Raw genomic sequence first — 144,179 nt, 5'->3', positions numbered from 1 at the left:
AAAGATATGCCTAGCCTCTGCTAAACATAATGTAAAGTTGTATCCATACAACTCCTTTTATCAAAAAGGGCCTAGTACAGTGGCAAAAACTCACATAAATGATGATAATAACATATAAAAACAATGATGAGCAATGCTTGGCAAATACTGGAAACTCTCCAATAAAAATCCTCATCAGTTCATAAGACCGTCTCAGCTTATTCAAAACACATTCATTGTCCCTACCTTAATTCATCAAAGAAACTGCTCCTCCTAATAGTCTTATTTCTCTAGTCAACCTGAAATACGCACTCAATTTCACATCCTCCCAACATATTCAACTCTACTCTCGATGTACCCCATTCCTCCCATCACTTTCTTCCATTAGTTTCCAGGAAACCATAATTTCATGATTTTCCTCTTTTCTCACTGGCTGCATCTTAATGTCTCCTTTCCTGATTTATTTTATTAACCGTAAGATCTCAACCCTGGAGTATTCCAGGTGTCCGTTCTTAATCCTTTCCTCTCCTCTATATATACCTACTCTTTTGTTGATCTTCTCTAGTTTAATGGTTTCCAAATTCATCTATATGATTGATTCCCAGACTTATATCTTTCGTCTGAACTTCTTCCCTGAAATCCAGTAATATATATCAAAATGCCAAAGGTATATCTAAGAAATATCTCAATAAACATCTACCAACTGACATGTCCTGGACTGAAAAATTCTATATCCCACCTATCTGCAACTTCCTTCAGTCACAGATTTCTCCTTCACTCATGACAATTCCTTCCTTTTACTAACTCCGGCCAAAGATTTTTTTAAAAAAACAATTTTATTTATTTATTTGAGAGAGAACATAAGGTAGTGGAGGGGCAGAGGGAGAGGGACAAACAGACTCCTGCTGAGTAGGGATCCTGACATGGGGCTCGATCCCAGGACCCTGAGATCCTGACCTGAACCAAAGGCAGACACTTAACCAATTGAGCTACCCAGGTGCCCCAGGCCAGTAATTTCTGAGTCATGCTTGACTCCTCTATTTCTTTCATAACTCCCATCCTATAAGTCAGAATATTCTGTAGCTCCACCTCCAGATATGTCCAGCATCCACCATTTCTCACCATTCCTCCTGATATTATTTCCTTATTTCAGGCCACCATCCTCTCTTGCCTGGATCATTATAAGAGTTTCCTAATCCTTCTCCTTGCTTCCATCCTTGACTCCTGCAGGTCAGTTACACAATAAGAGTTAAAATAATCTATTATAATTAAGTCAGATCAAGTCATTTATTTTCTCAAAAGCCCTCAACTCCCCATACAGGGTTGAAGTTCAAAACCTTAACATGATCAAAACGGGACCCTTGATAACCCCCCCCCCATTACTTCTCCAACTGCATCTTCATTTCCTACCACCCTGACCTCACTCATTGCACTCTAGCCACAATGACCTCATCATCTTGCAAAAGGGCTAGGTAATCTCCTGCAAATTCCTCCAAATTCTGGATTAAAAACTTTCCTATTTTCTATTTCCCACTTGGGAGAAAAAAATTAGTTCTTAAACTGGATTTTAAGGGTTTCAGTCTCATTATTTTAACTTTAGGTTCTTAAAATCTCCAGACTGATCTACCCAGAGTCCCCAGAAAACATCATGGCCTTTCCGATTCCTGAGTCCTAATACTCATGCTATTCTCCCACTTTATGTGTCTTACTCTCTGTTTGTCACATTCTATCCATTTGTCAATGTTCAACTGAATGTCTGTCTCCTTTTTTAAGATTTTTCTGATCAGAGCACATGCTATTCTCTCACTTGTCCAAAGTCCGGTAATTACTAATATCCACACTTCTCACCAATTACTTTAAATTATACTGCTTTTACTATTTATTGCCTTGATTTCTGAATTATAAATGTAAGATGAAAAATTTGAATGACTCTAAAATCCCTATAGTAATAAGCATTTTATATTGACTTAGTCATTAAAGAGGTTTATATCATATTTTTCATTAGTTCTTGATATTCTGCATCTTCAGGAATTACTTCCGCATACAAGAAAGCAAATGTAATAAAATATACTATATTTTTCCTTTTATCTTTATGTCTAAGCTTGGAACATGATTAAGAAAGTTGAATATGAAGAGTTTATATTCCCTGTTGCAAATAGATGGATTTATACTTAAATTTCTTTTTTAAGATTTTATTCATTCACTTGAGAGACAAAGGGGGGGGAGTGGGGCAGAGGCAAAGGGAGAAGCAGACACCCTGCTGAGCAGGAAGCCCAGCATGGGGTTCAATCCCAGAACTCGGAGATCATGACTTGAGCTGAAGGCAGATGCTCAATCACCTGAGCAACTCAGGCACCCCAAATTTATATTTAAGCAACAGAAATATTTAAGGCATTTTGATGGTTTGAAAAACTCTAATAAGAGTTAAAATTTGAGATATTTTATGTTGTCATAAGTACTTTACATTCATGTTTTTATCATGAGAATAAAATGGGTCTCTTATATTCATTTTGGAAATGATGAGTCTGAGTCTGAGGAATATTAAATAAGTTCTGCAAGGTGAAGGAGTATAGGAGAGGATTATACAAAAGCTGTCTTACAAAGATATAACCATGCACAAACACATTCAGAATGAGGACTCATTAAAATACAGAATATCTATAACTCTGACTTTACAGATGAGGAGTTTGAGACACAGGTTAAGGGTCTTCCCAACATCACACAGGTACTAAGTGAAAAACTAAGATGAGAACAGGGAGGTAGTGCCTCTAATCTTACTGTATTTTATAGGTAGAGACCACTGTTTGAGTTAATGCTCTTGGTAGCTTAATTAACATATTTGTATTTTCAAAATTTTTCAATGTTCAATAGTAAAATCAACTCCTCAGATGTAGGTAAATATGCTAGAACAAGCTAGACACATTTTTTTAAGTGAGAAAAGAATCAAGGTGAGATAAAATTATACAGAGAGGGTGCTATCTCAAACCACACAGGTGTCATTCCTGTGTTTCTAAAAATGAGCCCTTCATTGTCCTAGCTGTATCCCACTGCAGCTGTATCAGGGAATGCGTCGTCGTTGTCGTCGTCGTCTTCTTCTTTTTTTATTAACTAAGATGTTCTCTTCTTTTCTCCTAATGCCCACATTAGAAACTCATTTGGCATTTGTAGGTATTCATAAAGGAATTCTAGTTACTTCCTACACATACCTACCTGTTCTGATATAGCCAAAAACCATTTGGTGACATTATCAACTCATTAAAGTGAAAGATGTGACAGAAAGAGCACATGCCACATGGAATAAATATAAAAGTGTCAACCACTTAAATGGAAAAAAAAATCCATCTGGCTGATTTGTCTTTGAAAAATGAGTTGTGTATTAAATTCCTTCCCTAATACTTGACTGCCAATTAATCTCAAATGGGTAGAAGCATATAGTATTCAATTTAATTAAAACCAAAGTGATTGAGAGTTTCCTATATGTAACACATGCACTAGATTTGAGAAAGATTATATAAAGGAATAAAAGATAGTCACTTCCCTCAAGGGTGCTGGTCTTCTAAAGGGAAGGGGAGTAGTTAGAGGGGAATTAGATAAAAACGCTGCCAAAGAAATTCAAAATAAAATGAATAACTTCTGTATTACAGAATGAAAATCAATCACGTTTAGTTGAGAAGGAATCGAAAAAAGTTGCAAAAGATGCTTTAGGTGAGCCTTAAAGGAACAGACCAAAATATTTAGCACCTACTACCAGCATCTGCCTAGAATATATTTTGTTGCCCACACTGTGAATATATGAATCTATTGCCTATAACATAAATGCTGCTATAATTATAAAATGGTGACATGCAATACAGAAGCAAAATTAATAGGTGCTACAAATCAGGTATCAAAAAAAATCAGCGGTAGATTATTTCAGTTTAATAATCTCTCCATTAAATTAAAACTAACATGTTGGAATACTAATATTCTTTTTAGAATATAGGACAATTTAATATTATCTATTCCACTGTTTTTAATTACATGCTCATGAAACAGAAGCCATTTGATATTTTCAAATAAAGAACACTACGGATACACAAAGACTACTTGGAAGGTATTTGCTAAACCCAGACAATGAATATTTAAGAAAACTGACTTGCCCCCAAATATATCGAGCATTAAAATACCAATCTGACCAATATTACCATACAGCCAGTCTTTTACCATGTATCTTCATTTACAAGACATCTCTTAATTCTCTGCATCAATAAATTCTGAGAAGGAATGATTCCAAACCAGATCCTACAGGACTACCTGGCTAGAAGATATACCATATAACTCACTGGAAATTTTCTCATATTGCCTTAACATACTGGCCAAATATACTTAATTAATTACTCCAGTAAATGGAAATTTCAAAAACAAATTAAACTCCTTCCTTCTTGTGAATGTATTAACACGATATGCCACAAATGATTATTCTTTTAAAGCAGATGGTGCATTTTCAGCAACAATTATTGAAGAGTAGATAGCTATATTTAAACAAATTCCACCACCTACCATCATGTTTCATTTGACAATCTGTTCTTCTCAATTCTAAGATTCCCATCTTTTGTGAGTGCAGAACTTTCTTAATGTGTTTGAGAGACATTCAAAGACTTTACAGTTATATCAACTATGTCCCAAATTCGTAAGCATTAAGCTATTTCTTCCAAACAAAAACAGAACACCCCCCTTATAATTCCTGCCATTGGAGAGAGGTTATGGAAGGAAAAGCACCAAAATTTAGATATGTTACTTAGCGGACTATAATACATGTTCTTCAAATCCATCCCAGGTACCACATATAGTTGTACAAGAGTTTTTAACAACAGGTTACATCATTTAAACAATTTGTTTCTATTTTCTGTGGGAAAAAAATACATTTTTATACATTTTTAAATTGTTTTACTCTTTTAAAGTAGTAATTAAATGATACCTGTTGTGGGTTTTTTTTTTTAACTGTTGTGTTTATTTTATATTTATAACCTTATATCTTTTAAGAAAATAAGTTAAGGAAAGATATGTTTCCAGGTAGCACTGTCTGTCTTTTCATATAATAATCCTAATTGTTTGCCTACTTTCCCAAAGCAAAGCTAATTTCATAATAACTGTAGTTAAAAGGGGGAGGGTATTTTGACCTAATATCAACATTTCTAAGCTACAAACCACAGAACTGGAGCAACTCATGGGCATGGCATATTTAACCTTCTTTTTTTTTTTTTTTTTTTTTTACTTTTTATTTTATTTTATTTTGAGAGAGAAAGAGCATAGGGGCAGGAAGGGGCAGGGGAAAAGATGCAGGCTTTGATCTCATGACCCCGAGATCATGACCTGAGCTGAAATCAAGAGTTGGATGCTTAACCTACTAAGCCACCCAGGTGACTATAGCATGTTTAACTTTAAAAGAGAGAAGTCTATTTTAAAATTTTGCCTGTCTTAATATACAAGAATTGCTTTGCATAAAAAAAAATATTTAAGATTCTTCTTAGTAAAGCATTTTCTCTTTTACTGTTATTAAACAGACTTCAGGCTATGATAGAGACTTGACAATGTGACAGAACTGCTGGACTGAAATGGGAGCTGCATTACATTCCCCTAATATTTCTTCTAACTTTGTGACTGTTCTCAAAAGTGATCATTTTGGAGATAAGATTTAACAAGATTAAGAAAGTGTTAAGATCTTGGATAATATCATTTGATAAATAGAAGAAAACAGTGGTCACACTTGGTGGCACAACTCACTAGACTATTATAATTATTTTGTTTCATGTAAGATATGGGTGAATAATGGTTTAGAAATGTAGGAGCAGAAGGCGCCTGGGTGGCTTAGTTAGTTAAGCGACTGCCTTCAGCTCAGGTCATGATCCCAGGGTCCTGTGATCAAGCCCCGCATCTGGCTTCCTGCTCAGTGGAGAGTCTACTTCTCCCTCTGACCCTCTTCTCTCTCATGTTCTCTCTCTCACTCTCTCTCTCTCAAGTAAATAAATAAAATCTTAAAAAAAAGAAAGTAGAGACGAGTTTCCTTGCCCAGTATAATTAGTTACCAGGGGCAAGTGGCTATTAAACACCTAAGATGTGGCTAGTCTGATTTCAGATGTACTGTAAGCATAAAATATATATTGGATTTCTAAAAGTATTAAAAATGTAAAATATGTGTCATATGTTATATTAAATGTATGCTGAAAAATAATATTTTAGATATATTGGCTTAAATAAAATATATTATTATAAATAACATCACCTGTTTCATTTGTTTTTTTAATGTGACTACTTGAAATTTTTAAATTATATATCTGGCTCTCATTTGTGATTCACTGTATTTCTATTGGACAGCATTGCTCTATACAGTAGAATTTCTTAACCCGCAGTAAAGCAACATTACTGACATTTGAATCTAGATAATTCTTTGTTGTGGGAAGCTGTCCTGTGCATTGTAGAAGATTTGGAACCATCCCTGGGCCCTACCTACTAGATGCCAAGAGCTCATTGCCCCAAGATGTGACTATCAAAAATGTCTTCAGACACTGTCAAATGTCCTCTGGGGGCAAAACTGCTTCCATGTGAGAACCACTGGTCTACAGTATCCCCAGTGGTCTCATATGACTATACCAAGGTGAGTTTGCAATTCCAAATTTCAGAAAGGAGATACACAGGTACCTTAAATTCAAAGGTATTAAATTTGCTGATTTGATGTGACTATCAGAATTAGTTTTCAAAATGTTGTCTTCTATCAGAAACATAATGGAAGAGCAAGCTGCATATAAACATGTAATTGCAAATGTGTCCATAAACTGAATTCAAGCATATATATCCTTAATTTAAAATATATATAGAATGTTCACAAAAAATGAAATTAAAATTTCAGTATGTAATATTTGTTTTTAAAAAGATCTTCTTATGGCATGATGCTGTTTTTCTTTTTTTTTTTTTTTTTAAGGTTTTGTTTTGTTTTGAGAGGGACAGAGCAGGAGCAGGGGACGGGTAGGGGCAGAGGGAGAGGAAAAAATAGACTCACAGCTGAGCACGGAACCTGCTGTAGGGCTTGATCCCAGGACCCTGAGATTTCAACCTGAGCTGAAAGACAGATACTTAACAGACCAAGCCACCCAGGCACTCCAGTGATATTTTTCATAATGACAAATATATGCTCTAAATGACAATAATTTTAAATGTATATAAATAATAGATTAATATGAATAAATTCTTTCTGTGAACTCCCTAATTGTGACTTTGGATCACATCTGAAAAGAGATGGCTTTTAAGTCATTTTTATATTTGGCTTCATAATCAGTGTTTTATCACACAAGGAGAATAATAAAACTGTACATGATGAATAAAGCTCAAACTACTTATTTTAGTAATCATCCATGTAGCGATACAAAAGGTAGCTCAAATTCCTAAACATACAACTAAGACCTGTTGATTATAATGTTAAGGAAAGAGTAGTATAGTTAGTTCAAGCCAATAGTTGGTAGTGATTTTCACCACAGTTCTGCTGCAGGTTCTTTCAAATAGTTACTATTTCTTTATTGCATGATATCACACAAATCAATAACCAACTGAATTAGGGCTTGTATATAATATTAATGACTGTATTAATACTCAATGTTGTTTTCAACTGTGAAAAAGCAACAGGAAATCCTGTGCCTCATTTGTGTTTCATTTGAAGCAAAAGTAATAACCAAATCTTTTTAGCAAGAAAGAAAAATAAATTTGAGTAAGGAAATATAATCATTTTGTATTTTCTCATTTTTATTTTAAATGAAGGAAATGTGCATTTGAATTCACAAGAACTTCTCCCAGGGCACAGAAAGTTAGTAATGTTAATTTTGGGGCTAAGGCTTCATTTAAAAAATGGTCAAAGAGAAGAAAAGAACTGTTGAGATAAAGTGTGTAGGCATAAACAGCACAATTTTCACTGTGACAACAAAGAAGAGAATAAGATAATCTACACTAACATGCTTCCTATCAAATAAGTCCTCTCTGAGGATTTTATAACACCTGCTCTATCTTTTTCTACCACTATAGTTGTCCTATGTCCCAAGAACAACTACTAGCATGTGGTCCCCTGAAGGACAAATCTGTTACTCCAGGTCAATGAAAGCTACAGGGTAGTACTGAAACTCTGTGACTCAAGGCTGCAGTGGATGTATGCAAAAAGATCTAGAAAATATTCCTTGTTTAAACGACTACCTTTCATTTCATAAGACTTAACCATTTCCTATAAATGTAATCCAACCTGCAATAAACTGTTGGACAGTTATTTGGAGGGTGAGATTATCTCATTAGTATAGACAGTCAAATCAGTTTTCAGACTTAAAACAAAAGACACAGACAAGCTAACTGCTTGTTGTCTCCCTGATTCTATGCTTTTTGTTACCATGCCAGATAACTTATCTCATGCTCTTGTTTATTCATTGTGCAAAGAGACACTTCCAAGGGGTCTTTACATTCTACCTTGATGAACACATTTGGTGTATGTTGATGGAAAGTTTTGCAGCCATAAGCCAAGAATTCTTAGAATTGTAATAACTCTGCCAGAGGCCATTCTGCAAGTAATCTCATTTAGAATAACCTTCTGAAAAAAATACTTAAATAATAGAAGATAATATGGGATCCAGAAAGGCAAAAACATGGAGTCCCAGGATAGGAAACAGTCCTTTTAAAGAACAACAAAGGATGGCCAGGGTTTTTTCTTTTTTCTGTACTCCTCCTCTCCCCCCATCACCCCCCACTCTTTCACCACCACCCCCAATCCCTGTTTCCTCCTCCTTCTCCTTTCTCTTTCTCCTCTCTCTCTAATTCTCCCCCACACACTCTCTCTGCAGAAAAATAAAGTCAGCACATTGAACTCCTGAACTGATCTGGCCCTAGGCAGAACTGTAAAGCAGGTGAATATTGTGTATAATTTCTACTGACATTTTCAGTTTTTTGTGCTATCTGTCCATCCTAGTCCATCATCCACCAGCTACCCACTGTGCTATTAACTTAATCTTATTGCCTTACTCACTATTGAAACTACTGTTACAGAACCTACCACTTCCTCAGGACGTTTCTCATTTATGACATTAACTCATAAAAAGAATATTGTGGAATCATCAGCTACTAGTGACACAATAATTTTTAGATGATCTATGAAAGACAACAAAACAAACGAACACATTTCTGAAGTGAGACTGAAACAAGCAATGATGCAAACTGGGACAGAGAAATTGGGTCAAATTTCTTATCAAATTGTTTATTATGAACACTGTATATACCCATTCCCTATCCCTGTCAAAACACCCTTTTGACAAGGTCATGCCAAGACATTTCGACCTGAAGAGGATCCAAAGAAGTGGTATATAAAATAAAGTAAAAGTTGAACCGAATGGTTTATGGTCTTCTGTGTTCTTCACAGGTAATACATATATGATAACATAATGACCCAGACCAAAGAGTCTAGCAAATCCAAACTTTCGGAAAACTGGCTTCTTACTTACTTTGCTTCTCTGCCTACAAGAATCTTTTTTTTTTAAAGATTTTATTTATTTATTTGACAGAGAGAGATCACAAACAGGCAGAGAGGCAGGCAGAGAGAGAGGAGGAAGCTGCCTGCAAGAATCTTAATAGACCTTTTCAACTAGATGATATCCTAGAAATCAGGATCTAGAATGTGCAAGAAAATACCCAAATGGTGCACCACTAGAGATAAAATCCATTTTAAAACTGAGAAAAGTCCCATATGACTAATGAAAAATGGTTCAATCTTATTCTAGAATCAACTATGTGTTTTTTACCAAATGGTTATATATATACACAAACAACATAGACAATCAAGGTAAAATATCCAAGGTAATACATAAATGTATGTAAAATTATTATCCCAAAAAAATAAATATGAGGATCTAATCATTAAATGTTTATACTAACAGCAAGGCTTTTCAGAAGCTTTAGTAGTATGTATCAGCTCCAGGGAACTATGTATCAGAAAACTTCTTCGGTAAAGGACCAGAGAATAAATGTTTTAGCCTTTATAGGAAATATGGTGCCTGTTATAACTAGTCAACCCTGCCATGATCTTGTGAGAGCTGCCATAGACAATACAAAACATAGGCAATACAAAAACATTTATTTATTTATTTATTTATTTTATTTAAAAAAAGCATTTTATTTATTTATTTGTCAGAAAGAAAGAGAGAGCACAAGCAGGGGAAGCAGCAGGCAGAGGGAGAAGCAGACTCCCCACTGAGTAGGGAGCCCGACGTAGGACTTGATCCCAAGACTCTGGGATGGTAACCTGAGCCAAAGGCAGATGCTAAACTGACTGAGCCATCCAGGTGCCCCTAAAATTCTTTGTCTTTGAGGTCAGATTTATTTCTTGGGGAATCTATTTTCAGCAGTACTGAGGCATGCTGCAGTAGGATTCTTATTTTAACTTCCAAGCCTATTTCGGTAGAGTTGAGATTTTCCTCTATTAATTACCAAGAGAAATGGTTCCTTTTATTCTCCTTTTTTTTTTCTTTTCTTTTTTTTTTTTTTTTTTTTTTTTTTTTTGGCCTCCCTTACAACTTTGCATTGAAAAGACCACTATCTGTTATCATGATCTTTCTAGTAAGTTCATAGAATTTTCAGCTTCTACACTTAATCAAAAGCTGAACAACAGTGGTTGCTCTTCAGAGCTACTGCACATCTTTATACAAATGCCTGGGTGATCCAGCACAGTTATGTGAAAGTGTGTGTCTGATTAGCTGGAACAAGTTTCTTTCTGTCTACTGCCTCCGTGTTACAGAGTTTCCTGGTTGCTATGAATGTTCATCTGAGCAAGGTGGTAATTACAGTGCCTTTCTGTTCTTCCTTTAGGGACAGGAAAGCTCCCTTTATGCAGATGTCATTGGTTCTACCGTTCTTATATAGTGTAACTTAATTTATTAAAATAATGCTATTGTGATTATCCCATTCTAGGTCTATCCCACAAATGCACCATAATTGTGTTCACTTCTACATCTTTGAGGTGGGTAGCTTTTTAAATGTTTTCTTCTTCAATACATAACATTAACACAATCCTATTCCTCTATATTTGCTTGATTTACACATTCTTTTATGTTAGATACTTGGTTCTTTTTGAAGACTGGCTAATTTCTGTCACGTAACATCCCCCTGGTTACCAAATTTCATAATCAGCAGACTTCCAAAATGAGAGCTCATAGGAGCAGCACATGCTGAAGAACTTATGGCAATCTTATTAATTTTGTCACTTTAAACAGAAGTTAAGAATTTCAAAGCCAAAAATGAATCAGGTTTTGTTTGGCTGAACACTCTCATAGAATGTCTCCATGAAAATAATGCTTATTTACTCATTATTTAAAGCATTTTTCATTTCTAATATTTGTATATGTTTAATAATGAACATGATATACTGGTACATTAGTACAAGTATAAAGTACAAAGTATAAATTTATGATCCAACTATTCAAAGGAATTGCCAATTAACTTAAAGTTCTGGCACTGGTCATGTCTCCAGAAGGAGAGAAACAAGATAGCATACACAGCAATATGGGATATATAGTGCTAAGTGGATGGCTAGGTTCGAGAACCCTTGTTGATATTTCGATACAGATTACTGCTAATCATTCAATCCTATAGGTAGATATACATGCTGGTTTTATTGTGCAGTTGATTTATCATATCACTCGAAAAGTTATGAAGACTATGACCTTACAGATTTCATGTTTCCAAACTTCATAGAGATCTCTTAGATATGGCCTAAGGTTTTGTTGTAAAAAATGGAATATTTGCAATAAAGACTGCCCCAACTAAATAACTCAGGGAAGAATTATCTTGGTTAGGGAGGTGTGCAATAGCATGGAAGCTTACCCTGTCGATTGTCACACTCAGTATCATAGCTCCAGCAACTAATTTGCAACAATTCCAATTCAGGACCTGAAATGGTCACTTGAATTCTCAGTGATATACACAGAGGAAATTACAGGCATTCATAATCTTTGAAAATTAGAAAACAACATTTGTGACAAGTAAAACTGAATTTTAAAAATTCAAAACTTTGTGGGGAAACTTGGATGGTACGGTTGGTTAAGCATCTGACTCTTGGTTTCAGCTCAGTCATGACCTCAGGGTCGTGAGATGGAGCCCCATGTCAGGCTCCATGTTCAGCACAGAGTCTGCCTGGGCCTCTCTCTCCCTCTGCCCCTCAACTCTGATCTCTCTCTGAAATAAATAAATACATCTTTTTAAAAAATTCAAAACTTTGAAATAAAAAATGTATTATAGCCTCTTACTTAAGAAGCTACAAACACAGGAGATAAAGTAATTTGTCTAAATAAAGGCAAAAATAAAATTCAGTCAGCACATCCTTTGTATCTTGTTATATGAATGACTCTTAATTGTCCTCTATGTGTCCAGTGTGGCATTTTCTGGCTATTGATTTCAAAACAAAAATATAGGATGGAAATGTATACCATTAGTAATTGGTACCAAAAAAATCTGAAAAACTCTGGAAGTTCTTACTATATCAGAATTGTTAAGTAGGTGACAGTATACATATTCACCAGATCCAACCTCCCTCCTCTGTTTTATCACAATGAGGACTGCAAATCACCCAGGAGCAGATTACGGTCTCTATCACAAATACTCAAAGGAAGATACACATTCCTTCATGCCCTGTGTTTGTTTTACATAAAATAACCATATACTCTGTTTACTGTACAAGTGTGTCATTTAAGGCACAAATGTGAAGCATTCATTGCTCTCACTGACCCTTTAGACCAGCTCTATAAGGCTAAGTATTTCCCTGCCTAGAATGAAATTTCAAGCAGATCCCATAACCTTTATGACACTGTGAGATAATATAAAGATATTTGTTCACATTGAGTCATAAGAGCAGTCGTATTTTTACAATTAAAATATATATTTTTTTGCATATTATCAAAATTCCATAGTTTTGTTCAGTTAGAAGCTGGTTCTCTTACCTAGATGATCCTGTATCTCTCTGCGCTATCATCGGGTTGTCATTTTCACCCCACCTTACACTTCTCCTTTTTCTCACTCTCCTACTCCAGATGGGCAGTCTATAAGATCAAGAAAATATTTATTTCAATGACAGGTATATTTCCTTGATGATTCCCGCAGAGTACAGCAGAATCCTAATGCCAATTATTATTTCACAGAATTCTTCTTTTGTGTTAATCAGAATTAAATGAGAACGCCCAATTAGATGTAGCCAGGTTCACCATTCTTAACCTTGAAAAGGTCTCTTCTATAGCCATAGAAGAGCTATTAGAGGGCCACTCAGGACACCTATAGAAGGGCACTCTGGACACTTCCCTCAATTTCTCTTCACAAGTTGGGGTAACATTCTACAATCAGGTGGTAATTTTAGGAAGAATTCAAGATAAACCCAGGAGGACTTCTTCACATAAAATCCACACTTATTATGCTGTGAGCTGCTTTTTAATTTTATTCTTCACTTATTTTTATTTTTGATGGGTGGCCAGTCTGTAAGACTCCCTGTCAATTTAGCATTTTTTTTTCCAGATCCAAATCTCTCAACAGTCCCCCTATAACTCAAATTCTAGGACACAGCTTTAATATTCCAACTGGTGTGGTTAGCACTTGTGCCACAAGGTCTTGTTTTCAAATAACTAAATCATTTCAGATCCTTCTCTGAGAATATTTAAGTATCTCTCCACAGGTACCTAACATCCAAATGGTGTTTAGTATGAATGGCTACATGCAAAAAAATGAAACTCGATCACTTTCTTATGGCATACACAAAAATTAATTGAAATTGAACTAAAGACTTGAATATAATGCCAGAAACCATAAAATTCGTAGAAGACATAGGCAGTAGGCTCTTTGACATCAATCTTGGCAATATTTTTTTGGATCAGTCTTCTCAGGCATGGGCAAAAATAACTAAAATAAACAAATGGGATTACACCAAACTAAAAAGCACAGCAAAGGAAACCACAACAAAACAAAAGGGTAATCTACTAAGTGGGAAAGGTATTCACACTCACACATCTGACAATGGGGCAATATCAAAAATGCATCAAGAACACACATAACTTAAAAAAAATCTAGCCCAATTAACAAATGGGCAGAGGACTGGAATATACATTTTTCAAATGAAAACACAGATGGCCAATAGGCACATGTAAAGATGCTCAACATCACTAACCATCAGGGAAACACAAACCAAAACCACAATGAGATATATTACCTCACACCTGTCAGATAAACAATTATCAAAAAGACAAAAAATAACAAGTGGTGGTGAGAATATAAACAAAAGGGAACCCTCCTGCACTGTTGGTGGGAATGCAAACTGGTACAGCCACTCTGGACAACAGTATGGAGGTTCTTCAAAATTTTCAAAATAGGACTGCCCTATATGATGTAGCAATTCCACTTCTGGGTATTTATCTGAAGAAAATGAAAACGCCAATTTGAAGAGATAAATGAAACCCTATATTCACTGCAACATTATTTACAATAGCCAAGATAAAGAAGCAACCTAAGTTTCCACTGATAAATGAATGGATAAAGGAAATGTGGTATTTATACAATGGAATATTACTCAACCATAAAAAATAATGAACGCTTGTCATTCACAACAATATAGATGGACCTTGAAGATATTATGCTAAGTGAGATAAGTAAGATAGAGAAAGAAAGACAACACACAATTTCACTTATATGAGAGCAAAACAAGCAAACAAAAAACAGGAACAGACTCATAGTTACAGGAAGCAAACTGTTGGTAACCAGAGTTGGGAGGGGTTTAGGGGGTGGTCTAAATAGGTGAAGGGGATTAAGAGGTACAAAATTCCAGTTATAAATAAGTCACAGGGATGAAAATACAACATAGGGAATATAAACAAAAATATTTTAATAACTTTGTATGGTGGCCAATTGTAACTAGACTTACGGGGATCATTTTGTAAGGTACAAAAATATTGAATCACTATGATGTATAGCTGAAACTAAGGGAATACTGTCTGTCAAGTATGCTTCACTAAAAAATATTTTAAGGTGGTATTTTTCCTAAATTTTATATTTCATTATATCCATCTAGTTCCATAAATAATGTGTTATGAATTTTTTGTTTTTAAGCTTTATATAAGTGATGCAATAAAATTTGTTATCTTTCTGTAATCTTACTTCCTCTCTCTTTTAAACTTTAGTGTTATAGGGGCACCTGGGTGACTTAGTTAAGCATATACCTCTTGATTTCAGCTAAAGTCATGATATCAAGGTCATGAAATTGAGCCCCACATCAGGCTGAATGCTCAATGGCAAGTCTGCTTCTCTCTATCTCTTTTTCCCCCTTTTCCTCTGCTCCTCTCCTTGCCTGTTCTTTCTCCCTTTCTAAAATAAATAATCTTTTAAAAAATAAATAAAATTTTAGTACTATAGCACACTTATAATTCAGGATTTGCAGAACATTATATCATTGACTCATGATCTATTAATACCTAGTCATTCATTTTAACATCTACTAAGTATTCCATTGGAAAATATATAATTTATTGATTTACTTTTCTATGTGTAGGTCATAGATAATTTCTAATTTTCCACCATTACAAGCAATGTTGTATCAAATAATTATACAAAGGTTTCCTCATGTTTCCTTCATTTCCTATGAGATCAAGAGTTATTTTGAAGGCATGAGCATCCTTAACAATTTTAAAGCTTGTCAAATTTTTCTTTTAAGTGACTATACCATTTTACCCTACCATGGCAGCGTTTGGGGGCTTTTATTTTCCCAAATTATTACTGAAATTTACCTAGAAGACCTGTGAAAAGCTTGGTCATCTGATGAGTGTTGTATTCTTATATTATTTTTTGCCATTCTTAAGTCATTAGTGAGTTTCTATGTGTGTGTTTAAAAAATGTTGGGGCTTCGGTTTCTTTTTATTGGATTGTTTCTCCCTCTAGTTTACAAGTGCATCTTATATATTTTGATTACTATGCTTTGTCATTTTTATGTGTTACTTGGTTTCTGAGATGTGAGAGTTAACTCCCACAGGTCTGGAAAAGGTCTAAGTGGTTTTATTGAAAAAAGAAAATTACTTGTATGGCACTGACACTGACCAGGGCAAAAACTACACTCACTACTAGTGTTGCTTTTAACTATGGGTCTAAAAAGTTCTGGGATGATAGACCAGCATGTCAGCATTATTTATTGCTAAGCAAGCCTGATGATTTGCAGCTGGTATTGTGAGGGACCTGGAACTCTGCCACCAGGACAGGTTATGCAGGAGGAAGATGCCTACATGATCATCAGGGTCCAACGAATCTTGATTGAGACTCCACTTTGACTTTCCCTGCTCTGTGGTTTTATGTACACACGTAGGTGGTTTCTGATAGGAGAGAAAATCATGCTCCTGGTCTGAGAGAGAAGGTGTATCCTGGTATGGCCTTTGCAAAAGGGAAGAACAGGAACCTACACTTTGGTTTCTCTAGACCCTTGCTCAGAAAAAGCCTTTGGCTGTGATCCATATCCTGACTTTACTGCTGTTGCTTTATTGTAGGCTTTTCATGCAATGAACTATAGGTTTTTAAGCCTTATGGTTGTTAGTGCTATGAGTCTTTCTGCCTTAGCAATTGAACCCTGTCTGATACCTAATGTCTAATGTCTAATCCGTAATGCAGTTTGCCATTTAATACTGTTGACAATGGAATCATTGATTTCTGTAATAAGAAAAATAAATAAAGCAACTTTTTTTTATTAAAATGACTATATCACAGACTGTCTGGATTATTTTTATAATATGAAAATATCTATTTGCTATTTGGGATTGATACTTCCTAGGAAAGAAGTGAGCTTCTCAAAATACTCCAGAGGAAGTTCATAAAATATTAAATGGAATATCAGGTTTTTCATATATTGGTAAGTGCCACAGTTTAATAGTTCCAAGGGGCAGAATGTCCACTATGCAATTTTCCTTAATAGTAATGAACAGTCTGCTTGGACTGAATACAGATGGCAAACAAATGTTCACAGTGGGAAAATCTTCTTAACTTAACATAATATTCTGGTTTAAAATAAATATTTTCACACAATGTTTTGTTTTGTAAAATATAATTATAATGTTTAAGATTGCTCTACATGTGGGCAATAAAATGGAGCACAGAGCCAATTATCTACAAAAAATTTTAAATTACAATTACTTTTCTTGGTACACATCAGACAAAAATGTATGTGTTATATATGTGCATAAAAAGAGAAAACAATTTCTGCAAAATACGCAAGACATTCAGTTATAAATAAAAAAAATTGCATATTTGCGAGTATATACATATATATTTATATATTTAAGAGTTTTATATATATACACAAAACATATCTCTATATATGGAATATATACATTTATAAATTCTTATCTAATGATTTAATTACTTTCCTTTTATATGTTTTAATGATTATATTAAGAGTCTTAAAATCAAATGTCCACATTCATTCATTTATGATTTAATCCAATTATTTGACCAACAGCGGTTTTGAGTATTCTATATGCCAGACCATGGACCAAAGACTGAAGATTATAGAATAAATCAGACACAGGATATAACCACAAAGAGCTTGTAAACTTATAGAAAAATCAAAGAAATATATGCCAGGAGGAGAGATAACTAAAGTAATTCAGTGGAGAGAAAACTCGCTTACAGCATGGAAAACCAGGAAAAGTGTCATGAAATAAATGGCTACTTCACCTGAAAAAATTAATCCAATTGAAAAATGGGCAGAATATCTGAATAGACATTTTTCCAAAGCAGACATATAGATAGCCAGTAGATACAAGAAAAGATGCTCAACATTACTAATTACCAGGGAAATGCAAATCAAACCACAATGAGCTATCACCTTATGCCTGTGAGGATGGTCACCATCAGAAACACAAGAAACAAGTGTAGGCAAGGATGTGGAGAAAAGGGAATCCTCGTGCACTGCTGGTGGGAATGCGAACTGGTGCAGCCACTGTGGAAAACAGTATGGCAGTTCCTCAAAAAATTAAAAATGAAACTACCATATAACCCATCAGTTGAACTTCTGTTTTTTTTTTTTGCAGGGTAATAACATTTATTAATATTTTCCTATATTGTTTGTGTTTTTTTTCAATTTATTTATTTTCAGAAAAACAGTATTCATTATTTTTTCACCACACCCAGTGCTCCATGCAATCCATGCCCTCTATAATACCCACCACCTGGTACCCCAACCTCCCACCCCCCCACCACTTCAAACCCCTCAGATTGTTTTTCAGAGTCCATAGTCTCTCGTGATTCACCTCCCCTTCCAATTTACCCCAACTCCCTTCTCCTCTCTAACACCCCTTGTCCTCCATGATATTTGTTATGCTCCACAAATAAGTGAAACCATATGATAATTGACTCTCTCTGCTTGACTTATTTCACTCAGCATAATCTCTTCCAGTCCCATCCATGTTGCTACAAAAGTTGGGTATTCATCCTTTCTGATGGAGGCATAATACTCCATAGTGTATATGGACCACATCACATCTTCCTTATCCATTCGTCCATTGAAGGGCATCTTGGTTCTTTCCACAGTTTGGTGACTGTGGACATTGCTGCTATAAACATTGGGGTACAGATGGCAGGTTTTTATCCAAAAAAAAGTGAAAACACTAACTTGAAAAGATATATGCACCTCTGTGTTCAGGGCAGCATTATTTATAATCTCCAAAATGAGGAAACAACCTAAGTGCTCACAGATGAATGAATGGATACAGAAGACGGGATATATATGTATGTATGATTGATACACACACACACACACACACACACAATGGAATATTGCTCAGTCCTAAGTAAGAATGAAATCTTGCCATTTGCAACAACATGGGTGGACTTTGAGGTTATTATGCTAAGTGAAGTAAATCAGGGAAAGACAAAAGACAAATACTATATGATCTTTCATTCATTCATTCATTCTTTCTTTTTAAGTAAACTTTATGCCCAAGATGGGGTTTGAACTCACAACCCTAAGATGAACAGTCACATGTTACATCAGCAAAGCCAGCTAGGTACCCATATATGATATTTCTTATATTTAGAATCTTAAAACAAAAACAAAATCAAAAACAAACAAACAAAAAAAAGCTCATAGATACAGAGAACAAAATAGATTGGTGGTTGCCAGAGTTGAGAGTGAGGGGTGGGAAGAATGGGTAAACCTTTTTTCCCTCTTACTTTAAATAAATTGAATTTAAAAAAAACTAGAAGAGACATAACAAAGTTTATTAGGCACAATTCCCTTGTGGGGAAAATAATAATAGGGATTATGAGACAAATACTCTTTTTTTTTTAAAGATTTTTAAGTTTATTTTAGAAAGAAATAGAGGAGAGAAAGAGAGTAAAAGTGAGAGACAGAGGGCATACATGAGCAGGAGGGCCAGAGACAATCTAAAGCAGGGGCGCCTGGGTGGCTCAGCGGGTTAAGCCGCTGCCTTCAGCTCGGGTCATGATCTCAGGGTCCTGGGATCAAGTCCCGCATCGGGCTCTCTGCTCAGTGGGGAGCCTGCTTCCTCCTCTCTCTCTCTCTGCCTGCCTCTCCATCTACTTGTGATTTCTCTCTGTCAAATAAATAAATAAAATCTTAAAAAAAAAAAAAAGAATCTAAAGCAGACAGAACACTGAGCTTGGAGCCCGATTTGATCTTGATCTCACAGCCTTGAGACCATGACCTGAGCTAAAATGCAGAGTTGGACTCTTAACCAACTCTGCTACCCACGCATCCCAGATAAATATTCTTTTTTTTTTTTTAAGATTGTATTTATTATTTGAGAGAGAGCATGAGAGAGAGCAAAAGCACAAGCAGTGGGGGGAGGGGTAGAGGGAAAAGCAGGCTCCCTGTGGAGCTGGGAGGCCGATGTGGGACTTGATCCCAAGATGCTGGGATCATGACATGAGCCAAAGGCAGACGCTTAACCGAATGAACCACCCAGGGGCCCCCAAACACTCTTAAGGCATCCTGGGACTTCTGAAATAAATCAGACTCTAATCCACTGAGATAGCTGTTGGGGAAATGGCTTTGTTTTCACAAAAACATATTCTTTAATTTCACAAAACATATTCTATTGTTATATTGCAAATACATTTGAAATTTCCTTAAAAAGACAAACAAAATCCCTCCAAAACTATTAAGATGACTTGAAATGTAGTTTGGGCAGAGAATTTCTAAAAGAGAATAATACATGAGTCAAATTCTGAGTGTGGAAAAAGTATAAGCAATGAACTCAGAATAAAGATAAGGATGTAGAAAGTGACTGGAAAAATGTGATGGAAATAGACCAAAGTGGATGCTATCTATGACCCTATGGAATTTAAGTAGTAACTAAATAAGAGGAGGCACTGAAAGTCTTATGTAGCAGAGTAATATGTAGTCTCCTGTGTTTAAGAGCACAATGATCCAAAGGCCTATATCTTGGAATTTCTGAGACCCGTTCAGACTACCAAAAACATTCTATAACTGTGCTCTTCAAGATAGTAGCTACTAGTCTTAAGTGTGCATTCAAATTTAAATTAATGTTAATTAAAATGAAAGTTTCAGTACCTCATTTGCATTAGCCACATTTCAAGTGTTCAATAGCTCCTCTAATGGCTATCATCATCTTAGACAACACAGGTATATAACATTTCCATCACTGTAGAAAGTTCTATTGATTGGCACTGTCTAGAGCTATGAGCTTACCTCTCTTGTATAAGGCTACAGCAGTAGATATTGAAGAGGAGAGAAGATATTGATGAGATATGACAGATGGATTTTTTGAAACTTAGTGGTGAACTAACTAGAAAGGGACAGAAAGAGAGGGGAATTAGGAATTGGCCACTGGTGGGGCACCTGGGTGGCTCAGTGGGTTAAAGCCTCTGCCTTCGGCTCAGGTCATGATTCCAGGGTCCTGGGATAAAGCCCCGCATCAGGCTCTGCTTGGCGGGGAGCCTGCCTCCTCCAATCTCTCTCTACCTACTTGTGATCTCTGTCAAATAAAAATCAATAAATAAATAATAAATAAATAAATAATAAATAAAATAATAAATAATTTATTATAAAAAAATAAAATAAATGTCAAATAAATAAATAAAAATCTTAAAAAAAAAGAAATTGGCCACTGGAAAGAGTTGAGGAGATTAATATTTGGTTATTATCTGTATATACTTGGCAAATAAAGTAAAAAGATTGGATGAACAATTTAAGTAAGATACTTTGGGAATACAAAGACTGTTTTTTAAAACTGCCATTAACATGTGAAGGAAGCAGAGGTAGTAAAATAAAAAAAATGAGATCTAGAAAGAAGTACTGGACAAAAATAAAATGGAGAAGTATGAGAAAAAAAGTAAACCCGATAGAGTACAAGGAAGGAAATTATTTCAAGGACAGAATAACCATATTCAACATCAAATTTCATTTTGATAAATACTATAGTTTTCTTGCCATAATAATACAATGGATTGGGGCAACATTACTTAAAATAGAGTTAATAGTTAATTAACTAATATTTAACTAATAATAATTAATAGCTTAGTTAATATACTTTAATATGTATTTAATAATATAAAACACTTAATTTAGAGTCACATGCACAAGCTAGTTAATGGATGGAGAGCTGATTTGTCTTCCATAACATCACTTAATAATACTATGTGTGAACAAGTGTTAACAAGTGTTAACAAATTAATGACAGCCAAGTACTTCCAGCCATTCTATCTTATTTTCCTTTTGAATATTTTTGCACATGCTTTTAGTCTACTGAAGCCATAGCTGAAATAATTAAATTTACACTCACAATTCATCTGTACTTTGTCTCACTGGAAAAAAGTCAGCAAAATTTTCTTTCCATCTTTCTTCAGAAAGAACATTCAAAGATATTATTTAGCATTTAAAAGACAACCTTGCATTATGGACATTGGGGAGGGTATGTGCTTTGGTGAGTGCTGTGAAGTGTGTAAACCTGGTGATTCACAGACCTGTACCCCTGGGGATAAAAATATATGTTTATAAAAAATTAAAAATTAAAAAACAAACAAACAAACAAACAAAAAACAAAACAACAAAAAAAGACAACCTTGCATTTCCAAAGTTCTCTGAAATTACATAATATATAGTCTAAATGTGCTGGTCGTCAAATTGTTTAGTCTACTATACAACAGCATGGTCTAGCCTAAAAATTCCATTAAGAAACATCTCTAGAGTGCATTTGACCTTGGTCCATTAGATTGAAATTATGCTGACAGATTTGCATGGCCTAGGAATAAGCACTTTAAAACAATGAGAAGGACTGTAATTTCCCTTGGTTTATGCATACTTATATGATAAACATTTTAAAATGTTTTAGAAGAAAATGAAATAAATCAGATTAAGATGGTAATTACACAGTGGTTTACAGTTATTTCTACCAATAAACACATTCAGTCAAACTTTGTTTTAAAATATTATTTTGGGGCCTGTGGGTGGCTCAGTAGGTTGAGTGTCTGACACTTTTGATTTCAGCTCAGGTCAGGATCTCAGGGTCATGGGATCAAGCCCTATGGCAACAGGTGCTATGCTCAGCTTCTGCCCCTCTCTCTGCTCAGGGTTTCGTGTGTGCATGAGGAAGCCCTCTCTCTCAAATGAATAAAAAAATCTTTAGAAAATATTATGTCAGTCTGGTGCTATAAAAGAGCAATATTTGAAGAATTGGTCATATTATAAAATATGATTCTCTTACTTTATGGAAACCTTAAATGAAGTACATATGATTTAGTATGTTTTAATTGTCTTTAGTTAAGCAAAACGTTCATGTTACTTTTTAAGTTATGAGAAACTAAAATTCATTTTACAAGTGTCAATTTGCACTAGTCAAATAATATACATATACCTTAAATATTTTGAAGATTAAAATTATTTTTAAATATTGACTGTAAAATATTAGTAGGAAACACAAGTAGATTATAGTGATTATCTGCTTATCTTTGACTTCATGTTTTCCTTATGTGATCTACGTGTTAGAAACAGTCCATAATAACAATGTGGCACTTTTGTTTAAAGATTTATTTATTTAATTATTTGAGAGAGAGTGCAAGAAAGCGTGGGAGAGGGAGAGAGTGGGGAGAGAGAGAGTGTATGAGTGGACTGAGGGGCAGAGGGAAGAGCAGACTCCCAGCTGAGCAGGGAGCCTGATAATGAGGGACTTGATCCCAGAACTCTGGGATCATGACCTGAGCTGAAGGCAGAGGCTTTACCAACTGAGCCACCCAAGTGTTCCATCATGTAGCACTTTTAAAATGAGAGAAAATTGCATTTCTTTAGTAATTATAACACCACTTCTTATCTATATTGCTATCAATCAGAATGAGGATCTTGTTTGAACTATTTTTTTTTTTAAGATTTTATTTATTTGACAGAGAGAAAGCATGGGCAGGGGAGCAGCAGGCAGAGGGAGAGGGAGAAACAGGCTCCCCGCTGAGCAGGGAGCCTGATGCAGGGCTCCAACCCAGGACCCTGGGATCATGACCTGAGTGGAAGTCAGAGGCTTAACAACTGAGCCACCCAGGCGCCCCTTATTTGAATTATTAAAGAGGATGGTCAAAGGGTACATGTCTTCAGTTAAAGATGCATACTTTCTGGGGATCTAATGTGTAGCTTGGTGACCATAACAATACTGTATTGTATATTTGAAATGTGTTATGAGAGCAGATCTTACAGGAACTCAATGTACTCATACACAAATGGTAACTTAAAATGCAGTTCTTATGAAGAAAGTTTTGAGTAGAAATCCCTCTGAAATATCACTACTTTACAGTTCAGTGAGGAGAAGGTATCATTTAACAGACAATACATTTGAACTTTTGGGGTTTATCTCTTTCTGCTTTTTAAAAAATTATCTGGTTACAGGGGTGCTGAGATGGCTCAATTGATAGAACATGCAACTCGATCTTGGGGTTGTGAGTTCAAGCCCCACACTGAGTGTAGAGATTACTTAAAAAAATTATCTGATTACAAAAGCTGTACTTTTGATTAAGAATGATGTTACTATTGATTATTTATGACAAAGGAGGCACTATAATAACACCTTTAAAAATAGTACTGCATCATTACTTTCTAACAGTAATGGGAAACTCATTCATTTGATTTTATCTTATCTAATGACAAAAAAAAGTATATATAGTTTTGAATTCTACTAGTGTTGATTTTAAGCTTTGCTACCATTTAATTTATATTTCTTCAATTATTTCTGCATCACTTATTAGTCATCTCTGTTCCTTAAACAAACATACCCTCCCAAAGATCCCCACGCTTAAGGCTTACTCTGTCCTGACTGACTGTTCTGACCTAGATACTTGTGGAGCTCACTCCCTTATCTCCTGGTCTCAAGTCAAATGTCACCTTCTCAGTAAGGACTTGACTGGCTGACTTATTTCAAGTTGCAATCATGCAATTGCAAACTCTCTCCACTCTCACCATCTTTATCCCCCTTTTGTATCGTATTTTACTATTTGTACTGTTACTATCTAAAATGCAATATAATATTTTACCTATGTCATCTTTGTTATTACTGGTCTTCACCTGCCAGTATGCAAGCTGTATATGAGGGCAGGGGTATTTTTCCTGATAGACTCAGTGGAGTATCCCCAGTACCTAGAACAGTTTCTGATATGTAGTAGATGTTCAATAAACATTTGTCAAATGAATATATGAATAATCATCAATAAAATGATCAGCGTGTCCCTCGTCCTTCTCACTGAAAAAAATGAACTGAGAAATAAAAGTAAATAATGCTGGCTCTCAGGCACCTAAGATACCTAAAAATTAGTAGATTCAGGGATGGCCAGGTGGCTCAGTCAGTCTACCTTTGACTCAGGTCATGATCCTGGGGTTCTGGGATCAAGTCCCACATCAGGCTCCTTGCTCAACTGAGAGCTTGCGTTTCCCTCTGCCTATCACTCCCCCTGCTTGTGCTTTCTCTCTCTCTCTCCCTCCTTCTCTCTGAGAAATAAATAAATAAATAAAATCTTTAAAAAAGAATCCTAAAAATTAGTAGATTCAGAAAGAGAGTAAGGACATCCTCACATGATCCAAATAAATATAAAACACTTTCTGGAGTCTAAATTTTGGTAGAATGGTGAAATGAAACACTGTTTTCAACTTACTAATATTTCAAATTCTTGCTAGAATAAGCAAAAATGTGACTCAGTCGCCAAAGTGAGTATATTTACCCAGTTCCTATAATAAAGTCAGTTGAGAAACCCAGAAAGCCTTGACTGATAGGGAGGCTAAGTCACACTGAAGGATATCCCTGCAATATAGCCAGAAGTGATTACAGTGATTCCTTCAAGTCTTTTCCTAGAGGGCATGATAGCCATTTACTAGGATCATATGAGCACTAGGGAAAATAAAATGTCCTAAACTTTTGGGAATTTTTAGATGCTAGCTATGAATTGTCTCTAATCCCTAGGGAGTCAGAATCCTACCTTGATCTGCTGATCCAAATGGAGGCTTAGGGAAATCAGGTGTAGAATGGGTCTTGGGTTAAGTTCATTTAAGAGTGGGTTTAGACTCTTCTTAGTTACTGAGTATATACTGGCCAAGACTTATGAAGTATCCAACAGAAACCGCACACTGGCTCCTGAATTCATGGAGTGGGAGCTATTAAAAAAAAGGGGGGCAGGGGGCAATTTCAAGACTGTGGAGCTGTGTCTTTCTTCCAAAATAGTAAGCCAAAATACTACCACATCACCAGAGGATGTCCGAGATTAATGCCAACTTCAAAAGCGTAAAAGTTGCAGTGTCAGTGATTTTAATTTAACTCACCTCTTTTACGGTGCAGAGGGCAAAGAGATCTCAAGGAAATGACTGGAGATTATTATAAATGCAATCACGTGGTGATTCTAGCTGTTCCTGAAAAAAATATCTTTACTGGGGCATACTTACACGGACACCTGGTATAAAGCTAACCTAGCAAACACTTTCTTTCCAATACAATTCAGTAAAGAAAATGTTAAGTTGTTTGCTTTCCCCTGCCAAGGGCAAGAGCACACACTCCTTATCTAAGGACTATATCAACTGTACTGCTCTTGTTTCTTTTTCATTTTCATTTAGGCTCCACATCCAGTGTGGAGCCGCATATGGGGCTTGAACTCACAACCCTGAAATCAAGACCTGAGCTGAGATCAACAGTCAGATGCCTAAGTGATGAGCCAACCCAGATACTGCACAGGGACGCCTGAGTGGCTCAGTGGTTTGGGCCTCTGCCTTCCACTCAGGTTATGATTTCAGGGTCCTGGGATCAAGACCCATGTTGGGCTCTCTGCTCCACGGAGAGCCTACTTCTCTCTCTCTGCCTGCCTCTCTGCCTACTTGTGATCTCTGTCTGTCAAATACATAAGTAAAATCTTTAAAAAAACCATATATATATATATATATATATATATATATATAATGCATAAAAGGGACTCTGGTTTTACTCGGATCACAGCTCTGGTCTATTACATTGATTATGCTAACTGAATCTTGTCACAAGGAAGTAGCAGCACCCTAGATGGCCAAATATAGGCATTAAAATCCTCAAAAGCAAAAAAAAAAAAAAAATACTCAAAAGCTCATTTGCCGCATCACTGAAGTTACTAGGTATCCAATAGTCTAAGTTATATTGGGATAGTCCTTTTAAAGTGGGAAACAAGTTCCTGCAAGTCAAACTTACCACAACAAAGAAAGAAGCACAATTCTTGCAACTGTGAAGCAAAATAAACCCTGCTTAGGAGTGCTTTTCCGATCAATTTCGGTAACTAGCCACTTTCGTAGAAGGCCTCAAATGATAGAGAATTCTATAGCAAGCTCAGACTGTGCTTCAAATACCTGAGCACGTGATAAAGTGCCCGTGGCATAGAGGCAAAACACAAACACGAATCAGAGCAGAGACCCCCTAGATATTTGGAGAAAGGCAATGCTGCATTATGCCAAAAAATTTTCCCCTTTCGTTGGATCACAGATTGGGCCCTCATAGACAGAGGGCAAAAACAAAGGTGGCCTCCCAGGATGGATGGGGGGCGAGTTTAAGAAACACGAGAACTTACCCTTGAGGTTTGTTTTAGGGGCCCTATAGACGAGATCTCCACACTGGTCACCAGAATTTTTTTTTTTTTTTTTTTTTTTTTTTAAGTAAGCTCCCCGCTCAACGTGGCTCTTCACATCATGATCCCCCAGTGATCCAGAATCGCATGCTCTACCAAATAAGCCAGCCAGGCATCTCCACCACCAGAATCTTAGTTTACAGAAGGGGCCACCGGGCTCAGTCACAAAATACGGAGCAGATGGGCTCGGTAACACCGCACTTTGTCTAGGCTACATCCTGGCTAACAGCTTCAGCATTGTGAGCATGCGCAGGCCGAGCATGCGCAGAACATACATTAGGTGCACAGGTGTTGATAGGGCGACTCTGACCGCCTGAATTAACTCCCGGGTCAACCGGCGGTCATGCCCTCTCATTGACCTCTTCCACCTTTCGAAAATGAGGTTCTAGTTTGGTCTAGACACTGATAAAGAATGAATGCGGGGCACCTGGGTGGCTCAGTGGGTTAAGCCTCTGCTTTCAGCTCAGATCATGATCTCAGGGTCCTGGGATTGAGCCCCGCATCGGGTTCTCTGCTGGACAGAGAGCCTGCTTCCCTCTCTCTCTGCCTGCCTCTCTGCCTACTTGTCATCTCTGTCAAATAAATAATAAGGAAAAAAAAAAAAGAATGAATGCATGAATATAGAAAATCAAGTGAGCATGCAACCACAGTTTCCCATGATCAATTATGTGCGATCAGACACATATATGTTTGAACTTATATATCAATATTCCATTTCTTTAGATGAAATGTAGGATACTGGTGCAAAGCAGCTTTAATAGCACAAGTAAATTTTATGAGCATGTGGCTCATACTCCTACTGTACCTACTTCAGCTAGTTCCTCCTCCCTCAAACCCACACCTATGGCTTCCAGGGGAGTTCCCTGAGACAAGTTAAAAGAATCAGGAAAAAATAGACCTGACTTGTGGATGATTCTGCAGGTCTGCAGGGACAAGATGGCAGCACAATCTTAGCCATCACAGCCTTACAGACAAGAGAGCTTTAACAGGAATTCCTCTCAATGAGCAGAAACTTGAGTTCACTTTGTCCTCTTCGTATAGAAAGGGACAGCACCCATGCTACTGTTATACAGTGACTTCTGGACAGTTTGGGTAGTACTAATAAAATTTTGATATTAGCTACTTTTGTTCCTTTAAAGCTCTAGGCACCTGCTCCTTCATGGCCTCATAAATTGTTCCACTAACAGCTTTTCCTCCTCTTGCCTCCCAGTATTAGGGGAGGTAAAATGATTCCAACAGTGCCTTTCTAAGTGTCCGCCATCCTTTATTGGTCCCCTTAATCCTGTCCTTGCCTCTTTTATAAAACCTTCACTGAATTCAATCAGACCTTTTTGAGTTAGCATTCTATTTTCTGAGGGAACCATGACCAATGTAGATGTGAGGCAAGCAGAATTGCCCTTCTACTTCTAAGAAGTATAGAGATCCAGTGAAATGTAAAGTTCCCAGAAGAGAGCTGTTGCTGATTAGACTCATAATTAGACCATTCTATGGATGTGGTTTACCACTGAGATGTAGCCTATGTGGAAAATCATCAATTTAACCACCTCAGAACACCCAAATATAACAGCAGGGGAGAAACAGGGTAACGATGGCTTCCAAAAGTAATTTTATTTAGAAAAACAGTAAAGGGGAGTTAACATATAGTGGTTATTGATTCCATGCATGTACCATCTCTTTATGGACAAGAATGGTAACAGTTGTAAGTGGAGAGGGCTCTGATTACCTAACACCCTTATACCCATCAGGGGAGTTTTTCTTGTCTACCTCTTTTCATGAGTGTGGACAAGAGACTGTATGTATAGGAAAACCACTACAGTAGGTAAATGCAGACCCATTTGCCAGATACTGGCTTTCAAACCACCACTGAAAACTGTAATCTGTTTGTTTTTTAACTCTTCTTCAGTTTAGGTGCTCTTTTAGATGTTGGTAATTGAAAGAAATTTAACAGAATATGACACTTGAATGTGAACAATGACTTTATTTTTTTCTGAATCTTCATAAGCAAGCTTCTTTAGTCTGTTATAGAGAAAAGGAAATAAGAAAGTAGGGTAAGCTCATGCCATCATCAGTTTTATTTCAAGACTGAAGGAAACTGCCTACACCTAAAAAAAAGATGGCACATCTGATCTGAATTAAGATTCTTGGGACTGAGTTCATTCATGTGTTCAATAAGAAATTACTGAGCACCAGCATCAGGCACTCTTCCCACCATTGGAGATTCAATAATAATAAAGGTTGCTTAAATTTTAATAGAGCTATTTAGAATTAAAAGAAAAACGTAAAGCATATTCTATGAGTCTGTAAGTATACGGAGTAATATAAGGCAAGGCAGACGGATAGGGATTTTCGAGGAGTAAAATAAGAATCCTGATATTAACAAGTTGGTCAAAGGAAGTCTCACTGAGAAGGCCTCATGTGACTTACAGCTTTAAAGAAGAAGGGAGGAAACTACGTGGCTATCTTTAGAAGAGCAGTCTAAGCAAGGTCAAAGGAGGTGAAGGTTGCCATTCAGGGTGTGTGGGCACTAAAGGCACATTTGATTTACTTAATCTTTAGCTCAGGGCTTAGGTTTTCAAACCCCACCACTGTTGACAGATTGGGCCAGATCATTCTTTTTTTTTTTTTTTTTTTTTTTTTTGTGGAGACTGTCCTGTATGTTACAGGATGTTTACCAGCATCCTGGGTTCTACCTGCCAGCTAGTTGAGAGAATCAAAATGTCTTCAAACACTGCCAAATGTCTCTTGGGGAGCAAGATTGTGCCTGCTAAGAACCACTGACTTGGGTAACATAAACAGCGACGGCCAAATATATTTTCTTTAATTGCAGAGCAATCATCTGCTAGGCCTGTAAAATGAAGAATAAATTCTTTTAGTTTTGGTTTTTCTTTCTTTTTTTTTCATTTATTTATTTATTTATTTATTTATTTATTTATTGGCCTTGCCACATACTCAGTTTGAACTCAGTTGGAAGAATTTCATGATAGATGATTTTTCTGGTCCTGAAATGATATTTATTTTTCTAGCCATTCCACCCGTGTTCCACTATGTATGGTTTCTCTAGCTGGGACAAGGATTCAGAGTTCAACTGTGGCCATTACAGTGCATTAGGCCAGACCTCTCTAATATATATCCATTCAACAAGAGCTTTTGTAGATCATGGGTGCAGAGGCAGGAAAAGGTTCCGAGCAAAGCCAGAACCCTTCATGCTACCATGTAACCTCACCACCCTCAGTACCTTGCAAAATTCAGGGGCAAAAACTGGACTGACAAACTGAATACTTAAAGCACCAGCCCCATTCACTCAGATGATTTTTTAAAATTTTAAGTGATAGACCTCTGTAAAACCTAGAATCTAAGAGGTCGAAAACACAGAAAATTGTCCCCTGGGTAGCAGTAATCACAAAAATACTGATAGGTATGCCAACATACACACACAATTCCATTACAATCCTGATTCACTTTGGATATATTCAGACAGAAGGTTCCAAAATTTTGATATTCTTATGTTAAACACACCCAGCTGAAAATCATATTCAGTAAACATCAAAAGAAATTTCCCTTACATCTCTAAGCCTGGATCCTATCCTTCCTTTCCTCATCAATTCTAATATATTTGATGCTTAACTTTTTGCTAAACATATTATTGGAAAATATGTATTATTATTTTATGAGCATGTATTTTTAATTTATGTAAATGGAATTTTTCACTGAGCCTCATTTTTAGGATTCATCTGCATCACTACATGCATTTCTAATCAGTTGTTTCTAACTACTGCATAATGATCAATTATTTCTAAAAGTTCTTTTAAAAAAAAAAAGATTTTATTTATTTATTATTTGAGAGAGAAAGCAAGAGAGCACCAGTGGTGGAGGAGAAGTAGGCTGTCCTCTGAGCAGGGAGGCCAAGATGGGGCTCAATTTCAGGACTCTGGGATCATAACATGAGCTGAAAGCAGATGCTTAATCAACTGAGTCACACTGGTGTCCCCAAAATTTCTTTACTATATACTCTCCCAGTGACGCACATGCCAGTAGCTTCTAATTCTATACAAATAATGAAGCAATGTATATCATCCTTTAACTCTCTTCATGGGTCTACCTAGGAATTTTCCTGGAAAACATACATGGTAGAATGGCTGGACCACAGGTCACATTTATTGACTTGGATGATGTAGGACCTGATTACTCTCTGGAATGGCTGTACCAATAGAACATCATACCTCCACGCCCTCACCAACACTTGGGATTATCCAGCTTTCTAAATGTTGCCAATGCATTCTTATTACAAATGACTTATTACAAATGACTGTTAATTAACATTTTCTGATTCACTCTGTACTCTAAACAGCTCTACCAATGTTATTTTCACTTCTTGGATTTCCAATTCTAAAAACTGATCAATTACCTACTAGTGATTATGCATTTTTCTTAAGTTGTAGCTGTTTCTTGTACAATTCAGTACTAATTACTTGTCTATTTTAGACACTGTAAATATCATGTGTTCCCTCATTCCTCAAAAACTGTCATGTTTGTGGTGGTTGTTAATGAACAAAACTCTTCGTCTGCAACGTACTACAAATTGTAAAATTTTTGCTTTCTCTGCTTTCTATTCAGTAAACATAGGATGATCATCTATGAAGTGCTGAACTCCAGGGAAGAGATTGTTAGTCCCACTCACTGGGGGTTATTACTTGAGGAGAGAGAAGCATAGTTTTAATTAAAGGAAGATTTAAGTGAGAGAAACATTAAAACATTAATATGGGAATATAGGAAGTGGAAAAATATGTATTAATGAAGATAGGCTTTACTGAAGTCAAAAGTGAAAAGAGAAAAAGACTTCATTCTTCTGTGAGAAAGGGAGGCAGGCTTTCTACCCCTCTCTTGGCTATCCTCCTGAACTTTCTCAGTGTTTCCCTAGTGGAAATGACAGCTTCTTAATCTTTTTTAAGAGCATTTATTGAGACAGACACTGTCTTGGAGCCAGTGAAGTGGATATGGCTAAGAAACATATCCTGCCTTAAGGTTACAAAAAAAAAATCTAGACACTTTTCTTTTCACACACTGGGTTAGGAACATCCTCAGCTTGTTTTTAGTCAAAGTATTTAACTCTGAAATTCCATAGTTGTTCTTTCTGGATTGTATTCTGCATATCTAAGCATCACCCTTTATAACATTAACAATTGTTCATTTAAATTCTGTATTTGTTTCATTTAACACAGCTGAGTCCCACAGGGAGATGGTGCAGATATAGTTAAAGAATGAGGAAAAGGCAGATAATAAATATAATAATAAACTGGATGGAGATTGATAAAGACTTGGAAGTAGAATGTTGATATAATCAGATTTTCATTTTAAAATTATTATTCAAACTACAGTGTGAGAAATGTGTTAGGCTTATTTTGCTTTGAAAGTAGTGGATAAGATCAGTGTATAAAAGTAAGTATGAATATGTTTTTTAACAAAGCAGAGGACAGGCAAGGTAGTCTTTACTATAGAAACATCACCATGATGGAAGAACATTCACAAAGAGAATGTTTATGAGGATTAATTCACTAGCATTTAAAGACTACATTAACAGTTTATATAACATCAGGTGAACTATCGCGGATGACTTTTAGTTTCTGACTTGGCTGATATCGTGTATTATCCCCATGCATGATGTTTCATGGTCTGTCATAAAGAAATACCACGAGTAAGATCGTATAAACAGAAATTTATTTTCTTACAATTCTGCAGCTATATGTCCAAAATCAAAGAACCAGTAGGGTCAGTATTTAGACAAGCCCTTCTTGCTGGCATGGAGAATGCTTTCTTCCCCATATGTGCACATAATAGGTTTCCTCTGTATATACATGCACAGAGATCTCTGGTGTCTCTTCCACTTCTTTTTAAAATAATATTTATTCACTTATATTTAATTACTCTATGCCCAATAGGGCACTAACTCATACACCAGATAAAGATTCACATGAGCTGGCCAGTGGGCCAAACAGGTACACCTCAAAAATTCCTTTTTCAGGGAAAAAAATTCCTATCATATTAAGGCCCCATGGATATGATATCACTTCCAAAAAATTACCATAAGCATTTTCTCCAAATATAGTCAAGATGTGGAGATATTTCTTTTCTTTTTTTTTTTTTAAGATTTTATTTATTTATTTGACAGAGAGAAATCACAAGTAGACAGAGAGGCAGGCAGAGAGAGAGAGGGAAACAGGCTCCCGCTGAGCAGAGAGCCCGATGTGGGACTCGATCCCAGGACCCCGAGATCAAGACCTGAGCCGAAGGCAGCGGCTCAACCAGCTGAGCCACCCAGGTGCCCGATGTGGAGATATTTCAACGCATTAAAATTAGAATTCCAAATGCATAAAATAAAAGATTATGGATCCCAAAAGAAAAGGAGAGTGGACAATAACGGTGAACTCATTGGTTCAAGCATCTATAGCAAATCCAGGCATGCGACACGCTGCACAGGACCATGAACACACTGTCCACATGTCACAATTAGGAGAACGAGGTGCCCAGTGACCACAGGGACTCCAATTGAAGCAGAGCAGCGTCCAGAATCAGGCCAGGAGCAGGGAATCACCTTCTGGAAGAAAAGAAAGCAACAGAGTAAGGAGTTGTTTTGCAAATTTGCATATATATCCTTAGTATATACTGGCATCCAGTAACTAATACCGTGATTAGATGGGAATGCTTCCGGATAGGCTGCATCACTTCTCTTCTCTAAGCCTATGAAATCCACAACACACTTGCTGCAAGTTTGATGCCAACATGCTTTTCAAAAACCCCAATGGGCACACACAGTGGGATGGGGTAGTTGCAACAGACGATTTAGGGTGGGGCTGGTTTGTGGGCTAGATGAGTAATTTATGAACTACATGACATAAAGAGTATCTACACATCCCCCGGTTGCCACTTAAAATGCCATTTCCCTCTGCATGTTTTCTCTTGAAATAGAAAGATTTTATTCCACTTAAGTGCAGAGAAAAAAAAGTGGCCACATGGCTACTGCCAGAATATTCCTGCAAGTAGGCACAGTCAGAGGGAGTGTGCTCAGGAATCTCCAACATCCTGATTCACCCACACTGATGAAATTCTCAGAGAACCTCCTTCCAACACAGGCCCTAGAAGGCAATGCAGTGGTGCCCCACAGCAGCAGCATCCACATCACGTAAGAACTCGTGACCAGCACAGAGGGCCCACATCGCACTTGGTAAGTAAGTACTGGGACAGAAATTCTGCGGCTGGAGCAGGGGACCAGCAATGTGAGTTTTAACAAGCCTCCCTGGTGACCACAGTGCATGCTGCCATGAGCTGGACACCTAATGGCATGGGAGGAACCACTTACTAGGATGCGGTGACCCCGAAGAGGATCCTCTTTTGACAGGACATCTTCTGCACCTCTGGAGCAGCCAATCCTGGGAGCCTAAAGGGTGCTGGGTGGGGGGTGGGGGGTGTGGTAGAAACTGCCACACCGGGGAGTTCCTACAGCTTCCTCAGGGGGGCGAGAGTGAGCACATCCACATCCTCAGAGAAGCTGTGGATCAGGGATCATCTCCAGTGTGTCCTTGGAGCAGGCATCACCCAGAGCCATCTTGGGACAACAGGCTTTCCCGGAGAGCCTCTTTCTTTTCAGAGGTTGGAGGACCACTCCCTGTGTCCCCTATGAACATCCTGCTGGGCTGGCCCTGAGGTGGGCAAAGGCCCTGAGGCCTCTCAAACGTGGCTCCACGCAAAGGCAAAGTATCTTTCCTCCTTCCCTCCTGAGCTTGGGAAAATGCCTGACAGGGAAGCACCTGCCTGCAAAGAGTCTCGCCCGCATCCTGCTGCACCACAGCTCCAGGACAGCACTTTGCTGAGTGAAGAGCAAACGCCTGCAGAAGCGCTGCTGGCCGGGTCCTTCGGCAGGACCGTCACCGTCCGTCACCTCAGTTCACAACGTGGGAGTGGGGCAATTCCCCAACTTTGGCGCTTGGCCTTGGCCTTCTCTGCCCAGATGCTCATGCAGAGGAAGCGCTGCCTTCAATACCCGGTTGAACGCAGGCTTGTGGGCAGATGTTTGACCACCAGACCTTCACTCACAATGCGTCTCACTACAGGCAATAGGAGCCAATGTCCTTTCCCTTCCCACAGGAGAGGAGACAGGGCCTGAAGCGACCACAAAGCAGTAGTGCCGCATACTGCAGTGGCCTCAGACTGACCGTGGACAAGGGAACGAACTATCCAGAAGGACCCAGACCAGGCACCTCCTCGTGGTGTGAAATTGCCCCTCATCTTGCTCAAGAGCACAGCTTCTGGGGCTGGCTCTCCAGGAACCAGGCGGACCTCGACTTTTCCCAACCCTGCGGCCTGAGGACAGTTGGTTCAGGCCCTCCGCTTCCAATGCTCCTACACGGGCCTAGCTTCCACACCTCGGCCCTGAAGAGAGACTGAAACGAGATGAAAAACACAAGCTTCAGTACAACATGTGGCCCACAACCCAGCAGCCATCTTTGCTCCTCATGGACTCACAGTTCAGGCTCTGCCTACGATTGTCCAAGGGCAGTGAGAGAGCTATCTCAGTTGTGTTGGAGTGTGGCCTGTTACACTACAGTAACCTGACTGAGACTTTCTGTCAAGTGCAAAATGCAGGGGCCCACAGACGACAGATGTGCCTTGAAGACCTTAGGAGTCTCAGAAGGTTATCGGAGTGTGTCTGTGTGCCCGTGTGCATGTGTGAGTGTTACTTGAGTGCAATTGCCTACCCGCCTGCATGCCTGTCTCCGTTTTAAACCGTTTATGTGGCTCTTGCTAAGGGGACAGGGCAGCTCTGTGTCCCTGGCACAGTCAGACCTTAACTCGTAGAGCAGAGCAGTCACGCCACAGTCCCTTCCTCGGGTCGGCGACCCCTGGCCACCTCTACCATACGAGATGCCCACTGTAGCCACCCACACCCACCCGGGCAGACTCTCAGAGGCAGAAGGGGACCCAAACAACGTGGACGTGAAAAGCACACCACGGATCCCACCTGGTGTGAGAGAGGCCACCTTGAGGAAATCCCTCCCGCGGTCACTCCTCCTAATCAAACTTTTCTGGAAAGGGAAGGCATTTGGGAAGTGAAAGGAAAAACCATGGAAGCGTGGACTTTTTGCCATTTAGTTTTGTTTTGTGTTTTTGTTTCTCCCCACGCTGAACTTGTGGTTAACCTGAGGGGCGGGATCGCCAGGGCCCCAGGAGGTACGGCCACCTCCTGCTGGGTCAGATCTCTGGGGGTCCCAGCCCGTTTTGCTCTCTGCCTCCCCTGGCCAACCATACATACATACATACACACAGGAGCAAAAGGCCTTGTCCCCAGACATCTCAGGAAAACACCTCACATCGACCCACCTCCCGCCCTGGGGCAGAGACGACTGAGAAACAGACCCCGGGCCTTCTCCCTGCGCCACTGGGGAAGCATCTGCTCTCCACGCAATTCCATGTAATGATCATCCACACCGCAGTACACGGCACTGATACGGACACCGTATTTGACTTCACATTCAAGTTCTACTTCCCTTACTAGGCTCAGACTCGAACGGGAACTCTGTTCATTTTTCCCAAGCGTGGTGAGATCGTGGGCGAGTCTGTTCACCTGACACGTGGCCCTCAGATCCCGGAATCAGGAATCTCTTGCTTCCCAGGATATCTGCACTGGTCTTATTCTCCTGTAGCCTCCCTTCCCGGGGCAGCCTTGCCTGTGCCACTCGTGGTCACCTGAGGGGGACAGTCAGACTGGACGATGTGGGATCTGCCGTGCTCACGGGAAATGTGCACAGTCCCAAGGCCCGCTCGGACATACTGAGCCTTAAACACTGAGAGTACAGGAAGGGGTGCCGCAGCCGACCTTCCGCAGACATGACGCATGTTCACGGGTGAGAAACGATCGTACGGGGCGTGGGAGAACACTCACTGTGTGCCATGTGGAATCCAGAGTATCTTCACTCATCCTTTAGCCGGAGGCTCCAGAGGAGGCAAATGTGTCTTCCTGTCTTTCTACGGGCCCTCGGGGAGCACGCAGTCACCGCCACCCAGGGAACGTCCTCGGTGCCCTCCTGGTTCTGTACTCTCCTGGTGGTTCTCAGAGAACATGCAATTAAAGGATGACTTTCCAGGCTAAGTGGGATGCCCATGTTGGGCGGGACTCTCTGGACCAGTGGATTCTTGGGGGGAAGCTTCTTTGCTTCAGAAGAAGACTATGAGCCACTCACTCACTGCATCTGCACTGAGCATCCACAGAGCTGGCCTCACAGGGACACAGCATCTGAGGCCTCTTGCCCTTGGCCTGCAACAGGGGCAAGCAGACGGATGCTGTGCCTCTCTCTTTCTCTCTCTCCCCCTTGCTAGCTCGTGACGTTGGAGGACATAGGTGCCATGCAGAAAGAACCCTCTGCAGTTCTGCTTCCAAGGTCCTCCCCAGCAAAGTCTGGAGCTCTGGGCTGACAGGTGAGCGATGGCCCGTTGAGGGCATCAGGCACGGTCCCTTGCAAGAAAACCCAGCCTCTGCTATCGAAGGAGGAGGCTACGTGCCGCGTTTGGTTTTGGCTTTTGGCACACGGTGCTAAGGTCTCATGTAGGAGGTGCTACAGCTTTCCACATGCAGAGCAACCCACCCTTTGAGGCCCTGGTTGACCCACAGCACCTTCAGGCCAAACACTTTGGAACTCGTGGTACACACGATGCAGGTGGACATCTGCCCCAAGAGGGAGAGAGACACGCTTAAGACTACCACGGAACAGCAGAGGCTGCGTACCACCGTGGACTCCGACGGACCATGGAGAAAATGTCTCTTTGCCCAGAAGGATAACGGGTCATGGATCTCTAGCAGGCATGAGACCTCCTCCTCGCCGTGCTCAAGAGCACACCCTGCGCTCACGCTTAGGTTTCTCGCCGACCTCTGACACCAGTTTTCCCGTGGCCCCAACAAAGTCATTTCTTTTGGAGCCTTGGTTCCTTTTTCTTGCTAGAGGGTCACACTCTTCTGTATTCCCCATTCGGTGAGGCTAAAGAGACACGAGAAACAGAAGCTTCAGTACAATGCCTGGCCCACAACACAGGGGCTCTCACCAGTTGTCACAGGACCAGAGTCTAGATTCGGTTTAAAGATGTCCAAGGGTGAGTGAGCTACACCCTAACTGTCAAATTGCAGGGCCCAAATAGCAGCATTTGACAGCGTGGAACCTTTGGGGAAATCCTAATTCACGGGTGTCCTACCCAAGGAGACCACCCTGGACTGTGGGTCATTAACCTGACAATTTTATCCCCAAAATTTTTTTAAAGTGGAAGAAAGATAAGAATAAAGAATGAAAAACAAAATTGTCTGCTAGTCCACCTTCCTAACAGACAATGTTTGCATGGGTGTAGTAGGACATTAACTCAGGAGCAGATCAGGCGTCCCCAAAGTGAGGTCCCTGGGGCAAGCAGTGCCGTGGTGCTGGGAGGCACGGCAAGGTCTTTAGCTCTCCAACCAACCCTGACCTACCTCGGATGGAGGACTGGAGGCAGTGCGGTTTTGCGAGAAGCCCTCCAAGGACTCCCTCGGTGCTGAAGTTTCAGAAAACTATTCTCTTCATCACTCGCCATCAGAATCTCAATATGTCAAACCACACGATTTGGCTGCAACATTCCACTGATGAGAAAGGCATCAGAAATGCCCCTGATCAGGCAAGCAAGAAGGGATCAGCTCACGCTCAGAGGGTAAGATGTCAAATTCAGAAGACCCATTTCAAGGACACTATCGGAACTAGGATTCCAAATACCAAAAGAAAGGTAGCTTGGACGAGCAAAGCCAACCAGCACAGATACAGGAGCTCTTAGGATTGAATTCTTAGGATTCAATGAATTCCCATGAATTCTTAGGATTCAGCAGCCACAAAGAAGCAGGGGATGGGGCTATATGCAGTGAAACTACATAAGCTTCCACATGTCCCTGGTGGGGAAACTACTGCGTACGAACTATAGGTCTCCCCATGGAACCTCTGGAATGTCACAAACCTGGATCGTGAAAGCTAAGGTGAGCCGACACTGTCTCTGTACTCTTTGGTTCAAGTGGCTACAGTGGAGCCGGACACAAGACATGTTGCACGGGACCATGAACACACTGTCCACATGTCACCAGTAACCGCAGGGACTCCAGTGGAAGCAGAGCAGCATCCAGAGATCAGGTCAGGAGCAGGTAATCGCATTCTGGAAGAAAGGAAAGCAACAGAGTAAGGAGTAGTTTTGCAAATTTGCATATATATCCTTAGTATATACTGGCATCAAGTAACTAATACCGTGATTGGATGGGAATGATTCCATACAGGCTGCATCACTTCTCTTCTCTAAACCTCTAAAATCCACAGCACACTTGCTGCCCGTTTGATGCCAACATGCTTTTCAAAATCCCCAACGGCGGCACACCCAATGGGATGGGGTAGTTGCAACAGACGATTTAGGGTGGGGCTGGTTTGTGGGCTAGATGAGTAATTTATGAACTACACGACTTATTGGTTGAGCATAAAGAGTATCTACACATCCCCCAGTTGCCACTTAAAATGCCATTCCCCTCTGCATGTTTTCTCTTAAAATAGAATGATTTTATTCCACTTAAGTGTAGAGGAAAACCAATGGCCACATGGCTGCTGCCAGAATATTCCTGCAAGTAGGCAGTCAGAGGGAGTGTGCTCAGGAATCTCCAACATCCTGATTCACCCACACAGATTCTCACACAGAGAATTTCTGAGATGAAATTCTCAGAAAACCTCCTTCCAACACAGGCCCTAGAAGGCAATGCAGTGGTGCCCCACAGCAGCAGCATCCACGTCACGTAAGAACTCGGTGCCAGCGCAGAGGGCCCACATCGCGCTCGGTAACTAAGTACTGGGACAGAAAATCTGGGGCTGGAGCAGGGGACCAGCAATGTGAGTTTTAACAAGCCTCCCTGGTGACCATAGTGCATGATGCCACGAGCTGGACACCTAATGGCATGGGAGGAACCACTTACTAGGATGTGGTGACCCCGAAGAGGATCCTCTTTTGACAGGATATCTTCTGCACCTCTGGAGCAGCCAATCCTGGGAGCCTAAAGGGTGCTGGGTGGGGGGTGGGGGGTGTGGTAGAAACTGCCACACCGGGGAGTTCCTACAGCTTCCTCAGGGGGGCGAGAGTGAGCACCTCCACATCCTCAGAGAAGCTGTGGATCAGGGATCATCTCCAGTGTGTCCTTGGAACAGGCATCACCCAGAGCCATCTTGGGACAACAGGCTTTCCCGGAGAGCCTCTTTCTTTTCAGAGGTTGGAGGACCACTCCCTGTGTCCCCTATGAACATCCTGCTGGGCTGGCCCTGAGGTGGGCAAAGGCCCTGAGGCCTCTCAAACGTGGCTCCACGCAAAGGCAAAGTATCTTTCCTCCTTCCCTCCTGAGCTTGGAAAAATACCTGACAGGACGCACCTGCCTGCAAAGAGTCTCGCCCGCATCCTGCTGCACCACAGCTCCAGGACAGCACTTTGCTGAGTGAAGAGCAAACGCCTGCAGAAGCGCTGCTTGCAGAAGCGCTGCTGGCCGGGTCCTTCGGCAAGACCGTCACCGTCCGTCACCTCAGTTCACAACGTGGGAGTGGGGCAATTCCCCAACTTCGCGCTTGGCCTTGGCCGTCTCTGGCCAGATGCTCACGCAGAGGAAGCGCTGCCTTCAACACCCGGTAGAACGCAGGCTTGTGGGCAGATGTTTGTCCACCAGACCTTCACTCACAATGCGTCTCACTACAGGCAGTAGGGGCCAATGTCCTTTCCCTTCCCACAGGAGAGGAGACAGGGCCTGAAGCGACCACAAAGCAGTAGTGCCGCATACTGCAGTCACTTCAGACTGACCGTGGACAAGGGAACGAACTGTCCAGAAGGACCCAGACCAGGCACCTCCTCGTGGTGTGAAATTGCCCCTCATCTTGGTCAAGATCACAGCTTCTGGGGCTGGCTCTCCAGGAACCAAGCGGACCTCGACTTTTCCCAACCCTGCGGCCTGAGGACAGTTGGTTCAGGCCCTCCGCTTCCAATGCTCCTACACAGGCCAAGCTTCCACACCTTGGCCCTGAAGAGTGACTGAAATGAGATGAAAAACACAAGCTTCAGTACAACCTGTGGCCCACAACACAGCAGCCATCTTTGCTCCTCATGGACTCACAGTTCAGGCTCTGCCTACGATTGTCAAAGGGCAGTGAGAGAGCTATCTCAGTTGTGTTGGAGTGTGGTCCGCCACACTACAGTCACCTGACTGAGACCTTATGTGAAGTGCAAATATGCAGGGGCCCACAGACGACAGATGTGTCTTGAAGACCTTAGGAGTCTCAGAAGGTTATCGGAGTGTGTCAGTGTGGCCGTGTGTACGTGTGAGTGTAACGTGTGTGCATCTGCCTACCCGCCTGCATGCCTGTCTGTCTCTGTTGTAAACTGTTTATGTGGCTCTTGCTAAGGGGACAGGGCAGCTGTGTCTCCCTGGCACAGTCAGAACATAACTCGTAGAGCAGAGCAGTGTCACCAAAGTCCCTTCCTCGGGTCGGCGACCCCTGGCCACCTCTTCCATACAGAGATGCCCACTGCAGCCACCCAAACCCACCCCGGTGGACTCTCAGAGGCCGAAGGGGACCCAAACAACGTGGACTTGAAAAGCACAACAGGGATCCCAGTGAAAGCCCAGCTTGAGGAAATCGCTCCCACGGTCACTCCTCCTAATCAAAATTTTCTGCAAAGGGAAGGTATTTTGGAAGTCAACAGAAAAACAACGGAATGTGGACTTTTTGCCTTTTTGTTTGTTTGTTTCTCCCCACACTGAACTTGTGGTTATCCTGAGGGGTGGGATCGCCAGGGTCCCAGGAGGTACAGGCACTTCCTGCTGGGTAGATCTCTGGGGTCCCAGCCCCTTTTGCTTTCTGCCTCCCCTGGCCAACCATACATACATACATACACACAGGAGCAAAAGGCCTTGTCCCCAGACATCTCAGGAAAACACCTCACATCGACCCACCTCCCGCCCTGGGGCAGAGACGACTGAGAAACAGACCCGGGCCTTCTCCCTGCGCCACTGGGGAAGCATCTGCTCTCCACGCAATTCCATGTAATGATCATCCACACCGCAGTACACGGCACTCATACGGACACCGTATTTGACTTCACATTCCAGTTCTACTTCCCTTACTAGGCTCTGACTCGAACGGGAACTCTGTTCATTTTTCCCAAGCGTGGTGAGATCGTGGGCGAGTCTGTTCACCTGACACGTGGCCCTCAGATCCCGGAATCAGGAATCTCTTGCTTCCCAGGATCTGCACTGGTCTTATTCTCCCGTAGCCTCCCTTCCCGGGGCAGCCTTGCCTGTGCCACTCGTGGTCACCCGAGGGGGCAGTCAGACTGGACGATGTGGGATCTGCCGTGCTCACGGGAAATGTGCACAGTCCCAAGGCCCGCTCGGACATACTGAGCCTTAAACACTGAGAGTACAGGAAGGGGTGCCGCAGCCGACCTTCCGCAGACATGACGCATGTTCACGGGTGAGAAACGATCGTACGGGGCGTGGGAGAACACTCACTGTGTGCCATGTGGAATCCAGAGTATCTTCACTCATCCTTTAGCCGGAGGCTCCAGAGGAGTTGCAAATGTGTCTTCCTGTCTTTCTATGGGCCCTCGGGGAGCACGCAGTCACCGCCACCCAGGGAACGTCCTCAGTGCCCTCCTGGTTCTGTACCCTCCTGGTGGTTCTCAGAGAACATGCAATTAAAGGATGACTTTCCAGGCTAAGTGGGATGCCCATGTTGAGCGGGACTCTCTGGACCAGTGGATTCTTGGGGGGAAGCTTCTTTGCTTCAGAAGAAGACTATGAGCCACTCACTCACTGCATCTACACTGAGCATCCGCAGAGCTGGCCTCACAGGGACACAGCATCTGAGGCCTCTTGCCCTTGGCCTGCAACAGGGGCAAGCAGACGGATGCTGTGCCTCTCTCTTTCTCTCTCTCCCCCTTGCTAGCTCGTGACGTTGGAGGACATAGGTGCCATGCAGAAAGAACCCTCTGCAGTTCTGCTTCCAAGGTCCTCCCCAGCAAAGTCTGGAGCTCTGGGCTGACAGGTGAGCGATGGCCCGTTGAGGGCATCAGGCACGGTCCCTTGCAAGAAAACCCAGCCTCTGCTATCGAAGGAGGAGGCTACGTGCCGCGTTTGGTTTTGGCTTTTGGCACACGGTGCTAAGGTCTCATGTAGGAGGTGCTACAGCTTTCCACATGCAGAGCAACCCACCCTTTGAGGCCCTGGTTGACCCACAGCACCTTCAGGCCAAACACTTTGGAACTCGTGGTACACACGATGCAGGTGGACATCTGCCCCAAGAGGGAGAGAGACACGCTTAAGACTACCACGGAACAGCAGAGGCTGCGTACCACCGTGGACTCCGACGGACCATGGAGAAAATGTCTCTTTGCCCAGAAGGATAACGGGTCATGGATCTCTAGCAGGCATGAGACCTCCTCCTCGCCGTGCTCAAGAGCACACCCTGCGCTCACGCTTAGGTTTCTCGCCGACCTCTGACACCAGTTTTCCCGTGGCCCCAACAAAGTCATTTCTTTTGGAGCCTTGGTTCCTTTTTCTTGCTAGAGGGTCACACTCTTCTGTATTCCCCATTCGGTGAGGCTAAAGAGACATGAGAAACAGAAGCTTCAGTACAATGCCTGGCCCACAACACAGGGGCTCTCACCAGTTGTCACAGGACCAGAGTCTAGATTCGGTTTAAAGATGTCCAAGGGTGAGTGAGCTACACCCTAACTGTCAAATTGCAGGGCCCAAATAGCAGCATTTGACAGCGTGGAACCTTTGGGGAAATCCTAATTCACGGGTGTCCTACCCAAGGAGACCACCCTGGACTGTGGGTCATTAACCTGACAATTTTATCCCCAAAATTTTTTTAAAGTGGAAGAAAGATAAGAATAAAGAATGAAAAACAATATTGTCTGCTAGTCCACCTTCCTAACAGACAATGTTTGCATGGGTGTAGTAGGACATTAACTCAGGAGCAGATCAGGCGTCCCCAAAGTGAGGTCCCTGGGGCAAGCAGTGCCGTGGTGCTGGGAGGCACGGCAAGGTCTTTAGCTCTCCAACCAACCCTGACCTACCTCGGACGGAGGACTGGAGGCAGTGCGGTTTTGCGAGAAGCCCTCCAAGGACTCCCTCGGTGCTGAAGTTTCAGAAAACTATTCTCTTCATCACTCGCCATCAGAATCTCAATATGTCAAACCACACGATTTGGCTGCAACATTCCACTGATGAGAAAGGCATCAGAAATGCCCCTGATCAGGCAAGCAAGAAGGGATCAGCTCACGCTCAGAGGGTAAGATGTCAAATTCAGAAGACCCATTTCAAGGACACTACCGGAACTAGGATTCCAAATACCAAAAGAAAGGTAGCTTGGACGAGCAAAGCCAACCAGCACAGATACAGGAGCTCTTAGGATTGAATTCTTAGGATTCAATGAATTCCCATGAATTCTTAGGATTCAGCAGCCACAAAGAAGCAGGGGATGGGGCTATATGCAGTGAAAGTACATAAGCTTCCACATGTCCCTGGTGGGGAAACTACTGCGTACGAACTATAGGACTCCCCATGGAACCCCTGGAATGTCACAAACCTGGATCGAGAAAGCTAAGGTGAGCCGACACTGTCTCTGTACTCTTTGGTTCAAGTGGCTACAGTGGAGCCGGGCACAAGACATGTTGCACGGGACCATGAACACACTGTCCACATGTCACCATTGGGAGAACGAGGTGCCCAGTAACCGCAGGGACTCCAGTGGAAGCAGAGCAGCATCCATAGATCAGGCCAGGAGCAGGTAATCGCATTCTGGAAGAAAGGAAAGCAACAGAGTAAGGAGTAGTTTTGCAAATTTGCATATACATCCTTAGTATATACTGGCATCAAGTAACTAATACCGTGATTGGATGGGAATGATTCCATACAGGCTGCATCACTTCTCTTCTCTAAACCTCTAAATCCACAGCACACTTGCTGCCCGTTTGATGCCAACATGCTTTTCAAAATCCCCAAGGGCGGCACACCCAATGGGATGGGGTAGTTGCAACAGACGATTTAGGGTGGGGCTGGTTTGTGGGCTAGATGAGTAATTTATGAACTACACGACTTATTGGTTGAGCATAAAGAGTATCTACACATCCCCCAGTTGCCACTTAAAATGCCATTCCCCTCTGCATGTTTTCTCTTAAAATAGAATGATTTTATTCCACTTAAGTGTAGAGGAAAAGCAATGGCCACATGGCTGCTGCCAGAATATTCCTGCAAGTAGGCAGTCAGAGGGAGTGTGCTCAGGAATCTCCAACATCCTGATTCACCCACACTGATTCTCACACAGAGAATTTCTGAGATGAAATTCTCAGAAAACCTCCTTCCAACACAGGCCCGAGAAGGCAATGCAGTGGTGCCCCACAGCAGCAGCATCCACGTCACGTAAGAACTCGGTGCCAGCGCAGAGGGCCCACATCGAGCTCGGTAACTAAGTACTGGGACAGAAAATCTGGGACTGGAGCAGGGGACCAGCAATGTGAGTTTTAACAAGCCTCCCTGGTGACCATAGTGTATGCTGCCACGAGCTGGACACCTAATGGCATGGGAGGAACCACTTACTAGGATGCGGTAACCCCGAAGAGGATCCTCTTTTGACAGGACATCTTCTGCACCTCTGGAGCAGCCAATCCTGGGAGCCTAAATGGTGCTGGGTGGGGGGTGGTGGGTGTGGTAGAAACTGCCACACCGGGGAGTTCCTACAGCTTCCTCAGGGGGGCGAGAGTGAGCACATCCACATCCTCAGAGAAGCTGTGGATCAGGGATCATCTCCAGTGTGTCCTTGGAGCAGGCATCACCCAGACACATCTTGGGACAACAGTCTTTCCCGGAGAGCCTCTTTCTTTTCAGAGGTTGGAGGACCACTCCCTGTTTCCCCTATGAACATCCTGCTGGGCTGGCCCTGAGGTGGGCAAAGGCCCTGAGGCCTCTCAAACGTGGCTCCACGCAAAGGCAAAGTATCTTTCCTCCTTCCCTCCTGAGCTTGGAAAAATGCCTGACAGGACGCACCTGCCTGCAAAGAGTCTCGCCCGCATCCTGCTGCACCACAGCTCCAGGACAGTACTTTGCTGAGTGAAGAGCAAACGCCTGCAGAAGCGCTGCTGGCCGGGTCCTTTGGCAAGACCGTCACCGTCCGTCACCTCAGTTCACAACGTGGGAGTGGGGCAATTCCCCAACTTCGGCGCTTGGCCTTGGCCGTCTCTGGCCAGATGCTCACGCAGAGGAAGCGCTGCCTTCAACACCCGGTTGAACGCAGGCTTGTGGGCAGATGTTTGTCCACCAAACCTTCACTCACAATGCGTCTCACTATAGGCAATAGGGGCCAATGTCCTTTCCCTTCCCACAGGAGAGGAGACAGGGCCTGAAGCGACCACAAAGCAGTAGTGCCGCATACTGCAGTCACCTCAGACTGACCGTGGACAAGGGAACGAACTGTCCAGAAGGACCCAGACCAGGCACCTCCTCGTGGTGTGAAATTGCCCCTCTTCTTGCTCAAGAGCACAGCTTCTGGGTCTGGCTCTCCAGGAACCAGGCGGACCTCGTCTTTTCCCAACCCTGCGGCCTGAGGACAGTTGGTTCAGGCCCTCCGCTTCCAATGCTCCTACACAGGCCAAGCTTCCACACCTCAGCCCTGAAGAGAGACTGAAACGAGATGAAAAACACAAGCTTCAGTACAACCTGTGGCCCACAACACAGCAGCCATCTTTGCTCCTCATGGACTCACAGTTCAGGCTCTGCCTACGATTGTCAAAGGGCAGTGAGAGAGCTATCTCAGTTGTGTTGGAGTGTGGTCCGCCACACTACAGTCACCTGACTGAGACCTTATGTGAAGTGCAAATATGCAGGGGCCCACAGACGACAGATGTGTCTTGAAGACCTTAGGAGTCTCAGAAGTTTATCGGAGTGTGTCAGTGTGGCCGTGTGCACGTGTGTGTGTTACGTGTGTGCATTTGCCTACCCGCCTGCATGCCTGTCTGTCTCCGTTGTAAACTGTTTATGTGGCTCTTGCTAAGGGGGCAGGGCAGCTGTGTCTCCCTGGCACAGTCAGAGCTTAACTCGTAGAGCAGAGCAGTCACGCCACAGTCCCTTCCTCGGGTCGGCGACCCCTGGCCACCTCTTCCATACAGAGATGCCCACTGCAGCCACCCAAACCCACCCCGGTGGACTCTCAGAGGCCGAAGGGGACCCAAACAACGTGGACTTGAAAAGCACACCAGGGATCCCAGTGAAAGCCCAGCTTGAGGAAATCCCTCCCACGGTCACTCCTCCTAATCAAAATTTTCTGCAAAGTGAAGGTATTTTGGAAGTCAACAGAAAAACAACGGAAGTGTGGACTTTTTGCCTTTTTGTTTGTTTGTTTCTCCCCACGCTGAACTTGTGGTTATCCTAAGGGGTGGGATCGCCAGGGCCCCAGGAGGTACGGCCACTTCCTGCTTGGTCAGTTCTCTGGGGTCCCAGCCTGTTTTGCTCTCTGCCTCCCCTGGCCAACCATACATACATACATACACACAGGAGCAAAAGGCCTTGTCCCCAGACATCTCAGGAAAACACCTCACATCGACCCACCTCCCGCCCTGGGGCAGAGACGACTGAGAAACAGACCCCGGGCCTTCTCCCTGCGCCACTGGGGAAGCATCTGCTCTCCACGCAATTCCATGTAATTATCATCCACACCGCACTACACGGCACTCATACGGACACCGTATTTGACTTCACATTCAAGTTCTACTTCCCTTACTAGGCTCAGGCTCGAACGGGAACTCTGTTCATTTTTCCCAAGCGTGGTGAGATCGTGGGCGAGTCTGTTCACCTGACACGTGGCCCTCAGATCCCGGAATCAGGAATCTCTTGCTTCCCAGGATATCTGCACTGCTCTTATTCTCCCGTAGCCTCCCTTCCCGGGGCAGCCTTGCCTGTGCCACTCGTGGTCACCCGAGGGGGCAGTCAGACTGGACGATGTGGGATCTGCCGTGCTCACGGGAAATGTGCACAGTCCCAAGGCCCGCTCGGACATACTGAGCCTTAAACACTGAGATTACAGGAAGGGGTGCCGCAGCCGACCTTCCGCAGACATGACGCATGTTCACGGGTGAGAAACGATCGTACGGGGCGTGGGAGAACACTCACTGTGTGCCATGTGGAATCCAGAGTATCTTCACTCATCCGTTAGCCCGAGGCTCCAGAGGAGGCAAATGTGTCTTCCTGTCTTTCTATGGGCCCTCGGGGAGCACGCAGTCACCGCCACCCAGGGAACGTCCTCAGTGCCCACCTGGTTCTGTACTCTCCTGGTGGTTCTCAGAGAACATGCAAATAAAGGATGACTTTCCACACTAAGTGGGATGCCCATGTTGAGCGGGACTCTCTGGACCAGTGGATTGTCACTGGTCTGAAGCTTCTTTGCTTCAGAAGAAGACTATGAGCCACTCACTCACTGCATTTGCACTGAGCATCCGCAGAGCTGGCCTCACAGGGACATAGCATCTGAGGCCTCTTGCCCTTGGCCTGCAACAGGGGCAAGCAGACGGATGCTGTGCCTCTCTTTTTCTCTCTCTCCCCCTTGCTAGCTCGTGACGTTGGAGGACATAGGTGCCATGCAGAAAGAACCCTCTGCAGTTCTGCTTCCGAGGTCCTCCCCAGCAAAGTCTGGAGCTCTGGGCTGACAGGTGAGCGATGGCCCGTTGAGGGCATCAGGCACGGTCCCTTGCAAGAAAACCCAGCCTCTGCTATCGAAGGAGGAGGCTACGTGCCGCGTTTGGTTTTGGCTTTTGGCACACGGTGCTAAGGTCTCATGTAGGAGGTGCTACAGCTTTCCACATGAAGAGCAACCCACCCTTTGAAGCCCTGGTTGACCCACAGCACCTTCAGGCCAAACACTTTGGAACTCGTGGTACACACGATGCAGGTGGACATCTGCCCCAAGAGGGAGAGAGACACGGGTGAGATTACCGCAGAGCAGCAGAGGCTGCGTACTACCGTGGACTCAGACGGACCATGGAGAAAATGTCTCTTTGCCCAGAAGGATAACGGGTCATGGATCTCTAGCAGGCATGAGACCTCCTCCTCGCCGTGCTCAAGAGCACACCCTGCGCGCATGCTTAGGTTTCTCGCCGACCTCTGACACCAGTTTTCCCGTGGCCCCAACAAAGTCATTTCTTTTGGAGCCTTGGTTCCTTTTTCTTGCTAGAGGGTCACACTCAGATTCTGTATTCCCCATTCGGTGAGGCTAAAGTGACACGAGAAACAGAAGCTTCAGTACAATGCCTGGCCCACAACACAGGGGCTCTCACCAGTTGTCACAGGACCAGAGTCTAGATTCGGTGTAAAGATGTCCAAGGGTGAGTGAGCTACGCACTGTCAAATTGCGGGGCCCAAACAGCAGCATTTGACAGCGTGGAACCTTTGGGGAAATCCTAATTCACGACTGTCCTATCCATGCAGACCACCCTGGAGTTTGGGTCATTATCCTGACAATTTTATCCCAAAAATGTTTTAAAAAGGAAAGAAAGAATAGGATAAAGAAAACCCAACAACGTTGTCTGCTAGTCCACCTTCTGAACAGACAATGTTTGCATGGGTGTAGTAGGACATTAACTCAGGAGCAGATCAGGCGTTCCCAAAGTGAGGTCCCTAGGACAAGCAGTGCTGTGGGACTGGGAGGCATGGCAAGGTCTTTAACCCTCCAACCCTGACCTACCTTGGAAAGAAGAGTGGAGGCAGTGCGGTTCTTCGCGAAGCCCTCCAAGTACTCCCTCGGTGCTGACATTTGAGAAAACTATTCTCTTCATCACTCGCCATCAGGATCTCAGTATGTCAAACCACACTATTTGGTTGTGATGATCCACTTACAAGAAAAGCATCAGAAATGTCCCTGATCGGGGCGCCTGGGTGGCTCAGTAGGTTAAAGCCTCTGTCTTCGGCTCAGGTCATGATCCCAGGGTCCTGGGATCGAGCCCCGCATCAGGCTCTCTGAACCTGCTTCCTCCTCTCTCTCTGCCTGCCTCTCTGCCTACTTGTGATCTCTGTCTCTCAAATAAATAAATAAAATCTTTAAAAAAAAAAAAAAAAAGAAAAAAAGAAATGTCCCTGATCGGGCAAGCAAAAAGGAATCAGCTCATGACAAGAGGGCAAGATGTGAAATTCAGAGGACACATTTCAAGGACACTACTGGAATTTGGATTCCAAATACAGAAAGAAAGGTAGCTAAGATCATCAAAGCCAACCAGTACAGGTATAGGAGCTCTTCCTGAGAACTAAGGATTCCACAGCCACACAGAAGCTGGATATGCGACTACACCCAGTGGAAAGTGCATAAGATTCCATATGTCACTGGTGGGAAACTAGTAATCATTTGCACAGGGAAAGGCCCAGAAAAATTGAAGGTGCCCAGAGCAGTCTAAGGGAACAATGGCAACACTGAATCATGAAACACAGCAGTATCAGGAGACATATTACAACAATGATAATGGAAGTAGGATTCAAATTAAATGCAACAAAAGGTGTTGGAAATCAAAAGCCAAAGAAAGCACACATGCATTCTGAAGACTTGCACTTAAGCAGACATAGTGAAGCATTGAATGAGAAGAAATGCTCTGAAAATAGCACCAATTGTCATACGACAGTGCTGCGAAAAGGGGTAATTATTTCAACTGGGAATCTCCTAAATCTACTAAATACCCCGAGATCAGTCTACAGGAAACAATCAAACCCTTGAATCATACAACACAGTAGGTTCACTAGAAACATTTCAACAATATTAATGGAATTAGGATTCCATTACGTTCAACAAAAAAGTTTGTGGAACTAAAGCCAGGGAGACCAGGAATGCTTTATGAAGACTTTAAAATAATCAACACAGAGAATTTGGGCATAGGAAGAAATGCACTGAAAAGTTCCAGGGCGTCACATAACACAGACAGCAATTGAAGGGATCATATCCCCTGGGAATTGCATGAAAGCATGGAACACACCACATAAGACTAGAGGGAACAAACAGAGCTGAATAATGAATGAAGGCAGATTCAGGAGAGACATTTCAACAATATGAATGGAATTGGAATTCCAATTTTGCACCACCAAAGTAAAGGAGACCAGGCACAATTTCAGAGGAATTTGGGGTGGGAAAAGTAGAAGAACCACACACAGAAATCATGGAAAAGCCCTAAAGGGCCCCCAGTTCAGTGTGGAGGAATCAACCGGCCTGTAGAACCAGAACACCAGGCAGGCTGAGTAGAGATATTTCAACAATAATGCTGGAATTAGGATTCCACTTACACGAGCTGGGAGCACCAATGCCAAGGAGGCTGGGCAGGCTGTCCACACGTTTCAGTTAATCAGCACAGAGAAGTTGGCCATGGGAAGAAATGCCCTGAAAAGTGACCAGGGTGTCACACGACACAGGCAGCAATTGCACGGATCATTTCCCCTGGGAATTGCATGAAAGCACGCAACACCCCCAGATCCGTCTAGAGGGAGCCATCCCAGCTGAATAAGGACACCACAGCAGCTTCAGGAGACACATTTCAACAATATGACTGGAATTCGATTCCATTCGTGTAGCACCAAAGCCAAGGAGACCAGGCACGCTTTCAGAGGACTTGGGAGTGGGACAACTTGAAGTACCACCCACGGGCGTCCCGGAGAAACCCTGAAGGGCCCCCACATCAGTGTGGAGGAAACAACCGGACTGTGGAACCTGGGCACCATCGCCGACTGAGTGGAGATATTTCAACAATAATGGTGGAATTAGGATTCCCATTACGTGAAACAAAGGACTTTGGAGCATCATCAACAAGGAGGCCAGGCAGGCTTTCCACGCCTTTCAGTTAATCAGCACACAGAAGTTGGGCTTGGAAAGAAATGCCCTGAAAAGTGCCCAAGGTGTCTCAGAACACTCGCAGGAATCCTAGGCATCATTTACCCGGGATTTCCTTGAAAGCACGGAAAGCCACCAGATCACTCTAAAGGAAGCAATCACAGCTGAGTAATGACACCACAGCAGATTCAGGAGACACATTTCAACCACATTAATGGGTTAAGGATTCCACGTTTGTGCACCAAAAGAGTGTACACACCAAAGCCAAGGACACCAGGCAAGCTTCAGGGGTCGTTAGGCTCATCAGCCACAGTGAACCCGGGGATGCAAAAAATGCAGTGAAAAGTGCACAACTGTTCCCATGTGCCGAGGGTGGCGGGGGTGTCAGAATACAAGTACCACAAAAAAGATTCCGATAAAGCACCGCAAGGCTCACACCACAGGGTGTAGGGAGCATCCGTCCTGTGGAACCTGGGCACCACAGCAGGCTGAGTAGAGATATTTCAACAATAATGGTGGAATCAAAATTCCAATGACGTGAAACAAGAGTTTGGAGCACCAACGCCAAGGAGGCCAGGCATGCTTTCGGGAGACTTTCAGCGGATCATCACAGACAATTGGCCATGGGAAGAATTGCACTGCAAACTGCCCACGGTGTCACACAACAGTGGCAGGAATTCTAGGCATCATTGCCCCTGGGAATTGCATGAAAGTGCGGACAACCCCCACACTAGACTAGACTAGACTAGAGGGAACAAACACAGCTGAATAATGACACCACAGCTGTTTCAGGAGACACATTTCAACAGTATGAATGGCATTGGAATTCCCATCTCGTACCACCAAAGTCAAGGAGACCAGGCACGCTTTCAGAGGACTTTGGGGTGTCAAACTTGAAGGACCACCCATGGGCATCCTGGAGAAGCCCTAAAGGGCCCCGAGATCAGTGTGGAGGAATAATCGGCCTGCAGACCCTGGGCACCGGGCAGGCTGTGTAGAGACATTTCAACAAGAATGGTGGAATTAGGATACCACTTACATGAAAGAGCAGGAGTTGGGAGCACCAATGCCAAGGAGGCCAGGCAGGCTATCCACACCTTTCAGTTAATCAGCACAGAGAAGTTGGGCATGGGAAGAAATGCCCTGAAAAGTGACCAGGGTGTCACACGACACAGGCAGCAATTGCATGGATCATTTCCCCTGGGAATTGCATGAAAGCACGCAACACCCCCAGATCCGTCTAGAGGGAGCCATCCCAGCTGAATAAGGACACCACAGCAGCTTCAGGAGACACATTTCAACAATATGACTGGAATTCGATTCCATTCGTGTAGCACCAAAGCCAAGGAGACCAGGCACGCTTTCAGAGGACTTGGGAGTGGGACAACTTGAAGTACCACCCACGGGCGTCCCGGAGAAACCCTGAAGGGCCCCCACATCAGTGTGGAGGAAACAACCGGACTGTGGAACCTGGGCACCATCGCCGACTGAGTGGAGATATTTCAACAATAATGGTGGAATTAGGATTCCCATTACGTGAAACAAAGGACTTTGGAGCATCATCAACAAGGAGGCCAGGCAGGCTTTCCACGCCTTTCAGTTAATCAGCACACAGAAGTTGGGCTTGGAAAGAAATGCCCTGAAAATTGCCCAAGGTGTCTCAGAACACTCGCAGGAATCCTAGGCATCATTTACCCGGGATTTCCTTGAAAGCACGGAAAGCCACCAGATCACTCTAAAGGAAGCAATCACAGCTGAGTAATGACACCACAGCAGATTCAGGAGACACATTTCAAGCACATTAATGGGTTAAGGATTCCACGTTTGTGCACCAAAAGAGTGTACACACCAAAGCCAAGGACACCAGGCAAGCTTCAGGGGTCGTTAGGCTCATCAGCCACAGTGAACCCGGGGATGCAAAAAATGCAGTGAAAAGTGCACAACTGTTCCCATGTGCCGAGGGTGGCAGGGGTGTCAGAATACAAGTACCACAAAAGGGATTCCGATAAAGCACCTCAAGGCTCACACCACAGGGTGTAGGGAGCATCTGTCCTGTGGAACCTGGGCACCACAGCAGGCTGAGTAGAGATATTTCAACAATAATGGTGGAATCAGGATTCCAATGACGTGAAACAAGAGTTTGGAGCACCAACGCCAAGGAGGCCAGGCATGCTTTCGGGAGACTTTCAGCGGATCATCACAGACAATTGGCCATGGGAAGAATTGCACTGCAACTGCCCACGGTGTCACACAACAGTGGCAGGAATTCTAGGCATCATTGCCCCTGGGAATTGCATGAAAGTGCGGACAACCCCCACACTAGACTAGACTAGACTAGAGGGAACAAACACAGCTGAATAATGACACCACAGCTGCTTCAGGAGACACATTTCAACAGTGTGAATGGCATTGGAATTCCCATCTCGTACCACCAAAGTCAAGGAGACCAGGCACGCTTTCAGAGGACTTTGGGGTGGCAAACTTGAAGGACCAACCATGGGCATCCTGGAGAAGCCCTAAAGGGCCCCGAGATCAGTGTGGAGGAATAATCGGCCTGCAGACCCTGGGCACCGGGCAGGCTGTGTAGAGACATTTCAACAAGAATGGTGGAATTAGGATTCCAATAACATGACACAGGAGGAGTTGGGAGCACCATGCCAAGGAGGCTAGGCATGCTTTCGGGAGACTTTCAGCTGATCATCACAGACCATTTGGCCCTGGGAAGAATTGCACTGAAAACTGCCCACGGTGTCACACAACAGTGGCAGGAATCATAGGGATCATTTACCCTGGGAATTGCATGAGGGCAGACAACACACCCAGATCGGTCTAAGGGGAAAAGCCCACCTGAATAATGCCACCACAGCAGTTTCAGGAGACACATATCAACAATATGAATAGTATTAGAACTCCAATTACGTGCAACAAAACAGCTTGTGGCACCAAAGTCTAGGAGACCAGCCATGCTTTCAGAGGAATTTGGGGTCGATATATTAGCACTTCCACCATCAGGAAACCAGAAAAGCCAAGGTGGGCCCGCATATCAGTGTTGTGGAACCAACCGGACTGCACAACCTCGGCACCAGGCACTCTGAGTAGAGATATTTCAACAATAATGGTGGAATTAGGATTCCGATTATATTGTAACTGGAGGTGTTGGGAGCCCCAATGCCAAGGAGGTTGAACACACTTTCTGCGCCTCTCAGTTAATCAGCACAGATAAGTCGGGAATGGGAGCAAATGCCCTGAAGAGTGCCCAGGGTGTCACACGACATAGGCAGCAATTGTAGGGATCATTTCCCTGGGCATTGCATGAAAGCACGGAACACCCCCACATTAGACTAGAGGGATCAAACACAGCTGAATAATAACACCACAGCAGATTCAGGAGATTCATTTGAACAATACGAATGGCACTGGAATTCCCATCTCGTACCACCAAAGTCAAGGAGACCAGGCACACTTTAAGAGGACGTTGGGTGGGAAAAGTAGACGTACCACCTACGAGCTTTCAGGAGAAACCCTAAAGGGCCCCCAGATCAGTGGGGAGGAATCAACCGGCCTGAAGAACCTGAACACCAGGCAGGCTGAGTAGAGATATTTCAACAATAATGCTGGAATTAGGATTCCACTTACATGAAACAGGACGAGCTGGGAGCACCAATGCCAAGGAGGCTGGGCAGGTTGTCCACACGTTTCAGTTAATCAGCACAGAGAAGTTGGGCATGGGAAGAAATGCCCTGAAAAGTGACCAGGGTGTCACACGACACAGGCAGCAATTGCACGGATCATTTCCCCTGGGAATTGCATGAAAGCACGCAACACCCCCAGATCCGTCTAGAGGGAGCCATCCCAGCTGAATAAGGACACCACAGCAGCTTCAGGAGACACATTTCAACAATACGACTGGAATTCGATTCCATTCGTGTAGCACCAAAGCCAAGGAGACCAGGCACGCTTTCAGAGGACTTGGGAGGGGGACAACTTGAAGTACCACCCACGGGCGTCCCGGAGAAACCCTGAAGGGCCCCCACATCAGTGTGGAGGAAACAACCGGACTGTGGAACCTGGGCACCATCGCCGACTGAGTGGAGATATTTCAACAATAATGGTGGAATTAGGATTCCCATTACGTGAAACAAAGGACTTTGGAGCATCATCAACAAGGAGGCCAGGCAGGCTTTCCACGCCTTTCAGTTAATCAGCACACAGAAGTTGGGCTTGGAAAGAAATGCCCTGAAAAGTGCCCAAGGTGTCTCAGAACACTCGCAGGAATCCTAGGCATCATTTACCCGGGATTTCCTTGAAAGCACGGAAAGCCACCAGATCACTCTAAAGGAAGCAATCACAGCTGAGTAATGACACCACAGCAGATTCAGGAGACACATTTCAACCACATTAATGGGTTAAGGATTCCACGTTTGTGCACCAAAAGAGTGTACAGCACCAAAGCCAAGGACACCAGGCAAGCTTCAGGGGTCGTTAGGCTCATCAGCCACAGTGAACCCGGGGATGCAAAAAATGCAGTGAAAAGTGCACAACTGTTCCCATGTGCCGAGGGTGGCGGGGGTGTCAGAATACAAGTACCACAAAAGGGATTCCGATAAAGCACCTCAAGGCTCACACCACAGGGTGTAGGGAGCATCCGTCCTGTGGAACCTGGGCACCACAGCAGGCTGAGTAGAGATATTTCAACAATAATGGTGGAATCAGGATTCCAATGACGTGAAACAAGAGTTTGGAGCACCAACGCCAAGGAGGCCAGGCATGCTTTCGGGAGACTTTCAGCGGATCATCACAGATAATTGGCCATGGGAAGAATTGCACTGCAACTGCCCACGGTGTCACACAACAGTGGCAGGAATTCTAGGCATCATTGCCCCTGGGAATTGCATGAAAGTGCGGACAACCCCCACACTAGACTAGACTAGACTAGAGGGAACAAACACAGCTGAATAATGACACCACAGCTGTTTCAGGAGACACATTTCAACAGTATGAATGGCATTGGAATTCCCATCTCGTACCACCAAAGTCAAGGAGACCAGGCACGCTTTCAGAGGACTTTGGGGTGGCAAACTTGAAGGACCACCCATGGGCATCCTGGAGAAGCCCTAAAGGGCCCCGAGATCTGTGTTGGAATAATCGGCCTGCAGACCCTGGGCACCGGGCAGGCTGTGTAGAGACATTTCAACAAGAATGGTGGAATTAGGATTCCAATAACATGACACAGGAGGAGTTGGGAGCACCACCGCCAAGGAGGCCAGGCATGCTTTCGGGAGACTTTCATCTGATCATCACAGACCATTTGGCCCTGGGAAGAATTGCACTGAAAACTGCCCACGGTGTCACACAACAGTGGCAGGAATCATAGGGATCATTTCCCCTGGGAATTGCATGAGGGCAGACAACACACCCAGATCAGTCTAAGGGGAAAAGCCCACCTGAATAATGCCACCACAGCAGTTTCAGGAGACACATATCAACAATATGAATAGTATTAGAACTCCAATTACGTGCAACAAAACAGCTTGTGGCACCAAAGTCTAGGAGACCAGCCATGCTTTCAGAGGAATTTGGGGTCGATATATTAGCACTTCCACCATCAGGAAACCAGAAAAGCCAAGGTGGGCCCGCATATCAGTGTTGTGGAACCAACCGGACTGCACAACCTCGGCACCAGGCACTCTGAGTAGAGATATTTCAACAATAATGGTGGAATTAGGATTCCGATTATATTGTAACTGGAGGTGTTGGGAGCCCCAATGCCAAGGAGGCTGAACACACTTTCTGCGCCTCTCAGTTAATCAGCACAGATAAGTCGGGAATGGGAGCAAATGCCCTAAAGAGTGCCCAGGGTGTCACACGACATAGGCAGCAATTGTAGGGATCATTTCCCTGGGCATTGCATGAAAGCACGGAACACCCCCACATTAGACTAGAGGGATCAAACACGGCTGAATAATAACACCACAGCAGATTCAGGAGATTCATTTGAACAATACGAATGGCACTGGAATTCCCATCTCGTACCACCAAAGTCAAGGAGACCAGGCACACTTTAAGAGGACGTTGGGTGGGAAAAGTAGACGTACCACCTACGGGCTTTCAGGAGAAACCCTAAAGGGCCCCCAGATCAGTGGGGAGGAATCAACCGGCCAGAAGAACCTGAACAACAGGCAGGCTGAGTAGAGATATTTCAACAATAATGCTGGAATTAGGATTCCACTTACATGAAACAGGACGAGCTGGGAGCACCAATGCCAAAGAGGCTGGGCAGGTTGTCCACACGTTTCAGTTAATCAGCACAGAGAAGTTGGGCATGGGAAGAAATGCCCTGAAAAGTGACCAGGGTGTCACACGACACAGGCAGCAATTGCACGGATCATTTCCCCTGGGAATTGCATGAAAGCACGCAACACCCCCAGATCCGTCTAGAGGGAGCCATCCCAGCTGAATAAGGACACCACAGCAGCTTCAGGAGACACATTTCAACAATATGACTGGAATTCGATTCCATTCCTGTAGCACCAAAGCCAAGGAGACCAGGCACGCTTTCAGAGGACTTGGGAGTGGGACAACTTGAAGTACCACCCACGGGCGTCCCGGAGAAACCCTGAAGGGCCCCCACATCAGTGTGGAGGAAACAACCGGACTGTGGAACCTGGGCACCATCGCCGACTGAGTGGAGATATTTCAACAATAATGGTGGAATTAGGATTCCCATTACGTGAAACAAAGGACTTTGGAGCATCATCAACAAGGAGGCCAGGCAGGCTTTCCACGCCTTTCAGTTAATCAGCACACAGAAGTTGGGCTTGGAAAGAAATGCCCTGAAAAGTGCCCAAGGTGTCTCAGAACACTCGCAGGAATCCTAGGCATCATTTACCCGGGATTTCCTTGAAAGCACGGAAAGCCACCAGATCACTCTAAAGGAAGCAATCACAGCTGAGTAATGACACCACAGCAGATTCAGGAGACACATTTCAAGCACATTAATGGGTTAAGGATTCCACGTTTGTGCACCAAAAGAGTGTACACACCAAAGCCAAGGACACCAGGCAAGCTTCAGGGGTCGTTAGGCTCATCAGCCACAGTGAACCCGGGGATGCAAAAAATGCAGTGAAAAGTGCACAACTGTTCCCATGTGCCGAGGGTGGCGGGGGTGTCAGAATACAAGTACCACAAAAAAGATTCCGATAAAGCACCGCAAGGCTCACACCACAGGGTGTAGGGAGCATCCGTCCTGTGGAACCTGGGCACCACAGCAGGCTGAGTAGAGATATTTCAACAATAATGGTGGAATCAGGATTCCAATGACGTGAAACAAGAGTTTGGAGCACCAACGCCAAGGAGGCCAGGCATGCTTTCGGGAGACTTTCAGCGGATCATCACAGACAATTGGCCATGGGAAGAATTGCACTGCAAACTGCCCACGGTGTCACACAACAGTGGCAGGAATTCTAGGCATCATTGCCCCTGGGAATTGCATGAAAGTGCGGACAACCCCCACACTAGACTAGACTAGACTAGAGGGAACAAACACAGCTGAATAATGACACCACAGCTGTTTCAGGAGACACATTTCAACAGTATGAATGGCATTGGAATTCCCATCTCGTACCACCAAAGTCAAGGAGACCAGGCACGCTTTCAGAGGACTTTGGGGTGTCAAACTTGAAGGACCACCCATGGGCATCCTGGAGAAGCCCTAAAGGGCCCCGAGATCAGTGTGGAGGAATAATCGGCCTGCAGACCCTGGGCACCGGGCAGGCTGTGTAGAGACATTTCAACAAGAATGGTGGAATTAGGATACCACTTACATGAAAGAGCAGGAGTTGGGAGCACCAATGCCAAGGAGGCCAGGCAGGCTATCCACACCTTTCAGTTAATCAGCACAGAGAAGTTGGGCATGGGAAGAAATGCCCTGAAAAGTGACCAGGGTGTCACACGACACAGGCAGCAATTGCATGGATCATTTCCCCTGGGAATTGCATGAAAGCACGCAACACCCCCAGATCCGTCTAGAGGGAGCCATCCCAGCTGAATAAGGACACCACAGCAGCTTCAGGAGACACATTTCAACAATACGACTGGAATTCGATTCCATTCGTGTAGCACCAAAGCCAAGGAGACCAGGCACGCTTTCAGAGGACTTGGGAGTGGGACAACTTGAAGTACCACCCACGGGCGTCCCGGAGAAACCCTGAAGGGCCCCCACATCAGTGTGGAGGAAACAACCGGACTGTGGAACCTGGGCACCATCGCCGACTGAGTGGAGATATTTCAACAATAATGGTGGAATTAGGATTCCCATTACGTGAAACAAAGGACTTTGGAGCATCATCAACAAGGAGGCCAGGCAGGCTTTCCACGCCTTTCAGTTAATCAGCACACAGAAGTTGGGCTTGGAAAGAAATGCCCTGAAAATTGCCCAAGGTGTCTCAGAACACTCGCAGGAATCCTAGGCATCATTTACCCGGGATTTCCTTGAAAGCACGGAAAGCCACCAGATCACTCTAAAGGAAGCAATCACAGCTGAGTAATGACACCACAGCAGATTCAGGAGACACATTTCAAGCACATTAATGGGTTAAGGATTCCACATTTGTGCACCAAAAGAGTGTACAGCACCAAAGCCAAGGACACCAGGCAAGCTTCAGGGGTCGTTAGGCTCATCAGCCACAGTGAACCCGGGGATGCAAAAAATGCAGTGAAAAGTGCACAACTGTTCCCATGTGCCGAGGGTGGCAGGGGTGTCAGAATACAAGTACCACAAAAGGGATTCCGATAAAGCACCTCAAGGCTCACACCACAGGGTGTAGGGAGCATCTGTCCTGTGGAACCTGGGCACCACAGCAGGCTGAGTAGAGATATTTCAACAATAATGGTGGAATCAGGATTCCAATGACGTGAAACAAGAGTTTGGAGCACCAACGCCAAGGAGGCCAGGCATGCTTTCGGGAGACTTTCAGCGGATCATCACAGACAATTGGCCATGGGAAGAATTGCACTGCAACTGCCCACGGTGTCACACAACAGTGGCAGGAATTCTAGGCATCATTGCCCCTGGGAATTGCATGAAAGTGCGGACAACCCCCACACTAGACTAGACTAGACTAGAGGGAACAAACACAGCTGAATAATGACACCACAGCTGCTTCAGGAGACACATTTCAACAGTGTGAATGGCATTGGAATTCCCATCTCGTACCACCAAAGTCAAGGAGACCAGGCACGCTTTCAGAGGACTTTGGGGTGGCAAACTTGAAGGACCAACCATGGGCATCCTGGAGAAGCCCTAAAGGGCCCCGAGATCAGTGTGGAGGAATAATCGGCCTGCAGACCCTGGGCACCGGGCAGGCTGTGTAGAGACATTTCAACAAGAATGGTGGAATTAGGATTCCAATAACATGACACAGGAGGAGTTGGGAGCACCATGCCAAGGAGGCTAGGCATGCTTTCGGGAGACTTTCAGCTGATCATCACAGACCATTTGGCCCTGGGAAGAATTGCACTGAAAACTGCCCACGGTGTCACACAACAGTGGCAGGAATCATAGGGATCATTTACCCTGGGAATTGCATGAGGGCAGACAACACACCCAGATCGGTCTAAGGGGAAAAGCCCACCTGAATAATGCCACCACAGCAGTTTCAGGAGACACATATCAACAATATGAATAGTATTAGAACTCCAATTACGTGCAACAAAACAGCTTGTGGCACCAAAGTCTAGGAGACCAGCCATGCTTTCAGAGGAATTTGGGGTCGATATATTAGCACTTCCACCATCAGGAAACCAGAAAAGCCAAGGTGGGCCCGCATATCAGTGTTGTGGAACCAACCGGACTGCACAACCTCGGCACCAGGCACTCTGAGTAGAGATATTTCAACAATAATGGTGGAATTAGGATTCCGATTATATTGTAACTGGAGGTGTTGGGAGCCCCAATGCCAAGGAGGTTGAACACACTTTCTGCGCCTCTCAGTTAATCAGCACAGATAAGTCGGGAATGGGAGCAAATGCCCTGAAGAGTGCCCAGGGTGTCACACGACATAGGCAGCAATTGTAGGGATCATTTCCCTGGGCATTGCATGAAAGCACGGAACACCCCCACATTAGACTAGAGGGATCAAACACAGCTGAATAATAACACCACAGCAGATTCAGGAGATTCATTTGAACAATACGAATGGCACTGGAATTCCCATCTCGTACCACCAAAGTCAAGGAGACCAGGCACACTTTAAGAGGACGTTGGGTGGGAAAAGTAGACGTACCACCTACGGGCTTTCAGGAGAAACCCTAAAGGGCCCCCAGATCAGTGGGGAGGAATCAACCGGCCTGAAGAACCTGAACACCAGGCAGGCTGAGTAGAGATATTTCAACAATAATGCTGGAATTAGGATTCCACTTACATGAAACAGGACGAGCTGGGAGCACCAATGCCAAGGAGGCTGGGCAGGTTGTCCACACGTTTCAGTTAATCAGCACAGAGAAGTTGGGCATGGGAAGAAATGCCCTGAAAAGTGACCAGGGTGTCACACGACACAGGCAGCAATTGCACGGATCATTTCCCCTGGGAATTGCATGAAAGCACGCAACACCCCCAGATCCGTCTAGAGGGAGCCATCCCAGCTGAATAAGGACACCACAGCAGCTTCAGGAGACACATTTCAACAATACGACTGGAATTCGATTCCATTCGTGTAGCACCAAAGCCAAGGAGACCAGGCACGCTTTCAGAGGACTTGGGAGGGGGACAACTTGAAGTACCACCCACGGGCGTCCCGGAGAAACCCTGAAGGGCCCCCACATCAGTGTGGAGGAAACAACCGGACTGTGGAACCTGGGCACCATCGCCGACTGAGTGGAGATATTTCAACAATAATGGTGGAATTAGGATTCCCATTACGTGAAACAAAGGACTTTGGAGCATCATCAACAAGGAGGCCAGGCAGGCTTTCCACGCCTTTCAGTTAATCAGCACACAGAAGTTGGGCTTGGAAAGAAATGCCCTGAAAAGTGCCCAAGGTGTCTCAGAACACTCGCAGGAATCCTAGGCATCATTTACCCGGGATTTCCTTGAAAGCACGGAAAGCCACCAGATCACTCTAAAGGAAGCAATCACAGCTGAGTAATGACACCACAGCAGATTCAGGAGACACATTTCAACCACATTAATGGGTTAAGGATTCCACGTTTGTGCACCAAAAGAGTGTACAGCACCAAAGCCAAGGACACCAGGCAAGCTTCAGGGGTCGTTAGGCTCATCAGCCACAGTGAACCCGGGGATGCAAAAAATGCAGTGAAAAGTGCACAACTGTTCCCATGTGCCGAGGGTGGCGGGGGTGTCAGAATACAAGTACCACAAAAGGGATTCCGATAAAGCACCTCAAGGCTCACACCACAGGGTGTAGGGAGCATCCGTCCTGTGGAACCTGGGCACCACAGCAGGCTGAGTAGAGATATTTCAACAATAATGGTGGAATCAGGATTCCAATGACGTGAAACAAGAGTTTGGAGCACCAACGCCAAGGAGGCCAGGCATGCTTTCGGGAGACTTTCAGCGGATCATCACAGATAATTGGCCATGGGAAGAATTGCACTGCAACTGCCCACGGTGTCACACAACAGTGGCAGGAATTCTAGGCATCATTGCCCCTGGGAATTGCATGAAAGTGCGGACAACCCCCACACTAGACTAGACTAGACTAGAGGGAACAAACACAGCTGAATAATGACACCACAGCTGTTTCAGGAGACACATTTCAACATTATGAATGGCATTGGAATTCCCATCTCGTACCACCAAAGTCAAGGAGACCAGGCACGCTTTCAGAGGACTTTGGGGTGGCAAACTTGAAGGACCACCCATGGGCATCCTGGAGAAGCCCTAAAGGGCCCCGAGATCTGTGTTGGAATAATCGGCCTGCAGACCCTGGGCACCGGGCAGGCTGTGTAGAGACATTTCAACAAGAATGGTGGAATTAGGATTCCAATAACATGACACAGGAGGAGTTGGGAGCACCACCGCCAAGGAGGCCAGGCATGCTTTCGGGAGACTTTCATCTGATCATCACAGACCATTTGGCCCTGGGAAGAATTGCACTGAAAACTGCCCACGGTGTCACACAACAGTGGCAGGAATCATAGGGATCATTTCCCCTGGGAATTGCATGAGGGCAGACAACACACCCAGATCAGTCTAAGGGGAAAAGCCCACCTGAATAATGCCACCACAGCAGTTTCAGGAGACACATATCAACAATATGAATAGTATTAGAACTCCAATTACGTGCAACAAAACAGCTTGTGGCACCAAAGTCTAGGAGACCAGCCATGCTTTCAGAGGAATTTGGGGTCGATATATTAGCACTTCCACCATCAGGAAACCAGAAAAGCCAAGGTGGGCCCGCATATCAGTGTTGTGGAACCAACCGGACTGCACAACCTCGGCACCAGGCACTCTGAGTAGAGATATTTCAACAATAATGGTGGAATTAGGATTCCGATTATATTGTAACTGGAGGTGTTGGGAGCCCCAATGCCAAGGAGGCTGAACACACTTTCTGCGCCTCTCAGTTAATCAGCACAGATAAGTCGGGAATGGGAGCAAATGCCCTAAAGAGTGCCCAGGGTGTCACACGACATAGGCAGCAATTGTAGGGATCATTTCCCTGGGCATTGCATGAAAGCACGGAACACCCCCACATTAGACTAGAGGGATCAAACACGGCTGAATAATAACACCACAGCAGATTCAGGAGATTCATTTGAACAATACGAATGGCACTGGAATTCCCATCTCGTACCACCAAAGTCAAGGAGACCAGGCACACTTTAAGAGGACGTTGGGTGGGAAAAGTAGACGTACCACCTACGGGCTTTCAGGAGAAACCCTAAAGGGCCCCCAGATCAGTGGGGAGGAATCAACCGGCCAGAAGAACCTGAACAACAGGCAGGCTGAGTAGAGATATTTCAACAATAATGCTGGAATTAGGATTCCACTTACATGAAACAGGACGAGCTGGGAGCACCAATGCCAAAGAGGCTGGGCAGGTTGTCCACACGTTTCAGTTAATCAGCACAGAGAAGTTGGGCATGGGAAGAAATGCCCTGAAAAGTGACCAGGGTGTCACACGACACAGGCAGCAATTGCACGGATCATTTCCCCTGGGAATTGCATGAAAGCACGCAACACCCCCAGATCCGTCTAGAGGGAGCCATCCCAGCTGAATAAGGACACCACAGCAGCTTCAGGAGACACATTTCAACAATATGACTGGAATTCGATTCCATTCCTGTAGCACCAAAGCCAAGGAGACCAGGCACGCTTTCAGAGGACTTGGGAGTGGGACAACTTGAAGTACCACCCACGGGCGTCCCGGAGAAACCCTGAAGGGCCCCCACATCAGTGTGGAGGAAACAACCGGACTGTGGAACCTGGGCACCATCGCCGACTGAGTGGAGATATTTCAACAATAATGGTGGAATTAGGATTCCCATTACGTGAAACAAAGGACTTTGGAGCATCATCAACAAGGAGGCCAGGCAGGCTTTCCACGCCTTTCAGTTAATCAGCACACAGAAGTTGGGCTTGGAAAGAAATGCCCTGAAAAGTGCCCAAGGTGTCTCAGAACACTCGCAGGAATCCTAGGCATCATTTACCCGGGATTTCCTTGAAAGCACGGAAAGCCACCAGATCACTCTAAAGGAAGCAATCACAGCTGAGTAATGACACCACAGCAGATTCAGGAGACACATTTCAAGCACATTAATGGGTTAAGGATTCCACGTTTGTGCACCAAAAGAGTGTACACACCAAAGCCAAGGACACCAGGCAAGCTTCAGGGTTCGTTAGGCTCATCAGCCACAGTGAACCCGGGGATGCAAAAAATGCAGTGAAAAGTGCACAACTGTTCCCATGTGCCGAGGGTGGCGGGGGTGTCAGAATACAAGTACCACAAAAGGGATTCCGATAAAGCACCTCAAGGCTCACACCACAGGGTGTAGGGAGCATCCGTCCTGTGGAACCTGGGCACCACAGCAGGCTGAGTAGAGATATTTCAACAATAATGGTGGAATCAAAATTCCAATGACGTGAAACAAGAGTTTGGAGCACCAACGCCAAGGAGGCCAGGCATGCTTTCGGGAGACTTTCAGCGGATCATCACAGACAATTGGCCATGGGAAGAATTGCACTGCAACTGCCCACGGTGTCACACAACAGTGGCAGGAATTCTAGGCATCATTGCCCCTGGGAATTGCATGAAAGTGCGGACAACCCCCACACTAGACTAGACTAGACTAGAGGGAACAAACACAGCTGAATAATGACACCACAGCTGTTTCAGGAGACACATTTCAACAGTATGAATGGCATTGGAATTCCCATCTCGTACCACCAAAGTCAAGGAGACCAGGCACGCTTTCAGAGGACTTTGGGGTGGCAAACTTGAAGGACCACCCATGGGCATCCTGGAGAAGCCCTAAAGGGCCCCGAGATCAGTGTGGAGGAATAATCGGCCTGCAGACCCTGGGCACCGGGCAGGCTGTGTAGAGACATTTCAACAAGAATGGTGGAATTAGGATACCACTTACATGAAAGAGCAGGAGTTGGGAGCACCAATGCCACGGAGGCCAGGCAGGCTATCCACACCTTTCAGTTAATCAGCACAGAGAAGTTGGGCATGGGAAGAAATGCCCTGAAAAGTGACCAGGGTGTCACACGACACAGGCAGCAATTGCACGGATCATTTCCCCTGGGAATTGCATGAAAGCACGCAACACCCCCAGATCCGTCTAGAGGGAGCCATCCCAGCTGAATAAGGACACCACAGCAGCTTCAGGAGACACATTTCAACAATATGACTGGAATTCGATTCCATTCGTGTAGCACCAAAGCCAAGGAGACCAGGCACGCTTTCAGAGGACTTGGGAGTGGGACAACTTGAAGTACCACCCACGGGCGTCCCGGAGAAACCCTGAAGGGCCCCCACATCAGTGTGGAGGAAACAACCGGACTGTGGAACCTGGGCACCATCGCCGACTGAGTGGAGATATTTCAACAATAATGGTGGAATTAGGATTCCCATTACGTGAAACAAAGGACTTTGGAGCATCATCAACAAGGAGGCCAGGCAGGCTTTCCACGCCTTTCAGTTAATCAGCACACAGAAGTTGGGCTTGGAAAGAAATGCCCTGAAAAGTGCCCAAGGTGTCTCAGAACACTCGCAGGAATCCTAGGCATCATTTACCCGGGATTTCCTTGAAAGCACGGAAAGCCACCAGATCACTCTAAAGGAAGCAATCACAGCTGAGTAATGACACCACAGCAGATTCAGGAGACACATTTCAAGCACATTAATGGGTTAAGGATTCCACGTTTGTGCACCAAAAGAGTGTACACACCAAAGCCAAGGACACCAGGCAAGCTTCAGGGGTCGTTAGGCTCATCAGCCACAGTGAACCCGGGGATGCAAAAAATGCAGTGAAAAGTGCACAACTGTTCCCATGTGCCGAGGGTGGCGGGGGTGTCAGAATACAAGTACCACAAAAAAGATTCCGATAAAGCACCGCAAGGCTCACACCACAGGGTGTAGGGAGCATCCGTCCTGTGGAACCTGGGCACCACAGCAGGCTGAGTAGAGATATTTCAACAATAATGGTGGAATCAGGATTCCAATGACGTGAAACAAGAGTTTGGAGCACCAACGCCAAGGAGGCCAGGCATGCTTTCGGGAGACTTTCAGCGGATCATCACAGACAATTGGCCATGGGAAGAATTGCACTGCAAACTGCCCACGGTGTCACACAACAGTGGCAGGAATTCTAGGCATCATTGCCCCTGGGAATTGCATGAAAGTGCGGACAACCCCCACACTAGACTAGACTAGACTAGAGGGAACAAACACAGCTGAATAATGACACCACAGCTGTTTCAGGAGACACATTTCAACAGTATGAATGGCATTGGAATTCCCATCTCGTACCACCAAAGTCAAGGAGACCAGGCACGCTTTCAGAGGACTTTGGGGTGTCAAACTTGAAGGACCACCCATGGGCATCCTGGAGAAGCCCTAAAGGGCCCCGAGATCAGTGTGGAGGAATAATCGGCCTGCAGACCCTGGGCACCGGGCAGGCTGTGTAGAGACATTTCAACAAGAATGGTGGAATTAGGATACCACTTACATGAAAGAGCAGGAGTTGGGAGCACCAATGCCAAGGAGGCCAGGCAGGCTATCCACACCTTTCAGTTAATCAGCACAGAGAAGTTGGGCATGGGAAGAAATGCCCTGAAAAGTGACCAGGGTGTCACACGACACAGGCAGCAATTGCATGGATCATTTCCCCTGGGAATTGCATGAAAGCACGCAACACCCCCAGATCCGTCTAGAGGGAGCCATCCCAGCTGAATAAGGACACCACAGCAGCTTCAGGAGACACATTTCAACAATACGACTGGAATTCGATTCCATTCGTGTAGCACCAAAGCCAAGGAGACCAGGCACGCTTTCAGAGGACTTGGGAGTGGGACAACTTGAAGTACCACCCACGGGCGTCCCGGAGAAACCCTGAAGGGCCCCCACATCAGTGTGGAGGAAACAACCGGACTGTGGAACCTGGGCACCATCGCCGACTGAGTGGAGATATTTCAACAATAATGGTGGAATTAGGATTCCCATTACGTGAAACAAAGGACTTTGGAGCATCATCAACAAGGAGGCCAGGCAGGCTTTCCACGCCTTTCAGTTAATCAGCACACAGAAGTTGGGCTTGGAAAGAAATGCCCTGAAAATTGCCCAAGGTGTCTCAGAACACTCGCAGGAATCCTAGGCATCATTTACCCGGGATTTCCTTGAAAGCACGGAAAGCCACCAGATCACTCTAAAGGAAGCAATCACAGCTGAGTAATGACACCACAGCAGATTCAGGAGACACATTTCAAGCACATTAATGGGTTAAGGATTCCACATTTGTGCACCAAAAGAGTGTACAGCACCAAAGCCAAGGACACCAGGCAAGCTTCAGGGGTCGTTAGGCTCATCAGCCACAGTGAACCCGGGGATGCAAAAAATGCAGTGAAAAGTGCACAACTGTTCCCATGTGCCGAGGGTGGCAGGGGTGTCAGAATACAAGTACCACAAAAGGGATTCCGATAAAGCACCTCAAGGCTCACACCACAGGGTGTAGGGAGCATCTGTCCTGTGGAACCTGGGCACCACAGCAGGCTGAGTAGAGATATTTCAACAATAATGGTGGAATCAGGATTCCAATGACGTGAAACAAGAGTTTGGAGCACCAACGCCAAGGAGGCCAGGCATGCTTTCGGGAGACTTTCAGCGGATCATCACAGACAATTGGCCATGGGAAGAATTGCACTGCAACTGCCCACGGTGTCACACAACAGTGGCAGGAATTCTAGGCATCATTGCCCCTGGGAATTGCATGAAAGTGCGGACAACCCCCACACTAGACTAGACTAGACTAGAGGGAACAAACACAGCTGAATAATGACACCACAGCTGCTTCAGGAGACACATTTCAACAGTGTGAATGGCATTGGAATTCCCATCTCGTACCACCAAAGTCAAGGAGACCAGGCACGCTTTCAGAGGACTTTGGGGTGGCAAACTTGAAGGACCAACCATGGGCATCCTGGAGAAGCCCTAAAGGGCCCCGAGATCAGTGTGGAGGAATAATCGGCCTGCAGACCCTGGGCACCGGGCAGGCTGTGTAGAGACATTTCAACAAGAATGGTGGAATTAGGATTCCAATAACATGACACAGGAGGAGTTGGGAGCACCATGCCAAGGAGGCTAGGCATGCTTTCGGGAGACTTTCAGCTGATCATCACAGACCATTTGGCCCTGGGAAGAATTGCACTGAAAACTGCCCACGGTGTCACACAACAGTGGCAGGAATCATAGGGATCATTTACCCTGGGAATTGCATGAGGGCAGACAACACACCCAGATCGGTCTAAGGGGAAAAGCCCACCTGAATAATGCCACCACAGCAGTTTCAGGAGACACATATCAACAATATGAATAGTATTAGAACTCCAATTACGTGCAACAAAACAGCTTGTGGCACCAAAGTCTAGGAGACCAGCCATGCTTTCAGAGGAATTTGGGGTCGATATATTAGCACTTCCACCATCAGGAAACCAGAAAAGCCAAGGTGGGCCCGCATATCAGTGTTGTGGAACCAACCGGACTGCACAACCTCGGCACCAGGCACTCTGAGTAGAGATATTTCAACAATAATGGTGGAATTAGGATTCCGATTATATTGTAACTGGAGGTGTTGGGAGCCCCAATGCCAAGGAGGTTGAACACACTTTCTGCGCCTCTCAGTTAATCAGCACAGATAAGTCGGGAATGGGAGCAAATGCCCTGAAGAGTGCCCAGGGTGTCACACGACATAGGCAGCAATTGTAGGGATCATTTCCCTGGGCATTGCATGAAAGCACGGAACACCCCCACATTAGACTAGAGGGATCAAACACAGCTGAATAATAACACCACAGCAGATTCAGGAGATTCATTTGAACAATACGAATGGCACTGGAATTCCCATCTCGTACCACCAAAGTCAAGGAGACCAGGCACACTTTAAGAGGACGTTGGGTGGGAAAAGTAGACGTACCACCTACGGGCTTTCAGGAGAAACCCTAAAGGGCCCCCAGATCAGTGGGGAGGAATCAACCGGCCTGAAGAACCTGAACACCAGGCAGGCTGAGTAGAGATATTTCAACAATAATGCTGGAATTAGGATTCCACTTACATGAAACAGGACGAGCTGGGAGCACCAATGCCAAGGAGGCTGGGCAGGTTGTCCACACGTTTCAGTTAATCAGCACAGAGAAGTTGGGCATGGGAAGAAATGCCCTGAAAAGTGACCAGGGTGTCACACGACACAGGCAGCAATTGCACGGATCATTTCCCCTGGGAATTGCATGAAAGCACGCAACACCCCCAGATCCGTCTAGAGGGAGCCATCCCAGCTGAATAAGGACACCACAGCAGCTTCAGGAGACACATTTCAACAATACGACTGGAATTCGATTCCATTCGTGTAGCACCAAAGCCAAGGAGACCAGGCACGCTTTCAGAGGACTTGGGAGGGGGACAACTTGAAGTACCACCCACGGGCGTCCCGGAGAAACCCTGAAGGGCCCCCACATCAGTGTGGAGGAAACAACCGGACTGTGGAACCTGGGCACCATCGCCGACTGAGTGGAGATATTTCAACAATAATGGTGGAATTAGGATTCCCATTACGTGAAACAAAGGACTTTGGAGCATCATCAACAAGGAGGCCAGGCAGGCTTTCCACGCCTTTCAGTTAATCAGCACACAGAAGTTGGGCTTGGAAAGAAATGCCCTGAAAAGTGCCCAAGGTGTCTCAGAACACTCGCAGGAATCCTAGGCATCATTTACCCGGGATTTCCTTGAAAGCACGGAAAGCCACCAGATCACTCTAAAGGAAGCAATCACAGCTGAGTAATGACACCACAGCAGATTCAGGAGACACATTTCAACCACATTAATGGGTTAAGGATTCCACGTTTGTGCACCAAAAGAGTGTACAGCACCAAAGCCAAGGACACCAGGCAAGCTTCAGGGGTCGTTAGGCTCATCAGCCACAGTGAACCCGGGGATGCAAAAAATGCAGTGAAAAGTGCACAACTGTTCCCATGTGCCGAGGGTGGCGGGGGTGTCAGAATACAAGTACCACAAAAGGGATTCCGATAAAGCACCTCAAGGCTCACACCACAGGGTGTAGGGAGCATCCGTCCTGTGGAACCTGGGCACCACAGCAGGCTGAGTAGAGATATTTCAACAATAATGGTGGAATCAGGATTCCAATGACGTGAAACAAGAGTTTGGAGCACCAACGCCAAGGAGGCCAGGCATGCTTTCGGGAGACTTTCAGCGGATCATCACAGATAATTGGCCATGGGAAGAATTGCACTGCAACTGCCCACGGTGTCACACAACAGTGGCAGGAATTCTAGGCATCATTGCCCCTGGGAATTGCATGAAAGTGCGGACAACCCCCACACTAGACTAGACTAGACTAGAGGGAACAAACACAGCTGAATAATGACACCACAGCTGTTTCAGGAGACACATTTCAACATTATGAATGGCATTGGAATTCCCATCTCGTACCACCAAAGTCAAGGAGACCAGGCACGCTTTCAGAGGACTTTGGGGTGGCAAACTTGAAGGACCACCCATGGGCATCCTGGAGAAGCCCTAAAGGGCCCCGAGATCTGTGTTGGAATAATCGGCCTGCAGACCCTGGGCACCGGGCAGGCTGTGTAGAGACATTTCAACAAGAATGGTGGAATTAGGATTCCAATAACATGACACAGGAGGAGTTGGGAGCACCACCGCCAAGGAGGCCAGGCATGCTTTCGGGAGACTTTCATCTGATCATCACAGACCATTTGGCCCTGGGAAGAATTGCACTGAAAACTGCCCACGGTGTCACACAACAGTGGCAGGAATCATAGGGATCATTTCCCCTGGGAATTGCATGAGGGCAGACAACACACCCAGATCAGTCTAAGGGGAAAAGCCCACCTGAATAATGCCACCACAGCAGTTTCAGGAGACACATATCAACAATATGAATAGTATTAGAACTCCAATTACGTGCAACAAAACAGCTTGTGGCACCAAAGTCTAGGAGACCAGCCATGCTTTCAGAGGAATTTGGGGTCGATATATTAGCACTTCCACCATCAGGAAACCAGAAAAGCCAAGGTGGGCCCGCATATCAGTGTTGTGGAACCAACCGGACTGCACAACCTCGGCACCAGGCACTCTGAGTAGAGATATTTCAACAATAATGGTGGAATTAGGATTCCGATTATATTGTAACTGGAGGTGTTGGGAGCCCCAATGCCAAGGAGGCTGAACACACTTTCTGCGCCTCTCAGTTAATCAGCACAGATAAGTCGGGAATGGGAGCAAATGCCCTAAAGAGTGCCCAGGGTGTCACACGACATAGGCAGCAATTGTAGGGATCATTTCCCTGGGCATTGCATGAAAGCACGGAACACCCCCACATTAGACTAGAGGGATCAAACACGGCTGAATAATAACACCACAGCAGATTCAGGAGATTCATTTGAACAATACGAATGGCACTGGAATTCCCATCTCGTACCACCAAAGTCAAGGAGACCAGGCACACTTTAAGAGGACGTTGGGTGGGAAAAGTAGACGTACCACCTACGGGCTTTCAGGAGAAACCCTAAAGGGCCCCCAGATCAGTGGGGAGGAATCAACCGGCCAGAAGAACCTGAACAACAGGCAGGCTGAGTAGAGATATTTCAACAATAATGCTGGAATTAGGATTCCACTTACATGAAACAGGACGAGCTGGGAGCACCAATGCCAAAGAGGCTGGGCAGGTTGTCCACACGTTTCAGTTAATCAGCACAGAGAAGTTGGGCATGGGAAGAAATGCCCTGAAAAGTGACCAGGGTGTCACACGACACAGGCAGCAATTGCACGGATCATTTCCCCTGGGAATTGCATGAAAGCACGCAACACCCCCAGATCCGTCTAGAGGGAGCCATCCCAGCTGAATAAGGACACCACAGCAGCTTCAGGAGACACATTTCAACAATATGACTGGAATTCGATTCCATTCCTGTAGCACCAAAGCCAAGGAGACCAGGCACGCTTTCAGAGGACTTGGGAGTGGGACAACTTGAAGTACCACCCACGGGCGTCCCGGAGAAACCCTGAAGGGCCCCCACATCAGTGTGGAGGAAACAACCGGACTGTGGAACCTGGGCACCATCGCCGACTGAGTGGAGATATTTCAACAATAATGGTGGAATTAGGATTCCCATTACGTGAAACAAAGGACTTTGGAGCATCATCAACAAGGAGGCCAGGCAGGCTTTCCACGCCTTTCAGTTAATCAGCACACAGAAGTTGGGCTTGGAAAGAAATGCCCTGAAAAGTGCCCAAGGTGTCTCAGAACACTCGCAGGAATCCTAGGCATCATTTACCCGGGATTTCCTTGAAAGCACGGAAAGCCACCAGATCACTCTAAAGGAAGCAATCACAGCTGAGTAATGACACCACAGCAGATTCAGGAGACACATTTCAAGCACATTAATGGGTTAAGGATTCCACGTTTGTGCACCAAAAGAGTGTACACACCAAAGCCAAGGACACCAGGCAAGCTTCAGGGTTCGTTAGGCTCATCAGCCACAGTGAACCCGGGGATGCAAAAAATGCAGTGAAAAGTGCACAACTGTTCCCATGTGCCGAGGGTGGCGGGGGTGTCAGAATACAAGTACCACAAAAGGGATTCCGATAAAGCACCTCAAGGCTCACACCACAGGGTGTAGGGAGCATCCGTCCTGTGGAACCTGGGCACCACAGCAGGCTGAGTAGAGATATTTCAACAATAATGGTGGAATCAAAATTCCAATGACGTGAAACAAGAGTTTGGAGCACCAACGCCAAGGAGGCCAGGCATGCTTTCGGGAGACTTTCAGCGGATCATCACAGACAATTGGCCATGGGAAGAATTGCACTGCAACTGCCCACGGTGTCACACAACAGTGGCAGGAATTCTAGGCATCATTGCCCCTGGGAATTGCATGAAAGTGCGGACAACCCCCACACTAGACTAGACTAGACTAGAGGGAACAAACACAGCTGAATAATGACACCACAGCTGTTTCAGGAGACACATTTCAACAGTATGAATGGCATTGGAATTCCCATCTCGTACCACCAAAGTCAAGGAGACCAGGCACGCTTTCAGAGGACTTTGGGGTGGCAAACTTGAAGGACCACCCATGGGCATCCTGGAGAAGCCCTAAAGGGCCCCGAGATCAGTGTGGAGGAATAATCGGCCTGCAGACCCTGGGCACCGGGCAGGCTGTGTAGAGACATTTCAACAAGAATGGTGGAATTAGGATACCACTTACATGAAAGAGCAGGAGTTGGGAGCACCAATGCCACGGAGGCCAGGCAGGCTATCCACACCTTTCAGTTAATCAGCACAGAGAAGTTGGGCATGGGAAGAAATGCCCTGAAAAGTGACCAGGGTGTCACACGACACAGGCAGCAATTGCACGGATCATTTCCCCTGGGAATTGCATGAAAGCACGCAACACCCCCAGATCCGTCTAGAGGGAGCCATCCCAGCTGAATAAGGACACCACAGCAGCTTCAGGAGACACATTTCAACAATATGACTGGAATTCGATTCCATTCGTGTAGCACCAAAGCCAAGGAGACCAGGCACGCTTTCAGAGGACTTGGGAGTGGGACAACTTGAAGTACCACCCACGGGCGTCCCGGAGAAACCCTGAAGGGCCCCCACATCAGTGTGGAGGAAACAACCGGACTGTGGAACCTGGGCACCATCGCCGACTGAGTGGAGATATTTCAACAATAATGGTGGAATTAGGATTCCCATTACGTGAAACAAAGGACTTTGGAGCATCATCAACAAGGAGGCCAGGCAGGCTTTCCACGCCTTTCAGTTAATCAGCACACAGAAGTTGGGCTTGGAAAGAAATGCCCTGAAAAGTGCCCAAGGTGTCTCAGAACACTCGCAGGAATCCTAGGCATCATTTACCCGGGATTTCCTTGAAAGCACGGAAAGCCACCAGATCACTCTAAAGGAAGCAATCACAGCTGAGTAATGACACCACAGCAGATTCAGGAGACACATTTCAACCACATTAATGGGTTAAGGATTCCACGTTTGTGCACCAAAAGAGTGTACAGCACCAAAGCCAAGGACACCAGGCAAGCTTCAGGGGTCGTTAGGCTCATCAGCCACAGTGAACCCGGGGATGCAAAAAATGCAGTGAAAAGTGCACAACTGTTCCCATGTGCCGAGGGTGGCGGGGGTGTCAGAATACAAGTACCACAAAAGGGATTCCGATAAAGCACCGCAAGGCTCACACCACAGTGTGTAGGGAGCATCCGTCCTGTGGAACCTGGGCACCACAGCAGGCTGAGTAGAGATATTTCAACAATAATGGTGGAATCAGGATTCCAATGACGTGAAACAAGAGTTTGGAGCACCAACGCCAAGGAGGCCAGGCATGCTTTCGGGAGACTTTCAGCGGATCATCACAGACAATTGGCCATGGGAAGAATTGCACTGCAAACTGCCCACGGTGTCACACAACAGTGGCAGGAATTCTAGGCATCATTGCCCCTGGGAATTGCATGAAAGTGCGGACAACCCCCACACTAGACTAGACTAGACTAGAGGGAACAAACACAGCTGAATAATGACACCACTGCTGTTTCAGGAGACACATTTCAACAGTATGAATGGCATTGGAATTCCCATCTCGTACCACCAAAGTCAAGGAGACCAGGCACGCTTTCAGAGGACTTTGGGGTGTTAAACTTGAAGGACCACCCATGGGCATCCTGGAGAAGCCCTAAAGGGCCCCGAGATCAGTGTGGAGGAATAATCGGCCTGCAGACCCTGGGCACCGGGCAGGCTGTGTAGAGACATTTCAACAAGAATGGTGGAATTAGGATACCACTTACATGAAAGAGCAGGAGTTGGGAGCACCAATGCCAAGGAGGCCAGGCAGGCTATCCACACCTTTCAGTTAATCAGCACAGAGAAGTTGGGCATGGGAAGAAATGCCCTGAAAAGTGACCAGGGTGTCACACGACACAGGCAGCAATTGCACGGATCATTTCCCCTGGGAATTGCATGAAAGCACGCAACACCCCCAGATCCGTCTAGAGGGAGCCATCCCAGCTGAATAAGGACACCACAGCAGCTTCAGGAGACACATTTCAACAATACGACTGGAATTCGATTCCATTCATGTAGCACCAAAGCCAAGGAGACCAGGCACGCTTTCAGAGGACTTGGGAGTGGGACAACTTGAAGTACCACCCACGGGCGTCCCGGAGAAACCCTGAAGGGCCCCCACATCAGTGTGGAGGAAACAACCGGACTGTGGAACCTGGGCACCATCGCCGACTGAGTGGAGATATTTCAACAATAATGGTGGAATTAGGATTCCCATTACGTGAAACAAAGGACTTTGGAGCATCATCAACAAGGAGGCCAGGCAGGCTTTCCACGCCTTTCAGTTAATCAGCACACAGAAGTTGGGCTTGGAAAGAAATGCCCTGAAAAGTGCCCAAGGTGTCTCAGAACACTCGCAGGAATCCTAGGCATCATTTACCCGGGATTTCCTTGAAAGCACGGAAAGCCACCAGATCACTCTAAAGGAAGCAATCACAGCTGAGTAATGACACCACAGCAGATTCAGGAGACACATTTCAACCACATTAATGGGTTAAGGATTCCACGTTTGTGCACCAAAAGAGTGTACAGCACCAAAGCCAAGGACACCAGGCAAGCTTCAGGGGTCGTTAGGCTCATCAGCCACAGTGAACCCGGGGATGCAAAAAATGCAGTGAAAAGTACACAACTGTTCCCATGTGCCGAGGGTGGCGGGGGTGTCAGAATACAAGTGCCACAAAAGGGATTCCGATAAAGCACCGCAAGGCTCACACCACAGTGTGTAGGGAGCATCCGTCCTTTGGAACCTGGGCACCACAGCAGGCTGAGTAGAGATATTTCAACAATAATGGTGGAATCAGGATTCCAATGACGTGAAACAAGAGTTTGGAGCACCAACGCCAAGGAGGCCAGGCATGCTTTCGGGAGACTTTCAGCGGATCATCACAGACAATTGGCCATGGGAAGAATTGCACTGCAAACTGCCCACGGTGTCACACAACAGTGGCAGGAATTCTAGGCATCATTGCTCCTGGGAATTGCATGAAAGTGCGGACAACCCCCACACTAGACTAGACGAGCCTAGAGGGAACAAACACAGCTGAATAATGACACCACAGCTGTTTCAGGAGACACATTTCAACAGTATGAATGGCATTGGAATTCCCATCTTGTACCACCAAAGTCAAGGAGACCAGGCACGCTTTCAGAGGACTTTGGGGTGGCAAACTTGAAGGACCAACCATGGGCATCCTGGAGAAGCCCTAAAGGGCCCCGAGATCAGTGTGGAGGAATAATCGGCCTGCAGACCCTGGGCACCGGGCAGGCTGTGTAGAGACATTTCAACAAGAATGGTGGAATTAGGATTCCAATAACATGACACAGGAGGAGTTCGGAGCACCACCGCCAAGGAGGCCAAGCATGCTTTCGGAAGACTTTCAGCTGATCATCACAGACCATTTGGCCCTGGGAAGAATTGCACTGAAAACTGCCCACGGTGTCACACAACAGTGGCAGGAATCATAGGGATCATTTACCCTGGGAATTGCATGAGGGCAGACAACACACCCAGATCGGTCTAAGGGGAAAAGCCCACCTGAATAATGCCACCACAGCAGTTTCAGGAGACACATATCAACAATATGAATAGTATTAGACCTCCAATTACGTGCAACAAAACAGCTTGTGGCACCAAAGTCTAGGAGACCAGCCATGCTTTCACAGGAATTTGGGGTCGATATATTAGCACTTCCACCATCAGGAAACTAGAAAAGCCAAGGTGGGCCCGCATATCAGTGTTGTGGAACCAACCGGACTGCACAACCTCGGCACCAGGCACTCTGAGTAGAGATATTTCAACAATAACGGTGGAATTAGGATTCGGATTATATTGTAACTGGAGGTGTTGGGAGCCCCAACGCCAAGGAGGCTGGACACACTTTCTGCGCCTCTCAGTTAATCAGCACAGATAAGTCGGGAATGGGAGCAAATGCCCTGAAGAGTGCCCAGGGTGTCACACGACATAGGCAGCAATTGTATGGATCATTTCCCTGGGCATTGCATGAAAGCACGGAACACCCCCACATTAGACTAGAGGGATCAAACACGGCTGAATAATAACACCACAGTAGATTCAGGAGATTCATTTGAACAATACGAATGGCACTGGAATTCCCATCTCGTACCACCAAAGTCAAGGAGACCAGGCACACTTTAAGAGGACGTTGGAGTGGGAAAAGTAGACGTACCACCTACGGGCTTTCAGGAGAAACCCTAAAGGGCCCCCAGATCAGTGGGGAGGAATCAACCGGCCTGAAGAACCTGAACACCAGGCAGGCTGAGTAGAGATATTTCAACAATAATGCTGGAATTAGAATTCCACTTACATGAAACAGGACGAGCTGGGAGCACCAATGCCAAGGAGGCTGGGCAGGCTGTCCACACATTTCAGTTAATCAGCACAGAGAAGTTGGGCATGGGAAGAAATGCCCTGAAAAGTGACCAGGGTGTCACACGACACAGGCAGCAATTGCACGGATCATTTCCCCTGGGAATTGCATGAAAGCACGCAACACCCCCAGATCCGTCTAGAGGGAGCCATCCCAGCTGAATAAGGACACCACAGCAGCTTCAGGAGACACATTTCAACAATATGACTGGAATTCGATTCCATTCGTGTAGCACCAAAGCCAAGGAGACCAGGCACGCTTTCAGAGGACTTGGGAGTGGGACAACTTGAAGTACCACCCACGGGCGTCCCGGTGAAAACCTGAAGGGCCACCACATCAGTGTGGAGGAAACAACCGGACTGTGGAACCTGGGCACCATCGCCGACTGAGTGGAGATATTTCAACAATAATGGTGGAATTAGGATTCCCATTACGTGAAACAAAGGACTTTGGAGCATCATCAACAAGGAGGCCAGGCAGGCTTTCCACGCCTTTCAGTTAATCAGCACACAGAAGTTGGGCTTGGAAAAAAATGCCCTGAAAAGTGCCCAAGGTGTCTCAGAACACTCGCAGGAATCCTAGGCATCATTTACCCGGGATTTCCTTGAAAGCACGGAAAGCCACCAGATCACTCTAAAGGAAGCAATCACAGCTGAGTAATGACACCACAGCAGATTGAGGAGACACATTTCAACCACATTAATGGGTTAAGGATTCCACGTTTGTGCACCAAAAGAGTGTACAGCACCAAAGCCAAGGACACCAGGCAAGCTTCAGGGGTCGTTAGGCTCATCAGCCACAGTGAACCCGGGGATGCAAAAAATGCAGTGAAAAGTGCACAACTGTTCCCATGTGCCGAGGGTGGCGGGGGTGTCAGAATACAAGTACCACAAAAGGGATTCCGATAAAGCACCGCAAGGCTCACACCACAGTGTGTAGGGAGCATCTGTCCTGTGGAACCTGGGCACCACAGCAGGCTGAGTAGAGATATTTCAACAATAATGGTGGAATCAGGATTCCAATGACGTGAAACAAGAGTTTGGAGCACCAACGCCAAGGAGGCCAGGCATGCTTTCGGGAGACTTTCAGCGGATCATCACAGACAATTGGCCATGGGAAGAATTGCACTGCAAACTGCCCACGGTGTCACACAACAGTGGCAGGAATTCTAGGCATCATTGCCCCTGGGAATTGCATGAAAGTGCGGACAACCCCCACACTAGACTAGACTAGACTAGAGGGAACAAACACAGCTGAATAATAACACCACTGCTGTTTCAGGAGACACATTTCAACAGTATGAATGGCATTGGAATTCCCATCTCGTACCACCAAAGTCAAGGAGACCAGGCACGCTTTCAGAGGACTTTGGGGTGTCAAACTTGAAGGACCACCCATGGGCATCCTGGAGAAGCCCTAAAGGGCCCCGAGATCAGTGTGGAGGAATAATCGGCCTGCAGACCCTAGGCACCGGGCAGGCTGTGTAGAGACATTTCAACAAGAATGGTGGAATTAGGATACCACTTACATGAAAGAGCAGGAGTTGGGAGCACCAATGCCAAGGAGGCCAGGCAGGCTATCCACACCTTTCAGTTAATCAGCACAGAGAAGTTGGGCATGGGAAGAAATGCCCTGAAAAGTGACCAGGGTGTCACACGACACAGGCAGCAATTGCACGGATCATTTCCCCTGGGAATTGCATGAAAGCACGCAACACCCCCAGATCCGTCTAGAGGGAGCCATCCCAGCTGAATAAGGACACCACAGCAGCTTCAGGAGACACATTTCAACAATACGACTGGAATTCGATTCCATTCGTGTAGCACCAAAGCCAAGGAGACCAGGCACGCTTTCAGAGGACTTGGGAGTGGGACAACTTGAAGTACCACCCACGGGCGTCCCGGAGAAACCCTGAAGGGCCCCCACATCAGTGTGGAGGAAACAACCGGACTGTGGAACCTGGGCACCATCGCCGACTGAGTGGAGATATTTCAACAATAATGGTGGAATTAGGATTCCCATTACGTGAAACAAAGGACTTTGGAGCATCATCAACAAGGAGGCCAGGCAGGCTTTCCACGCCTTTCAGTTAATCAGCACACAGAAGTTGGGCTTGGAAAGAAATGCCCTGAAAAGTGCCCAAGGTGTCTCAGAACACTCGCAGGAATCCTAGGCATCATTTACCCGGGATTTCCTTGAAAGCACGGAAAGCCACCAGATCACTCTAAAGGAAGCAATCACAGCTGAGTAATGACACCACAGCAGATTCAGGAGACACATTTCAACCACATTAATGGGTTAAGGATTCCACGTTTGTGCACCAAATGAGTGTACAGCACCAAAGCCAAGGACACCAGGCAAGCTTCAGGGGTCGTTAGGCTCATCAGCCACAGTGAACCCGGGGATGCAAAAAATGCAGTGAAAAGTGCACAACTGTTCCCATGTGCCGAGGGTGGCGGGGGTGTCAGAATACAAGTACCACAAAAGGGATTCCGATAAAGCACCGCAAGGCTCACACCACAGTCTGTAGGGAGCATCTGTCCTGTGGAACCTGGGCACCACAGCAGGCTGAGTAGAGATATTTCAACAATAATGGTGGAATCAGGATTCCAATGACGTGAAACAAGAATTTGGAGCACCAACGCCAAGGAGGCCAGGCATGCTTTCGGGAGACTTTCAGCGGATCATCACAGACAATTGGCCATGGGAAGAATTGCACTGCAAACTGCCCACGGTGTCACACAACAGTGGCAGGAATTCTAGGCATCATTGCCCCTGGGAATTGCATGAAAGTGCGGACAACCCCCACACTAGACTAGACTAGACTAGAGGGAACAAACACAGCTGAATAATGACACCACTGCTGTTTCAGGAGACACATTTCAACAGTATGAATCGCATTGGAATTCCCATCTCGTACCACCAAAGTCAAGGAGACCAGGCACGCTTTCAGAGGACTTTGGGGTGTTAAACTTGAAGGACCACCCATGGGCATCCTGGAGAAGCCCTAAAGGGCCCCGAGATCAGTGTGGAGGAATAATCGGCCTGCAGACCCTGGGCACCGGGCAGGCTGTGTAGAGACATTTCAACAAGAATGGTGGAATTAGGATACCACTTACATGAAAGAGCAGGAGTTGGGAGCACCAATGCCAAGGAGGCCAGGCAGGCTATCCACACCTTTCAGTTAATCAGCACAGAGAAGTTGGGCATGGGAAGAAATGCCCTGAAAAGTGACCAGGGTGTCACACGACACAGGCAGCAATTGCACGGATCATTTCCCCTGGGAATTGCATGAAAGCACGCAACACCCCCAGATCCGTCTAGAGGGAGCCATCCCAGCTGAATAAGGACACCACAGCAGCTTCAGGAGACACATTTCAACAATACGACTGGAATTCGATTCCATTCGTGTAGCACCAAAGCCAAGGAGACCAGGCACGCTTTCAGAGGACTTGGGAGTGGGACAACTTGAAGTACCACCCACGGGCGTCCCGGAGAAACCCTGAAGGGCCCCCACATCAGTGTGGAGGAAACAACCGGACTGTGGAACCTGGGCACCATCGCCGACTGAGTGGAGATATTTCAACAATAATGGTGGAATTAGGATTCCCATTACGTGAAACAAAGGACTTTGGAGCATCATCAACAAGGAGGCCAGGCAGGCTTTCCACGCCTTTCAGTTAATCAGCACACAGAAGTTGGGCTTGGAAAGAAATGCCCTGAAAAGTGCCAAAGGTGTCTCAGAACACTCGCAGGAATCCTAGGCATCATTTACCCGGGATTTCCTTGAAAGCACGGAAAGCCACCAGATCACTCTAAAGGAAGCAATCACAGCTGAGTAATGACACCACAGCAGATTCAGGAGACACATTTCAACCACATTAATGGGTTAAGGATTCCACGTTTGTGCACCAAAAGAGTGTACAGCACCAAAGCCAAGGACACCAGGCAAGCTTCAGGGGTCGTTAGGCTCATCAGCCACAGTGAACCCGGGGATGCAAAAAATGCAGTGAAAAGTGCACAACTGTTCCCATGTGCCGAGGGTGGCGGGGGTGTCAGAATACAAGTACCACAAAAGGGATTCCGATAAAGCACCGCAAGGCTCACACCACAGTGTGTAGGGAGCATCCGTCCTGTGGAACCTGGGCACCACAGCAGGCTGAGTAGAGATATTTCAACAATAATGGTGGAATCAGGATTCCAATGACGTGAAACAAGAGTTTGGAGCACCAACGCCAAGGAGGCCAGGCATGCTTTCGGGAGACTTTCAGCGGATCATCACAGACAATTGGCCATGGGAAGAATTGCACTGCAAACTGCCCACGGTGTCACACAACAGTGGCAGGAATTCTAGGCATCATTGCCCCTGGGAATTGCATGAAAGTGCGGACAACCCCCACACTAGACTAGACTAGACTAGAGGGAACAAACACAGCTGAATAATGACACCACAGCTTTTTCAGGAGACACATTTCAACAGTATGAATGGCATTGGAATTCCCATCTCGTACCACCAAAGTCAAGGAGACCAGGCACGCTTTCAGAGGACTTTGGGGTGTCAAACTTGAAGGACCACCCATGGGCATCCTGGAGAAGCCCTAAAGGGCCCCGAGATCAGTGTGGAGGAATAATCGGCCTGCAGACCCTGGGCACCGGGCAGGCTGTGTAGAGACATTTCAACAAGAATGGTGGAATTAGGATACCACTTACATGAAAGAGCAGGAGTTGGGAGCACCAATGCCAAGGAGGCCAGGCAGGCTATCCACACCTTTCAGTTAATCAGCACAGAGAAGTTGGGCATGGGAAGAAATGCCCTGAAAAGTGACCAGGGTGTCACACGACACAGGCAGCAATTGCACGGATCATTTCCCCTGGGAATTGCATGAAAGCACGCAACACCCCCAGATCCGTCTAGAGGGAGCCATCCCAGCTGAATAAGGACACTACAGCAGCTTCAGGAGACACATTTCAACAATATGACTGGAATTCGATTCCATTCGTGTAGCACCAAAGCCAAGGAGACTAGGCACGCTTTCAGAGGACTTGGGAGTGGGACAACTTGAAGTACCACCCACGGGCGTCCCGGAGAAACCCTGAAGGGCCCCCACATCAGTGTGGAGGAAACAACCGGACTGTGGAACCTGGGCACCATCGCCGACTGAGTGGAGATATTTCAACAATAATGGTGGAATTAGGATTCCCATTACGTGAAACAAAGGACTTTGGAGCATCATCAACAAGGAGGCCAGGCAGGCTTTCCACGCCTTTCAGTTAATCAGCACACAGAAGTTGGGCTTGGAAAGAAATGCCCTGAAAAGTGCCCAAGGTGTCTCAGAACACTCGCAGGAATCCTAGGCATCATTTACCCGGGATTTCCTTGAAAGCACGGAAAGCCACCAGATCACTCTAAAGGAAGCAATCACAGCTGAGTAATGACACCACAGCAGATTCAGGAGACACATTTCAACCACATTAATGGGTTAAGGATTCCACGTTTGTGCACCAAATGAGTGTACAGCACCAAAGCCAAGGACACCAGGCAAGCTTCAGGGGTCGTTAGGCTCATCAGCCACAGTGAACCCGGGGATGCAAAAAATGCAGTGAAAAGTGCACAACTGTTCCCATGTGCCGAGGGTGGCGGGGGTGTCAGAATACAAGTACCACAAAAGGGATTCCGATAAAGCACCGCAAGGCTCACACCACAGTCTGTAGGGAGCATCTGTCCTGTGGAACCTGGGCACCACAGCAGGCTGAGTAGAGATATTTCAACAATAATGGTGGAATCAGGATTCCAATGACGTGAAACAAGAGTTTGGAGCACCAACGCCAAGGAGGCCAGGCATGCTTTCGGGAGACTTTCAGCGGATCATCACAGACAATTGGCCATGGGAAGAATTGCACTGCAAACTGCCCACGGTGTCACACAACAGTGGCAGGAATTCTAGGCATCATTGCCCCTGGGAATTGCATGAAAGTGCGGACAACCCCCACACTAGACTAGACTAGACTAGAGGGAACAAACACAGCTGAATAATGACACCACTGCTGTTTCAGGAGACACATTTCAACAGTATGAATCGCATTGGAATTCCCATCTCGTACCACCAAAGTCAAGGAGACCAGGCACGCTTTCAGAGGACTTTGGGGTGTTAAACTTGAAGGACCACCCATGGGCATCCTGGAGAAGCCCTAAAGGGCCCCGAGATCAGTGTGGAGGAATAATCGGCCTGCAGACCCTGGGCACCGGGCAGGCTGTGTAGAGACATTTCAACAAGAATGGTGGAATTAGGATACCACTTACATGAAAGAGCAGGAGTTGGGAGCACCAATGCCAAGGAGGCCAGGCAGGCTATCCACACCTTTCAGTTAATCAGCACAGAGAAGTTGGGCATGGGAAGAAATGCCCTGAAAAGTGACCAGGGTGTCACACGACACAGGCAGCAATTGCACGGATCATTTCCCCTGGGAATTGCATGAAAGCACGCAACACCCCCAGATCCGTCTAGAGGGAGCCATCCCAGCTGAATAAGGACACCACAGCAGCTTCAGGAGACACATTTCAACAATACGACTGGAATTCGATTCCATTCGTGTAGCACCAAAGCCAAGGAGACCAGGCACGCTTTCAGAGGACTTGGGAGTGGGACAACTTGAAGTACCACCCACGGGCGTCCCGGAGAAACCCTGAAGGGCCCCCACATCAGTGTGGAGGAAACAACCGGACTGTGGAACCTGGGCACCATCGCCGACTGAGTGGAGATATTTCAACAATAATGGTGGAATTAGGATTACCATTAAGTGAAACAAAGGACTTTGGAGCATCATCAACAAGGAGGCCAGGCAGGCTTTCCACGCCTTTCAGTTAATCAGCACACAGAAGTTGGGCTTGGAAAGAAATGCCCTGAAAAGTGCCCAAGGTGTCTCAGAACACTCGCAGGAATCCTAGGCATCATTTACCCGGGATTTCCTTGAAAGCACGGAAAGCCACCAGATCACTCTAAAGGAAGCAATCACAGCTGAGTAATGACACCACAGCAGATTCAGGAGACACATTTCAACCACATTAATGGGTTAAGGATTCCACGTTTGTGCACCAAATGAGTGTACAGCACCAAAGCCAAGGACACCAGGCAAGCTTCAGGGGTCGTTAGGCTCATCAGCCACAGTGAACCCGGGGATGCAAAAAATGCAGTGAAAAGTGCACAACTGTTCCCATGTGCCGAGGGTGGCGGGGGTGTCAGAATACAAGTACCACAAAAGGGATTCCGATAAAGCACCGCAAGGCTCACACCACAGTGTGTAGGGAGCATCCGTCCTGTGGAACCTGGGCACCACAGCAGGCTGAGTAGAGATATTTCAACAATAATGGTGGAATCAGGATTCCAATGACGTGAAACAAGAGTTTGGAGCACCAACGCCAAGGAGGCCAGGCATGCTTTCGGGAGACTTTCAGCGGATCATCACAGACAATTGGCCATGGGAAGAATTGCACTGCAAACTGCCCACGGTGTCACACAACAGTGGCAGGAATTCTAGGCATCATTGCCCCTGGGAATTGCATGAAAGTGCGGACAACCCCCACACTAGACTAGACTAGACTAGGGGGAACAAACACAGCTGAATAATGACACCACTGCTGTTTCAGGAGACACATTTCAACAGTATGAATGGCATTGGAATTCCCATCTCGTACCACCAAAGTCAAGGAGACCAGGCACGCTTTCAGAGGACTTTGGGGTGTTAAACTTGAAGGACCACCCATGGGCATCCTGGAGAAGCCCTAAAGGGCCCCGAGATCAGTGTGGAGGAATAATCGGCCTGCAGACCCTGGGCACCGGGCAGGCTGTGTAGAGACATTTCAACAAGAATGGTGGAATTAGGATACCACTTACATGAAAGAGCAGGAGTTGGGAGCACCAATGCCAAGGAGGCCAGGCAGGCTATCCACACCTTTCAGTTAATCAGCACAGAGAAGTTGGGCATGGGAAGAAATGCCCTGAAAAGTGACCAGGGTGTCACACGACACAGGCAGCAATTGCACGGATCATTTCCCCTGGGAATTGCATGAAAGCACGCAACACCCCCAGATCCGTCTAGAGGGAGCCATCCCAGCTGAATAAGGACACCACAGCAGCTTCAGGAGACACATTTCAACAATATGACTGGAATTCGATTCCATTCGTGTAGCACCAAAGCCAAGGAGACCAGGCACGCTTTCAGAGGACTTGGGAGTGGGACAACTTGAAGTACCACCCACGGGCGTCCCGGAGAAACCCTGAAGGGCCCCCACATCAGTGTGGAGGAAACAACCGGACTGTGGAACCTGGGCACCATCGCCGACTGAGTGGAGATATTTCAACAATAATGGTGGAATTAGGATTCCCATTACGTGAAACAAAGGACTTTGGAGCATCATCAACAAGGAGGCCAGGCAGCCTTTCAGTTAATCAGCACACAGAAGTTGGGCTTGGAAAGAAATGCCCTGAAAAGTGCCCAATGTGTCTCAGAACACTCGCAGGAATCCTAGGCATCATTTACCCGGGATTTCCTTGAAAGCACGGAAAGCCACCAGATCACTCTAAAGGAAGCAATCACAGCTGAGTAATGACACCACAGCAGATTCAGGAGACACATTTCAACCACATTAATGGGTTAAGGATTCCACGTTTGTGCACCAAAAGAGTGTACAGCACCAAAGCCAAGGACACCAGGCAAGCTTCAGGGGTCGTTAGGCTCATCAGCCACAGTGAACCCGGGGATGCAAAAAATGCAGTGAAAAGTGCACAACTGTTCCCATGTGCCGAGGGTGGCGGGGGTGTCAGAATACAAGTACCACAAAAGGGATTCCGATAAAGCACCACAAGGCTCACACCACAGTCTGTAGGGAGCATCTGTCCTGTGGAACCTGGGCACCACAGCAGGCTGAGTAGAGATATTTCAACAATAATGGTGGAATCAGGATTCCAATGACGTGAAACAAGAGTTTGGAGCACCAACGCCAAGGAGGCCAGGCATGCTTTCGGGAGACTTTCAGCGGATCATCACAGACAATTGGCCATGGGAAGAATTGCACTGCAAACTGCCCACGGTGTCACACAACAGTGGCAGGAATTCTAGGCATCATTGCCCCTGGGAATTGCATGAAAGTGCGGACAACCCCCACACTAGACTAGACTAGACTAGAGGGAACAAACACAGCTGAATAATGACACCACTGCTGTTTCAGGAGACACATTTCAACAGTATGAATCGCATTGGAATTCCCATCTCGTACCACCAAAGTCAAGGAGACCAGGCACGCTTTCAGAGGACTTTGGGGTGTTAAACTTGAAGGACCACCCATGGGCATCCTGGAGAAGCCCTAAAGGGCCCCGAGATCAGTGTGGAGGAATAATCGGCCTGCAGACCCTGGGCACCGGGCAGGCTGTGTAGAGACATTTCAACAAGAATGGTGGAATTAGGATACCACTTACATGAAAGAGCAGGAGTTGGGAGCACCAATGCCAAGGAGGCCAGGCAGGCTATCCACACCTTTCAGTTAATCAGCACAGAGAAGTTGGGCATGGGAAGAAATGCCCTGAAAAGTGACCAGGGTGTCACACGACACAGGCAGCAATTGCACGGATCATTTCCCCTGGGAATTGCATGAAAGCACGCAACACCCCCAGATCCGTCTAGAGGGAGCCATCCCAGCTGAATAAGGACACCACAGCAGCTTCAGGAGACACATTTCAACAATATGACTGGAATTCGATTCCATTCGTGTAGCACCAAAGCCAAGGAGACCAGGCACGCTTTCAGAGGACTTGGGAGTGGGACAACTTGAAGTACCACCCACGGGCGTCCCGGAGAAACCCTGAAGGGCCCCCACATCAGTGTGGAGGAAACAACCGGACTGTGGAACCTGGGCACCATCGCCGACTGAGTGGAGATATTTCAACAATAATGGTGGAATTAGGATTCCCATTACGTGAAACAAAGGACTTTGGAGCATCATCAACAAGGAGGCCAGGCAGGCTTTCCACGCCTTTCAGTTAATCAGCACACAGAAGTTGGGCTTGGAAAGAAATGCCCTGAAAAGTGCCCAAGGTGTCTCAGAACACTCGCAGGAATCCTAGGCATCATTTACCCGGGATTTCCTTGAAAGCACGGAAAGCCACCAGATCACTCTAAAGGAAGCAATCACAGCTGAGTAATGACACCACAGCAGATTCAGGAGACACATTTCAACCACATTAATGGGTTAAGGATTCCACGTTTGTGCACCAAAAGAGTGTACAGCACCAAAGCCAAGGACACCAGGCAAGCTTCAGGGGTCGTTAGGCTCATCAGCCACAGTGAACCCGGGGATGCAAAAAATGCAGTGAAAAGTGCACAACTGTTCCCATGTGCCGAGGGTGGCGGGGGTGTCAGAATACAAGTACCACAAAAGGGATTCCGATAAAGCACCGCAAGGCTCACACCACAGTGTGTAGGGAGCATCCGTCCTGTGGAACCTGGGCACCACAGCAGGCTGAGTAGAGATATTTCAACAATAATGGTGGAATCAGGATTCCAATGACGTGAAACAAGAGTTTGGAGCACCAACGCCAAGGAGGCCAGGCATGCTTTCGGGAGACTTTCAGCGGATCATCACAGACAATTGGCCATGGGAAGAATTGCACTGCAAACTGCCCACGGTGTCACACAACAGTGGCAGGAATTCTAGGCATCATTGCCCCTGGGAATTGCATGAAAGTGCGGACAACCCCCACACTAGACTAGACTAGACTAGAGGGAACAAACACAGCTGAATAATGACACCACAGCTGTTTCAGGAGACACATTTCAACAGTATGAATGGCATTGGAATTCCCATCTCGTACCACCAAAGTCAAGGAGACCAGGCACGCTTTCAGAGGACTTTGGGGTGTCAAACTTGAAGGACCACCCATGGGCATCCTGGAGAAGCCCTAAAGGGCCCCGAGATCAGTGTGGAGGAATAATCGGCCTGCAGACCCTGGGCACCGGGCAGGCTGTGTAGAGACATTTCAACAAGAATGGTGGAATTAGGATACCACTTACATGAAAGAGCAGGAGTTGGGAGCACCAATGCCAAGGAGGCCAGGCAGGCTATCCACACCTTTCAGTTAATCAGCACAGAGAAGTTGGGCATGGGAAGAAATGCCCTGAAAAGTGACCAGGGTGTCACACGACACAGGCAGCAATTGCACGGATCATTTCCCCTGGGAATTGCATGAAAGCACGCAACACCCCCAGATCCGTCTAGAGGGAGCCATCCCAGCTGAATAAGGACACCACAGCAGCTTCAGGAGACACATTTCAACAATATGACTGGAATTCGATTCCATTCGTGTAGCACCAAAGCCAAGGAGACCAGGCACGCTTTCAGAGGACTTGGGAGTGGGACAACTTGAAGTACCACCCACGGGCGTCCCGGAGAAACCCTGAAGGGCCCCCACATCAGTGTGGAGGAAACAACCGGACTGTGGAACCTGGGCACCATCGCCGACTGAGTGGAGATATTTCAACAATAATGGTGGAATTAGGATTCCCATTACGTGAAACAAAGGACTTTGGAGCATCATCAACAAGGAGGCCAGGCAGGCTTTCCACGCCTTTCAGTTAATCAGCACACAGAAGTTGGGCTTGGAAAGAAATGCCCTGAAAAGTGCCCAATGTGTCTCAGAACACTCGCAGGAATCCTAGGCATCATTTACCCGGGATTTCCTTGAAAGCACGGAAAGCCACCAGATCACTCTAAAGGAAGCAATCACAGCTGAGTAATGACACCACAGCAGATTCAGGAGACACATTTCAAGCACATTAATGGGTTAAGGATTCCACGTTTGTGCACCAAAAGAGTGTACAGCACCAAAGCCAAGGACACCAGGCAAGCTTCAGGGGTCGTTAGGCTCATCAGCCACAGTGAACCCGGGGATGCAAAAAATGCAGTGAAAAGTGCACAACTGTTCCCATGTGCCGAGGGTGGCGGGGGTGTCAGAATACAAGTACCACAAAAGGGATTCCGATAAAGCACCGCAAGGCTCACACCACAGTGTGTAGGGAGCATCTGTCCTGTGGAACCTGGGCACCACAGCAGGCTGAGTAGAGATATTTCAACAATAATGGTGGAATCAGGATTCCAATGACGTGAAACAAGAGTTTGGAGCACCAACGCCAAGGAGGCCAGGCATGCTTTCGGGAGACTTTCAGCGGATCATCACAGACAATTGGCCATGGGAAGAATTGCACTGCAAACTGCCCACGGTGTCACACAACAGTGGCAGGAATTCTAGGCATCATTGCCCCTGGGAATTGCATGAAAGTGCGGACAACCCCCACACTATACTAGACTAGACTAGAGGGAACAAACACAGCTGACTAATGACACCACAGCTGTTTCAGGAGACACATTTCAACAGTATGAATGGCATTGGAATTCCCATCTCGTACCACCAAAGTCAAGGAGACCAGGCACGCTTTCAGAGGACTTTGGGGTGTCAAACTTGAAGGACCACCCATGGGCATCCTGGAGAAGCCCTAAAGGGCCCCGAGATCAGTGTGGAGGAATAATCGGCCTGCAGACCCTGGGCACCGGGCAGGCTGTGTAGAGACATTTCAACAAGAATGGTGGAATTAGGATACCACTTACATGAAAGAGCAGGAGTTGGGAGCACCAATGCCAAGGAGGCCAGGCAGGCTATCCACACCTTTCAGTTAATCAGCACAGAGAAGTTGGGCATGGGAAGAAATGCCCTGAAAAGTGACCAGGGTGTCACACGACACAGGCAGCAATTGCACGGATCATTTCCCCTGGGAATTGCATGAAAGCACGCAACACCCCCAGATCCGTCTAGAGGGAGCCATCCCAGCTGAATAAGGACACCACAGCAGCTTCAGGAGACACATTTCAACAATACGACTGGAATTCGATTCCATTCGTGTAGCACCAAAGCCAAGGAGACCAGGCACGCTTTCAGAGGACTTGGGAGTGGGACAACTTGAAGTACCACCCACGGGCGTCCCGGAGAAACCCTGAAGGGCCCCCACATCAGTGTGGAGGAAACAACCGGACTGTGGAACCTGGGCACCATCGCCGACTGAGTGGAGATATTTCAACAATAATGGTGGAATTAGGATTCCCATTACGTGAAACAAAGGACTTTGGAGCATCATCAACAAGGAGGCCAGGCAGGCTTTCCACGCCTTTCAGTTAATCAGCACACAGAAGTTGGGCTTGGAAAGAAATGCCCTGAAAAGTGCCCAAGGTGTCTCAGAACACTCGCAGGAATCCTAGGCATCATTTACCCGGGATTTCCTTGAAAGCACGGAAAGCCACCAGATCACTCTAAAGGAAGCAATCACAGCTGAGTAATGACACCACAGCAGATTCAGGAGACACATTTCAACCACATTAATGGGTTAAGGATTCCACGTTTGTGCACCAAAAGAGTGTACAGCACCAAAGCCAAGGACACCAGGCAAGCTTCAGGGGTCGTTAGGCTCATCAGCCACAGTGAACCCGGGGATGCAAAAAATGCAGTGAAAAGTGCACAACTGTTCCCATGTGCCGAGGGTGGCGGGGGTGTCAGAATACAAGTACCACAAAAGGGATTCCGATAAAGCACCGCAAGGCTCACACCACAGTGTGTAGGGAGCATCCGTCCTGTGGAACCTGGGCACCACAGCAGGCTGAGTAGAGATATTTCAACAATAATGGTGGAATCAGGATTCCAATGACGTGAAACAAGAGTTTGGAGCACCAACGCCAAGGAGGCCAGGCATGCTTTCGGGAGACTTTCAGCGGATCATCACAGACAATTGGCCATGGGAAGAATTGCACTGCAAACTGCCCACGGTGTCACACAACAGTGGCAGGAATTCTAGGCATCATTGCCCCTGGGAATTGCATGAAAGTGCGGACAACCCCCACACTAGACTAGACTAGACTAGAGGGAACAAACACAGCTGAATAATGACACCACAGCTGTTTCAGGAGACACATTTCAACAGTATGAATGGCATTGGAATTCCCATCTCGTACCACCAAAGTCAAGGAGACCAGGCACGCTTTCAGAGGACTTTGGGGTGTCAAACTTGAAGGACCACCCATGGGCATCCTGGAGAAGCCCTAAAGGGCCCCGAGATCAGTGTGGAGGAATAATCGGCCTGCAGACCCTGGGCACCGGGCAGGCTGTGTAGAGACATTTCAACAAGAATGGTGGAATTAGGATACCACTTACATGAAAGAGCAGGAGTTGGGAGCACCAATGCCAAGGAGGCCAGGCAGGCTATCCACACCTTTCAGTTAATCAGCACAGAGAAGTTGGGCATGGGAAGAAATGCCCTGAAAAGTGACCAGGGTGTCACACGACACAGGCAGCAATTGCACGGATCATTTCCCCTGGGAATTGCATGAAAGCACGCAACACCCCCAGATCCGTCTAGAGGGAGCCATCCCAGCTGAATAAGGACACCACAGCAGCTTCAGGAGACACATTTCAACAATACGACTGGAATTCGATTCCATTCGTGTAGCACCAAAGCCAAGGAGACCAGGCACGCTTTCAGAGGACTTGGGAGTGGGACAACTTGAAGTACCACCCACGGGCGTCCCGGAGAAACCCTGAAGGGCCCCCACATCAGTGTGGAGGAAACAACCGGACTGTGGAACCTGGGCACCATCGCCGACTGAGTGGAGATATTTCAACAATAATGGTGGAATTAGGATTCCCATTACGTGAAACAAAGGACTTTGGAGCATCATCAACAAGGAGGCCAGGCAGGCTTTCCACGCCTTTCAGTTAATCAGCACACAGAAGTTGGGCTTGGAAAGAAATGCCCTGAAAAGTGCCCAAGGTGTCTCAGAACACTCGCAGGAATCCTAGGCATCATTTACCCGGGATTTCCTTGAAAGCACGGAAAGCCACCAGATCACTCTAAAGGAAGCAATCACAGCTGAGTAATGACACCACAGCAGATTCAGGAGACACATTTCAACCACATTAATGGGTTAAGGATTCCACGTTTGTGCACCAAAAGAGTGTACAGCACCAAAGCCAAGGACACCAGGCAAGCTTCAGGGGTCGTTAGGCTCATCAGCCACAGTGAACCCGGGGATGCAAAAAATGCAGTGAAAAGTGCACAACTGTTCCCATGTGCCGAGGGTGGCGGGGGTGTCAGAATACAAGTACCACAAAAGGGATTCCGATAAAGCACCGCAAGGCTCACACCACAGTGTGTAGGGAGCATCCGTCCTGTGGAACCTGGGCACCACAGCAGGCTGAGTAGAGATATTTCAACAATAATGGTGGAATCAGGATTCCAATGACGTGAAACAAGAGTTTGGAGCACCAACGCCAAGGAGGCCAGGCATGCTTTCGGGAGACTTTCAGCGGATCATCACAGACAATTGGCCATGGGAAGAATTGCACTGCAAACTGCCCACGGTGTCACACAACAGTGGCAGGAATTCTAGGCATCATTGCCCCTGGGAATTGCATGAAAGTGCGGACAACCCCCACACTAGACTAGACTAGACTAGAGGGAACAAACACAGCTGAATAATGACACCACAGCTGTTTCAGGAGACACATTTCAACAGTATGAATGGCATTGGAATTCCCATCTCGTACCACCAAAGTCAAGGAGACCAGGCACGCTTTCAGAGGACTTTGGGGTGTCAAACTTGAAGGACCACCCATGGGCATCCTGGAGAAGCCCTAAAGGGCCCCGAGATCAGTGTGGAGGAATAATCGGCCTGCAGACCCTGGGCACCGGGCAGGCTGTGTAGAGACATTTCAACAAGAATGGTGGAATTAGGATACCCCTTACATGAAAGAGCAGGAGTTGGGAGCACCAATGCCAAGGAGGCCAGGCAGGCTATCCACACCTTTCAGTTAATCAGCACAGAGAAGTTGGGCATGGGAAGAAATGCCCTGAAAAGTGACCAGGGTGTCACACGACACAGGCAGCAATTGCACGGATCATTTCCCCTGGGAATTGCATGAAAGCACGCAACACCCCCAGATCCGTCTAGAGGGAGCCATCCCAGCTGAATAAGGACACCACAGCAGCTTCAGGAGACACATTTCAACAATATGACTGGAATTCGATTCCATTCGTGTAGCACCAAAGCCAAGGAGACCAGGCACGCTTTCAGAGGACTTGGGAGTGGGACAACTTGAAGTACCACCCACGGGCGTCCCGGAGAAACCCTGAAGGGCCCCCACATCAGTGTGGAGGAAACAACCGGACTGTGGAACCTGGGCACCATCGCCGACTGAGTGGAGATATTTCAACAATAATGGTGGAATTAGGATTCCCATTACGTGAAACAAAGGACTTTGGAGCATCATCAACAAGGAGGCCAGGCAGGCTTTCCACGCCTTTCAGTTAATCAGCACACAGAAGTTGGGCTTGGAAAGAAATGCCCTGAAAAGTGCCCAAGGTGTCTCAGAACACTCGCAGGAATCCTAGGCATCATTTACCCGGGATTTCCTTGAAAGCACGGAAAGCCACCAGATCACTCTAAAGGAAGCAATCACAGCTGAGTAATGACACCACAGCAGATTCAGGAGACACATTTCAACCACATTAATGGGTTAAGGATTCCACGTTTGTGCACCAAAAGAGTGTACAGCACCAAAGCCAAGGACACCAGGCAAGCTTCAGGGGTCGTTAGGCTCATCAGCCACAGTGAACCCGGGGATGCAAAAAATGCAGTGAAAAGTGCACAACTGTTCCCATGTGCCGAGGGTGGCGGGGGTGTCAGAATACAAGTACCACAAAAGGGATTCCGATAAAGCACCGCAAGGCTCACACCACAGTCTGTAGGGAGCATCTGTCCTGTGGAACCTGGGCACCACAGCAGGCTGAGTAGAGATATTTCAACAATAATGGTGGAATCAGAATTCCAATGACGTGAAACAAGAGTTTGGAGCACCAACGCCAAGGAGGCCAGGCATGCTTTCGGGAGACTTTCAGCGGATCATCACAGACAATTGGCCATGGGAAGAATTGCACTGCAAACTGCCCACGGTGTCACACAACAGTGGCAGGAATTCTAGGCATCATTGCCCCTGGGAATTGCATGAAAGTGCGGACAACCCCCACACTAGACTAGACTAGACTAGAGGGAACAAACACAGCTGAATAATGACACCACAGCTGTTTCAGGAGACACATTTCAACAGTATGAATGGCATTGATTTCCCATCTCGTACCACCAAAGTCAAGGAGACCAGGCACGCTTTCAGAGGACTTTGGGGTGTCAAACTTGAAGGACCACCCATGGGCATCCTGGAGAAGCCCTAAAAGGCCCCGAGATCAGTGTGGAGGAATAATCGGCCTGCAGACCCTGGGCACCGGGCAGGCTGTGTAGAGACATTTCAACAAGAATGGTGGAATTAGGATACCACTTACATGAAAGAGCAGGAGTTGGGAGCACCAATGCCAAGGAGGCCAGGCAGGCTATCCACACCTTTCAGTTAATCAGCACAGAGAAGTTGGGCATGGGAAGAAATGCCCTGAAAAGTGACCAGGGTGTCACACGACACAGGCAGCAATTGCACGGATCATTTCCCCTGGGAATTGCATGAAAGCACGCAACACCCCCAGATCCGTCTAGAGGGAGCCATCCCAGCTGAATAAGGACACCACAGCAGCTTCAGGAGACACATTTCAACAATATGACTGGAATTCGATTCCATTCGTGTAGCACCAAAGCCAAGGAGACCAGGCACGCTTTCAGAGGACTTGGGAGTGGGACAACTTGAAGTACCACCCACGGGCGTCCCGGAGAAACCCTGAAGGGCCCCCACATCAGTGTGGAGGAAACAACCGGACTGTGGAACCTGGGCACCATCGCCGACTGAGTGGAGATATTTCAACAATAATGGTGGAATTAGGATTCCCATTACGTGAAACAAAGGACTTTGGAGCATCATCAACAAGGAGGCCAGGCAGGCTTTCCACGCCTTTCAGTTAATCAGCACACAGAAGTTGGGCTTGGAAAGAAATGCCCTGAAAAGTGCCCAAGGTGTCTCAGAACACTCGCAGGAATCCTAGGCATCATTTACCCGGGATTTCCTTGAAAGCACGGAAAGCCACCAGATCACTCTAAAGGAAGCAATCACAGCTGAGTAATGACACCACAGTAGATTCAGGAGACACATTTCAACCACATTAATGGGTTAAGGATTCCACGTTTGTGCACCAAAAGAGTGTACAGCACCAAAGCCAAGGACACCAGGCAAGCTTCAGGGGTCGTTAGGCTCATCAGCCACAGTGAACCCGGGGATGCAAAAAATGCAGTGAAAAGTGCACAACTGTTCCCATGTGCCGAGGGTGGCGGGGGTGTCAGAATACAAGTACCACAAAAGGGATTCCGATAAAGCACCGCAAGGCTCACACCACAGGGTGTAGGTAGCATCCGTCCTGTGAAACCTGGGCACCACAGCAGGCTGAGTAGAGATATTTCAACAATAATGGTGGAATCAGGATTCCAATGACGTGAAACAAGAGTTTGGAGCACCAACGCCAAGGAGGCCAGGCATGCTTTCGGGAGACTTTCAGCGGATCATCACAGACAATTGGCCATGGGAAGAATTGCACTGCAAACTGCCCACGGTGTCACACAACTGTGGCAGGAATTCTAGGCATCATTGCCCCTGGGAATTGCATGAAAGTGCGGACAACCCCCACACTAGACTAGACGAGCCTAGAGGGAACAAACACAGCTGAATAATGACACCACAGCTGTTTCAGGAGACACATTTCAACAGTATGAATGGCATTGGAATTCCCATCTCGTACCACCAAAGTCAAGGAGACCAGGCACGCTTTCAGAGGACTTTGGGGTGGCAAACTTGATGGACCAACCATGGGCATCCTGGAGAAGCCCTAAAGGGCCCCGAGATCAGTGTGGAGGAATAATCGGCCTGCAGACCCTGGGCACCGGGCAGGCTGTGTAGAGACATTTCAACAAGAATGGTGGAATTAGGATTCCAATAACATGACACAGGAGGAGTTGGGAGCACCACCGCCAAGGAGGCCAGGCATGCTTTCGGAAGACTTTCAGCTGATCATCACAGACCATTTGGCCCTGGGAAGAATTGCACTGAAAACTGCCCACGGTGTCACACAACAGTGGCAGGAATCATAGGGATCATTTCCCCTGGGAATTGCATGAGGGCAGACAACACACCCAGATCGGTGTAAGGGGAAAAGCCCACCTGAATAATGCCACCACAGCAGTTTCAGGAGACACATATCAACAATATGAATAGTATTAGAACTCCAATTACGTGCAACAAAACAGCTTGTGGCACCAAAGTCTAAAAGACCAGCCATGCTTTCAGAGGAATTTGGGGTTGATATATTAGCACTTCCACCATCGGGAAACCAGAAAAGCCAAGGTGGGCCCGCATATCAGTGTTGAGGAACCAACCGGACTGCACAACCTCGGCACCAGGCACTCTGAGTAGAGGTATTTCAACAATAATGGTGGAATTAGGATTCCGATTATATTGTAACTGGAGGTGTTGGGAGCCCCAACGCCAAGGAGGCTGGACACACTTTCTGCGCCTCTCAGTTAATCAGCACAGATAAGTCGGGAATGGGAGCAAATGCCCTGAAGAGTGCCCAGGGTGTCACACGACATAGTCAGCAATTGTAGGGATCATTTCCCTGGGCATTGCATGAAAGCACGGAACACCCCCACATTAGACTAGAGGGATCAAACACGGCTGAATAATGACACCACAGCAGATTCAGGAGATTCATTTGAACAATACGAATGGCACTGGAATTCCCATCTCGTACCACCAAAGTCAAGGAGACCAGGCACACTTTCAGAGGACTTTGGAGTGGGAAAAGTAGACGTACCACCTACGGGCGTTCAGGAGAAACCCTAAAGGGCCCCCAGATCAGTGGGGAGGAATCAACCGGCCTGAAGAACCTGAACACCAGGCAGGCTGAGTAGAGATATTTCAACAATAATGCTGGAATTAGGATTCCACTTACATGAAACAGGACAAGCTGGGAGCGCCAATGCCAAGGAGGCTGGGCAGGCAGTCCACACGTTTCAGTTAATCAGCACAGAGAAGTTGGGCATGGGAAGAAATGCCCTGAAAAGTGACCAGGGTGTCACACGACACAGGCAGCAATTGCACGGATCATTTCCCCTGGGAATTGCATGAAAGCACGCAACACCCCCAGATCCGTCTAGAGGGAGCCATCCCAGCTGAATAAGGACACCACAGCAGCTTCAGGAGACACATTTCAACAATATGACTGGAATTCGATTCCATTCGTGTAGCACCAAAGCCAAGGAGACCAGGCACGCTTTCAGAGGACTTGGGAGTGGGACAACTTGAAGTACCACCCACGGGCGTCCCGGAGAAACCCTGAAGGGCCCCCACATCAGTGTGGAGGAAACAACCGGACTGTGGAACCTGGGCACCATCGCCGACTGAGTGGAGATATTTCAACAATAATGGTGGAATTAGATTTCCCATTACGTGAAACAAAGGACTTTGGAGCATCATCAACAAGGAGGCCAGGCAAGCTTTCCACGCCTTTCAGTTAATCAGCACACAGAAGTTGGGCTTGGAAAGAAATGCCCTGAAAATTGCCCAAGGTGTCTCAGAACACTCGCGGGAATCCTAGGCATCATTTACCCGGGATTTCCTTGAAAGCACGGAAAGCCACCAGATCACTCTAAAGGAAGCAATCACAGCTGAGTAATGACACCACAGCAGATTCAGGAGACACATTTCAACCACATTAATGGGTTAAGGATTCCACGTTTGTGCACCAAAAGAGTGTACAGCACCAAAGCCAAGGACACCAGGCAAGCTTCAGGGGTCGTTAGGCTCATCAGCCACAGTGAACCCGGGGATGCAAAAAATGCAGTGAAAAGTGCACAACTGTTCCCATATGCCGAGGGTGGCGGGGGTGTCAGAATACAAGTACCACAAAAGGGATTCCGATAAAGCACCGCAAGGCTCACACCACAGTGTGTAGGGAGCATCTGTCCTGTGGAACCTGGGCACCACAGCAGGCTGAGTAGAGATATTTCAACAATAATGGTGGAATCAGGATTCCAATGACGTGAAACAAGAGTTTGGAGCACCAACGCCAAGGAGGCCAGGCATGCTTTCGGGAGACTTTCAGCGGATCATCAAAGACAATTGGCCATGGGAAGAATTGCACTGCAAACTGCCCACGGTGTCACACAACAGTGGCAGGAATTCTAGGCATCATTGCCCCTGGGAATTGCATGAAAGTGCGGACAGCCCCCACACTAGACTAGACTAGACTAGAGGGAACAAACACAGCTGAATAATGACACCACAGCTGTTTTAGGAGACACATTTCAACAGTATGAATGGCATTGGAATTCCCATCTCGTACCACCAAAGTCAAGGAGACCAGGCACGCTTTCAGAGGACATTGGGGTGGCAAACTTGAAGGACCAACCATGGGCATCCTGGAGAAGCCCTAAAGGGCCCCGAGATCAGTGTGGAGGAATAATCGGCCTGCAGACCCTGGGCACCGGGCAGGCTGTGTAGAGACATTTCAACAAGAATGGTGGAATTAGGATTCCAATAACATGACACAGGAGGAGTTGGGAGCACCACCGCCAAGGAGGCTAGGCAAGCTTTCGGAAGACTTTCAGCTGATCATCACAGACCATTTGGCCCTGGGAAGAATTGCACTGAAAACTGCCCACGGTGTCACACAACAGTGGCAGGAATCATAGGGATCATTTCCCCTGGGAATTGCATGAGGGCAGACAACACACCCAGATTGGTCTAAGGGGAAAAGCCCACCTGAATAATGCCACCACAGCAGTTTCAGGAGACACATATCAACAATATGAATAGTATTAGACCTCCAATTACGTGCAACAAAACAGCTTGTGGCACCAAAGTCTAGGAGACCAGCCATGCTTTCAGAGGAATTTGGGGTCGATATATTAGCACTTCCACCATCGGGAAACCAGAAAAGCCAAAGTGGCCCGCATATCAGTGTTGAGGATCCAACCGGACTGCACAACCTCTGCACCAGGCACTCTGAGTAGAGATATTTCAACAATAATGGTGGAATTAGGATTCCGATTATATTCTAACTGGAGGTGTTGGGAGCCCCAACGCCAAGGAGGCTGGACACACTTTCTGCGCCTCTCAGTTAATCAGCACAGATAAGTCGGGAATGGGAGCAAATGCCCTGAAGAGTGCCCAGGGTGTCACACGACATAGGCAGCAATTGTAGGGATCATTTCCCTGGGCATTGCATGAAAGCACGGAACACCCCCACATTAGACTAGAGGGATCAAACACGGCTGAATAATGACACCACAGCAGATTCAGGAGATTCATTTGAACAATACGAATGGCACTGGAATTCCCATCTCGTACCACCAAAGTCAAGGAGACCAGGCACACTTTAAGAGGACTTTGGAGTGGGAAAAGTAGACGTACCACCTACGGGCGTTCAGGAGAAACCCTAAAGGGCCCCCAGATCAGTGTGGAGGAATCAACCGGCCTGAAGAACATGAACACCAGGCAGGCTGAGTAGAGATATTTCAACAATAATGCTGGAATTAGGATTCCACTTACATGAAACAGGACGAGCTGGGAGCTCCAATGCCAAGGAGGCTGGGCAGGCTGTCCACACGTTTCAGTTAATCAGCACAGAGAAGTTGGGCATGGGAAGAAATGCCCTGAAAAGTGACCAGGGTGTCACACGACACAGGCAGCAATTGCACGGATCATTTCACCTGGTAATTGCATGAAAGCACGCAACACCCCCAGATCCGTCTAGAGGGAGCCATCCCAGCTGAATAAGGACACCACAGCAGCTTCAGGAGACACATTTCAACAATATGACTGGAATTCGATTCCATTCGTGTAGCACCAAAGCCAAGGAGACCAGGCACGCTTTCAGAGGACTTGGGAGTGGGACAACTTGAAGTACCACCCACGGGCGTCCCGGAGAAACCCTGAAGGGCCCCCACATCAGTGTGGAGGAAACAACCGGACTGTGGAACCTGGGCACCATCGCCGACTGAGTGGAGATATTTCAACAATAATGGTGGAATTAGATTTCCCATTACGTGAAACAAAGGACTTTGGAGCATCATCAACAAGGAGGCCAGGCAAGCTTTCCACGCCTTTCAGTTAATCAGCACACAGAAGTTGGGCTTGGAAAGAAATGCCCTGAAAATTGCCCAAGGTGTCTCAGAACACTCGCGGGAATCCTAGGCATCATTTACCCGGGATTTCCTTGAAAGCACGGAAAGCCACCAGATCACTCTAAAGGAAGCAATCACAGCTGAGTAATGACACCACAGCAGATTCAGGAGACACATTTCAACCACATTAATGGGTTAAGGATTCCACGTTTGTGCACCAAAAGAGTGTACAGCACCAAAGCCAAGGACACCAGGCAAGCTTCAGGGGTCGTTAGGCTCATCAGCCACAGTGAACCCGGGGATGCAAAAAATGCAGTGAAAAGTGCACAACTGTTCCCATATGCCGAGGGTGGCGGGGGTGTCAGAATACAAGTACCACAAAAGGGATTCCGATAAAGCACCGCAAGGCTCACACCACAGTGTGTAGGGAGCATCTGTCCTGTGGAACCTGGGCACCACAGCAGGCTGAGTAGAGATATTTCAACAATAATGGTGGAATCAGGATTCCAATGACGTGAAACAAGAGTTTGGAGCACCAACGCCAAGGAGGCCAGGCATGCTTTCGGGAGACTTTCAGCGGATCATCAAAGACAATTGGCCATGGGAAGAATTGCACTGCAAACTGCCCACGGTGTCACACAACAGTGGCAGGAATTCTAGGCATCATTGCCCCTGGGAATTGCATGAAAGTGCGGACAGCCCCCACACTAGACTAGACTAGACTAGAGGGAACAAACACAGCTGAATAATGACACCACAGCTGTTTTAGGAGACACATTTCAACAGTATGAATGGCATTGGAATTCCCATCTCGTACCACCAAAGTCAAGGAGACCAGGCACGCTTTCAGAGGACATTGGGGTGGCAAACTTGAAGGACCAACCATGGGCATCCTGGAGAAGCCCTAAAGGGCCCCGAGATCAGTGTGGAGGAATAATCGGCCTGCAGACCCTGGGCACCGGGCAGGCTGTGTAGAGACATTTCAACAAGAATGGTGGAATTAGGATTCCAATAACATGACACAGGAGGAGTTGGGAGCACCACCGCCAAGGAGGCTAGGCAAGCTTTCGGAAGACTTTCAGCTGATCATCACAGACCATTTGGCCCTGGGAAGAATTGCACTGAAAACTGCCCACGGTGTCACACAACAGTGGCAGGAATCATAGGGATCATTTCCCCTGGGAATTGCATGAGGGCAGACAACACACCCAGATTGGTCTAAGGGGAAAAGCCCACCTGAATAATGCCACCACAGCAGTTTCAGGAGACACATATCAACAATATGAATAGTATTAGACCTCCAATTACGTGCAACAAAACAGCTTGTGGCACCAAAGTCTAGGAGACCAGCCATGCTTTCAGAGGAATTTGGGGTCGATATATTAGCACTTCCACCATCGGGAAACCAGAAAAGCCAAAGTGGCCCGCATATCAGTGTTGAGGATCCAACCGGACTGCACAACCTCGGCACCAGGCACTCTGAGTAGAGATATTTCAACAATAATGGTGGAATTAGGATTCCGATTATATTCTAACTGGAGGTGTTGGGAGCCCCAACGCCAAGGAGGCTGGACACACTTTCTGCGCCTCTCAGTTAATCAGCACAGATAAGTCGGGAATGGGAGCAAATGCCCTGAAGAGTGCCCAGGGTGTCACACGACATAGGCAGCAATTGTAGGGATCATTTCCCTGGGCATTGCATGAAAGCACGGAACACCCCCACATTAGACTAGAGGGATCAAACACGGCTGAATAATGACACCACAGCAGATTCAGGAGATTCATTTGAACAATACGAATGGCACTGGAATTCCCATCTCGTACCACCAAAGTCAAGGAGACCAGGCACACTTTAAGAGGACTTTGGAGTGGGAAAAGTAGACGTACCACCTACGGGCGTTCAGGAGAAACCCTAAAGGGCCCCCAGATCAGTGTGGAGGAATCAACCGGCCTGAAGAACATGAACACCAGGCAGGCTGAGTAGAGATATTTCAACAATAATGCTGGAATTAGGATTCCACTTACATGAAACAGGACGAGCTGGGAGCTCCAATGCCAAGGAGGCTGGGCAGGCTGTCCACACGTTTCAGTTAATCAGCACAGAGAAGTTGGGCATGGGAAGAAATGCCCTGAAAAGTGACCAGGGTGTCACACGACACAGGCAGCAATTGCACGGATCATTTCACCTGGTAATTGCATGAAAGCACGCAACACCCCCAGATCCGTCTAGAGGGAGCCATCCCAGCTGAATAAGGACACCACAGCAGCTTCAGGAGACACATTTCAACAATATGACTGGAATTCGATTCCATTCGTGTAGCACCAAAGCCAAGGAGACCAGGCACGCTTTCAGAGGACTTGGGAGTGGGACAACTTGAAGTACCACCCACGGGCGTCCCGGAGAAACCCTGAAGGGCCCCCACATCAGTGTAGAGGAAACAACCGGACTGTGGAACCTGGGCACCATCGCCGACTGAGTGGAGATATTTCAACAATAATGGTGGAATTAGGATTCCCATTACGTGAAACAAAGGACTTTGGAGCATCATCAACAAGGAGGCCAGGCAGGCTTTCCACGCCTTTCAGTTAATCAGCACACAGAAGTTGGGCTTGGAAAGAAATGCCCTGAAAATTGCCCAAGGTGTCTCAGAACACTCGCAGGAATCCTAGGCATCATTTACCCGGGATTTCCTTGAAAGCACGGAAAGCCACCAGACCACTCTAAAGGAAGCAATCACAGCTGAGTAATGACACCACAGCAGATTCAGGAGACACATTTCAACCACATTAATGGGTTAAGGATTCCACGTTTGTGCACCAAAAGAGTGTACAGCACCAAAGCCAAGGACACCAGGCAAGCTTCAGGGGTCGTTAGGCTCATCAGCCACAGTGAACCCGGGGATGCAAAAAATGCAGTGAAAAGTGCACAACTGTTCCCATGTGCCGAGGGTTGCGGGGGTGTCAGAATACAAGTACCACAAAAGGGATTCCGATAAAGCACCGCAAGGCTCACACCACAGGGTGTAGGGAGCATCCGTCCTGTGGAACCTGGGCACCACAGCAGGCTGAGTAGAGATATTTCAACAATAATGGTGGAATCAGGATTCCAATGACGTGAAACAAGAGTTTGGAGCACCAACGCCAAGGAGGCCAGGCATGCTTTCGGGAGACTTTCAGCGGATCATCACAGACAATTGGCCATGGGAAGAATTGCACTGCAAACTGCCCACGGTGTCACACAACAGTGGCAGGAATTCTAGGCATCATTGCCCCTGGGAATTGCATGAAAGTGCGGACAGCCCCCACACTAGACGAGACTAGTCTAGAGGGAACAAACACAGCTGAATAATGACACCACAGCTGTTTCAGGAGACACATTTCAACAGTATGAATGGCATTGGAATTCCCATCTCGTACCACCACAGTCAAGGAGACCAGGCACGCTTTCAGAGGACATTGGGGTGGCAAACTTGAAGGACCAACCATGGGCATCCTGGAGAAGCCCTAAAGGGCCCCGAGATCAGTGTGGAGGAATAATCGGCCTGCAGACCCTGGGCACCGGGCAGGCTGTGTAGAGACATTTCAACAAGAATGGTGGAATTAGGATTCCAATAACATGACACAGGAGGAGTTGGGAGCACCACCGCCAAGGAGGCCAGGCAAGCTTTCGGAAGACTTTCAGCTGATCATCACAGACCATTTGGCCCTGGGAAGAATTGCACTGAAAACTGCCCACGGTGTCACACAACAGTGGCAGGAATCATAGGGATCATTTCCCCTGGGAATTGCATGAGGGCAGACAACACACCCAGATCAGTCTAAGGGGAAAAGCCCACCTGAATAATGCCACCACAGCAGTTTCAGGAGACACATATCAACAATATGAATAGTATTAGACCTCCAATTACGTGCAACAAAACAGCTTGTGGCACCAAAGTCTAGGAGACCAGCCATGCTTTCAGAGGAATTTGGGGTCGATATATTAGCACTTCCACCATCGGGAAACCAGAAAAGCCAAAGTGGGCCCGCATATCAGTGTTGAGGATCCAACCGGACTGCACAACCTCGGCACCAGGCACTCTGAGTAGAGATATTTCAACAATAATGGTGGAATTAGGATTCCGATTATATTGTAACTGGAGGTGTTGGGAGCCCCAACGCCAAGGAGGCTGGACACACTTTCTGCGCCTCTCAGTTAATCAGCACAGATAAGTCGGGAATGGGAGCAAATGCCCTGAAGAGTGCCCAGGGTGTCACACGACATAGGCAGCAATTGTAGGGATCATTTCCCTGGGCATTGCATGAAAGCACGGAACACCCCCACATTAGACTAGAGGGATCAAACACGGCTGAATAATGACACCACAGCAGATTCAGGAGATTCATTTGAACAATACGAATGGCACTGGAATTCCCATCTCGTACCACCAAAGTCAAGGAGACCAGGCACACTTTAAGAGGACTTTGGAGTGGGAAAAGTAGACGTACCACCTACGGGCGTTCAGGAGAAACCATAAAGAGCCCCCAGATCAGTGTGGAGGAATCAACCGGCCTGAAGAACCTGAACACCAGGCAGGCTGAGTAGAGATATTTCAACAATAATGCTGGAATTAGGATTCCACTTACATGAAACAGGACGAGCTGGGAGCTCCAATGCCAAGGAGGCTGGGCAGGCTGTCCACACGTTTCAGTTAATCAGCACAGAGAAGTTGGGCATGGGAAGAAATGCCCTGAAAAGTGACCAGGGTGTCACACGACACAGGCAGCAATTGCACGGATCATTTCCCCTGGGAATTGCATGAAAGCACGCAACACCCCCAGATCCGTCTAGAGGGAGCCATCCCAGCTGAATAAGGACACCACAGCAGCTTCAGGAGACACATTTCAACAATATGACTGGAATTCGATTCCATTCGTGTAGCACCAAAGCCAAGGAGACCAGGCACGCTTTCAGAGGACTTGGGAGTGGGACAACTTGAAGTACCACCCACGGGCGTCCCAGAGAAACCCTGAAGGGCCCTCACATCAGTGTGGAGGAAACAACCAGACTGTGGAACCTGGGCACCATCGCCGACTGAGTGGAGATATTTCAACAATAATGGTGGAATTAAGATTCCCATTACGTGAAACAAAGGACTTTGGAGCATCATCAACAAGGAGGCCAGGCAGGCTTTCCACGCCTTTCAGTTAATCAGCACACAGAAGTTGGGCTTGGGAAGAAATGCCCTGAAAAGTGCCCAAGGTGTCTCAGAACACTCGCAGGAATCCTAGGCATCATTTACCCGGGATTTCCTTGAAAGCACGGAAAGCCACCAGATCACTCTAAAGGAAGCAATCACAGCTGAGTAATGACACCACAGCAGATTCAGGAGACACATTTCAAGCACATTAATGGGTTAAGGATTCCACGTTTGTGCACCAAAAGAGTGTACAGCACCAAAGCCAAGGACACCAGGCAAGCTTCAGGGGTCGTTAGGCTCATCAGCCACAGTGAACCCGGGGATGCAAAAAATGCAGTGAAAAGTGCACAACTGTTCCCATGTGCCGAGGGTGGCGGGGGTGTCAGAATACAAGTACCACAAAAGGGATTCCGATAAAGCACCGCAAGGCTCACACCACAGTGTGTAGGGAGCATCCGTCCTGTGGAACCTGGGCACCACAGCAGGCTGAGTAGAGATATTTCAACAATAATGGTGGAATCAGGATTCCAATGACGTGAAACAAGAGTTTGGAGCACCAACGCCAAGGAGGCCAGGCATGCTTTCGGGAGACTTTCAGCGGATCATCACAGACAATTGGCCATGGGAAGAATTGCACTGCAAACTGCCCACGGTGTCACACAACAGTGGTTGGAATTCTAGGCATCATTGCCCCTGGGAATTGCATGAAAGTGCGGACAGCCCCCACACTAGACGAGACTAGTCTAGAGGGAACAAACACAGCTGAATAATGACACCACAGCTGTTTCAGGAGACACATTTCAACAGTATGAATGGCATTGGAATTCCCATCTCGTACCACCACAGTCAAGGAGACCAGGCACGCTTTCAGAGGACATTGGGGTGGCAAACTTGAAGGACCAACCATGGGCATCCTGGAGAAGCCCTAAAGGGCCCCGAGATCAGTGTGGAGGAATAATCGGCCTGCAGACCCTGGGCACCGGGCAGGCTGTGTAGAGACATTTCAACAAGAATGGTGGAATTAGGATTCCAATAACATGACACAGGAGGAGTTGGGAGCACCACCGCCAAGGAGGCCAGGCAAGCTTTCGGAAGACTTTCAGCTGATCATCACAGACCATTTGGCCCTGGGAAGAATTGCACTGAAAACTGCCCACGGTGTCACACAACAGTGGCAGGAATCATAGGGATCATTTCCCCTGGGAATTGCATGAGGGCAGACAACACACCCAGATCGGTCTAAGGGGAAAAGCCCACCTGAATAATGCCACCACAGCAGTTTCAGGAGACACATATCAACAATATGAATAGTATTAGACCTCCAATTACGTGCAACAAAACAGCTTGTGGCACCAAAGTCTAGGAGACCAGCCATGCTTTCAGAGGAATTTGGGGTCGATATATTAGCACTTCCACCATCGGGAAACCAGAAAAGCCAAAGTGGGCCCGCATATCAGTGTTGAGGATCCAACCGGACTGCACAACCTCGGCACCAGGCACTCTGAGTAGAGATATTTCAACAATAATGGTGGAATTAGGATTCCGATTATATTGTAACTGGAGGTGTTGGGAGCCCCAACGCCAAGGAGGCTGGACACACTTTCTGCGCCTCTCAGTTAATCAGCACAGATAAGTCGGGAATGGGAGCAAATGCCCTGAAGAGTGCCCAGGGTGTCACACGACATAGGCAGCAATTGTAGGGATCATTTCCCTGGGCATTGCATGAAAGCACGGAACACCCCCACATTAGACTAGAGGGATCAAACACGGCTGAATAATGACACCACAGCAGATTCAGGAGATTCATTTGAACAATACGAATGGCACTGGAATTCCCATCTCGTACCACCAAAGTCAAGGAGACCAGGCACACTTTAAGAGGACGTTGGGTGGGAAAAGTAGACGTACCACCTACGGGCTTTCAGGAGAAACCCTAAAGGGCCCCCAGATCAGTGGGGAGGAATCAACCGGCCTGAAGAACCTGAACACCAGGCAGGCTGAGTAGAGATATTTCAACAATAATGCTGGAATTAGGATTCCACTTACATGAAAGAGCAGGAGTTGGGAGCACCAATGCCAAGGAGGCCAGGCAGGCTATCCACACCTTTCAGTTAATCAGCACAGAGAAGTTGGGCATGGGAAGAAATGCCCTGTAAATTGCCCAGGGTGTCACATGACACAGGCAGCAATTGCAGGGATCATTTCCCCTGGGAATTGCATAAAATCACAAAACACCCCCAGATCAGTCTAGAGGGAGCCATCTCAGCTGAATAAGGACACCACAGCAGTTTCAGGAGACACATTTCCACAGTATGAATGGATTCGAATTCCATTCTTGTAGCACCAAAGCCAAGGAGACCAGGACGCTTTCCGAGGACTTGAGAGTGGGAAAACTTGAAGTACACCCACAGGCATCCCGGAGAAGCTCTGAAGGGCCCCAGATCAGTGTGGAGGGAGCAAACGGCCAACAGAACCTGGGCACCACAGCAGGCTGAGTAGAGATATTTCAACAATAATGGTGGAATCAGGATTCCAATGATGTGAAACAAGAGTTTAGAGCACCAACGCCAAGGAGGCCAGGCATGCTTCGGAAGACTTTCAGCTGATCATCACAGACCATTTGGTCATGGGAAGAATTGCACTGCAAACTGCCCACGGTGTCACACAACAGTGGCAGGAATTCTAGGCATCATTGCCCCTGGGAATTGCACGAGGGCAGACAACACACCCAGATGGGTCTAAGTGGGCAAGCCCAGCTGCATAATGCCACCACAGCAGTTTCAGGAGACACATATCAACAATATGAATAGTATTAGACCTCCAATTACGTGCAACAAACCAGCTTGTGGCACCAAAGTCTAGGAGACCAGGCATGCTTTCAGAGGAATTTGGGGACGATATATTAGCACTTCCACCCTCGGGGAACCAGAGGAGCCAAGGTGGGCCTGCATATCTGTGTGGAGGAACCAAACGGACTGCACAACCTCGGCACCAGGCACGCTGAGTAGAGATATTTCAACAATAATGGTGGAATTAGGATTCCGATTATATTGAAACAGGAGGTGTTGGGAGCACTGATGCCAAGGAGGCCGGGCACACTTTCCGCACGTCTCAGTTAATCAGCACAGAGAAGTCGGGAATGGGAGCAAATGCCCTGAAGAGTGCCCAGGGTGTCACACGACACAGGCAGCAATTGCAGGGATCATTTCCCCTGGGGATTGCCAAAAAGCACAAAACACCCCCAGTTTAGTCTAGAGGGAGCCATCCCAGCTGAATAAGGACACCACAGCAGTTTCAGGAGACACATTTCCACAGTATGAATGGATTCGAATTCCCATCACATACCACCAAAGTCAAGGAGACCAGGCACGCTTTCAGAGGACTTTGGGGTGGGAAACTTGAAGGACCACCCATGGGCATCCTGGAGAAGCCCAAAGGGCCCTGAGATCAGTGTGGAGGAAGCAATCGGCCTGCAGACCCTGGGCACCGGGCAGGCTGTGTAGAGACATTTCAACAAGAATGGTGGAATTAGGATTCCAATAACATGACACAGGAGGAGTTCGGAGCACCACTGCCAAGGAGGACAGGCATGCTTTCGGAAGACTTTCAGCTGATCATCACAGACCATTTGGTCATGGGAAGAATTGCACTGAAAACTGCCCACGTTGTCACACAACAGTGGCAGGAATCCTAGGGATCATTTCCCCTGGTAATTGCATGAGGGCAGACAACACACCCAGATCAGTCTAAGGGGGCAAGCCCAGCTGAATAATGCCACCACAGCAGTTTCAGGAGACACATATAAACAATATGAATAGTATTAGACCTCCAATTACGTGCAACAAAACAGCTTGTCGCACCAAAGTCTAGGAGACCGGGCATGCTTTCAGAGGAATTTGGGGTTGATATATTAGCACTTCCACCCTCGGGGAACCAGAGGAGCCAAGTCGGGCCCGCATATCAGTGTTGAGGATCCAACCGGACTGCACAACCTCGGCACCAGGCACTCTGAGTAGAGATATTTCAACAATAATGGTGGAATTAGGATTCCGATTATATTGTAACTGGAGGTGTTGGGAGCCCCAACGCCAAGGAGGCTGGACACACTTTCTGCGCCTCTCAGTTAATCAGCACAGATAAGTCGGGAATGGGAGCAAATGCCCTGAAGAGTGCCCAGGGTGTCACACGACACAGGCAGCAATTGCAGGGATCATTTCCCCTGGGAATTGCCAAAAAGCACAAAACACCCCCAGATCAGTCTAGAGGGAGCCATCCCAGCTGAATAAGGACACCACAGCAGCTTCAGGAGACACATTTCAACAATATGACTGGAATTCGATTCCATTCGTGTAGCACCAAAGCCAAGGAGACCAGGCACGCTTTCAGAGGACTTGGGAGTGGGACAACTTGAAGTACCACCCATGGGCGTCATGAGGAACCCTGAAGGGCCCCCACATGAGTGTGGAGGAAACAACCAGACTGTGGAACCTGGGCACCATCGTCGACTGAGTGGGGATATTTCAACAATAATGGTGGAATTAAGATTCCCATTATGTGAAACAAAGGACTTTGGAGCATCATCAACAAGGAGGCCAGGCAGGCTTTCCACGCCTTTCAGTTAATCAGCACACAGAAGTTGGGCTTGGGAAGAAATGCCCTGAAAAGTGCCCAAGGTGTCTCAGAACACTCGCAGGAATCCTAGGCATCATTTACCCGGGATTTCCATGAAAGCACGGAACGCCACCAGATCACTCTAAAGGAAGCAATCACAGCTGAGTAATGACACCACAGCAGATTCAGGAGACACATTTCAACCACATTAATGGATTAAGGATTCCACGTTCGTGCACCAAAAGAGTGTACAGCACCAAAGCCAAGGACACCAAGCAAGCTTCAGGGGTCGTTAGGCTCATCAGCCACAGTGAACCCGGGGATGCAAAAAATGCAGTGAAAAGTGCACAACTGTTCCCATGTGCCGAGGGTGGCGGGGGTGTCAGAATACAAGTACCACAAAAGGGATTCCGATAAAGCACCGCAAGGCTCACACCACAGTGTACAGGGAGCATCCGTCTTGTGGAACCTGGGCACCACAGCACGCTGAGTAGAGATGTTTCAACAATAATGGTGGAATCAGGATTCCAATGACGTGAAACAAGAGTTGGGAGCACCAACGCCAAGGAGGCCAGGCATGCTTTCGGAAGACTTTCAGCTGATCATCACAGACCATTTGGCCATTAGAAGAATTGCACTGAAATCTGCCCACGGTGTCACACAACAGTGGCAGGAATTCTAGGGATCATTTCCCCTGGGAATTGCATGAGGGCAGAGAACACACTCAGATCAAGATAAGGGGGCAATCCCAGCTGAATAATGCCACCATAGCAGTTTCAGGAGACACATATTAACAATATGAATGGAATTAGACCTCCAATTACGTGCAACAAAACAGCTTGTGGCACCAATGTCTAGGAGACCAGGCATGCTTTCAGAGGAATTTGGGGTCAATATATTAGCACTTCCACCCTCGGGCGAACCAGAGGAGCCAAGGTGGGCCTAAATATCAGTGTGGAGGAACCCACCGGACTACACAACATCGGCACCAGGCACTCTGAGTAGAGATATTTCAACAATAATGGTGGAATTAGGATTCCGATTATATTGAAATAGGAGGTGTTGGGAGCACTGACGCCAAGGATGCCAGGCACAGTTTCCGCGCCTCTCAGTTAATCAGCACAGAGAAGTCGGGAATGGGAGCAAATGCCCTGAAGAGTGCCCAGGGTGTCACACGACACAGGCAGCAATTATAGGGATCATTTCCCCTGGGCATATCATGAAAGCACGGAACACCCCCACATTAGACTAGAGGGACCAAACACGGCTGAATAATAACACCACAGCAGATTCAGGAGAGTCATTTGAACAATACGAATGGCACTGGAATTCCCATCTCGTACCAGCAAAGTCAAGGAGACCAGTCACACTTTCAGAGGACTTTGGGGTGGGAAAAGTAGACGTACCACCCACGGGCGTTCTGGAGACACTCTAAAGGGCCCCGAGATCAGTGTGGAGGAAGCAATCGGCCTGTAGTCCCTGGGCACCGGGCAGGCTGTGTAGAGATATTTCAACAAGAATGGTGCAAATAGGATTCCACTTACATGAAACAGGACGAGCTGGGAGTACCAATGCCAATGAGGCGGGGCAGGCTATCCACACCTTTCAGTTAATCAGCACAGAGAAGTTGGGCATGGGAAGAAATGCCCTGTAATATGCCCAGGTGTCTCACGACACAGGCAGCAATTGCAGGGATCATTTCCCCTGGGAATTGCATAAAACCACAAAACACCCCCAGATCAGTCTAGAGGGAGCCATCCCAGCTGAATAAGGACACCACAGCAGTTTCAGGAGACACATTTCCACAGTATGAATGGATTCGAATTCCATTCTTGTAGCACCAAAGCCAAGGAGACCAGGACGCTTTCCGAGGACTTGAGAGTGGGAAAACTTGACGTACACCCACAGGCATCCCGGAGAAGCTCTGAAGGGCCCCAGATCAGTGTGGAGGGAGCAAATGGCCTGCGGAACCTGGGCACCACAGCAGGCTGAGTAGAGATATTTCAACAATAATGGTGGAATCAGGATTCCAATGATGTGAAACAAGAGTTTAGAGCACCAACGCCAAGGAGGCCAGGCATGCTTTCGGGAGACTTTCAGCTGATCATCACAGACCATTTGGTCATGGGAAGAATTGCACTGCAAACTGCCCACGGTGTCACACAACAGTGGCAGGAATTCTAGGCATCATTGCCCCTGGGAATTGCAGAAAGCGCAGACAATCCCCACACTAGACTAGATTAGAGGGAACATACACAGCTGAATAATGACACCACAGCAGTTTCAGGAGACACATTTCAACAATATGAATGGCATTGGAATTCCCATCTGGTACCACTAGGGTCAAGGAGACCGGGCTCACTTTTAGAGGACTTTGGGGTGGGAAAACTTGTAGGACCACCCATGGGCATCCTGGAGAAGCCCTAAAGGGCCCCCAGGTCACTGTGTAGGAAGCAATTGGCCTGTAGACCCTGGGCACTGGGCAGGCTGTGTAGAGATATTTCAACAATAATGGTGGAATTAGGATTCCAATAACATGATACAGGAGGAGTCAGAGCACCAACGCCAAGGAGGCCAGGCATGCTTTCAGAAGACTTTCAATTGATCATCACAGACCATTTGGCCCTGGGTAGAATTGCACTGAAAACTGCCCACGGTGTCTCACAACAGTGGCAGGAATTCTAGGGATCATTTCCCCTTGGAATTGCATAAGGGCAGAGAACACACCCAGATCAGTCTAAGGGGGTAATCACAGCTGAATAATGACACCACAGCAGTTTCAGGAGACACATATCAACAATATGAATGGAATTAGACCTCCAATTACATGCAACAAAACAGCTTGTGGCACCAAAGTCTAGGAGACCAGGCATGCTTTCAGAGGAATTTGGGGTCGATATATTAGCACTTCCACACTCGGGCGAACCCGAGGAGCCAAGGTGGGTCCGCATATCAGTGTGGAGGAACCACCGGACTGCACAACCTCGGCACCAGACACGCTGAGTATACATATTTTAACAATAATTCTGGAATTAAGTTTCCAATTATATTGAAACAGGAGGAGTTGGGAACACTAACACCATGTAGGCTGGGCAGACTTTCCACACCTCTCAGTTAATCAGCACAGAGATGTCGGGAATGGGAGCAAATGCCCTGAAGAGTGCCCAGGGTGTCACACGACACAGGCAGCAATTGTAGGGATCATTTCCCCTGGGAATTGCATGACAGCACGGAACACCCCCACATTAGACTAGAGGGAATGAACACAGCTGAATAATAACACCACAGCAGATTCAGGAGTGTCATTTGAACAATATGAATGGAATTGGAATTCCCATCTTGTACCACCAAGCTCAAGGAGACCAGGCACACTTTCAGAGGACTTTGCGGAGGGAAAAGTAGACGTACCACCCACGGGTGTCCTGGAGAAACCCTAAAGGGCCTCAGATCAATGTGGAGGGATCAACCGGCTGGCAGAACCTGGGCACCAAGCAGGCTGTGTAGAGATATTTCAACAATAATGGTGGAATTAGGATTCCACTTACATGAAAGAGCAGGAGTTGGGAGCACCAATACCAAGGAGGCCAGGCAGGCTTTCCACACCTTTCAGTTTATCAGCACAGAGATGCTGGGCATGGGAAGAAATGCCCTGAAAAGTGCCCAGGGTGTCACATGACACAGGCAGCAATTGCAGGGATCATTTTCCCTGGGAATTGCATAAAAGCACAGAACACCCCCAGATCAGTCTAGAGGGAGCCATCCCAGCTGAATAAGGACACCACAGCAGTTTTAGGAGATACATTTCAACAATATGAATGGAATTTGAATTCCATTCTTGTAGCACCAAATCCAATGTGGCCAGGCACACGTTCAGAGTACTTTGGGGTGGGAAAACTTGAGGTACCACCCACAGGCATCCCGGGAATCTCTGAAGGGCCACAGATCAGTGTGGAGGAAGCAATCGGCCTGTGGAACCTGCGCGCCACAGCAGGCTGAGTAGAGATATTTCAACAATAATGGTGGAATTAGGATTCCAATCATGTGAAACAAGAGTTTGGAGCACCAACGCCAAGTAGGCCAGGCATGCTTTCTGAAGACTTTCAGTTAATCAGCACAGACCTTTTGGCCATGGGAAGAATTGCACTGAAATCTGCCCAACGTGTCACACAAAAGTGGCAGGAAAACTAGGTATCATGTCCACTGGGAATTGCATGAAATCACTGAACAACCCCAAATCAGTCCAGTGGGAACAATGAGACCACTGAGCAATATGAATGGAATTAGACCTCCAGGAGACACTTTTCAACAATATTAATGGATTTAGACTTCCAATTAGGTGCAAGAAAACAGCTTGAGGCACCAAAGCCTAGGAGACCAGGCTCACATTCAGAAGACTTTGTGGTGGAAATACTAGCAGTTCCACCCTCGGGCGTACCAGAGGAGCCGGATATCAGTGTGGAGGAATCAACTGGCCTGCAGAACCTGGGCATCAGGCAGCCTGAGTAGAGATATTTCAGCAATAATGGTGCAATTAGGATTCCAATTACATGAAACAGGTGGAGTTTGGAGCACCAATGCCAAGGAGACCAGGCATGCTTTCTTAGGACTTATGGTAATCAGCCACAGAGAAGTCGGTTATGGTAAGAAATGCACTGAATGGTGCACAGGTTTTCAAATGTCACTGGTGGGAAAACTGGCAATTACCAAGCACAGGAGTCCCCTGGAAACACTGGAGTGACCCCAGATCATCTGGAGAAGCAATCAGCCTCCTGTATGTAGGTATCACACCATGTTCTTGGGAGACATTTTAACTCTATTCATTGGAGTTAAGATTTCACATATGTAAAAGCATAGATAATGGAACAGCAAACGAGGGAGAGAAGATATACTTTCTGAAAACATTGTTTTCCGAAGTGTCTACAGTGATGTTAGAGACTGAAGGAAATGCACTGAACACTTTAGAGGTTTTCACAGATAACTTGTAGGAAAACTAGTAAGTGGGATCCACGGGACTTCCCTGGGAGCACTGGAAATTCCAGATATCAGTCTGGAGGAAGTAATCAACCTGCTGAAAAAGAGAAGTTCCCAGGTCAGGGACATGTTTCAACTACCACATATGTTAATTAAAAAAAAAAAAAAAAAAAGAAAAAAGGATTATGGATCCCAAAAGCCAAGGTGAGCCGGTGCTATCTCTGAACTCTTTGGTTCAAGTGGCAACAGCAGAGCCAGGCACACAACATGCTGCACAGGAATATGAACACATTGTCCACACATCACCACTGGGAGAACGAGGTGTCCAGTGACCACAGGGACTCCACTCGAAGCAGAGCAGCATCCACAGATCAGGCCAGGGGCAGGGAATCCGCTTTCTGGAAGAAAGGAAATCAACAGAGTGAGGAGTGGTTTTGCAAATTTGCATATACGTCCTTAGTATGTACTGGCATCGAGTAACGAATTCTGCGATTGGGTGGGATTGATTCCGGATAGGCTGCATCACTTCTCTTCTCTAAACCTCTGAAACCCACTGCACACTTGCTGTAAAACTGATGCATTGCCAACATGCTTTTCAAAAATCCCAACGGTGGCACACCCAACGGGATGGGGTAGTTGCAATAGACCACTCAGGGTGTGGCTGGTTCATGGGCTAGATGAGCAATTTATGAACTATATGACACATTTAGTTGAACTTACAGAATATATACTTGTCAGCCTTTAAAATGCCTTTTCCCTCTGGTTGTTTTCTCTTAAAACTGAATGATTTTATTCTATTTAAATGAGAGGAAAAGAATGCTCGTGATGTCAGCTATTCTGGGCAGTCCTTCGACTTGGCACACACAGACTGTGCTCTTTTTGTATGGCCAGCTTCCTGACTTAGCTATGTTATTTGAGTTCTTGGATAATCTTTGTGCCATCACTAGCCCTGCATATAAAGCAGGGGTGGCCCACTGCAGTCACACCAACATCACCTAGGCACTCATTAAAAATGTAAATCCCTCATATCCTTCTCCACATGTACTGGAACAGAACCTTGACATTGGGAATGGGCCCAGCAATGTGAGTTTTGACAAGCCTTCTAGATGATTTTAGGGACCACTGCTATTTCCTATTCACCTAATGGCACAGGAAGAAGCACTTACTGGACAGCTGTGACTACTGAGGAGGATCCTCTATTGACCACTGAAGTTCCTGAGCCTCCAGAGTAGCCAATAATGTCACTTCACCCATCATCGCAGCTTCCCACAACATACCGGAGAATACCACTACAGGTGTGAGTTCCTGCAGCTCCCTCAGGTGTTGTGAGGTCTCATTCTCAGACAATGTGTCACTAGTCAAGCACCTCCAGTGTTCCTTTGGACCAGTCATCTAAAGAGCCATTTTCGGATTGTAGACTTTCCTGGAGAGCTTCTTTTCTCTCAGAGTTTTGAAGATCACTCATTGTGTGTACTGTGAATTTACTGCTGGGCTGACCTTGATGGAGGCAAATGTTCTAAAGCCCTCTGCACTGGGTTTGAGAGAATGAGAAAACAATCTTTTCCTGCCTCGTGAGTCTGGAGAAAATACCTCCCATTACAACTCTTTAAAAAAATATTTTGTGGGCAACTGGGTGGCTCAGTAAGTGACTACCTTCAGGTCAGGTCATGATCCTGGAGCCCCAGGATCAAGTCCAGCGTCTGGCTCCCTGCTCAGCAGGGAGCCTGCTTCTCTTCTCACCATTCCCTCCTCTCCTGCTTTCTCTCTCCCTCTCATGCTCTCTCATTCTCTCTCTCCCTCAAATAATTAAATAAAATCCTCAAAGAAAATAAAAAGTATTTTGTGAAGGAGTTCTGGTCCAGGATGGCAATGTAAGAAGAACTTGAATTCACCTGCTGTTAGGATACACCAAATCTACACCTATTTATAGAGCAATTCTATTTGAAAATGTTATGAGGGCTACATAATAAAGGCATATATGAAAGATCCACTACTAATATCATCCTCAGCGGGGAAAACTGAGAGCCTTTCCCTTATGGTCATGAATGAGACAAGGATGTCCACTCTCACCATTACCATTTAACATAGTATTGGAAGTCTTAGCCTCAGCAGCTAGACAACAAAAAGAAATAAAAGGTATCCAAATTGGCAAGGAAGAAGTCAAACTTTCCCTATTTGCAGATAGCAGAATACTCTATATATTAACCCAAAAGACTCCAAAAAAAAAATTGCTACAACTAATACATGAATTCAGCAAAGTTGCAGGATACAAAATCAGTGTGCAGAAATCTGATGGATTTCTATACGTCAACAATGAAGCAGGAGAAAGAAAATCAAAGAATCGGTCCCATTTGCAATTGCATGAAAAACAAGATACCTAGGAATAAACCTAACTAAAGAGGTAAAGTTCTGTACTCTGAAAACTATAGAACACTTATGACCTTAAAATTAAAGAGGACAGGGGAGCCTGGGTGGCTCAGTGGGTTAAGCCGCTGCCTTCAGCTCAGGTCATGATCTCAGGTTCCTGGGATGGAGTCCCACATTGGGCTCTCTGCTCAGCAGGGAGCCTGCTTCCTCCTCTCTCTCTCTCTCTGCCTGCCTCTCTGCCTGCTTGTGATTTCTCTCTGTCAAATAAATAAATAAAATAAAAAAAAAATTAAAGAGGACACAAAAAATGGAAAAGCATTCTGTGCTCATGGATTGGAAGAACAAATGCTGTTAAAATGTCTATGCTACCCAAAGTAATCTACATATTTAATGCAATCCTTATCAAAGTACCAGGAGCATTTTTCACAGAGCTAGAACAAACCTAAAATTTGTATGGAACCACCTGAATAGCCAAAGCAACCCTGAAAAAGCAAAACAAAATCAGAAGCATCACCACTCTGGATTTCAAGTTATATTATAAAGCTCTAGTCATCACAACAATATGGTACTGGCACAAAAACAGACATATAGCTCAATGGAACATAATGAAGAATCCATAAATGGACCCACAACCATATGGTCAACTAGTCTTCAACAAAGCAATAAAGAATATCTAATGGAAAAAAGACAGTCCCTGCAATAACGGGTGTTGGGAAAATTGGGCAGTCACATGCAGAAGAATGAAACTGGACTACTTTCTTACACCATACACAAAAATAAATTAAAAAATAGATCAAAGATCTAAATGTGAGATAGGAAACCATCAAGATCCTAGATGAGAACACAGACAACAACCTCTTTGACCTTGGCCACAGCAACTTCTTGCTAGTCACATCCCCAAAGGCAAGGGAAACAAAAGCAAAAATGAAGTACTGGAACTTCATCAAGATAAAATCCTTCTGCACAGTGAAGGAAACAATCAACAAAACTAAAAGACATTCGATAGAGTGGAAAAGATATGTGCAAATGACATATCTGATAAAATATTAGTATCCAAAATCTATAAAGAACTTATAATACTGAACCCCCCCAAATCAATTAATCCAGTTAAGAAATGGGCAGAAGACATGAATAGATACTTTTCCAAAGAAGACATCTAGATAGCTAAGAGACACATGAAAAGATGCTCAATATCACTACTCATGAAGGAACTACAAACCAAAATCATAATGATGTACCACCCCAGAGACCTATCAGAATGGCTAGAATGAAAAAGACAAAAATTAGAAGTGTTGGTGAGGATGTGGAGAAAAAAAGAACCCTTGTGCGTTGTTGGTGGGGATGCAAACTAGTGCAGCCACTGTGAAAATAAGTATGTAAGTTCCTCAAAAAACTAAAAACAGAAATATCCTAAGATACAGTAATTTCAAAGAAAACAGAAACACTCATTCAAAAAGATATACGAACACCTATGTTTACTGCAGCATTACTTACAATAGCCAAGATACAGAAGCAGCCCAAGTGCACACTGATAAATGAATGGATAAAGAAGATATGGTACACATATACAAAGGAATATCACTCCACCATAAAAAGAATAAGAGCTTGCCTTTTGCAACAACATGGATGGACCTAGAGGGTATTATGGTAAGTGAAATAAGTCAGAGAAAGACAAATACCATATGATTTCACTTACATGTGAATAAAAAACCAAAAGCAGAAATAGACCCCAAAATACAGAGAACAAACTTATGATTGCAAGGGTGTGAATGGGCAAAATGGCGAAGGAAAGTGAGAGCTTCCAGTTATGGAATGAATAGGTCACTATTATAAGAATCATGGTATATGGAATACAGCCAATGGTACTGTATTGGAGTTGTGTTGTGACAGATGGTAGCTACACTTGTGGTGAGCAAAGCATAACATATAGGCTTGTGGAATCAGTGTGTTGTATACCTGAAACTAATGTAACAACATATGTGAGCACAATTTAAAAATGTAGATAACTAGTAGAAGAACGAAAAAAAAATTTTTCTCTTTTCTACCTCAACTCTCTTGCCCAACTTTCCTGCCAATGGCTGCACAACCAGTTCTGGTGACGTCCTTTGCAAGATCATACACCACCTCATTTTGGAACAGGTTATTTAACATTTAGTGTCTTTGTCTTTGAAGTCTTGGGCCACTCTCCCCCTTAACAGGAGCTTTTACTACCCAAAAGAATGCAGATATTCAGGCATATGTCTAACCCACATACCTTCACTCAGAATACTTTAATTATTGGCCCACTTGGTATATTTTTAAATCACAACCCCCTGCCAAGATGGGTAGAAACAGACCTGAAGCTACATTACAGTGGTGGCTACAGACTGCTGTGTCCTCAGATTGACCTTACACCAGAGGGTCCCCCCTGCGGAAGGACATGGGGCAGTTATCTCCTTCTGCTATGAAACATCCTCTACCTCCTCATCCTGTTCATTAGCACAGGTTTTGGAGTAGGTTTTTCCAGTTTCCAATCTCAGTTCTGCCACTTATTTGTTCTGTGGCCTCAGGCAAAATACTTAATTCTGATCTTTAGCTTTTTTATTGCTAGACTAGATGTATTTGAATACCTTCCCTGAGTAGTGAAGGTGAAATGAAATGAAAATCTTAAGGTGTAGTGCAGCTTTAGTATGAATACATCACATAGCAGATACCACCACGAATTATGCTGACCAAGTGCCAGACCTCAAAATGTGATCGCTAAACAGGATCAGTGACATAAACTAGAATCTTCTAAATGCAAGCTCTCATGAGGCCAACCACTGAGGTCTACCCCATAACATTACAATTACTTGAAATTTCTTTTTCCTAAAGATTTCTTTACTTATATGAGAGAGAGAGAGAGAGAGAGCGCACACACATGCATATGCCAGTGGCAGAGGCCGAGAGAGAGAAATCCTCAGACTCCCCACTGAGCACAGAGCTTGATGTGGAGCTTGATCCCGGGACCCTGAGATCATGACTTGAGCCGAAATCAAGACCCCGACACTTAACCAACTAAACCCCCCAGGCGCCCCAGTCTCTTTATTATTTTTAAACTTTTAATGTTTTCCTCTCTTCAAAAGCAGAGCATCCTTTTCACTGTCATATATAAACCTTCACAGCTACTGCTGTGATTTTCAAAGTCTGGTCCAGGATCAGCATCACATGGGCAATGAACAGAGATACAAATTCCTCATCCCACCTACCCATATCTCACGAGAAAGAAATAGTGTGGCTCGGCTAAACAATCTGGATTTTATCGAGCCCACTCTTGATTCAGGTTCATCTGAAAGTCTGAGGCTCACTATTCTCTGGATCATGGGCTTTCAACACCGAATGCCAATCAGAATCCCCTGAGGAGTCTGTAAATTCAAGTGAAGCACCGATTTTATAAACCAGAAATTTTTATTTAGTTGATGTAGGTTGCGACCTGGGTAACAGGCTTTAACAAATCCCCTTGGGATTTATTGTGCAGTTAGTTTGATAGTCACTGCCCTCTTGTCCAAATTTACCACATATGGCAGGAAAAAAAAAATTTGTTTCCATCAATGTCAGGAAAAGACCTCACATTGACCTAATAAGGATTATGGACTCACCCCTAGACCAAGCACTTTGGCCAGGGGAATGGAAGATTGATTAATGGAGTCATATCTTCTCCCTTGAGGTGTAAGGAAGTGTCAGCTCTATTTGAATGTGGACTGAAATTTGGGGTTTTATCTTAAAGATGCACCAGAAAAACGGGAACTGGACAGTGAAAAGAACAAAAAAGCAGAAGAAATCCAATTAATCAATTATTTGCCTTTACCTTCTATTACCATGTCTTCATTAACGTTTTTGTTTGCTTATTATTTCTGTGCCTATCATGGTTACATTCATGTTTCTTCTCAATTACAAAACAGTTTCTAATTTTTTTCCTAGAAAAATATTACTGTTTTGTGTTTTCTGCATTTTTGAAATACAACTGCATAAGGACCTGTCACATTTTTCAATCATACACACACACACACACACACACACACACACACACACACAAAATCACAATAACTCTGGTCAAATAACTATAATTCATAAAAATGCCTACTCTGTTTTTTCTCATGTCAAATGTATTACACATGCTGAAGCCTTGTCTATTTTCTCATTTAATTTAGCAATGAGAAAATTATCACCTCAGTCGTCTAAAAGTTTTCCAAGAAGTTCAAATTCATTTAATTAAACAAAAACAAGAAAGCTCAGCAATGTCAGAAAGTACTCAAAGATAACTATTTTGTAAATGTATAAGTAATTACGATTGCATATATTTGTAGGCAATGCTGGATAATTCAAAGTCATGAAAATTAGAAGTCAAAAAGAATGAGAATTAAAGGTATTTTATAAAATGGAAAATGAAAACAGAAAGTTAGAAATCATTTTCATATAAAATCACTAAGACATTATATAGGACAAAATACTAAACATAAAAGTAACATACGTGTTATGATACATAATACGATACATAATACGTTAATACTATACAAAAAAGTAACCTCAAAGGTTAACTCTGAGGCCTGGATTGCTTAATGCCTCTATCTGCCTCACTTCTTCAGAGCTGGTTCTTGTCCAGCTCCTGATATGTAACCTTCGAGCCCCTAGAATATCCTGCCCGATAAGGGTGTGTTTGTGTATCTGAGGCTTTGGGCCATACCAGACAGTTGATGTGATTTATGGTAAGGATCTGTTTTGATATGCCTGGCACTCTGAGGCATTGAGGCATCCTATCTCAGTGAGTCCTCCGTGAGGGCTGGAGACTGAGGAGTCACTAAGACTAAAGACCTAAGACGGACATGCTCCATGCTTATGTGATCAAGGTTGTCAACATTTTGTATGTGCTGTGGCACGTTAGTGCTAGAAAAATGAATGCCCCTTCCCTTTCCTATATTGAAAATATAGGACATATATATTATCTCCTATAATATATAGGAGAAGGGGCACATAGGGAGGAATCCAGGGGACACAGCTTCCAGTTACTCTCTTCCTGGTTACCCACACAGAGTACTATAAATATACTATATATATAGTATATATATACACTATATATAGTACATATATATAGTGTATATATATATATATCTCCTACATTTTGCATATATATACACACACATATATTTATAAATATATATTTATAAATATATATAAATATAGTCATATATATATTTTTGCTGTAATGAACTATAATTGTAAGTTTAATAGCTTTCCTGGTTTCTGTGAATTCCTTTAAGAAATCATCTGTCTTGAGGTTAGTCTTAGAGGTCTGGAGTGCACCAAGAAATAAATGATGCTAAAAGGTGAACACACTTTATGTAATTCAAATAACACGAGAATTACTAACTATGTATGGAGTGGTCCTCACTTAAACCCTCTGGACAGTCCCCTTGAATCCACAACATCTGCTGTGGTATTTTTAAGACCATGCTCCTGCCTCAACATGACATAGCATTCTAGAAGAATAATATTTTAAGTTCCACAAATGAGGGGAGTAGCAAGGAATTAACCTTCTAGAAGAAATCATGGCAGCAAATTTAGAAGAGATTTTTATATTATCTTATTAGAGTTGGGATTCCAAACTTTAAAAACAGAGTTGTTTTGCTTTGTGTTGTGTTTGTTTTTAGTAGGTTCTACTCCCAATGTGGGGCTTGAACTGATGACCCTGAAATTAAGAGTCACATGGTCTACCAACTGAGCTAGCCAGGCACCCACAAAACAGAGATTTATATATCAAGAAAGCCAGTATCAATCCATCCTTCGAGCAGTTGAGCATGACACTCCCTTTGATATACTTAGTTTATGCAACACTAGCAGAAATAGGGATGGGGTTATCGTTACTTAAACCTTCTAAATTGAGATCTCAGGATATAATTCCTTAAAGGAAAACTGGAATGTAATTCTTTAAGACAATGTCAGAACTAACCAAAACACCATTCTCTTGTCACTCAAGATACCTTTGACAGCTTTCAATCCTCTCTTCATTGACAAATTCCTGTTTATCCTTCACATATATGAAAAAATTCAAAGGGTTTTTTTTTTTTCCAGACCATTTGGATGAAATGGATCATACAAGTTAAGTGTTCAGTCTCTGGATTTATGTTGCCTGGCTTCCAATCCCATATACACCAATTACTACCTGTGTTAATTTGCATATGTTTCTTACTTTCTCTAAACCTGTTTTTCTCATTTGTGAACAAAGATAATAGTATTCACCTTATGATGTTACTGAAGACTAATGAATCAATCCAGATAAAGTACTTAGTACTAAGCAAATAGTAATCATTCAACTGTTAAAGATTATCATTAATTATTCATAATCCCAATCTCAGTAGCATTTCCTTTTTAAAAATTTTATTTATTTGAGAGAGAGAGTGTGCGCACGCACATGTGTGCCCATGACAGCAGGGAGGAGAGGGGCAGGGAGAGAGGTAGAGAGAGAATCTCAAGCCGACTCCACACCAAGCACAGAGCCCCATTGTGGTACTCATTCTCAGGACCCTGAGATCATGACTTGAGATGAAACCAAGAGTCAGATGCTTAACCGACTGAGCCACCTAGGTGCTCCTCAATAGCACTTTTAATTACTTTGTTCCCCGAGGTGCTGTGGCAGTCCCTCTTCTGAATGGCTTTACACTTTTCGGCTGCCTTTCCTTGAACTTGTTTTCAAGATCGATCTCCTTTATTCAGGCAGTCGACGAATAAATACCCCAAGCCTCAATCCCAACACACCAATTTCTCCTCCTTTCAGTATTTTTGAGTAGTCCAGTTTAATTTTAAGCTTTCAATCGGCAATTTATATCCTAATAGCTCCCCTCAAAAAATCTCCCTGTTACAGATCTCACTCCTGAAATCCATTATCTCAACATCTAATGGCATTCTTGCCATCTCTATCCAACCAGAAAAACATATTTCAAAATCATATGTAAAAGGCTATTGAGATTTTTATCTCTTGGCTCTGTTTTTCTTATACTCACTACTATCTGTGAGTGGTAGGTGTTATGGGTTGAATGCTTGTGTCCTGCTAAAATTCAGAGGTTGAAATCCTATGGCAAATGCAATAATATTAGGAGTTGGGGACTTTGGGAGTAATTGGTTCATGAGGTTGGAGCCCTCACAAATGGGATTAATGCCCTAACAAAAGGGAACCCAGAGAGCTTTCTAGCCCTCTTTCTGCTATGGGAGAATACAAGAAGATAATAGTCTATAACCTGCACGAGGGCCCTCATCACAACCTGTTCATACTTGCACTCTGATCTCAGACCTCCAGGCTCTAGAACTGTGAGAAATAATTTGTTTTTTATAAGCCACCTAATCTATGGTACTTTGTTACATCAGCCCTAACTGAACAAGACAGCAACCATGAAGCCATTCTGTTAGGCAAACCAAAATCTAGGGGTCAATCTTTTTTGTCCTGTATCCAGTCCACTGTAGGTGCTGTATAACTCCTACATATTTCCATACATTCGCATCTCAACTGAAAAGACAGCAGTGATCAAGTATATGACAGCAACTGCAACTTCACACATGCAAAACTAACAAACATTAAATTTGAAAATCTCCTCACTTCCTGAGAGTTAGAGCCTGATCCCTGCCAGTTTTCTAAATTCTTATGCTACAGTCTTTTTTTTTTAATATTTTATTTTATTTATTTGACAGAGAGATCACAAGTAGGCAGAGAGGCAGGCAGAGAGAGAGGAAGAGAAGCAGGCCCCCCGCAGAGCAGAGAGCCCGACATGGGGCTTGATCCCAGGACCCCGGGATCATGACCTGAGCTGAAGGCAGAGGTTTTAATCCACTGAGCCACCCAGGTGCCCCTATGCTACAGTCTTTTATAGGGCATCAATGTTAGTTCCTAAACAAAATGCACAGGAACAATGTTACAGACATTTGACTTGCAATAAAAATTATCCTTTAGCTATTGCAATATAACGAGATCATGTGTCACTAAGAATTGATTTGGTTCCACTAATGAACTACCAGCAGTTACAACTAGATTTCAGTCATTTCTTTTAATGCATGAGCACTCAAGTTAATTATTGAGTTGACTTCATTTACATTTTTAGTGCTTATCAAAATGAATACCAACTGCATATATCCATAATTCAATAAATAATGCACATGATAAATAAAATGAAGGTTTTTGGTGAGTATGGGTTTTATTTAAAAGTTAAATAAAACTAATAATCTCATATGAAACACTAAATTAACCCATAGTGATTTTCCAATTTTCTTAATCTGGGTATAGCACCTTGAAGGTGCACTGATTTAATAACTATATTGAGAAAAAAATGTAATATATGAAACAGATACAATGCAAATTTATGTTCAAATGACATTATCTTTTACAATTATTGTAATGTACTGGAAATCTTTAATATTTCATATCACATTTGTTATTCTAATAATTTTAAAGGCAATGATTATATACTTCAGTTAACTTCTTTCAAAGGATATTAACATCTTTCTTCAAATAAAGGGAAGACAAGAAAAAATATTAATTTGACATCAAACATAATAGTACAAAAGGAGAAATGGCTTAGTAGATGAACTTTTGTGAACACTGGTTAAGATAACATTATCTAAACCTTTCTGAACCTTCTGATTTAAGATTTTAGAATCTTAGAATCTCACTAGTACTCTGTGAATGTCCATCTAACTGCTTATCTAGGAAGATAAGTTTCATAACCTTTCTAAAGCAGAGCACCATTCACACCAAAGCCTTTAAAAAAATACTTCACAGGCCCCAAATTACCAACAAAATAAAATCCAATATCTAATAGCTACTATTCAAGATATTTTTGCCATCTGGCCTCTCTCTTTCCAAAATTATCTCCCACTGTTTTTTCTCACACATTCTTATATTCAAAATAAATAAATTATCTAGTTTCTCCTGAATATATACTAAGTCTCTACTGCTCAGTGGCTTTGTTTCAACTCTTCCAGTGATGCCATCTCATCAATCCCAAATCTAAACCATCTGTCAAGGTATAGTTCACATGCCAAGTCAACCATGAAGTCATACCAGACTGCTGTACATGACAGTAATTTCTCCTTCCTCTAAAGTTCCATCATCCCCAGTGCCTTTCATTTTGACATTCACCACATTCTAGTATGCATTAAAAATATTTATGTAGATATCTTACAATTTAGAAAAAAATGTTCTATAAGCAGGACCTTCTCTTTATCATTTTTCTTTTTTTTTTTTTGATAGTGCCTTAATCTGAGTATTGACTGAATTGTCATGCTAATAAGGGAAGGGTAACACCTATGTGAACACTCAAAGGGAAATACCACTTGCTGATTTCTCTTCATTTTAACAAGTGTCCCTGTTTATTTGTTTTTAATAAAGATTGTATTTATCTGAGAGAGAGAGAGAGAGAGAGGGAGAGACAGCATGAGAGGGGAGAAGGTCAGAGGGAGAAGCAGATTCCCTGTGGAACTGGGAGTCTGATGTGGGACTCGATGTGGGATTTGATCCCAGGACTCCAGGACCATGGCCTGAGCCGAAGGCAGTGGCTTAACCAACTGAGCCACCCAGGCACCCCTAAGTGTCTCTGTTTCTTTGCTGAATATAACAGTGTAGCTCTGACATATCCAGAAATCTTTATGTATCAGTCTCAGAATGGTTAAACCATTATGAGCTACAATTTAACCACAAAAACAATACCAGTTTAATTCTTTGTCCTTACTCCTAAACAAACATTTTAAGGGAAACAATTAAAATGATCTAAGCAATGGCACTATTATACTTGGATTATTATATGACCTGGCAAGTGCAGTATTTCAGTCATGAAAAAACCTCTATTGTTTAAGTTGTACCTTTTTCTTTTCCACTGGAAGAAGGCCCAGTACATAAATAAGGAAGAGAATATTTTTCCAAAAAGTGGTAATTCAGTCTCCTTTTCTAACCCTGCTGGCTCAATTTGTTCTACAAACATCTTTTCTAAAAAGTGTGCAATTCGTTCCCAGTAAGATTACCTCATTACCAAAATGAACTCAAATGAATGAGGAGGAATAAAGAGCAAAGCAACCGTAATAGAATTTTGGAAATTGGGATGGCAAGAAATCTTGGCTAAGAGATACTAAAATTATTGTCTGATACAAATAAAAGTATGGTAATTGTACATAAATAGATTAAGTGAGTTATCTCAGAAATAAACTCTCTTATATACAATTTTATAAGATATAGATAAAACGCCCAGTTTAAATGGGTTAAAAATATTTATTAATAGTATTAGGACAAATAGTTGACAACTGGACACAAAATTCTATCCACTGTTAACATAAGATACCAAAGTGTATATTTTGAGTGACTTAAAGAGATAAATAGAATAAAAATGTAAATAGGCCTGATTATTTATCATATTTTAGGTATTTGAGCAACATATCAAAAGAGGAACATAAAAATCTAAATATGACAAAATAAATTTTGTACCTCTATAATTCTAAATTTACTTTGAACTTCAGAGAATTTCACTGTGCAAATTACAAAGAGAAAGACAAACAGATGCAAAGAAAACATGGTAACATCTATAGAAGGACAACCTTTAAGTTCTACTTAATAAAGAAAGAAGTGAAATATTTTCCTATCACTGAGATAGTTAGAACCATGTAAAACTTGGTATCAGCATAGGAAAAATACTGTCAGAAACATTAAAAGAGGGGAGAACAAGTGAAAAGGTGTTTCCTTGTTCTAAGAAAGAGACCTTGAGGGGTGCCTGGGTGGCTCAGTTGGTTGAACACCCAACTTTTGGCTTTGGCTCAAATCATGATCTCAGGGTTGTGTGATTGAGCCTCATATTGGGATTCCTACTCAGCAGGGAGTTTGCTGGAGAGTCTCTCTCTCCCCCTCTCCCTTTATCCTCCTCCCAACTCATGTGTTCATGTGTGCATGTGCATTCTCTCTCTATAAAATAAATAAATCTTCAAAAAAATAGAGAGAAATGTTGATCATAATTTGTTGGCTAAGATATAACAACAAACCTTGTTTTAGAGGACTGCATATAATTTTACAGTTTCTCAGGTTTAGAAGGAAATAATTATTATCTTCATTTTGCCAGTGAGGTTAGTTGAGGTTTATAGAAATATAATTATTTGCTTAAGGACCCATTAAGCCTTATTCCAAGGTTTGGACTCCACTGTGACTGCAGGTAAGTGTCATTACCAATATACCAACAAGTCTGGATGGTTTACTTGATCCATAGAAAAATAAACTAAAACAAGTTTGTAAAATAAAATATAAAAGTACAAATAAGATTATAAAATGCTGTGCCAGTGTTTATAATTGGCCTTTTAGTGCATTTAAAACAAATAGAAAAGATACAGTTCCCAGCAGGCATCTCTTCCAGGGAAATGAGCTGAGTCAAATCAGATGAACCATATGTCATAGTGATGATATGGTCTGCTTTACTTTTAGATCCTGTTCAATTGCCTGTGTGTGTGTGTGTGTGTATACTAAAAAAAGTAATTACAAATTAACCAAATTCTTTAAGAGTCAATGATCCAACAAATTTAATTTTGCCTCCTTAAAGACTGCATTACAAAGAAAAAATTATATTAAATTCTACATAAGAAAGGTGTACTTTATTAATGTTTAGAATATAAAAAAGCAATATTTTTGCAAATACTTATGCAAGAAATTCTGTGTAGCAAATGGCAAATTGAGAAGGTACAAGCTTATAGTCATTGCTTAGCAACAATCTCAGATGAATGCCCAGGAAATAACTGCTAACTCTTAGAGACAGGTAAAATTCAGAGAGGATAAAACAAATCATTGTCGAAGCTTCTGAAAGAAATAATGCTTTCTTTCTGAGTTTAGATATCACTGTTGGATACTATATAGAGGCATTTTTTTTTCTTGATCTGTTTTTATTCCAAGTCCTGTTTATTTCTACTGATAACCTTTCAGTAACTATGTGCTACTCACATCTTTGACAACTAAAGGAAATTTTGCTTATTTCCAAATTGCTATCATCTTGCATAAAAACAGAGAATAATAATTAAATAAAAACCTTAAATACACTCAAAAATACCAGATACATATATATATAAATTTTCTGACTAGAAAGTATAATTTGATGATTTTATGTCCTCATAGTTTATAAAATACTTTCCTAAACAATAACAATAACCTAGAATTGAGACCTGTATTTTTCTACTTTACATATGTGCACATATAATAATAGTAGGCATAGATGAAAAGCACATTAAATGAGTATGAGAAAATGATGAATATTCTGTGGGTTTTAACTACCTGAATAATAGTCCCAGCAGAGGGACAATCTACATATACCTAAACTCATCAATTATAAGTGTGCAAGGTGATAAAATTTGACAAACCAGCAATAGAAAGGAATTTCCTCATCTTAAGTGAACCAATGAAAAATCTATAGTTGGTCTAGTATTTTGAAGAAAAAGACTGAATGACTCCCCACAGATTTGGAAATAAGGCGAGGGGACAGGTTCTTACCATTGCCAGTCAAAATTGAAATGATGGTGCTAGTGAGTTTCTTAAGGCAAGAAAAGAAATTATATACAGGTTGGAAAAGATGACTTATAATTGTCTCTTTTTTCAGAGATAGCATTATCATATATAGAAAATCTGAAAGAATATACAAAAAAGCAGACAGAATAAATGAATTTATCAAGTTTGTAGGATACAAGATCAATGCACAAAAAATCAACTGAACATCTATATGCCAGAAAATTATCATTAAAAATGAAACTGATACTTTATAATGTACAGTAGTACCCAGAAACATAATATACCCAGGGAAACATTAGCAAATATATGTAAAACTTCCAAATGAAAACTACAAATATTGCTGGAAAAAAAGGAAGAAATCTAAAGAAATGTGACACACAATTTTCTTGGCTTGGAAAACTCTACAGTGTAAAGGATACACTGTTACAGTGTGAAGGATAGCAGTCCTTTCCAAATTTATGCAGAGACTCACCCTCAATGAAAATGTCAGCAAGCTGTTTGTGCAAAAATTTACAAAACTATTCTAAGATTAATATGTAAGTATAATAGATCTTTAATAGCCCCAAGTTGAGGGATCTTTACCACCTGATTTCAGAACTTCTTATGAAGCCCCAGTATTCAAGAGGGTATAGTATTGGCATAAAGAGACAATGGAACAGAACAGAAGGTCTAGAAATTTGACCAATTAATTTTTGACAAGGGTGCCAGACTAATCTAATCAAAGAAATGAGAGTTATTTCAATAAATATTATAATAACTGAATAACCATATGCAAAAATGCATTTGGACATGAATTTCACACTAATGAACTTGAAACAGATCAAAGACTTCAATACAAAACTACAAACTATGAAGCATACAGGAAAAAATCTTTCAATCCTTGCTATAGAAAAAGATCTGTTAGACAGGATTAAAAAAAGATAAAATATGGGGTACCTAGGTGGCTCAGTTGGTTAAGCATAAGACTCTTGATTTTGGCCCAGGTCATGATCTCATGGGTCGTGAGACAAGAGCTCTGCATTAGGCTCCGTGCTCAGCTGCAAGTCAGCTTGAGATTTTCTCCCTCTGTCCCTCCCTCCACTCACATGTGTGCGTGTGGGCTCTCACTCTCTCTCTCTCTCAAATAAATAAAAAAATATATTTTTAAGAAAGATAAAATTTATTTCATCAAATATATAAACTTCTCATTCTAAAAGTTAAAAAATAAAAACAAGTCACAGATCTAGAGAAAATATTTATAATAGATACATCTGAAAAAGGGACTTGTATCCAGAATCCATAGAAAGGTATCCCAATCGACAATTAGAAAACAACATAGAAAAGTATCCCAATCAACAATTAGAAAACTTTTAAATATATGCAGAACTTATCTTTATTAAATACTTCCTTAGAGAATATGCAATAAGCACATGAATAAATTCCCAAAACCTTTAGTCTTCCAGGGTGTCAAAATAAAATCCACAATTGGATAGCAGTTCCCACCTTCTCTAAGGGGCAAATTTAAAAGTGTCACAAAATCAAAAGTTGATGTGGATATGCAGAACGATATTGGGATTGCAAAATGGTACAATAATTTGGAAAACATTTAGGCAATTTCTTAAAAACTTCAACATATTCCACCATATGATCCAACCCCTCTATTTCTAGGTATTTACCTCAGAGAAATGAAAACTTGTGTCTATACAAACATTTCTACCCCAAAATGTTCACAGCCACTTTATTTATAATATCTGAAATCTTGGAGGAACTGTAATCTCTATCAACTCATAAATAGGTAAACAATAAGTGGTTATTAACCACATAATGGAATGCTAAGTCAGCAAGAAGAAGGAACTGATTTCTAATACATGCGAAAACATGGATGAACCTCTAAAACCCTATGCCAAATGAAGGAAGCAAGACAAATTATACCACATATTGTATGAATCTATTAACATAAAATTATCCAGAAAGGCAATTCTGTAGAGACAAAAAGCAGGATTGTAGATATTTCAAAATAACCTTTAATATTATGTCTTCATGTGACTATTTCCTTGACTTTTATATTAGTTACAAATACCACATGTACTTATTCTAAAACTTGCAAAAAATGCAAATGTATTTCCCTCTGTGGAGAGAAACCATGATTAGCAATCAAATGTGTGTATTAGCAAACATACATACACAGTTACATAAATAATGTATTTATACATCTATACACTTATTTGAAAGAATTCAATTTATGTTTTTTATTGACATTGTGTCTTGAAGATGTTTTCTGCGAGTATGTACAGATTTAAGAGACTGTAAAAGTCATATAATATTCACCGTATGGACACATTTTATTTCATAACTGTTTGCCTTCCATGAACTTTATTAAAAAAAAAAAAAAGTGGTTCCAGGTTGAATCAAAGAAAGGGAGAGTACTGCACTGCTGCTAAGAGCCTGGGCCCTAGATGGAACATTTTCTTTTTGCAGTTAAATAAAGGAACATAGTATAACCAGAAATATCTTAAAGCCCTCCTGGTCCAGTCTGGACCTGAGGGGGAACTCAGTGGCTCAGCTGACTAAACCTTCTCTTTGGGACAGATTACCCCCACCTCCTAGGTTTGGGAGCCTCCTCCTTCTACTGCCTTTATGAAGTTATTTTTTTTTTTAAGATTTTATTTATTTATTTGAGAGAGAGACAGTGAAAGAGAGCATGAGAGAGGAGAAGCAGACTCCCCATGGAGCTGGGAGCCCGATGTGGGACTCGATCCTGGTATTCCAGGATCATGAACTGAGCTGAAGGCAGTTGCCTAAACAACTGAGCCACCCAGGCGCCCCCTGAAGTTAATTCTTGAAGAGGTAGGGGAGCCTGGAAGAGAGAGCCACAGCTGGGGCAAACAGGGAGCTGGGACACCAGAGTTCCTATCTTAAATTGTCCCCTCTCTCCCAGTATATGTTTAAACAACTGTGTCAGATACAGTTCTAGAAGCAGAATTACTATGAAAAGGGTAGGCAAATATAAAATATAAAATTTGTGGAACAATGTCAAATTTCTTTCCAAAACACAGCAGCATTTTAAATTTGTTCATAATCTGAACTAGGGTAAAAATATAAAAATTATCATTATTTAATTTACATTAAATATTAAGCATATTTAAAATAGTCACTGGTATTTTATACTTTTTTATATTTATCTTTTGATGTTTTGACAAATACTATTTGTTAAATAGGTAAGCATTTAATTATTACTTGAAATATCAAAATCATTACATATTAAGCATATGTATATTTTACTTTCATATGTTTTATAAATTGTGTTAGTGACATTGATTCCTTTTTTTTAAAGATTTCATTTATTTGACAGACAGAGATCACAAGTGGGCAGAGAGGCAGGCAGAGAGAGAGAGAGGGAAGCAGGCTCCCTGCTGAACAGAGAGCCTGATGTGGGACTCGATCCCAGGACCCTGAGATCATGACCTGAGCTGAAGGCAGAGGCTTTAACCCACTGAGCCACCCAGGCGCCCCAAGTGCATTGATTCTTATTTGAATTGTTTTATATAAATTACAGAATATAAAATGTTTTGTGCAAGTTGAATGTTATATAATTACTAAAAATATAAAAATTTTTGCTTATAGGTAACACAAATGTCACTGCATTTTCTTTAGTAAAAATCTGCTATGCATAAAATTTTTCATCCAGGTCAACATTAGAAGCAAATCAACAATTTTAAGGAAAAAAGTTTTAATACTTTGAGATTTTGCTCAGAAATATGCTTAAATAATTTTAGTTGGCATATAATATATTCAAACATTTTAATAAGAAATAAAGAAAAAAATTTTTTTTGCTTTAGTTACTTTTATGCTAGCTCCCCCCTTTTGCTTTATGTGTTGTTATTGTCAGATAACTACGCTTATATTAATCACTTTATATAAATTAGTTTTGAATGAAGAACAGCTATAAATTTTTAAAAAGTTTTAGCATACAATATATTCAACATATACATGAAATATAAATACTATTTACAAAATTAACAAATGCATTTCCACCAACAGTGCCAGAGAAATGAGGACATATTACCATGTAAACAATGATTTAAAAGGCAACTAACCTCTTGTTAGACAAGCTGAGCTGCTTTTTCGAGGCGATGTCATTGTCTTTTAGAAGATGGCTGCCTCCTCAAAAGTAACAATGGAGAACTACAACCAGAGTGAAAGAAAAAATAAAACCATCATGGTTGAATTCTATATTCAGCAAGATTATCCTTCCAAACTGCGAATGAAATAAGACACATTCACATAAACAAACCTGAGACAATTTGTCTCTTGACGATCTAATTCACACTGCTACCGGAAGTTTTTCTTGCTGAAGGGAAGTAACACGTTATAGAAACTGGGAACCAATGAATTACTTGGAAAGAACACTGAGGGGAGGGCCAAGATGGCGCCCTCCATAAGTGGCAGTTGGTAATGGCAGTTCATTGGAATTTTAGCCTAGAAATTTATATAGCCTCAAAACCACTGCATTCTGTTGATTAAAGAGTCACGAGATTGACCTAGAATCCTGGGAAGAGCCATAAGTTTTATTTGTTGAAAGAAAAGAATGTCAAAAAATATGTGGACATGTTTTGACCTGCCTTGGAAAGAAACCCAATAGAGGAACTTAATATGAATAATAAAAAATGTTCAATAAACACAGAAGTATGCACAAAACTAAGAAAAGAGAAAAAGAGATGGGAAATAGAAAATGAAGAGCACTTAAAGTTGATATTTTAAAGCAAACTATAGTAACTAAATGTAAAAAGACCTAAACATTCCAGTTAAAAGTGGAGATTTTCAGATTAGATTAGAAAAAAACAACAAAAACAAAGTCCCATTTATAAGAAATTTTTATAAAAAATTTTCCCCAATTATTTGCTATTTACATGATACACAACTTTAATATTTAAAGTTATGGTTAGGTATAAAATATGGTATGAAAAAACATTTAACAAACAAAAGTAAGCATAAGAAAGCTCAAATAGGAACACTGATGCTAGTCAAAATAAACTTTAAGAAAACAATTATAACTAGAAATAGGAATGTTTTATTTTGATTAAAATATCCATTTAACAGGCATACTACAAACCTAAATATTTGAGTGCCTTATAAAAGGACTTCAAATACATAAAACCTGTTGTTTTCATTTCCAGTTCTCTGCTAAATTCTTTGTTTTTTCTTTTTCAATATATGTGACATTTTAAATTACATATCTGGTAACTCTATTATACAGTTATCTGGGGGTATCTATCTTTATCTGTTGTACCAGGTGGGTTGGTTTTTTTAAAAATTTTCTTTATTTTTCTTAAAGATTTTATTTTTTAAGTAATCTCTACACCCAACATGGGGCTCTAACTCACAACTCTGAGATCAAGATGAGCATGCTCCACCAACTGAGCCAGCCAAGCACCCTTCAACTGGGTTTCAGTCACATTTTTTTTTCCTCACACTTTTCCTAGTCGTTTGTACTTTTGTGTCAGAAATAATATATGCAAATTACAAAGATAATTCAAATTTAATTGTACCCCAGCTGATGAACTAAACAGCACAGCACTATCATTTCCAGACATCTTTAATCTAATCAGAGGCTCCAATAACTCAAAGTCAGGCTTTAGGATCTGATTAGAATTGGTTGATTTCAGGTTCACTATAGCTTCCAAACCATAACCGTTAGTGTTGCATCCAAACCCTATAAAACTGACACCCATTCCATCTCCTACCAGACAAAGACAATGATTAGTGGCTCCTGAACTTTGTTCTCCCTGCATTCTGGTGAACTTATGGAAAGGTAGTTTTGTTTATCGTCCAGCTCTAAGTAAGTTCCTGGGACCTGCAGACCTCTCAAAATGCAAGACATTTAAAATGCTGAGTTCACATCTGTGGATGTTTACCCTGCAATATTTATTAGCCTTGCTAGTATTCCAATCTCTCTCTCTTTCTCTCTCTGTTCTACTTTCTCAGGTTTTAGTCAGGGGAAAGATGGTCTGATGTCCCCAGTCTACCTTGATCAGAAAAGCTCCATAATACAAACGAGCACAATATTCAAACTACAGATCTTCATATGCTATGACAGCTTGACCAGAGACTGTGATTTCTTTCATACAATTTCTTTGAATTCCTTCAGACTTTTGTTAAGTCCTAGCATTATGATTTTGTTTCATTAATATGTGCTAATACAGGAACCTCTGCTTACATGACTCTGTAAAGAGACCTTATTTAATTGATGCTCTTTTTTACTAGGTAGTAGATCTGTAACAGTAGCAGACCATAGTAGATCAACTGCTAGTGAAGATCATGTACTCTAAAATAAATGGTTTATTTTTTAAATTTTATATTAATTGGCTTTATGGATGAAAAGCTACAAACTATAGCATACCATAAAAAAATATACTGTGATTATGAAGGTATCTGCTACCAGCAATGGCAGAATAGGTTTTTTCAACACTACCATCCTGCTGAGGAAATGTAGAAAAACTGGAAAAATTATCAAAGACATTTGTTTGAAGGCGGAATCTGAAGGGACAAGATCTGAAGAAAAATTTCTCAGGTGGTAAGAATTGCTGTTTTGCTTTTTTCCCCCTTGTTTTTCTATAAGTTTCAGAGATAAGTGAGTTAAATTCTCACACTAGGATTATTTGTCTATATCTCCTTCTATTTCTGTCACTTCCTGCATTGTAAAATGAGGCTATATTATCATATAAAGTTAGGATGTTCACATCTTTCTATTGGACTTAGCCTCTTATTATATTGAAATAAGCCTATTTTTTCCTAATAATACTTTATTCCTTTAAATCTACTCTGTCCAATATAAGAATTAAAAAACAACTTTTCTCTGCTTAACTGTCAAATTGTACACTATTTTTTTTTCTATTCTTTTCCACAGGCCAATGCAGTTCACTTTTAAGATTAATGCACTTTTTCTGAAGACCTTTAACTTCTAAAATAGAGTATTTAGTGTTTATATTTAATACCCCGTGTATGTGGATTTGACTCTTCCATATTATCCTTTCTTGTTTCTTCTTTAGGATATGCTGAGTAGAAAATAACCAAAAGAAAAAACTGAAACAAGAACAAGAACAAAAAAACCCATGCACTATAAGAAAAAAAAATTTACAAAGAAAAAAAAATTTACAGAACTACAACACTAAACTTGAAAATTTTGGTACACCATCATAAAAAGTCAGAAAGGGCCCTGAATATGGGAAATCATTTGAAGGACCATTAGACACAAGTCTTAGTCAAAAATTGTGTCACATTTTAATAGCAACTGAGATTTATATACATCCCTCTAATTATTTACAAGCTTGCTTGATTTAAATAGATGTCTTTTCAATTTTATGTCAGAAGCTATTTTAATTACAGTGAAATCAATATTTAAGATTCTCACTGCAGCGGATCATGCTGGGTTGCCACTGCTGCTGCCGACATCATGCAGTCTCCCCAGGTCTCAATGAGGTCAGATGATGCTCCAGAATGGGAAATAAGTCAGTTGGGGAGCAGACTGAATCCAGCTTCATTCAACATTACTACCAGTTATTTAATAATGACAGAATGCAACTAGGTGCCATTTGTATTGACGCATCATGCCTCAGGTGGGAAGGACAGCAATTCTAGGGGAAAGCTACCATTGTGGAGAGATTGTCTAGCCTTCTGTTCCAGAAAATCTAGCACAGCCTCATGGCATGGGATCATCAGCCCATGCTAGATAGCCGCATCATCACCAGGGCTGTGGGCCAGCTCAAGGCTGATGAAGACCCCATGATGGGATTCCACCAGATATTCCTATTAAAGAACATGAAGGATGCTTGAGTTTGCACCAATGACATGTTCAGGTTTGCCCTGCACAACTTCAGCGGACCTCCTCTCCTCCCATCCAGGTACTCACACTGTTCCCCCCTCCATTCTCTTTCGTATACCATTCATACTCCTCCAGATGCTCCAAATAATCATACACAAACCAGCAGCACTGTGCCAGGAGCAGGTGCGGGATGCTGCTATTACTGAGGTACTGTGCATGATGTTTGGATGAGGGGCTAGTTGTACCTGGACATAAGATTGTGTTGTACAAGCGCAGGCCTTGGAAAGACTTAAATAACAGAAAATGTTGTCTTTTTAAAAAATACACTGACAAGTTGCTCTAGTCACCCAAAGAAGTGAAGGAGAAAGCAGCTGACTCACTACTCACATACTGATTTGTTCAGATGTTTCAATGCCTCATGATACAACAAAACCATGAAAATATTTTTAACAAACAAAACAAAATAAAATTATCATAGATGGATACTTTAAGAGCATTATACTGAAATCAGTTTCCCCTACAGAAATCAGCTCCAGGATGACAATCTATAAAGTGGGTTGCCTAATATATGTGGACCTTATTGTAGATAGTCCTACCAGACTATGAAGCAATTTCTCTAGATGAAAGTTAGCTTACTGCATTTAAGAATTTTTATATATCAGCAGACCAGACCCATTATTTTAAAGACAATAATAATATGTTCAAGCTTACTCTTCACTACAACTCACTACAACTCTAATATAATTAACTTTACTAAGCCTCCTTTCATTTTAAAGCCATTCTAGGATAGGAGCCTATTCATTAACAATATTAGCTTTATTAACATCTTTTTTAATTTAATAAATCTAGCTACGTAAGATTTTTTGATTCCATGGAGGCAATGCTGAGTTTTGTTTTGATCTTGACAATAAAGTACTACGATTTAATTTTATGTTAATTTCCATTTAAATATGGAACTAGTGGTATCAATACCCATCTAACAATAGATTTGGTTGCTTCCAAATAATAAGATTTTGGTTTAGACTTTTTTTAATCCAAAGGATAACTATCTTACAATTCACTTGTTTCATCCAGAGGCTTTAAACACCACTACCACATTTTTACTATAGTATGATATTTATCAAGATTATATAAAGCAAAAGATTTTTATTTCTCTTAACTATTAAAAAATATGGAATGCACAGAAGTAGAGATTTTCATACGAGGCATGTGGAATTACTTTTATCTACGTATCTACTGTAAGTAGCTTTTAAGTGAGGGGAGATATGGAAAGTCCAAAACTATGACAGTTTTAAAAATGAGTTCACGACTTATCCGAGTGCTATATTCAAAAACCTTCAATACAAGTGAGAGAAAACAACAAAAATAAAACAAATTGAAGAGCTAAGGTTTTAATATTTAAAAAAATAGATATATATTGAAATTACTAATAAGGGTTCATAAGTCCAATGATAAATATGAATGATATGCTAGCATTCTAAATCAGGCTCTGATAGCTCTGCTGGTATTGTTATGTGCCATCAGTGATTTCCTTATTATCCTAAAGAGGCCGCTAGTGTCATATCTTCTAGCAGAAAATGTAGGGAGTCATTAGAGTCTTTGAAAATACATGTGGACACAATTGGGTATTGGGGTTTTGCAGGTTTATGTATATGAAAAAAATAACTGGATTCCATGGAGGTGGAAGTATGGTCTAGTATCAGGAAACAAATGGTTAAAAGAAAGTACAAATAACATTTAAGATGAAACTACTGGGTGTATATTTATTAATTTATGATTTAACGGAGCTGCTAATTTGTGTTAGACTTGATGGAAGGAAAAGCAATGTATATATCTCTGACCAAAACAAGTTACAAAAATAGTACACAGAGTTCCTTTATCTTTAAAGGACAAAGGAATATCATTATATAACCACACTGAATATTATCATCTTATATAACCACACTGCTATTGCCAGAATCTGGGAACTATCACTGGTAGAGTACTACTAACTAATCTACCAAATTTAAGCAAGTATCACATTAATGTATTTTTACTAGTCTAAAATCTTTTTTTTTTTTAAGATTTTATTTATTTATTTGACAGACAGATCACAAGTAGGCAGAGAGGCAGGCTGGAAGAGAGAGGAAGAAGCAGGCTCTCCGCGGAGCAGAGAGCCTGATGCAGGGCTTGATCCCAGGACCCTGGGATCATGACCTGAGCTGAAGGCAGAGGCTTTAACCCACTGAGCCACCCAGGCGCCCCTAGTCTAGAATCTAATCCAGAATGACACACAGCATTTAACTGACATGTCTTCCAATCTGGGTCATGGTCTTGACAATTTTGAAGAGAGCTGGCCAATTATTTTGTTGAATTTTCAGTTTGGATTTGTGTGATGTTTCTTCATGATGAATTTCAGTTATACATATTTTTCCAAGAATTCTATAGAAATACAAGTGAATTCTTCTCATTACATCATGTCAAGGGGTTGGTTCTTGATGTTGATATGTCTTGTTACTGATAATATTAACCTTGATCACTTGGTTAAGCTGTCAGTTTTCTCTACTGTCAAGTTACTATTTTCACCTTCATAATTAAGATGTATCTTGAAGAGAGAATAATTACTATGAAAAAATCTTCATGAAGAACTGCAATGTGTCATCAGTTCATACATGTTAAGTATGTAAAAATATTACTCTATGTAGAAATTACAGTGAAAGCATGACGAAGTAATAAATTCTACTAAAAATACTAACTCTAAAATATAATTTTATTTTTCCTACCAACAAAATATTTTCCTTTAGAGAGATTGTCTATTGCTATTTCTTATACTTTTAGTACATCTGCAAAAGCAAAGAGAAACAGCTGAGTAGAGAAGTATAACAGAACACTATGAGGCCTATAGCAGAATATCCTTCTCCCAGAGTATGCCAATCAAGAAAGCAACAGTGCCACCAGATCTCAGTGAATTCAGCACAGCAAAAAATAGAGTGATTCTGCTTAAATGCTTAAGTGCTATTTTTTTTGTTATTTTGAATAAAATAATTCTTATTACAACTGTCCATAACAGGTCTCTCTTATCTCTCTCTCTCTCTCTCTCACACACACACACACACACACACAAACACATACACACACATCACATGTATTATGCACAAGCAAAGCTCCAACAAAGCATTATTTACAAAAACAACAGCAACAACAAAAACAGGCGGTGGGCTGGATTTGGTGAAGAGGGCCATAGTCGCCTGATTCCTGCTTGGACCACTTGGAGCAGGATTTCTGCACCTTGGCACTACTGATATTTGGGGCTGGATAATTCTTTGACTTGGGGGAGCTGCTCTGTATATTGTAGAATGTTGAGCAACATTCCTGGCCTCTGCACACTAGATGTCCATAGAGTTCCCTCACCCCAGTGATCACCCCAAATGTTTCCAGATGTTACCAAACATCCCCTGGGGAACAAAATCCCTGGCAGTTGAGAACCACAGCCCTCCCGTCTCTTGGCCAGAAAAAGCAGACCTACTCTATTTTTTTCATTGTTCTTTGTTTTTTTCTCACCACCTGCTGGCACTTGTGAGTTAAGAACTTCTCTTACATTCAGGTTGGGATATACAGAAGGTTTAAAAAAAAAAAAAAGAAAGAGAAAGAAAGAAACAAACAAACAAACAAAAAACCTCAAGGGACTCAACTCTGACTCCTTTCTGGAATGGCCCTGGCTGGGTCAGCTTTCTTTTCTCCACATTTCATAGCCTTCTGCTGTTTGTTTCATTTACCTTATCCAGGTTTTAGGTATAAGAAACAGAAGGATTAGAGTGAAATATTTTATATTCCCAGATATCTATTCTTAAAAGATGACCCTTGTCTGAGGATATGTAGTATCATGCTTAGAAAGTGGTTTAAAGTTCATTAGGCAAGTATAATGAATTATGAAATTAACTTCTGGCTCCGCTATTAAAAGGATGTGAAACCCTAGGCAGGATATATAGCCTCTGCTAGTCAGTTTTTTCAGATATAGATTTATAGTTTTATTAATATACAACACATAGTTGTATGTAATATAATCTCATTTAACTCATAAGACTTAAATGAGCTGCTACATATAAATAATAGGGCCTAGTGTATCTAATAAATAGTATTAGTGTCATTTTTTAGTTATAATTATCTGGAAAAGCATTGACAAGTAAGTTTATAACGATCATGCCAATGATTATTAATGTTCCATACTCACAGCCACCCATCCCAAGGTG

At 44.5% G+C, this 144,179-nt stretch overlaps 2 long non-coding RNA genes across 2 annotated transcripts; both read right to left on the bottom strand.

Moving 5' to 3' along the window:
• Positions 1 to 33,500: 33,500 nt before the first annotated feature.
• On the bottom strand, positions 33,501 to 38,126 carry LOC309855818. The gene is made up of 3 exons (XR_014306999.1): positions 37,067 to 38,126; positions 34,487 to 35,567; positions 33,501 to 33,724 (listed from the first exon to the last, which is right to left on the bottom strand). It is a non-coding gene; the product is annotated as an uncharacterized lncRNA (long non-coding RNA).
• Positions 38,127 to 42,807: 4,681 nt separating this feature from the next.
• Positions 42,808 to 117,644, bottom strand: LOC309855525. Its single transcript, XR_014306843.1, has 3 exons — positions 117,556 to 117,644; positions 49,938 to 50,111; positions 42,808 to 43,804 (listed from the first exon to the last, which is right to left on the bottom strand). It is a non-coding gene; the product is annotated as an uncharacterized lncRNA (long non-coding RNA).
• Between the last annotated feature and the right edge of the window lie 26,535 nt (positions 117,645 to 144,179).

This window comes from Mustela nivalis (genome assembly GCF_964662115.1).
Source record: "Mustela nivalis genome assembly, chromosome: X".
NCBI lineage: Eukaryota > Metazoa > Chordata > Mammalia > Carnivora > Mustelidae > Mustela > Mustela nivalis.
This window is presented reverse-complemented; position numbering and strand designations above follow the sequence as displayed.